This window comes from Sus scrofa, chromosome 13, assembly GCF_000003025.6.
Source record: "Sus scrofa isolate TJ Tabasco breed Duroc chromosome 13, Sscrofa11.1, whole genome shotgun sequence".
In the NCBI taxonomy this organism is placed as follows: domain Eukaryota; kingdom Metazoa; phylum Chordata; class Mammalia; order Artiodactyla; family Suidae; genus Sus; species Sus scrofa.
The window spans coordinates 139,654,187-139,798,365 of record NC_010455.5 but is presented as its reverse complement, the minus strand read 5'-3'; the positions used below and the strand labels follow the sequence as shown (position 1 = coordinate 139,798,365).

Sequence of the window (144,179 nt, the reverse complement as noted above, 5' to 3'; positions counted from 1 at the left end):
CCCTCCTCTACCTTTTTGGCTATTTGAACATAAACAGTTTCACTAATGTCCAAGGAGTTTAAATTCAACTTCTTGTTAGGATGACTATTATGAACTCCTCCCTACGTGAAGATTTTGTGTTCTGAAGTCATTGTGTTCTTAGGCTTTGGTCCAAAGTGACTTCATTTTCTGCCTGCTGGGGTTTAAGAGAGACTGCTAATGTAAGGGCGGCAGTTTTGTGAGCCAAAGACGACTTTTTTTCTGACTCATGTTAAATAGGACTGCACTATGTGTTGAAATGCCTGTCAAGCTTCCCCCCAGATTTCAATTAGGTTTCACAGAATTCTATTTGGCTCAATCATGGAGTTAATTAAAATGTACATTATAGATCTGATACACTTAACAGTGAATTGGCATTGGGAAGGCCCAGGAACAGCTACTAAAACTCTAAAAATAACAATTCTCAGAGAACAGTTCCCAGCCTCATATTAAACACATCAAAATTAATTTCAGCTGCTTCAAGAAGTTGGCATGTGAGTCAGTGCAGGATTTGTTTTCGTTTTTGTTTTAATTGGTTTGAATAGAATGGCAAAAATAAATCTAGGGTTTCAAGACAGAAATGAAGAGCATACTAATCCTGAGCCTGTCCATTAAGAGTGATGCACCATCTTACTATTAACATCAAGCCTTCCAGTAACTGACAACACTGTGAACCAGAACATTAACACTCCTGGAAGAGCTTGAGCTTGAAGAAAATTGGCACTTAAAAGTTATCTCTCAAGTCATTTACTCCAGCCCTCAGGAAGGAAGAAAAGGTAATTCAAGAGGAGCAAAAAATTTTTGTGGAAGGTTGTTTCTTGCAACATGATTTAGCAGTGTGAGAAATTGGAAACAGCCAAAGAGCCAAAAAGAGGATCCCCTTTTAAACAAATTATGATTCATTTACACAGTGGGATACTATACAATCATAAAATAATATTATTCTGTAGTAATATTAAATTTCACCAAAATATTTTATGATACAAAAAAGCAGGTTAAAATAAGACTCCAAAAGTTAATCATGGCTGGAAAATAATATATTTAAAAAGAATATATATATATATACATATATACATATGTATATATGACTGAGTCACTTTGCTGTACAGAAGAAATTGGCACAACACTGTAAATCAACTGTAATTAAAAAAAAAAAACAAAACGGGTAAAAAAAGTTAACCATGGCCACTCTAGGGCAATGCCAGAAAAACCTGAATTTTTTTTCCCTCTGCCTTTTCCAATAATCAAAGAAAAGAGAAATAAACCATAAAGACATTTCATTTGCAAAATCTGCTGAGAAATGTATATGTTTATCTCTTATTTTTAAACTAGAACTCTCAAATTACTTGGCTCTTTAGAGGCACATCCACTTTTTATATTTCTCATCAATAAAAAATAATACCTGCCACTTCCTAATGTATTTGGAAGTTTTCTGCTTTTTATTTATGCCATGCTTTGGGGAAATTAAATTTGATTGGGCCAAAGTCAACAGCAATGGTCTTAATTTTGTTTCTGTAAAGCCTCTTTAAAAGTTGTCAGGTGGTGTTAGGCCACTAATTTGGTCAAGAAGCCACCAGGACTGAAATAGAACAGTCCTTTATCATTGCAAAAACCTCTGTAGACAAACTCCATTCTCAAAGCAATATACAAACCCTAGAAACTGAAAAGGCATAGATGCTAAGCTAGGGTGCTCCTGCATGCAGAGCACAGATCGAGCTGCTTGACTGAAGATAAAGAATTGAGGCTTTGACCAGTAAGACTGTGCACGGGGGAAAGATCAGGCCTTAGGTCAATACACTCTTGTGTGGAAGGATCCCTGCCCATGGCAATTTCAAGCACAAGTGAGAATGACTCATGTTTAGATGGGAAATTCCATTATTATCCAAAATGGTTTGGAAACTAAAGTGTTATTGTATTAGTTGCTCCTGATTTGAGACACATGCATTTAAAAACTACAAAAAAACCTCAGTATTGTCTGTCTGTCTCTATCTCTGTCTGTCTCTCATACACACACACACACACACACACACACACCAGTGGAAAGAGAGATATTCTAGGAGTGTGACTTATAGCAATAGTTGGAATTCTGTGTTCTCTCCTGTTACACCTTCCTTCTCATGATCAGGAACTCCTCCTTTTCTCCATGGCACTCGTATTTCTTACCTCCAATCTACCTCCTTCTCTAAAGCAATAGCATAAAGGATAACAGAGCAGCATTTCTCATGCTTCCATACTTAGGTTGCCTGGGTTGTATGCTCTAGGGAAGGAGAGAGCAGAAAATCCAGGCAACAGATGTGGCTGGTTGGCTTGGCAGGTGAAATATAGGAGAAGGCAGCTGCTAGGTGCCTGTACCAGGGGGATAAGGAGAACCAGGTCAAAGGAGGATGAGAGAAAACTGAGGAAGAATAGAGAGAGACCAGAGGGAAAGGGTTAATGGCATGGGCACTATCAGGGCACAAGCATGGCAGACAGTGAGGCAGGAGTGGGCTGGGAGTGGAGCACTGCTGAAGAAGGGGTGGGCAGGCAGCCTGGTTGGCAAAGCAAAGGTTCTTACAATGGAGGTCTGTGGATTATAAATAGTTTTAGTTTTGTGTATCTGAAAATATCTTGACTTTTCTTCATCACTCAAATTGTGGTTTGGCTGGATATAACAGTCTCTAAATTGAAAGTTTTGTTCATTCAGCATTTTGAAGACATTTCTCTATTATTCTGTAGCATTTAATGTTGCTGCTAAGAAGTCTGATAATCTGTGGAGTTTTTTCTTTTTTAATAATCTGTTTTCTTTCTGGCACATTTAAGATTTTCTTTCATTAGTTATAAGCCTCATGACAACATTCTTAGGTGGGGATTTATTTTTATTTATCCTTTTGTCACTAAGAGTGAACTTTCAATTTGAAGATTTATGTCTTGCTCTGGAGGGTTCTCAGCCATTACTTTTATGTGAAGCAATCTATATTGCTTCTCTGTCATCCTTTTCATTCTCTTTTTCTGAGACTCATATGCATGTAACTATTCTTTTGTATATTTAAACTCTTTGTCTGTATTAAATTTGGGATGAAATTCCTCAATTTGAGCTTTCCAGTGACCAGTACTTTCTTTATTGAGTCTAGAGCTCATTCCACCTGTTGAGTAATTTAAACATTTTGAGGGCTACTTGATAAGTAGTTCTATTTGGTTATTTTGCATATCCATCTGTTCTTGCTTCATTTATGCCTGTTTTTGTTCCATTAAGGGCTGGTTCTTTTTATAACTGTTATTCTTTTTTTCTGTTTTTTTTTTAGGGCCGCACCCATGGCATATGGAGGTTCCCAGGCTAGGGGTCGAATCAGAGCTGTAGCTGCCGGCCTATGACACAGCCACAGCAACACCAGATCCAAGCCTCGTCTGTGACTTACACCACAGCTCACAGCAACACCAAATCCTTAACCCGCTGAGCGAGGCCAGAGATCGAACCTGTGTCCTCATGGATACCAGTCAGATTCATTTCCACTGAGCCACTCCCATATGAGGAACTCTCATCCTATTATCCTCTGATTTATCTCTTGGAACTTCCTTGTTTTAACTAACTTATTATACTATTAATTGCAATTAATTTATTTTTGGAGTGACCTCATTTTTTTTTTTTTTTTTGTCTTTTTGCCATTTCTTGGGCCGCTCCCATGGCATATGGAGGTTCCCAGGCTAGGGGCCCAATCAGAGCTGTAGACGCTGGCCTACGCCAGAGCCACAGCAATGCCAGATCCAAGCTGCATCTGTGACCTACACCACAGCTCATGGCAATGCCGGATCCTTAACCCACTGAGCAAGGCCAGGGATCGAACCCGCAACCTCATGGTTCCTAGTCAGATTCATTAACCACTGAGCCACAATAGGAACTCCAACTTTGTGTTCTCATTTCATATTTTATTGATTGTATTTTTTTAGATTCGATATCATGGACCTTGGAATTTTTATTTGCAAGCTTATTTTGAGTTAAAATGGTCTTTTTGTTGTTTGTTTCCAGTCTGCTTTTTTCCTCTCTTCCTTTCCTGTGTCTATTTCTTTAAATTCATTGGTTTTGTGACTGTCTCTTTATTTGACCCTCTGGAATTCCATTTCAGAACCAGATGCCACAAGGGCAGTACAGAGCTCTTGGCCATGGTGGTGACAGAGATACCTCAGGTCCAGTCACCAGGCCAACTTATGGCTTAGTTCTTTTCCTACTTTCAAGGCTAGACCTGTGTCTTCTCATCTCCCTAGTGATATACACTCTCCTAACTCATAGCTTAGGCAGCTTCTGGCTAAGGCAGTGGTCCTAATCCAAGACCTTTGTCTCAAGTTGAGTAGACTTTCAGTCACACAGCCATCACCACCTAATTTTGGACCTGGAGACCAGCAGGTCCATGGCTTTAGCCCAACCCACTCTTTGGAATTCTGTTGTTTTGTCTTATCCATGGAGAGAGCAATCTTTTTTTCCCCTTGAACTCTGCAATGTCATTTTAAATTTCTTTTTCACAGTTTTTCTTTGCTGTGTACTTGGGGGAAGAACAGCAATGCCAAAGTGTGGACTTCCTGTCCCATCTTATTAGAAGTTCAGCAGCTGTTTTTAAAAATCTCCCTTGCCATGTTTTTACTTTTCTGTGACAAAGTGACCATTATTTAGTACATAGACCATGAGTTATAATGTTTAAGGACAGAACAGAATTTTGTAGTTAGCAAAATGGGAATGAATTACTGATTCTAAATTAATAAGGGCAAGATTTTCTCTGTCAAGGGTTAAACTATTCATACTGGATCAAGAGCTCAGTATGTGAATTGTCTTGCAAATTCTGTGGTTCTCTCAGGACCTAAAATCCAGAAAAAGCTAAGTATATTCTCTTAAGATCTAGAGAAACATATAATCATAGGATTTTAGAGCTCAAAGGAATATCAAAGATCATATATTTTAGACTCCTCATTTCTGGACCTGGAAAATGAGATTTAGAGAAAGTTTGAGCTCAAGGTTATGGGGTATTCTGATAGCAAAGCTAGAGCTTGAATAACTGGATTCTCCTAGGTTTGTATTTCTCCAACAAAGTTGTCTGTAGCATATATCAGAAGTGATAGAACGAGGATACTTGATAAATGGTTTCTACTGTGATGCTTAATTATTTACAAAGTGGAGGAATTTCACAGAACAAATCACATTCAGGTTTCATAAGGTCTCAATTTCTATCTACTGTGTGTTTTTTAAATGCAAATATGTGTATACCAGCATTTATTGCTTCAGATAGAAAGCAGAGTTGGCCAGGATGCTCCTTAATCTCTTACATTGTCCTATTAGTGTCCAATTGAGATAAAAGAGAATAAAACATAAGAATAGAAATGAAAACAGAGTATTGTATATTTCAGGGTCCACAGTTATAAGCACCAGAACCTGACTCTGGTTGATAAGGAGAAAACTGATTTATTACAAGGGTTCTGTGTAGTGCACAAAATCATTAGGAAGGCTAGAATCAGGCCTGAGGATAAGCTTCCAGAAGCAGGGCCCCAAACTTTAGAACCAGCCTGCTGAAAAAAACCACTCCCATTGCAAGCACTGAGCATCAGATGCTATAGTGAAGTGGATGCTTACAGGAACTTGGGTTTCCTGGAACTACAATTGCCACCAGCATCCATCCTATTTCTGTACAGAATATACCATGCTGTGAATTCTGGTGGAGTTGTGCAGTGTGTTTGTACTGCTCTAGTCATGGGAGCTCAGTTATAACCCTACTGATCCTGAAAGCCAATCACTTCTCTCGCCATCCTAAGCAACAAAATGGATTCCATGCAAAGTTTCTTTCTTCAAGCAGAAATCTGCTCTGCTTTGGATATGTCTAATTGAGGTAGTCTGGCTCACACCTCAAGCTGGCTGCAAATAAGGGGCTGGAGAAGCAAGGTTTTTGTTTTCTCTTTCTTTCTTTTTCTTTTTTTTCTTTTTCTTTTTTTTTTTTTTGTCTTTTTTCCATTTCTAGGGCCGCTCCTGTGGCATATGGAGGTTCCAACACTAGGGGTCTACACCAGAGCCACAGCAACATGGGATCCAAGCCATGTCTGCGACCTACACCACAGCTCATGGCAACACCGGATCCTTAACCCACTGAGTGAGGCCAGGGATAGAACCCGAAACCTCGCAGTTCCTAGTCAGATTCATTAACCACTGAGCCAGGAAGGGAACTCCAGGTTTTTGTTTTCTATCTTGGACAGCCAATACTCTGAACGTGAAAACTTGCCCCAGTATAGCAACCGATGTTCAGGTAGCAAACAACTAGAAAGTTTGCCAATGTTTTCTACATTTAATAAATTAAAATGGGCCAACAAACAAAGAAGCTGAAGTGCCCATGGGGTTGCATGGGAGCCATCCATTGTGCTAGATATTCTCTACTGATCCCTGTAAATCCACTCTCCCTCCTTTTTTACCTTGCACTGTGCCACCAGAGGCTGACCTATATGGACTTCACCAACCAGCTACCTTGCCCTTTGCCTCCAGGTGTGTTTGGCCAGTGGGCAGGGCTGTCAGAAGATGGGAAGCTAGCAGAAGGATGAGGTTGGGGAATTTACACCCTAATTCCCTCCTAGTTGGGTTGCAGGTTGTTTCTCTCCTAAAGGCCCCTGTTGGGTGACCCTCTCCTACAGCTGGAATTCTGGCTACCACTCCTTTCTCCTGCCCCTCCAGGCCCAGTGTTTCCCATCATTGCTAGCTTGGGCACTTACCTGTCCCTTGTGACTTCTCTTACCCACCTCCACACCTTGTAAATAGCTTCTTTAAACTCTCCCCAATTAGCCTGTTTGTTTCTTCCATCAGTTCCTTTCCAGGATCCCAAATAACAAATAAAACCATCCCCCTGTGAGGCATGCCTAACCTTATTTTCTCATCTCACCAGTAAAACTCCTGAATATATTTTCTTTCATTTTTTTCTAAAGCCCAAATCACTAATTAATTGAATTAGATGAAGACAATATTTTAAAACATGGTAATAAGAGAAATATATCACTAAGGTTTCAAAATTTATTTTCAAGAGCTATAGAAAAGTTCTTTTCATTCCTGACCATGTATCATAAAACACTTAAAAATCATGAATTTAGGGCTACATTTCAGACCAGGAGGATAGAGACCAGGTCATATATATCTTTTTAAAAAGTTTATCAGGTGATTCTGAGGCAAACCACAGATAGATGTTAGGGAAGAAGGATTCACTGAAACAACACAAATTAATAAATACTATTGCCACCTTTCCACATATACCAATGGACATATTTCCACTTTCAAGAGTATCATAACTCTGAGAAAGCTAAAATTATTACTCTGAGTGGATTTTTTAAAACAGAAAAATCATGTGTCTAAATTGTCATAAGACTCTACAAAGGGCTTCCTTGCTTACTTAGCTGTTTCCTCCAGTTGTTTCTGATTGATGGATAACTTGCTTTCACACTCTAACAGATGTCTTAGCCATTTCTGTCACCTGTAACATAAAGTCCCCTGCACATGAAAACCTTCAGTAATGCGATGTCATAATGAATCCATTGAAATTTCCTCTATACTCTGCCTTTAAAAAAAAAGAACATCAAAGAAAACAAGGTCATATAAAGGTAACAAAAGAACCAAGCAGTATAGGTTCAACCACTCCTCTGCACATCTACTCCTAGAATCATGTATGTGATCACCGATCTTCAGAATGATGGATGCAGGAACTGTGTTCTCTTCAGTCTTTAAAAATGGGTTTATTACATTCAATATTTACTAAATGCCTTTTAAATGCTCAGCTCTCTTCCAAGTTTTACGGGGAATGAAAAAGTATGATCTCTGGTATGTGCCCTTCGGAAACTTACAATATAATGGGAACAACTGTGAAAATTATTAAAATCATATTAAATGCTAAATAGTATGGCATTCAATGGAGAGAAGTTCAGAGAAACCTGGTATGTTCCTGCATGGTAAATATTTCAGTGTTTCTAATTGGTCAACAAGGTTAGCCTAATCAATCTTGGTGGATGACCCAGTTGGCATCTGTGACCATATATCTCTTCCCAAGGCTTCTCCTAACATAGCTGGAAATTGCTATATTTTTATTTATTTTATTTTTTAAGATTTCATTTTTTTCTATTGATTTACAATGTTCTGTGAATTTCTGCTGTACAGCAAAGTGACACAGTCATACATATATATATATATATATATATATATATATTCTTTTTCTCACATTACCTTCCATCATGTTTCATCAAAGTGACTAGATGTAGTTCCCTGTGCTACACAGCAGGATCTCATTGCTTATCCACTTCAAATGTAATAGTTTGCATCTACTAACCCCAGACTCCCAGTCCATCCCACTCCCTCCCCCCAGCAGCCACAAGTCTATTCTTCAAGTCCATGAGTTTGTTTATATTCTGTAGATAGGTTCATTTGTGCAGCATATTAGTTTCCAGATATAAGTAATATCATATGTTGTCTTTCTCTGACTTAACTTAGTATGAGAATCTCTAGTTCTATCCATGTTGCTGCAAGTGGCATTATTTTGTTCTTTTTTTTTTTTTTTTTTGTCTTTTTTGTTGTTGTTGTTGTTATTGTTGCTATTTCTTGGGCCGCTCCCGTGGCATATGGAGGTTCCCAGGCTAGGGGTCGAATTGGAGCTGTAGCCACCGGCCTACGCTAGAGCCACAGCAACACGGGATCCGAGCCGCGTCTGCAACCTACACCACAGCTCACGGCAACGCCGGATCATTAACCCACTGAGCAAGGGCAGGGAGCGAACCCGCAACCTCATGGTTCCTAGTCGGATTCGTTAAACACTGAGCCACGACCGGAACTCCTATTTTGTTCTTTTCTTATGGTTGAGTAGTATTCCATTGTATATATGTACCACATCTTAATCCATTCATCTGTCAATGGATATTTAGGTTGTTTCCATGTCTTGGTTATTGTGACTAGAGCTGCAATGAACATAGGAGTGCATGTATCTTTTTCAAGGAAAGTTTTGTCCAGATATATTCCTAGGAGTGGGATTGCTGGGTCATATGGTAGTTCTACATTTAGTTTTCTAAGGTACCTCCATACTGTTTTCCTTAGTGGTTGTACCAATTTACATTCCCACCAACAGTAAAGGAAGGTACCCTTTTCTCCACACCCTCTCCAGCATTTGTTATTTGTTGACTTGTTAATGATGGCCATTCTGACTGGTGTGAGGTGGTACCTCATAATAGTTTTGATTTGCATTTCTCTCATAATTAGTGATGTTCAGCATTTTTCCAAGTAACTGTTGGCCATCCGCATATCTTCTTTGGAGAAATGTCTATTCAGGTCTTCTGCCCATTTTTCAATTGGGTTGTTGGTTTTTTGCTGTTGAGTTGTATAAGTTGTTTGTGTATTTTAGAGATTAAGCCCTTGTCAGTTACACCATTTGAAACTATTTTCCTCCATTCCATAGGTTGTCTTTTTGTTTTTATTTATGGTTTCCTTTATTGTGCAAAAACTTTTAAGTTTGATTAGGTCCCATTGGTTTATTTTTGTTTTTATTTGGAAATTGTTATATTTTTAGCATCTACATCATAGAACTGCTTCTACAATAGTTCCACAATATGATTCTAACACTAAGTTTCTCATATCATGTACTTAGGCAATTTATGTTTTGAAGCTACAAATAAAATTTTATACCCATCCTTATTCCATTATTCTGATTGTTTGAGGCCCATTTTTCCAATTCATTAACATGCTTTGGACCCTATTTTGATCTGTCAGGTTTTTAGTCACCTGAAACTTCAATGTAGCTACATCTTAATTATAAGAAATTTCAGTGCACTGTGAAGTTTGTGAAACCTTGTTGTTTACATCTTGTTTTATCATCAATGTCTCAGGGCAGTGCCCCTTTCCTCTCTTACAGGAGCCCTGAAGCTCAGAGCAACAGGGTGACTTACTAGCAAGTACAGAGCCAGGACAAGGATACATGTCTTCAGAGTACTGCCTTGGTGTCTTTTCTTTCTTTAAAATATTACATTTTTTTTAAAAAAGACATTTTCATGTATTTTTAATTTTACAGGTAACCTGTTGAGTAACATTAACACTGCACAAAACCAAACACTGTAGGTTAAGTGAACATCCTTTTTGGCCCTTCTTCACTTGATCTTAGCCAAAAGTCCGAGAAGTGATTTTTTGGCCCTTCTTCCTCTAACTCCATGTCCTTTTCCAGACTATTCACCCAACTTGGCTTGGAATGCATTCTTCTTTTTTTTTTTTTCTTTTGGCTTTTTGTCTTTTCAGGGCTGCACCCACGGCATATGGAAGTTCCCAGACTAGGGGTCTAATTGGAGCTGTAGCCGCCGGCCTGTGCCACAGCAACGCCAGATGTGAGCCTCTTCTGCAACCTACACCACAACTCATGGCAATGTCGGATCCTTAACCCACTGAGTAAAGCCAGGGATCAAACACGCAACCTCATGGTTCCTAGTGAGATTCGTTTCCGCTGCACCATGACGGGAACTCCTGGAATGCATTTTTAAAGACTTTTTCCCATACACTTTTTTTTTTTCTTTTGGTCTTTTGTCTTTTTAGGGCTGCACCTGCAGCATAGGGAGGTTTCCAGGCTAGGGGTCCAATAGGAGCTGTAGCCGCCTGCCTACACCAGAGCCACAACAACGCCAGCTCCAAGCAGCATCTGCGACCTACACCACAGCTCATGGCAATACCGGATCCTTAACCCACTGAGTGAGGCCAGGGATCAAACTCGTGTCCTCATGGATGCTAGTTGGATTCGTTTCCACTGCGCCATGATGGGAACCTTTTGCACTTCTTTACTCTTGGAAATAGTTCATTCTGTATCATACTATACTTGTTTCTCTGAAATTTTCCCTTTTCACTTCATAATATATTTTAAAGCCCCTTCCATGTCAACATTTAGATACACTAACTCATCTTTTTATCTGATGCATGGTGTTCCATTGTAGGGATCTATATAACTTAACATATTAAAATTGTGCGTCAGTTTTGTTCCAAAAAAACACTGTAATAAGTTTTTTGTACATGACACTTAGGGCTGCAGGTGCAGAAGTTCCCAGACTAGGGATTGAATCCGAGCTGTAACTGACTGCCTGTGCCACAGCAACACCAGATCCGAGCTGCATCTGTGACCTACAATACAGCTTGTGGCAATGCTGGATCCTTAACCCACTGATTGAACTCTCATCCTCATAGATACTAATCAGGTTTGTTTCCACTGAGTCACAAAGGGAACTCCTAAAATCTTGATAACAAATGCCAAAAATTGCCCTGCAATATATATTCCTGCCAGTGTGCACAAGGGGAGCATTCCACCACACCTTCAGTAATATTGATTAGTATTAATTGCTCTAGTTTTTACTAATCTGAATTGCTCCAATTACTGAGTTTGAGCATCTTGTATTTCCTTTTCTAGGGATTGCTTATTCTTATTCTTTTCATCATATTCTTGCTACACTGCTTTATAGTGTCTTCATATCCCAAAGGAATGCAGGGCTACATTTTACAGCCTTCGAGGTCTTCCTCTATGATGGACATGGATTCAATTAACAGATATTTGAATGCAATTGTCTGGTCAGCAGTGGATCCCTCTAACCAGTGTACAAACTAGTCAACATCCCTCCACCTTGTCTAAATGAATACTATGAGCATTGTTACAAAATATCCTACCAAAAAAAAGATTCATCTTACCTGGCATTCTTCCATTCTATCTTTTAGCTCCTCAGAAATATGAAGTTAACTCAGTCGTCTTAATGCTTAGCTCACAAATGTTTATGTAATATGCACACTAGAATATTGCAGAAAGCAATGCTAAGCTCACTTACCCTATAGATTCCATTTTTTCCCCCTATAATCCTTTTTTTTTTTTCTTTTAGAATCTGTATTTTTGCCTGGCTTAGATTTCTGGCACCTGTCCTATTTTCTATTTCTCTAAGATGAGAGGCAGTGGTTCTGAGACCTGTAATTTTTGTTCAGACTGCAAAGCCTGCATATCGGTTCTGACTCTCTCATTTAGATTGGGCTTCAATTTATTCTCTGTGCTATCTGTTATACCCTTCTCAGTGTGAAGATCATGTTCCTTACTGGAGAAGAAAGAAGCAATTGAGTAGCTTTACCTTTTCTCTGTTATCACTTAACAGAATCTTCTCTAAGCAGTCAGTTTATCTGTTCCTTCATCTTGCTTCAGACTGTGTGTGTGTGTTTTAAAGCCCTTTCTGTGGTTCTTATCATTTAGGACTCCTCAGCTTATTCTGATTTTTGCCTTCTGTTACTTTCTTTCAGAGTTTTTATAACTTTCTTACCTTGGTTTGCGACCTTTCATCTTTTGTACATGTCATTTCAAAACACAGACTCAGCGGAGAACTCCATGTTGGGTCATATTGGCTTCTACAGGTGATTTCACAAAGCTTAATTTTTCTGAGTTTCACAATTTAAAAAAGCAATGTATTTCTTTTTTTTTTTTTCCTGCCTCTGGCCTTAGGGTTATATTTATATTTCTGTGAACATGTTCATTTTCCCAAAGCCTCAATTACATATATGACTGAAGGGTTTTGTTTTGTTTTTAAGGGCTGCGCCTGGGGCATATGGAAGTTCCCAGGCAAAGGGGTTGACTCAGAGGTGCAGCTGCTGGCCTAAACCACAGCCGAAGCAACACCAGATCTGAGGCATGCCTGCAACGTACACCACGGCTTATGGCAATGCCACATCCTTAACCCTCTGAGTGAGTCCAAGGATCAAACCTGAATCCTCATGGATACTAATCAGGTTCTTAAACCTCTGAGCCACAGTGGGGAATCCTCAAAATTTCTTTCTTTCTTTCTATTACAGATTCAAGGATGACACAACTCTTCTTTAGGAAGGCAAGGACTGCATTCTATTTCATATGTTTGTTGAAAGAGTTCTATCACATAAACATAACCAACAAATTCTTCCTCGCTAGTCAGATTGAGTCTAGTGTAGCTGTTCCCTTCATCCCCTCTTGTTCTTTTTGAAAGAGGGAATTTATAGGAAGGCAGGTCAAGAATATATTAAATTCTGAGATCGTTGTAGAGATGTAAGTCTCTACAGAACTCTAAGTGGTTGAAGTAACATATCAATATTCCCTCTTGCCTCTGTGACATTTTTATTATTTGATTTAGGAAAGCATCTTCCCTTTTAGCCTGATATTCTTAGCATGCCCCCACAAATAACAGTACTCTCTCACTCTCATTTAATCCTCCCCATATGCTATATGCTGTACTTGTGGAATCCATACATTTGCAGTTTTGACACATGGTGGTATAATATATCCATTTTTACCAGATATGTTTATATTGAAAAATATATACCATTTCATTGCTTAAACCAGTTTCAATTCCCCAAGTCTCAGGAAGATCTAGGAAATTATATTTATTTGTGGGGTGGATACTATGATATGCCCACCCTTTCCCTTTCAGGAATAAAGGAATTATAACTCCAGTAATTGGGATTGAAAAGGAAGCTGTCTTTACCTGCCAGTCTCCTTGGAGACTGCCTCAGCTGAGAAGAGCTGCCTCATTTCCCAAGGCCATGCCCCTTCCAGGGTGGCCTGCATCCAATGACTGACTGACCTGAGAATAAGGCCAGGTCCTCTTGTCTCAATTCAGGATAGCCCTGAAGAGTCATCTTAGCAGAGATGGCTGAGACATTCCATTGAGACGGCACTGAAACTCCACTTCTCCTTCTGCTCAGTTCTGCTTCGTCTCTTCCAGGCTACAGCTATTAATCCCAAGAGCACTCTCTAATAAACTTCCTGCAAGATAATTTCCATCTCATGGTCTATTTCCTGAGAAAGCCAACCTGGGACAATCTGCTTGTCTTAAAGTTTCAGTTACATGTACGATCTTATGCGTTGAATCACGAATAACTGAGCCTCAAGTATTATTCCTAGTCAGGTTCTCTGTCATTTTCTTAGAATTCCTGGTCTTCTCTTTCTCCCACTGTGAATCTTCTTTCTATGCCATTCATGTGAACTTCCATTTATGTGATTTAGAAGTTTCTTCTGAGTCCTTTTCTTCCTTCTCTTCAAATTCATGTGGCCTTTTGGCTACTAAGGTTTTCTACTCTTTCCAACATGCATTCTTTGCTTTACCTGGAATCTGTCACTTTTACAGAGTTGAGGAGGAAAAGATTGACACCGTATTTTTTAAAAAATTTATTATTTATTATATTATGGCCACACCCAAGGAAGTTCCCGGGCCAAGGATGGAATCCAAGCCACAGCTGCAAACTATGCCACAGCTGCCAGATCCTTATCCACTGCACTAGGCCAGAGATTGAACCCATGGCTCAGAAGCCACCCAAGCTGCTGCAGAGATATGCTGCATCCCTTAACCCACAGGGCCACAGCAGGAACACTGATACCATCTTCTGAGATACCTTTTTACTTGCAGTAATCTTTTTAACCTCCGAAGGCACAACTTCCAAGTAGAAGAGCTAGGATAGTGCTGGTGCATTCAGTCCTCTGCCTGTAACCCTCCTCAATCAGCAGCTCAGCATCCACTGTCTTAGGATTTCTTGTTGAGTCTTTCAGTGTGAGGTACTGCCTTTCAATAGAGGGCCCAATGAGCTCTATTCTTGGAGGTGTTCTTGGGGGCCAGTGAGTCCCGTGTGTCAGTTTGGGACCTCCAGGAAGCATGATGGGACAGAGTCAAGAGTTCAAGAGTCAAGATAAAGGAGATGGAAGTAGGCTAGGGCGGGAAAAGATTTCAGACTGTGAGGTAGTTCAGACTCCTGTGAAAGGAGAGTGGGGAAGAAGCATAATTGGGCAGGGAGAGCCACAGCTGTGCTGCAAATTTACCAAAGTCTGACAGTGACCACCTTGGATACATATAGCAAATGTATGGTTAGCAATTCAGGCAAAAATAGAAACAGCACCCATACTCCAAGTCGTACAACATCCTCGGAAGGTATGCTTTCTCAGTCTTAAATATTTCCTCATAAATAAATAATTTTATTATTAGTAGTGCCTAACATGTTATTAGTACTACAATCCAGGGACTATTCTGGGCATCTTATAATTATAAATGAATGTATTTGCTCTTCACAACAACAAACACTATGAGGTAGGTACTGCTTTTTACCCCATTTTGCAGATAGTGAAACTGAGGAAAAGAGAAGTGCAGTGACTTTTCCAAGGTCATGTAACAACAAAAGGTGAAGCCAAGGAAGTCCTGCTGTGGCATGGCAGGTTAAGGATCCAGTGGCGTGGGTTTGATCCCTGGCCTGGTGCAGTAGGTTAAGGATCCAACTTAACCATGGCTTAAGTCATAACTGTGGCTCAGATTTGATCCCTAGCCCAGGAACTTCCATATGCCACAGATGCAAACATTTAAAAAAAAAGGTGAAGCCAAGGTATAGATCAAAGCAGCCTGGTCCAAATCCACATACGAACCACTAGACTACATTGGCCAGTGAAAGATTCATCAAGTCTCCTTATAGTACCTCGAGAAAATTTATTGGAAGATTCAAGAATGGGGGGGGGGTATTTGACAAAATTTAAGACAAAGAAGGGCCCTTTGCTGGGTAGGATCTCCTATTTGTTTCTCCTGATGGGAACCAATATTGACATATACTAGAACTCTTCACAAAGGCTGATTCTAGGCCTTCTGAGAAGGCTCTTTTAATTCTGAAGGTTGGATTTCCTGTAAGTTGTTACTTTCCTTTCCCCCTTTCTAAGAAGCCTTGGCCTATTAGCAAAGCAATTAACACCTGGAAAGGAGTTCACTTTCCCAGTGGCATTCTATGATAATTTATTCCTTCCCACCTGTTGCCAAGACTATTTAGTGAGTCTCTTGGTTTAGTGAGAAGCCTCTTAAATTTACTTTGGTCTTTTGTAAATTGTTATTTCCTACCCTTAGGAAACAAGCAAAGCAGGGGATGCTTAGTCATAAATTAACATGGAAAGTACACTCATTCATTTTAGAAAGATTTTTCTACTGGAAGGTTTTTCCAGTTAACCTTCCATCTCCCATTACCCAGAAAATTAAATTAACAAGTATGTCCAATTCCCTAAGCAAGCTGGTCAATTCATATTTCAATGTAAAACAAAGTTAATATTTATGGTCATTAATCTAATTTTTCCCTAAAGAATCTACTCATTTGGTTAATGTTTCTCCTTGTAACTCATTTACCTTGTAAATCTCACCAATCCAATTTTTCCTTGTTTGAAAATGGTTTAAGAATTCTACCCTGAGTATCAGAAAACGTTCATGGAACTGGTCCATGGGATAAATATCACAGAAGAACTACTCACAGGACAAGGAAATACATATCATTTTTCTCATCATTGAAAGCAGGGAAGTTTGCTATCTATGAGATCCTGGTTTGTATGCAAGCACTGGCTGGATAATACTGATTGGCCATAATATTGTATAACATATATTATCAGCAGTTAGGTTTAACTGTGAACCTAATGCCATGTCCTTTCACTAAGTTTGTGGATGTAATATTTATAAGATTCTTCAAAGCTTGTAGAGCATCTCCTAGGCTCCAGGGAAGCTAGGAGTATGTTTTTCAAATCATGGTCCCTGATCACTTACATGTTGCTCACCTTAGGGAAAGTGTTTAAAAAGGCAGAACTACTAAATGAGAATATTCAGAGTTGGGCCCAGGCAATGAGCATTTTATAATTCTTAAGCACATTGGAGTTTGAGAACCATAGGCTAACCACAGTAAATGGTGTAGGTTAAGAATTAGCAGCATTATTCACAATAGCCAAGACATGGAAACAACCCAAATGTCCATCGATAGATGATTGGATTTGGAAGATGTGGCATATATATACAATGGAATACTACTCAGCCATAAAAAAGAATGACACAATGCCATTTGCAGCAACATGGATGGAACTAGAGACTCTCACACTGAGTGAAATAAGTCAGAAAGAGAAAGACAAATATCATATGATAGCACTTACATCAGGAATCTAATATAGGGCACAAATGAAACTTTCCACAGAAAAGAAAACCACAGACTTGGAGAATAGACTTGTGGCTGCCTGGGGGGGGAGAGGGAGGGAGTGGGAGGGATCGGGAGCTTGGGGTTAATGAGATCCTGCTGTATAGCACTGAGAACTATGTCTAGATACTTACATCATGACACAATGGGAGGAAAAATTATGTATACATGTATGAGTAACTTGATCCCCATACTGTACAGTGGAAAAAAAGAAAAAAAAATAATAAAAAAAATTAACTGAGGGTAGGAGTTCCCATTGTGGCTCAGTGGTTAATGAACCCAACTAGCATCCATGAGGACATGGGTTCCATCCCCGGCCTCAGTGGGTTAAGGATCCGGCGTTGCCGTGAGCTGTGGTATAGGTCGTAGACGTGGCTTGGATCCTGAGTTGCTGTGACTGTGGTATAGGCCGGCAGCTATAGCTCTGATTGGACTCCTAGCCTGGAAACCTCCACATGCCACAGGTGTAGCCCTAAAAAGACAAGAAAGACAAAAAAAAAAAAAAAAAAATTAACTGAGGGTAGAATTTTTTCACAACTTGATTCTAGAATTTATATGGAAAGGCAAAAAATTAAAATTGTAAAAATGTCAACAGCAAAGCCCATTAACAATTTGCAGAAAATAAACATAAAATCTGGGTAACAAAGCCTAATGTTTTCCTTTGTGCTTAGTCTAGTTTCACTTGATCATAGGGTGCCACACACAGAGGCCTTGCACCTGGCTCTTTGGACCAGAGTTCCTCATGTGAAATGGCTGTGCCAGCACCTCAGCCTGGGGATGGGAGGTGGAGAGGTGTGCAGAAGCACTTCACCATAAGCACCGAAATCTGGAGCAAGAGCAGCAGATCCTTAGAACTTCACCTCCATCCCCGCTGATGAGATCCCTACGAAGCAGCCCTGCCCACAGCCTTCTCGGGAAGAACATGCACTCTCCATTCTGTGATCAAATAAAGCTTTCCTCTACTTCTGACCCGAACTTAGTCTTCTTCTATTGGTGCAAATGACACCAGGCAAAAGGACCCTTGTTGGGGCTCAATTTGAAAGGATCGGCACAAATTTTGGCACCCCAGGTGGGAAAGACTGTGGCCTTTTCGCTACCTATCCACTAGGTTCCAGCTCATCCCTGCTCCAGCGGGAGGATGTAGGAGGTATTGGGAGGTTCTCATGGGAATGATTGACTCTAATCTTTGCATTCACACTGACAGGGTAGAACTGCGGCAGCCTTCACTGAGTTCAGAGCAATGCTGCCCAGCTACCCCATATCCAAGTATGGTGCACACTGCATAGCCCTCAAAGGCATCTGGACTGTGCCCCCTTGAGCGAATCATACAGTGGCATCGAGCCTCAGAGACTAAAATTCGTACGTGTCTGCCTGCTGTCCCTGGCTGGCCTTCCTGCAGTGCTGGATGCCCAGGGACAGTGGGGACCTGTGGGCAGAAGGGAGCCAGGGCAGTCTCACCAGCAGTCTGTCCTCCTGACCTCCTGACTCCTGTACAAGGCAGTAGAAGCTGCATCAGAGCTTTTTGCTCCCCTCGCCAACCTCCTGGAATCAAGAGGAGCTTTCTCTGTGGTCACTTTCATTTGGCAAAAGGAGGTGGCCAGCCCTGTGAGCCAAGAGGTGAAACTGGGAAAAGGCCCAGGTAATAAGGACCGCCTGACAAAACAGAATGAGGAGTTCAGGGTAAGGTATCAGGGATGCCAGAGTGTGAAAGTTCCCAAGGGAGGTATGTGACTGGACTTGGCCTTTTCCAATCACCACTAGTTTCTCTGAAGTGGGTTGGGGAGTCTTATGAGCTGCTGGCAAGAACAGGAAACACACACCGCCTGACCTCTGACTCTCTTCTGCTTATGAGATAAACCTTGGGTGGTTCCTTATTGACCAATTCCATGGGCTCCCCTCCCCAAGGATCTGGTGAGTACCCTGTGGGATCCCCCATGTTTTTTCTCTCTCACCTGATGGGAAGTCTGAAAACTTCTCCTTTTTGTCTGAAAGGAGGAAAGAGAAGACTCTCCCCTCAGAGAGCTCTGCCACTTCCTAATGGACCACGTGGGTCAGGAACTAACATGGCCAGAATGCTTTGGCCTGGAAGTGGTCCAGTCTAACTTTCTGTGGAACATTATGACTGAGGAGGACTAACTACCTCAAACAAAGGCCACTACAAATTCAAGGGGGACCCCAGTTGTATCAGAGTCCATGCCATTTGGATGCCTCCTATTTCGGTCTTTTGAGGAATCCATTAACAGTTTGGTTCTGGTTCCAAAGTTCCTGAACCAGGAAGCTTATTTGTGTCATATGTGTGCCAACACATCACTCCAACAGCCCCCTCAGTAGCTGGAAACAAATCCAAAACAGAACATCTAAGGAATAGGGGAACCAAACGTCTACCATGCCAAAGGACATCCTGTTAGGGTGCATCCTGCAGAAACTTTTATTTTTCTATGTAATACAGACTGGCCCCAATACCAGCTGGGAGAGGGGGAAAGTTGGCCCATCAATGGGTCACAAACTAGGGTGACCTACTTAGTCTTCATTCTCACAGAAGATCAGAGAAACCTATCCCAGGAAAAAAAAGAAGCCATTTGCAGCCCTGCCCCTGGAGGTGACGGGGTTTTGCCCCATCTGGATCCCTAACTATGGTCTAATAGCTAGGTCTCTATATGAAATGTTAAAAGGAAAAGATGTGATCCTTTTGAATGGAATTCAGAATGCAAAGGGGCCTCTCAAGAATTATAAAAGCAACAACTTCAGGCTCCTTCCTGGCCCTCCCAGATCCAAATTTAGCTAAACCCTTTGACCTTTACATTCATGAGAGAAGCGGGATCGCCCTTGAGGTATTAGCTCAAAAACTGCGACCCCTTTTGGGGGTGGTTGCTTATTTTTCTAACCTTTTGGATCAAACCTAAAGGGATGATCTCCTTGTCCATGGGCAGTAGCAGCTACTACAACTCAGCCAAAGGAGGCTGAAGAGTTAATGTTTGGTCAGACAATCATTACAAGAACATCATACCAGGTTCAGGTTTAGTAAGTTCTAATGGAACAGAATGGCTATCCCCTGGAAGGTAGACTCAAGTCCAGGCTATACTTTTAGACAGCCCAGTGGTTACCTTACTGTAAAAACCTGACATGCTAAATCCTGCCACCCGACTACCCACAGAAATGGGGGCCCTGGAGCATGATTGTATAGAAACCATATACATCTATTCAAGTTGCCCTGATCTAGGAAGTGAGACTCTTCTAAACGCTGAAGAGGAATGGTTTACAGATGGGAGCAGTTTGATGAGAAAGGGAAAAAGGCTAGTGGGATACGCATTAACCTCTCAGACCCAAGTCATAGAGGCATGAAGCTTACCCCTGGGGACTTCAGCCCAAAAGGCCAAGCTGATGGCTCTTACCCTCATCTTAGACCTCAGGTCAGGGAAAATCTTAAGTGTTTAGACAGGTTCTCAGTATGCACATACCACCCTACACACACACACACAGGGCTATGTGGAAGGAAAGAGGTATGCTTACTGAGGAGAATAAACAGGTGAAATGTGGCTAAAGCATATTGATGCTCTTAGAAGCAGTACAGCTTCCTAAAAGGTGGCAATGATTCATTGCAGGGGTTGCCAAAAGGGGGATGAAGAGGTTATAAAAGGAAACAACAAGGAAAACACAACTGCCAAAAGGATGGTCCTAAAACCAGCAACTTGGCAACTACTTCCTATACCTTGAAAGCCAGATCCATCCAATTTTTCTCCAATCTACACAAAGGAAGAATTAAACAAAGCCTGAAAAGCAGCAGAGATCTCAGAAGCCATGGATGGCTAGTTAATGAACATTGGCAACATTTCTTTCCCCAACTTCAGCTTGTCAAGCCATGAAGGAGGCTCATCAAGGAATCACTATGGGAGGAAGCCCTACATAACAGGTCAGTTGAGGTCATGGTAACTCCTGGCATGAAAAGTATAAACAGATAGTTGATACCAGTCGCATCTGTACAATGAACAACTCCCACACCAGAACCCCCAAAGGCTCCCACATAAGGCCCATTAGACCAGAGAGATATATCCTGGGGAAGATTGGCAGATCAATTTTACTGTCATGCTGAGAGCATCTTGCAACTTCAGGTGTATCTTGGTGCTTGGGGATATGTTTTCAGAGTGGGTAGAAGTGTTTGTTCTCCACCAGAACTGAAACAGCAGCTGAAGTGGCTAAAAGAAACAATCCCCAAGTTTGGGATCCCAGTATTCCTACAAAGCGATAATGGTCCAACCTTTGTGTCCCAAGTGATGAAGGGGATAATGAATGCCCTAGACATAAAACAGAGCTTTTCTCAGCCTGGAGACTCCAGTCTTCAGAGAAAGTAGAGAGAGCCAATCAGACCTTGAATCTTGAGCCTTAGCCAAACTATGTCAGGGAACTAAAGTAAATTGGATTAGGCTGCTTCCAATTGCCCTGCTCTGTATTTGGTTAATCCAAGAGATAAGTTAAAGTTAAGTGCATCTGAATTCACTGTATGGCAGACCCACTCCCAGGCTCTCCAGGTAGAAGGGATACTTTAACCCCTTGAAATAGAACAACTCAAGTATGCCCTCCAGGCAGGAGAAACCATGAAAGCCCTCATAAAATATGGTAACCAGGTGCTGCCTGCACCCATCGACACAGCTCTCCATCCTTCTGGTCAGGAGAATGTGTGAGCCTAAAAGCCTGGAAAGCTGGTAGCCCATAAAATCAACTCACTCTTAAGGAGAATGGACCCCATTGGGTGGTCCTAACCACCCATTCTGCCCTGAAGTTTCAGGGATCACTCTGTGGCTACATCATAAGTGGGTCAGAATGGCCTCCAAGACCAACCTCCAGAGAGGAATCTGGGGCCATGGACCCCTTGACTACCTGTGTGAACCTCTGCCTGACCTGAAGCTTCTTTTATGAAAAAGAACAGAAGCGTGATCAGGGACATTCAGGTAATGAGCTTCAACAGCAGGGCACACTTTGATCTCCAGGTAAAGGACCTAAATTCCTGTATTTTTAGAAAAAATTTGACATGTGACCATTATTCTTTGGCTAATATTTGGGCCATGTATTTTATTTTTATTCATTTATTTATTTTTATTGAAGTATAGTTGCTGTACAATACTATATGTTACGGGTGTACAATATAGTGATTCACAATTTTAAAGGTTCTACTCCCTTTATAGTTATTATAAAATATTGGCTATATTCCCTGTGTTTAACTGTATATCTTTGCAGATTATTTTATTTTTGCTTTTTAGGGCCACACTCGTGGCATATGGAAGTTCCAGACTAGGGGTTAAATCAGAGCTGCAGCTGCTGGCCACTTCTGTGACCTACATTAAGGCTCCTGGCAATGCTGGATCCTTAACCCACTGAGTGAGGCCAGGGATCAAACCCACATTGTCATGGATAGTCAGGTCCGTTACCACTGAGCCACGAAGGGAACTCCTGGATTATTTTATACCTAATAGTTTGTACTTCTTAATCCTCTACGCCTATATTGCCCTCCCCATGGCCCTCTGGGAAGCACTGGTTTTTTAAATTGTCTGGTGTCCTTTGTCTCCACAACGTTAGCCAAATGGCAGTGGCTCAGGGATACAGTCAGGCTGAGGCCTAGTGATGATCAAACGGATCTAAAGGATGCTGGGGAGAAGCCTTGCTCCTTTACCTGGGTTATGACAACACTCCAAATCAGCAGAAATCAGTTCTAGAAGACAGCTTGTACCCACAGTGCCCCTCAAGAATGAGGAGAGGACAAATGACAGAGGACGGATTTGTTACCAGCAAAGCCCCTTAACAATTCCTAGGAAATAAAAATAGAATGCAGTAGTGAAATAAAGTCTAACCTTTTCTTTTCCTTCACGCTTCGACTCGTTTCCCTCACTCATAGGGTGCCTCATACAGAGGCCTAGCACCCACCACTTCAGACCAGAGCTCCTCTAGCAAAATGGCTGTGCTGACACCTCCGCTGGGGGCGGCGTGGGAGTCAGGGCTGTGTGCAGAAGGGCGGCTCTGGGCCCTGAAATTCAGGATGGTGGAGGCGGAGTGCGTGCAGAGACGCTGCCCAAGGCAGTCAGGTGTGTGAGGGCACAGCTGTGAGCCTTTCTCTGCCCCGCCCCCATGCTGACAAGATCCCTATAAAGCAGCCCTGCCTACAGCTGGTCCAGACAGCTGTCTTCAGACAGCTGTCTTCCACCTCTCCAGTCTTTTTTTTTTTTTTTTTTTTTTTTTTAATTTTAGGACCACACCTACAGCATATGGAAATTCCCGGGCTAGGGGTCAAATTGGAGCTGCAGCTGCTGGCCTACACCACAGCCACAGCAACGTGGGATCGGAGCCACGTCTGTGACCTACACCAGAGCTCAAGGTAAGCCACATCCCCCACCCACTGAACAAAGTCACGGATCAAACCTGCATCCTCATGGAAACTAGTCAGATTTCTTCCACTGCACCATAGCCGGAACTCCCGCACCTCTCTAATCTTTATTCAAAGAATGCAGATTTCCTTTGCTCTGAATTGAATTTGATCTTATTCTATTGGTGAGAACCCTTGGTAAACAAGAACCCTTGTTGGGGTCTGACTCGGGAGGGTTGGTAACAAAATAATTTTGGAAAAGAACAAGGTTGAAAGATTGATACTACATGGTTTCAAGACTTCCTAAAAAGGTAATCAAAACTGTGTGGTATTGGTGAGAAGATAGGTGTATAGATCAGTGAAACAGAATGGAGAATCCAGAAATAGACCCACACAAATAAGCTCTATTGTGTTTTGACAAAAGTACAAATACAATTCAATGGAAGGACAGTCATTTCAACAAAAGGTGCAGGAACAATTGGATACCCATAGGCACAAAAGTGAACCTCAAACCATGCTCCAGACTTTCCACAAAAATTAACTATAATAGGTTATGGGCCTAAAAATAAAATATAAAACTAAAACTTTGAGAATAAAACAGGAGAAAATCTTTGTGAATTTGAGTTAGGCACAGAGTTCTTAGAATAGCAAAAGCATGATTCCTAAAAAAATAAATGGAACTTGGTCAAAATTTAAAGCTTTGCAAAGATATTATTAAGAGAGTGAGAGATAAAGGTTTGGGGGAAATATTTGCATATAACATATCCGACAAAGGATTTTTATGCCAAATATGTAAGAAACTTTCAAAGCTCAACGGTAAGAAAGTAAACAATGCAATTTAAAAATGGGCAGAAGGAGAGTTCCGTCGTGGCTCAGTGGTAACGAACACGACTAACATGCATGAGGATGTGGGTTTGGATCCCTGGCCTTGCTCAGTGGGTTAAGGATCTGGCGGTGCCGGTGAGCTGTGGTGAAAGTTGCAGACTTGGCTCAGATCCTGCGTGGCTGCAGCTCTGATTTGACCCCTAGCCTGGGAACCTATGCTGAGGATGCAGCCCTAAAATGCAAAAAAAAAAAAAAAAAAAAAAAAGAAGAAGAAAAAGGCAGAAGATTTGAACAGATATTTCATTAAAGAAGATAACACATGGATGGCAAATAAACACATGGAAAATACTCAGTATCATTATTTGCTAGGGAAATCAAATTAATACCTCAGTGAGAAAATACATCTATTAGAATGTCTAAAACAAAACAGAGCTGCTGAGGCTGTAAAGCAACAGGAATGCATATATTGCTGATAAGAATACAAAGTGATACAGCTACTTTAGAAGAATTTCTGTCAGTTTCTTATAATCATAGATTTATCATATTATCCCACAATCCCACTCTTAGGTATTTATTCAAGAGAAATGAAAATTTATGTTCACCCAAAAACCTGTATGCAAATATTTACAACAGCTTTATTCATAATGATGAAAGACTGGAAGCAACCCAAAGGTCCTTCAGCTAGTGAATGGATAAAATATGGAATCCATACAGCGGAACACTACTCAGCAACAAAGAATGAACTATTGATACAGGCACCAAAAGGGATGACTCTCAAATGCATTTTTCTAAGTGAAATCAGCCATACCAAAGGCTACATACTGCACCATTCTCTTTATGTGACAATCAGGAAAAGGCAAACTACAGGGACAGAGAACTGATCAGTGGTCTTTAGGGACTGAGAGAGGAGTTTTTGACTACAAAGGGGGAGCATGTATGAGGGTGTTTTGTAGGGTATGGAACAGTTCTCTTAATTGTGGTGGTAGTTACCCAGCTTTTGTGTTTTTCATGACTTAGAACTACATACCTAAAAGTATAAATTTTATTTATGTGAATTAAAAAAGAATCCACTAAGTCATATCTAACAACTGTCAACAAATTCAAACCAATATTTATTAAGCACCTATTATTCAGCACCTGGATTAGTGGTATGAGGAAAACAAAAGTCTTTTAATAAGCTCCTTCTCTCTGAAGATGCCAGTCTACTAGAGACAAATAGGTACTCAAATAAGTACTATTTACTTAGGATATGTGCCTAACAAAGGAACAATGAGGGTGTAAATGGAGAACACTGGATTCTTACAAGGAGAATTGTATGCTTGAAGAACTAACTGTAAGGCTGAATCACAGCAGAAATAAATCAGATTGTACACTCATCAAAAATCAGATGGGAAAAGGTTTTGAAGATGGAAAAATGTGATTATTGATCAAGGTAATAAATGCAAACTCTAAATATAATGAGATTGAATCAATGCATGTAATGCTATTTTTAAAAAAGACAAGTAAAATAATTTGATATTGTTTCCCCACTGGGAAGGGAAATGAACAGATAAAGGTTGTGGTATGGAGTTGTGTTGACTTTAGATTCTATGAGCAATTTCTTTATCCCCTCCTCCCCCATAAAAATCATTCCCTCCTCTGAAAACTACTGATGGAAGAACAGGCAGGTCTTCTGTAAGTGGAATATGAAGGTTATTATCACGAGAGACCTCTGTCGCTCCTGGGTGTGAGGGAATCATCTGGTAATTAGATCCTAAAGAGAACACTGATATCAAAGATATAAACTCCTCCTTTATAGCATCATGTGTCTAGGACAGTGGTTCTTAAAGGATAGACCCTGGATAGCCACAAAACTTTATTTGGGAACTTGTTAGAAATAATAGACTTTCTGCCAAAAGTACTGAATCAGAAACTCTGGGGTTAGGCCCAGCAGCCTGTGTTTCGACAAGCCCTCTGTGTAATTCTGATGAATATTTGAGAATTTTGAGAGTTCAAGATGTCAAAATTAAATGCTGTTCCTAACTATTACATATTATTATAACTAGCTGAAGCTGAAAAAGGATTATCAACTTCTAGTGAGCCCTCACTGGGCCTAACTAAAGATCCTCCAGACAAATGAACAATGGGGCTTGTTTTAACCAATTGTGTAAGACCTAGGGTCTGGCTCCATTCTACCTAAAGAATTAGTTTTCAGTGCTTACTCAATATAACCCCCTTAAATCTCTACTACCTTTCTAAAGCACTTAACAAAATTCCGACTTTTCCTTCTCAGAAAACTAGTCACTGGATTTTTTTTTTTTTTTTTTTTTTAAAGCTGATGGGTGTTTTCTTGTCAGGCAAATAAATAAAATCTACTCTGTCTTCATTTCTACTGTTAAAGCTCTGGTGTCCTCTGTTTCATTCTTTCACAGAGATCAGGCAGTCAGCAAGTGACTCTGGGATCTCAGTTGGCTTTTTCATCCCTGGACAAGTCCTTTAGAATTAGAAGACCTACATTCTAATTCTTGTGCCAACCCAGATTGTTGGAAGGCACTGGGGAAGCTACTTAACATTCCTAAGAGTCAGTTTTCTCATCTGTAAAGAACAAAGAGATAATTATCCTACCCACCTCTACTGGCATATTGGTTGTGAAGTTACTTCATAAAGTGGAAGTGGATATGCATGCGAGAATTATCATCATTTTGTGGGCTTTTCTCAATATTGCACCCAATACCCTCAGTTTTCCCCCTAACACCAGAGCATCCCACAGGGAAAGCCTGCAGCCTGGGCATGGTTCAGACATGTTGGGAGGCCCAGCCAGCAGGGCAACCATCATTGCTTTGGAATTACTCTAAATAATGAATGGAATAGCAGAAAGTATTCCAGCCAGAGGAATCATGGATAAAAACATGAGATGATTATAGGAATACATTATAGACTTTCCATCAGAACTTAGAAATGACCTGGCAAACTGGTGTGTGGTTTACAATAAAAAATGTTCTTCTAATCCTTGGAATGAGCAACTGGCTTACAGCAAATCTTTGAGCTTTCCCCAAGGGTGATCCAATGAAGTGTTCTGTATGCAGAGCATCTTGTTACCTGACACAAACAAATAGAGTACAGCTGATGTCAGTGTTTATCAGTCTTAGGAAACAAATTGCTGCTTCTGGTAAATAGGTAGTGATTTATGTTGAATTATTTGCTGAGGTCCAAATTAGTCCCTCATAGTGTGCACAGCATTTCCGAAAAATTAAAAATAAATAGTTTTCTGCTTAAATAATATCCTGACCCAAGGCAATTATTACTGCAATGTGTCTGACATAGGAACGATCCTGACATTTCCTCAGGGCCTTCATGAATAAGAGGATATTTCGAAAGCATGCTAATGTTGAAAAGAAAGTCAATCTAGGCTTGGCTTAAAAGAGGCAAGCAGAGAGTAAGTTCAATGAAAAGGGGAAAGTAACTTATCATTTACCTAGCACTTATTGTGCGCCAGGCACTGCACTAAATGTTGCACATATTAACTTTATTCTTACAATAACTTGGTAAGTATATTCCCCTCACTTTGACAGAACACTGTGGCTCAGAGAATTTGAACGTCTGCCACAAAGTCACACAGAACACAGTTTACGGCAGAGTTGAGTTCAAATTCAGTAGATGGTCTCTTATCTAGAGTTGCAGCAGCCCCCAGTGCTACATAGCCCCCTCTAGATCCTCCCTATACACTTCTCCATCTTCCTGTGTTCCCACGGAGGTTGTACCAACTTGCTTGCTGGTTTCCATTGTATTTGTCCAATAGGGAGTATTGGCAGGAGGTGAGAAAGAGGGAGGAGAGTAAGGCCAAGGTTTTTATGCTCCCGTGCTCAACTCTCTCCTGCTCCATCGGCCAAAGTGTTAGCTCCTCTCCGCACAGGATGCTTCCTCTGGATTTTGATAACCACTCCCTCCTCCGCAGGCCTACACTGTGGCCACGCCATCTCTCCTGGTTCCAGTGTGCCGTACAGTTACAGTAAATTTCAGCTCCACCAGCTTATAAGACATCAAGGCTGGGAAATGACAGCCTGTCCACTTTGTTGTTTGTTTTGCTACTGGTTCTAATTCAAATGATGTTGTTGAATGATGGACACATTCTATACAGTGTTCTATCCGAACAGCTCCTGGATCAATATTTAGAGTGTCTCTACTTCTGGCTGCAGCTTCCTGAGAGAAAATGGTTTTTATGAGCAAAACCACCCTCTAAGACATACATGATTTCTAAATGATGACATTCAGAGTTTGATGAAAAATAATAACAGAACTGACATTTATATAAAGTTCTATAGCTTTACATTCATTACTTTCTGTTTAAGGATATACTAGAAGGCAGATGCTTGTCTAGAAAAAAATAGCTGAACATACAGCTAAGGTAATGTTATTTTTTAAAGGCAGGTAATGATTGAACTCTGATCAAGGCACATAATAGCTGATGCAGTTCTTGCCCCTAAACTATTTTCATTAAGCTAATGAAACTAGCCTGTCTTGGCACTGTTAACTCACTTCTGTTTTCTAAGTGAATTCATTCCCTGTGACTTCAGAAGAATGAAGAGGAGAGGGAGGAGTTCCCGTAGTGGCGCAGTGGTTAACGAATCCAACTAGGAACCATGAGGTTGTGGGTTCGATCCCTGCCCTTGCTCAGTGGGTTAACGATCCGGCGGTTGCCGTGAGCTGTGGTTTAGGTTGCAGACGCGGCTCGGATCCTGCGTTGCTGTGGCTCTGGCGTAGGCTGGCAGCTACAGCTCCGATTCAACCCCTAGCCTGGGAACCTCCATATGCCGCGGGAGCGGCCCAAAGAAATAGCAAAAAGACCAAAAAAAAAAAAAAGAGGAGAGGGAAGCATACTATTAAACAGGACAGATGCAATGACTATTTTTGCACATTAATGCTATATAGGCACAAATAAAACCTATGGTGATCAGCAAATATAATAGTCCTAACATTTGCCAAGGTGTCACTCTTAAAAGTCTAATGTTATCATCTGGATGGGCAATAATTTTTTAAAAATTGGTTTCATCATATTTTTGTGCTTGAAATGATAAGACATTTTGGAATCATCATCTTACCTGAAAATAGTTATTCTATTCTTAGGTAATTATAGCCCCTGATGAAAGAAAGGAAGATAGAGATGGGTAATATTTTTAAATATCTTAGATTATGAAATGTTCCCTTTAATCTTTAACAATACCTCTAACAATACTACTTACCTAAACATCTACTTTGTCTGATATTAATTTAACTATAACAGATATACTTTTTTTTTTTTGGTCTTTTTAGGGCTGCACCTGTTGCATATGGAAGTTCCCAGGCTAGGATCAAATGGGAGCTTTTGTTGTCGGCCTATGCCACAGCCACAGCCACGCTAGATCTGAGCCGCATCTGCGACCTAAACCATGGCTCACAGCGATGCTGGATCCTTATCCCACTGAATAAAGCCAGGGATGGGACCTGCATCCTTGTGGATACTAGCCAGGCTCATTACTGCTAAGCCACAATGGGAACTCCTATATCAGATATACTTTGATTAGTCTTTGCATAGTGTATCTTTCCTCATTCTTTTATTTTTTAATCTTTATTTTTTATCTAACTTGTGATTTTGGTTAATAACACATAGCTAGTTTTTGTGTTTTTATTTGGTCTGACAAATTTGTCTTTTAATTGGATCATAGACCATTGACATTAAATTATTAATTGTTAATGATACAGTTTAAGTCTAACCTCTTGCTGTTTCTCTCTTATCTGTCCTCTTGTGCTTTGTTCTCTTATTTCTCACTTCTTACCTTCTTTTGGAGTATGAAAACTTTTTTTATTAGTCCATTTTTCTTCTTTATTTGCTTTTTTAGTTATATACTCTTCCATGATTCTTTTAGTGGTTACCTTAGAGATTACAATACAGCCTCTTGATGCATTACAATCTACCTTACATGAGTTCTTTTGATTTTACTACTTCCTAAATAAGGCAAGAAACTTTGCAACAGTTAAACTGCACTTTTCACCCTCCCACAATTTGTGCTTTTGTTATCATGTACTTTATCTTCACATATGTGGTTATTGCTGTTTTGATGTAAACAGTCAACATTCTTTTATATTTAACCATGCGCTTACCCTTTCCAGTGCTCTTCCATGCTATCATCAGAGATCATTTTTCTTTAGCTTGAAGAACATCTTGGTGTTTCTTTTCGTTTACAGCTGCTGGCATTGTATTATCTCAGGTTTATTTGTCTGGAAACATCTTTACTTCATCTTTATTTTTATATCCGTCTTGTGGCATGATTTACATGTAATAAAATTCATCTACTTTAGATGTATATTTGATGAGTTTTGTTAAGTTGCATGTATATATGCTTAGAGTCATGCAGCTAGCCCCCAACCATCCAGTTTCAGTACTTCTACCATCCACAAAATGTTCCCTTCTTCCCTCTTGCAATCCATCCTTCCCCCGCAAGGAACCAACGACTTGCTTCAGGTCATTATAATTTTGCCTTTTCTAGAATTTCATATAAATGGAATCATACAGTATGTTACCTTTGGTGATGTTTCTTTCTGTTTTTATTTTTTTTAAGTTGTATTAAATATAGTTGATTTACAAGTTGTGATATAGTTGTGATAATTTCTGCTATACAAGAAAGTGATTCAGTTATACATACACACACATCCATTCTCTTTCAGATTCTTTTTCCACATGGTTTCTTTCATTTAGCATGATGCTTCTGAGATTCATCCAATGCTATTATGTGTATCAGTAGTTCATTCCTCTTAATTGCTGAGTAGTATTCTATTGCATGGATATACTATATTTTGATTATTCTTTCACAAGAAGATGAACATTTCAACATTTGTATTGTTACCATTTTTCATTACTATGAATGCTTTCCTTCACTGAATGTCTTTATTTCACCTTCCTTCCTAAAGGATATTTTTGCTGGATATAGAATTCTGGCTTGACAGTTGTTTTTTTTCCCCCTCAGTACTTTAGGAATGTTCTACTTCTTTCTGTCATCCATAGTATCATATAAGACTTCTATAGTTATTCAAATTGTTGCTTGCCTATAAATAATGGGTCATTTTCTTCTGGTTACTTTCAAATGTTTTACTTTGTCATTAACTTATAGGTTTGCTTACAATGTGTCTGGGCATAGATTTGGGTTTATCCTCTTCAGGCTTGCTGAACTTCTTGAATCTGTAGATTTATGTCTTTCACAAACTTTGGGAATACTAGAATTTCCTCTTATTTCTTCTTTATATCTTCAACTTCTTTGCTGAGACTTGCTAGCTTTTTATGTTTCAAGAGTGTTTGCCCTTACTCTTTGGAGCAGTCTCATAATAGTGGCTTGGAAGTCTTTATCAGATAATTCCTATATGCATGTCATCTTGGCATTGGCATCTATTTTTTTTTTTTTTACCATGCAAGGTTGAGATTTTCCTGGTTCTTCACATGCTGATTACCTTTAGATTGCATCCTGGGTATTTTGAATATTATGTTATGGCATTCTGGGTATTTGTTTTGTTTTGACAGATAATGGACCCAGCTGAGCTGAGGTACAAGTTCCAATCAACTTTCTGTGGTTTGTTTCTTCTCCATCCTATTCAGATCTGTCTTGCACGTGCACCGCCTAGTGGCCAGTTTGGCACTTTGGAAGTAATCTATCCTGTAGTTTAGTCCCTGAATTTGTATGCTGTTTAGGATCAGCATGGGTATGAGCATATACACTTGGAAGTGAGCCCAAGAATTCACAAGCAAATTTATGGGGCTGCTTTCCCAATATGTTCCCTGTGGTAATCTCTTCGATACTTTCTGGTTTCATGGAATTCTCCAACCACTCTGTGTATGCTTTTTGCAATTACACTGATGTCCAGGATCAACCAGCAGGAGGACAAGGAGGAGACAAAAAGCAAAAAGGATCTGTCCCATGCTGATGACCACAGCTCCTCTGATCAGAGAGGAAGTTTCCCCTCCCTCAGAATTTTAGAATCCTGCAGGCCCAACTGTCACTATAGTTTCTGCCATTGGATTTATCAGGGGCTGGGTGTGAGAGAATGGAGAAAAGGAAAAAAAGGAGTGTTTCCCCCCACTTTCTCTGAGCATTCAGAGACCATATCCTCCTTGTTGAGCCAGAGCTAGAGGACTTCTCCTGGAGCTTCCTTGTACAGATGCCCACATTCAGGTTTTTTGAAACTTATTGGGGAAAAAAATGATAAAACCACCACCAGTTTGATGGTACTTCAAATTTTAGTCCTCTTTCCAAATTACCAGCTACTATTTAATTTTCAGAGTCCTCAAAAAGCTGCTCTATACATGTCCAGGTTTTTTTTTTTTTTTTAAGCTGTATCCATGTGCAGAATATATGGATACTTGATTGTAGCTAGAACTGGAAAATTCTATCTTGTTTGAGCCACTAAATTATTGTTAGGTCCCTGGTTACAGTAGCTAAGCCTATCCTAACTTATTGAGCCAATTCCAACATTCTTTTGTTCTTGCACTACACCTACTCTGCAATCCTTTAACATTGGGTCAATCCTAAAATCCAGCTTTCTACCAAGAATGATGAGGTGGGCTGCAGAAAATTTACCCAACTGTGTGGGTTATTGGCCTTTCACTTGTTAAGTATCTCTGCACAGCTCTCTCCTGTTCTTCACTGAAATTACTGTTAATGTTTGTCTTGAATACTTATTGCTATTTTTTTCACTCTCTCAGCATATGTCTTTATCTCCTACATTTTAGAGGAAATGTAGCTACTGGGAAGCTTCTTACCACTCACTCATATTTGTGTCTTCCCTTTTGTTTTAAATAAAGAAACATCCCTTTTTCCCTCTTCCTGTTGAAGACGCTAATGCTGCCTAAGCTCTGGATCCTATCTCCGCTGCCTTCTCAGTGTTGTCCATAAATTATTATCACTCTTTCTTCCATCTTCCGCTTATCTTCTCCAAAAGCTCCTAAACTTCAGCATGTAATATGGAAAGTATCTTATCTCAAATATTGCAAACATCTCCTAACACTCCTCCTGCATTGGTCAGATTAGTTAGATTAGGGTAATCTAACAGTTTTAACAATATTTAGATCTTGGAGGCTTGACACACACACACCTTTTTTATTCATGCAAAGTTCAGTGGGGGTGTTCTTGATTGGGTGGCCCTCCTGAGCACCTCTTCTTTGACTCAGGGATCCAGGTACCCTCCATCTTGTGACACAATTATCTTCACTATGAGGTTGCTTCTGAGGTAGTTTCACTCAATCACTTTGGTTCAGAATGCCCTACATACTTTTACCCACATTCCTTTAGCTAGAACTAGTCACACGGCTCTCCCTTGGAGAGATCTAGGAAACACTGGCCTTCCTGGAGCAAATGCTTCTCAGCATCAGGAATTTTCAGCAATCAACCAACTACTTCAGCTGCACTACTTAGTTCTGGTTACCTTATATCCATTCACATGGACTCTGCTGTGATCTTTCCTACCACGAATATGATCATGGCACTTCCCCATTTAGCACCCAATTTCTGCCCACTGTCAAATGAATGAAATCGAAACTTTTTATCAAGGTAGTCAATACCATTGAGGATCTAGCCCTTCCAGCTCTATCTCCTATAAGATCTTCTCTTAGGCATTAGTCCAATCAAATTGTTTCTAGTTCTCAGTTATTGGGAACAAGTAACAATTACTGTTACTTGCCTCTTTACATTAGCATATGCTCTTTCATCTTTCTGAAATGTAACTCTTGGCTGTATCTAATAGGAAAATTTCTACCTCCTCTTCAAAATTCATTATAAGCCTCTTCTACCTTCTTTTTAAAGTAGGGTTGATCATTTAGTCTCTTTGTGCCACAACTGAGCATCAGCAAACCTCCACAGTAGCACTCATTTCAATGAGCTGAGGTCATATATTTATATATCTGTCTCTCTTTTCTTTTAAATTATGAACTCCTTGAGAAATGGGACCATAACTTGCTATCTTAGTATCTCCAGTGCCTAATACAGTGTCTGCCACATCATGGATGTTTAATAAATATTCACATAATGAATAATTAGGTGAATGAATAAATAATGTGTAATTGAAAATATTTCTTATATTTCAATTTCAATTTAATGTTCATTCAATATTTAAAAGTTCTTGGGAAAAAAAAAAGGTTAGTCAAAATAAAAAAAAATAAAAGTTCTTGAAGAAAGCTATGAACTTGTGCTATATTTACTGTATCTTCTTCTAATGAAGAAGAATGGATAGCATTAAACTACAACCTTACAGAAATACACTAACATCAATTCTTGATTTGGTCAGAGAAGCTTCCTCACAATCAAAAAAGTTAATGAAAGTGATTCAAGAGTGAGCTGAAGCTACAAGGAGATTAAAGTGAGTGATTCTTACTGATGCAGATATGCTATGAACAGTTTCAACTCTGGGAAGCCAAAGAGAACAGACAACATTGATAATGACTGAGAGAATTTGAATTATGGAGACGAAAAGCTGGAGGAAACACTGTTCCAGTCTGTAATGTAATAATGAGAGTTGCGGAGGGTTGGGGTAGGGGGGCATACTTCCCAGAACTTTTCCCTTCTGAACCATGAAAAAACAACTCCACTATAGTTAATATACATTCTGAATAAACTGTATTTCACTAATAATTCTTTGAAAAATCATTGTTCATCTATGTTGTATAAACTATCTCTTAATTAACTAGACTATTCAGTAGTCAGCTCATCACTCCATCTCTGACTAGTTTATACAAGTTGAGTCATAGAAAAACAATAATCAACAAACAAAACCCCAAACCCTCAACTACTCTAATACTCACGATATCTTTTCTGAACTATATAATCAGTTATTGTCATAATTTGGGTGGTCTCCAGATTGATCTGTGCTGAAACTTTGCCACTGAGGGTCAGTGAAAGGCAGTCAGTGGGGAGCTGGAGTGAGGCAGGGATATTCTTTATCACATTGAGACAAGAATTAGCAAAACTGTCCCAGCAATAGGGACTGGGGCAGAGCAGGACAAGAAGCTGAGATGTCATTTCTGACATCAGTTTTGGCAGGATATGAAAACAACAGTGGGTAGTCTCCCTCTTCATGAATGTGGCCACCAGGACATATGGTCACCTTCTGAGTCTAACTAGTAAAATTCACAGACAATGGATGTTGATTAGTCATCTGTGGGAGTAAAGCAACAGGCTGTCTGAAATGCACGGACCTCACAAAACTCTGCTCAAGGGAGGCAATCTGGGTGTGATCAGAGGAAGGCAGGTCCAGAATGTGAATGTCATTTCATTGAAAATACTTAATCAATTGAATTGTACACTGCCTAGGGGAAGACTATGTGAAGGTCGGTGAGATTGTGGGCAGAAGGAGGAGCGGTCAGCTTGGACCATGGGAAACAAAAACCCCAGGAATCTTAACTAGGCTGTGCACACCCAAGCCCTGTGTTGAAGAGAAACCCTGCCTTTTGTGGTTGCTGTGGGATGGGAGTGCCTCTTCTGATTTCATCAATATCCTGTATGTCCTTTGCTCAGCATCTGTGTTCATTCTGATCCTGGGACAGGCTTCCCTGGGCAGTGGATATAAACTTTTCAGTCCCTGGGAAGACAGGTCTCCCACTACAACTTTGTATGTTGGCCACGAGTAACCACATGGATTTGAATAATTCAAGTGACCCTGGGATTCCAAAAAATTCTAAGGATAAACACTGGAATTCAGAAAGTGGTCTGTTCCTCAAGGGGATCCTACCTATGAGACCTCCTGTTGGGCAGCTACAGCCTTCTCCCAGGAATGCAGTCATTCCCAACCAACTTCAGTCATTTTCTGCCTTCCTCAGACAGTACCACAGTATCTACTTAGGTTAAGGATTCTTAACCTCATCAGATTCAATGACCTATTTTTAATCAGCATTTTTAAAATGTTTTATTACAATTGACTTATAATATTTTGCCAATTTCTGCTGTACAGGAAAGTGGCTCAGATTTAAACTATTATTTTTAAACTATTATTTTCCGTCATGGTCTATTCCAGGAGATCATATAGAGTTCTCTGTGCTATACAGTAGGACCTTATTGTCTGTTCATTCCAAATGTAGTAGTTTCCATCTGTTAACCCCAGACTCTCAGTTTGCTGCATTACCTTCCTCCTCCCCCTGGGCAGCCAGAAGTCTGTTCTCCATGTCCAACGACTTTTTTTTTTTTTTGCCATTTCTTGGGCCGCTCCCGTGGCATACGGAGGTTCCCAGGCTAGGGGTTCAATAGGAGCTGTAGCTACCAGCCTATGTCAGAGCCATAGCAACGTGGGATCCGAGCCGCGTCCACGACCTACACCACAGCTCACAGCAACGCCAGATCCTTAACCCACTGAGCAAGGCCAGGGATCGAACCCACAACCTCACGGTTCCTAGTCGGATTTGTTAACCACTGAGTCACAACGGGAACTCCCCAATGACTTATCTTTAAATGAATGTTTTGTTAGGTCCCATTTACTATTCTGAAAAGAAGTTCACAAATAATAAACCTCCTACTCAGATATTTCTACACGTCATTACAGGAGTTCCCATCGTGGCTCAGAGGAAACGAATCTAACTACCATCCATGAGGACATAGGTTCGATCCATGGCCTTGCTCAGTGGGTTAAGGATCCAGTGCTGCCGTTAGCCGTGGTGTAGGTTGCAGACATGGCTGTGGTGTAGGCCAGCGGCTACAGCTCCAATTCGACCCAGAGCCTGGGAACCTCCATATGATGTCAGTGTGGCCTTAAGAACAACAACAACAAAAAAATCAATACAATGTCCCAACCATAAAAATAAAGAAAAATTACTGGTAGAATAGGAATAATTTATAACTATGTATTGGAGTATATTAATGTTTAGGGATGACTAACTTGAGGGTAGAATGAAGCAGTTGCTTCGAGATCAGACTAAATGTGACAGAGACAAATGTAAATGAAGACATGTGTGCTGACAACTAAATAACAAGAAAGAATTTGCTGGCAGTGACATGCTTTTCTGAAACTGTGACTAGTGTTGGTAAAGTTCTGAAGAAACACAGTGCAATGTTCTCTTCCTTAGATTATGCTTAGGGGGTGTTTACAGAAATGTCAGTGTATATTAAAATATGCAAAAGTAACTTGTATTTCCAAGTGAAATGGGATTGAGTTCCATAGCCAGATAATGACAAACAGGTTTTTCCACCCAAATGTCCAGTGTGACTTTTGAAGGTTACACAGGACACACAATACTCCTTGGTATAGTGCCTTGCTGTATATGATTAGATAGCTAGCATTCTTGATTCCTCTTACTAAATGCCACCAGTGCCCTTCCTAACAATTGTGAGAATCAAAAATGTCCCCTGGAGTTTCCAATATATCTCCTAGAGGGTGGTACCTTTCTTGTTGAAAGACACTGAATTAACAGGAATCAATATGAGGGTCCAATAAGGCAAATGTACCTATCCTATGGCACAATCATTCCCATGACCTGGCATCACAGAAAACCCCAGCTGGTAGAAAAAAGGGACAAAAATGGATGAAGGTTGGGTAGAGTACCTAGTGCTAGAGGAAGAAGCAGAATTCCAGGCAGGGCATAAACTGGAACTCACGAGGGAAAACCAAGGCAACAGTTCACCTCTGGGACTTAAGCCAACATGCAAGGAAGGGCCAACATAGAAAGAACTGTGGCTTTGGGGCCACATGGGCACCCAGGTTTGTTCTTGGTGCCAGATACCCCAGATCTAGCCAAAAGGGAAGCATTTTGGTCAACACAGGAGCCCAAAGTAGTGACCTGGTTCCTAGAATGTGGGTCTGGGAATGTGACATTCCCAAACCCCTTATGCATAGCCCCAGCCAGAAATGACTCCATGTCAGGCACAGGCTCAAGTCTTCCCAGATAGTGGCAGCTGAGAAGAAAGCAAAGGTGGGAGAGACCAACAGCCACAGTTTATCGATGCCACATGTGATTGAAGAGGGTATGTCTATATAATATTTGATTTTCTTACATTAGAATATTTTTTGTCCTCACTTTAATACAAATGAATCAACTCATTCTTCGAACAAAAACACATGCTCAAGAGAACAAGATTTGGGCCTTCACAAACATTCCTCACCCTACCCCCACATCATCTATCTGCTGCTTTCCTGTGGGTGGACATAAAACAGCTGCTTGGAACTCAGATTTGGAGTCCATTTCCAAAAGCGGGGTCATGAAAGTGTGGCCATAAATTGCAGCAATGCTTATACTGAATACCACAATTTACAAGGGTAAGTACATAATTTTGCCTGGAGCCCAGACTAAGGCCAGCCCTTCAACCCATGCTTTGTGACTCAAAGCCAAACAACACTCACACAAACCAGATATTCCCCACAGTCCATCTCAACAGGAAGATGCCTCATCTGTGACTGTTCCCAAAGTCCCATCCCAGACAATTATCTAATAGCTGCTCAAGATTCAAATTACCTAATGTTTTTACTTCATTGGATTGAGCAGGCTCTTTTGTGCATACAGTTCCTGGAAAAAAATAAAAGATGCTCTTATTTCAATTACCACCCTTTCAGAGGTCCTATGTTCATTATAGTGGATGGTCATGAGAACAAGTTCAGCTTTATAGTCTTTGATGGAATGTATTAGCCAAACTGAGTTTTTAAAAAGAGAGAGAAATAAAAGCATCCTGTGTATGAAAAAAATATTTCCACTTCAGCTTGCAAAGAGGGAAGAGACTAAAGAAATTATCTGCTATTGTAACATATTCAAGCAAATAGATGGCAATATTTTTTCCTCTTCCAGAAGCTTTGATCCGATCATGTTTAAGGTATTGCTGAATTATACACTGAGGTCCCAACTCGTTTTACTGACCTCTCACTTGCTCTCAGACATCTTCCATCCCTCCGCCCCCAATTCTTTCCTACTCTTTCCTGATTCTCCTATTTCATATATACACCATCCTCCAAGCCTATCTCTGTCTCTAGTTTTGGAGCTTGTGTCTGGGTAGATTTGAGAGCCGCTTACCTTTTGGTTGTTTACTCAGTGCCACTGACCAAGAATTTGATTATCTGGTAGTTTCAAGATCTGAGAAGTAACTCTGGATGAGACACTCGGTGAAAAGGAAGGGCATCCATATGTATGTGCTAGTATATTTCTCTGTGCTTTTTTTCTTTTTTTTTTTTTTTTTGTCTTTTTTGTCTTTTGTCTTTTGTTGTTGTTGCTATTTCTTGGGCCGCTCCCAAGGCATATGGAGGTTCCCAGGCTAGGGGTTGAATCGGAGCTGTAGCCACCGGCCTACCCCAGAGCCACGCGGCGGGATCCGAGCCGCGTCTGCAACCTACACCACAGCTCACGGCAACGCCGGATCGTTAACCCACTGAGCAAGGGCAGGGACCGAACCCACAACCTCATGGTTCCTAGTCGGATTCGTTAACCACTGCGCCACGACGGGAACTCCCTTTTTTTTCTTTTTTGTCTTTCTAGGGCCATACTCATGGCATATGGAGGTTCCCAGGCTAGGGGCTGAATTGGAGCTGTAGCCACCAGTCTACAGCAAGGCTCACAGCAACGCCAGATCCCTAACCTACTGAGCAAGGCCAGGGATCAAACCTGCGTCCTCATGGATGCCAGTCGGGTTTGTTAACCACTGAGCCATGACGGGAACTCCTCTGTGCTTTTTTTTCTACATGAATATGTCATTAGGATTTTCTACCTTTGAGAATCTCAATTTAAAAACCTAAATCCAGACCCACTTCCCTGCTTAGAAACCTTCCATAGTTCCCTGCTGCCCACAAAATCAAGTCAAGATCCTCTGTGATTCCCCCCCTCCCCAACACATCTTTACAACAAATCTTCTCACCAGAATGAGAGAAGCTACACAAAGCAGTGGCTGGATGTGTAGCCTTTGGGCTCGAATCCCAGCTCAGTCACTTATAGGCCTGTTTCTTCAACTGTAAAAATGGTATAATAAGTAATTTGAATTGCATAAGAATCAAGAGAATGAATAAATGTTAGTTCTGAGAACAGTGTCTGATACAGAATAAGCATCATCTATGTTGTGATTATTATTACTTGCTACCATCAACACACTTGCATTTTTCTATTTTTATACATTTTCTCATGGTTACCAATTTCTGGAATGCTCTTCCCTTCTCTCCACTCCTCTCTCAATTCTTCCATCCTTTAAAGTCCTGATTGGATTTTTCCTATTCTACAAATGTCCCTGGCTTGTTCAGTTCAAAGCATTCTCTTCTTTTGGGAACCAATACAAAAATTACCTATTCCAATAATTTTGCAGATGGTCATTTGGTGCTTCATGGCACTTCTTGTATTGCTGTATTGCAATATAATTCAAATATAAGTTCACCTGGTCTCCCCAAGTTGGCCTGTGATTCTTTAAAGGCAGGGACTCGGGCTGGTTTTTTATACAGATCTCACTACCTGGTACATTGCCTTTCCAACTGTAGCTCAATAAACGTCTGTTTATTTGACTGGATTGATCTGCAGGTTGAATATAAGTTTATTGGACGCTTTTGGAAGTGGTGAGCTAAAGGGAGTGCAGAAGAGTTAGAAACTTAGCTATTCACTTGTAGAATATTTATGAAGTATCTGTGCAAGGCTCTCCGTGCCCACGTTGAACATGACAGAAGGTGCCACCCACACCCCCAGGAGGCACCAGGACTGTCTGATTAGTGGCTGAGGTCAGGTGCTGTGTTTGGCCAGAGTGGGCAGGATTGGCAGCCAGAAAGAATTTTAGAACAGCAACTGGGGCGAGAGGGGAATGCATACAGGGAGGCAGGGACAGAGTTCCCAGTCCTGGCTGTAACACAAAGAAGTCTCCTAAAGAGCAACTGCTTCCACAAAGAAGTTTTGCAAATTCAGATCTTCCTTGCTTGGTTGCTCAGAGTTGCCCCTGGGTGGAGGCTTTCAGCATCTAAAAGGGCCAGGCTTAGGTAAGGAGAAGAGCTAGCATGGAATTGGGTCAAGATTCTGGGTTCTTTCACTAACTTCCTGGGTGGCCTTGGACACTTACATTATCACCATAGTCATCTGAAAGTGAGGGTGTTGGATGAATATGTAATCTCTAGGGTGCCTGCTATCTACCACCCTAAGGGTCTTCTCATAGTGGAGACACTGGTAGCTACAAGGGGAGAGACAGAGAATTCCTCCTTCAGTTGGGATTCAGCTTCCTCTGGCTAGTGGAACTCAGCTGAGTCAGTCCCTAGGGTATGGGATGGTCTCATTTATTGGGAGTGGTCCTGCTTACACGTCTGAGAATCCTTCTCCTTTTCTACCAAATCTGGGAAAATAAGGACTTGGGATATAAGATAATAAAGAGATGGCAGGGTAATAATGGGGCAAAAGTCTTAAATTGGGGTCACTTTTGTTTATCAAGTCAATTGCCCTTACCTCTGAATTATCACTGAGTGGTCCTTCCTTGCAGTTCTGATGAAAGGACTGAAGTCACATTCATGGGTGAGGGTAGAGGTCTAGGGATGTGAGGCAAGACTGCACTGAGGTCTGGTGCCAAGTGTGCACAAGTGGTCAGACAACCCACACAGGCTTGGGCTCAGACCTATTGGTTCATTCCCCAGGCCCACCCATCCCTCCCACTGGCAGAAGGCACCCTTCTTTCCAGCCATCCACATGTCCCTGGCAGCTTTCCTCCAATGCTCCTGCCTCAGCACCACCTTTCCTCTCAACTTTAGCTCAGAGAAGACGCTCCTGCTAATCTGCCTACACTCCCCAGCTAAGGCAGCCAATCTGTCTTCTTTACTTATATCAGGCTCCTGGGGCATGGGATCACTGAGGCCATGGCTCTTTGTGCTTATGAGCCCATCTTGTACCTGGAAAATCATGCTGAGGAAGAGGAGATTGCTGCTGTTGTCAGGGGAGACTGTGCTGTGTTCTTGGATTTGACTATCTAGGACAGAGCTTGTGCAAGGATAACAGTTCTTGTAGGACAAGTGGACAAATGTGGAAATGGACATCTGTCCCACTTACGTATTTCACATTCTTACTTTGCTTTCCCTCTCCTGGCAATGTAACAGCTCCTGCTAGGTGCTTGGCTCTGTGATGCTTGCTGAAGGATGTGCAGGAGGGAAGAGAAAACACATGGCCTAAACCTCCAAGGAGTTTGCAATCTGGTCAGAGAAGCAAGACATTTACATATTTGCAAGAGTTCATTAGGGTGGCTAAGAGCAGGAGGATTTCACCTGAGGTTCATTTTGAGCTTAAGCGTCTAAAAATCCCAAGTTCATTTTTCTACACAGATGATCCATAATTACCTTATTTCAAAAGCACACTAGACCCCCCCCCCCCAAAAACAAAAGATGTAGAACAGAGCTCAACTTAAGAAGACCTGGGGTGGAATGCTGGCCTTCTACTTGTTATCTGTGTGATAACACATTACCTAACCTTTTTGATCCTCAGTTTTTTAATCTCTCAAATAGAGAGAATAATCTCTGTACCTATCCCATAGTATGGTTGTGAGGATCAAATGAGACAAATATAAGAAAGTGCTTTATAAATCATAAAGTGCCATACAGGTAAAAGGTATCATTAATATTTAAAACCAAAACACAAGGCTCTACAGAATGGCAGTTTATCGGAATCTTAGATATGCTTGCACAAATACTTTCCTCTTGCAGACAATGAAATCTAGACCTAGAGAGGACAAGTGGCCCAGGGACAAACAGCTACTCTGGGGCACCGACAAGACCAGAGGATAGCCTCCTCAGAGCTGGGCCCTGGACCACAGGGGGAGCCAGGCCGCCAGGGTCCAGCACAGCCCTCTGCCTCTGTGATCCCTGGGGCGCTGTTTGCTTCAGGCTGGGGTTCTTGCTCCTCAGCTGCACGGACAATACTATCTGTCTAAACGTGTATTTATTACCTCCTCACCCTACTCTGCTCCAAGCCCTATTTCCATCCCTTACAACCCAGCAAACCCCTATGAAAATGTTTCCAAGGGGAATCTGTGTTTCCTGTTACATCACCACCAAATAATGGCTGCCCCTCTGGAAGAGACCAGAGATAAGGTGGGGACAGCCCGTGTGGAAAAGTGAGAGGCTTGGTAGCTAATCAAATATTGCAGGCAGAAGTTTTGTGAGCAAGGGCTCTTTGAAAAAACATTTGTCAAGATGGTTCACATCTTCAGAGGCAAATATCTTGGCACAAGTTAAGAAACAAATGACACAGGAGTGGCTTGAAAGAAGGGGCCCTGGCATGTTGGCGGGGGGTGGGCCAGTGGGCACTGTGCACTTTTATCTCTTCATTTTTTTCCCAGCTGCTGCTCAAGGCCTCTAGTGTTACAGGAATTCTGTTCTCTCTCAATCTAGAAAAGAACCTGGGAACCAACTCATACAGATCCTGCTTCTGCCTCTGCTGGATGTCAGCTGCAGCAGTGTAGAGCACAAAGCAACCTTCTTTCAAAAAAAGCCTCTGGGGTGAGTGCCCAGCCAATCTCTGTGACCCATTCTAGTGTTTAACTGTTGTCAAATCTTCAAGAGTGGGCCTCACAAGGACCTTAAGACACCACCTTGGCAGTTTATGTTTATTTCCTCTGGCTCCCACTGATGGGGGTTGGGGGGAGATACCCACTCACCAAGTTTTTCACTTAAAAGTATGCTTTTAAATTCTTTTTTTTTTTTTTTTTTTTGGTCTTTTTGTCTTTTTTGTTGTTGTTGTTGCTATTTCTTGGGCCGCTCCCGCGGCATATGGAGGTTCCCAGGCTAGGGGTTGAATCGGAGCTGTAGCTACCGGCCTACGCCAGAGCCACAGCAACGCGGGATCCGAGCCGCGTCTGCAACCTACACCACAGCTCACGGCAACGCCGGATCGTTAACCCACTGAGCAAGGGCAGGGACCGAACCCGCAACCTCATGGTTCCTAGTCGGATTCGTTAACCACTGCGCCACGACGGGAACTCCAAAATTCTTGATCATAATGTACCCCCTTAACCTACACTTATCTAGACCTAATAATTTAAAAAACATTTTATGCACTAACTTGATTATAATCTTCTTCAACTGTTCTATAATCTCTGCTACCTGACCCCCAGCTCTTCAATCCCACCCACCCCACATCCAAATAAAAAAAAAACCCGAAAAACAAAAAAAACACCCCCCCAGTGCTCCCCTCTCTTTTCTAGGCATCCACCTCTCTCCCCTTCCTAAGAACATTTCCATCTTCAGTTCACCAACGTTTGAACAGCTGCACAAGCACAAAGTGTTTAATTTGGGAACAGTGTCTGTGGGAAGCTTTGTAAGTTTCCAAAGTAATGCAAAAGCTTAATTTAGAAAGTCATATAACAACTCTTTTGATTCTGGAAGTCACAGAGATTATGGATTGCACTGCAGAGGCAACCTGCCTGATGATGTTAGCGCTTTGCAGCACTGGGTTTTTCTGCGGCAGTTTCATTTGTATTCCTTTTCAGAGACACAGTAGTCAGTCCAGTTGAAGAATCTACTCCCTGCGGACAGGGTCTATGTCTTGTTCAGCCTCTCTCTGTGGTCAGGGCCCAGGATGAGTGAATAACTGGTTAGTACCTTTAAATGTTGGATCGTATTGCCTGATTGCCCCCTACTCCTTACTCTGGCCTTAAACTTGGTCCAAACACATTCTGAAACTGGGAAACGATAATGGTTACTAAGAACTTAGCAGGTCAATAAAAGGTATGATCAGATCGTACCACCACTAACTTCCTGGGCTCCACGAAACTTAAAGAAAGTTAAAGCGCCAGAACTAAAGAGTCACATGTCCTACCAGATTTTTCTTTTCTTTCTTTTCTTTCTTTTTTTTTTTTTGGCTGCACCTGTGGTGTGCAGAAGATCCTGGGCCAGGGAATGAACCCGTGCCACAGTAATGGCCTGAGCCACAGCAGTGACAACACCAGATCCTTAACCTGCTGCACCACCAGGGAACTCCTATCCTACCAGAGCTAATATTAGAATCTGCCTCTCAGGGACATACATAATTAAGACCTGAAAAATAATGAAGACTTGAATAGATCAGGATAGACTTGGACATAGGATGGGTCCTGGAAGACTCATCTTAATGAGGATGCAAGCATGAAATGCAGAAATGAGGATGCAAGCATGAAATGCAGAAATGAGGAGGCTGTCTCTGAAAAGGAATAAAAATGAAACTGCTGCAGAAAAACCCAGTGCTGCAAAGTGCTAACATCATCACCACCACCACGATCATAGTCACAGTATTTGGGGCTGGAACTGAGCCAGTGCCTGCTGAGCAGCATTGCCTGGGGGAGCCATCTGTGTGCCGTACATATTCGGGGCCCTCATTTGGCCTCTGTGGGCTGCAGACAAAGCATCCTTTTGTATGAAGATAGGGGTGCATCTTGACTGTCATGGGATGTTCTGGAACCTTAAAACACATTCGGTTACATTTGATTCCCAGGGCTCAAAAGTCCAGGAAAAGCATTTAAACTCTTTCCCCTATAGGGGTCAGATATATATGGAATCTATAATAAGCCAGATGTCCCCAAGTGTCAGTCTGGAGAGACAGACAATGAGGAAGATTCCAGAGAGAATGTCACTGTGAGTGAAGATACTCTGGCAGAGTAGACCAGATCCAGGTGGAACACCTGAATGCTGGAGGGCAAGAGGTTTTAGGTAGAGTGCAATGCTGAGTCCCTCACCAGTTTTTCACCCGGAGCTCCTCAATCCCCGTCCCAAGGGTTCCAGTGTGTTCTGGGCTGGGTCTTAATTAAGAAGTGGAAAACCATGTCACTAGAGGTACAGTTATTCTGGTATGGGCATTTTCTCTAAAAGACCTGAAAAACATTGTTGGGCTGGTCCCATTGACCCCTGGAGATCAATGGGAGGGGGAGGTGGGCAGCAGCTTGGCAGCAACCAATGCTCAAGGCAGTACTGCAGGATGCAAGGGCAGCAGGCTAGGAGGACAGAGACAGGAGAAATATAACAAGACGACATGACCCAATAGCTAAGTGGTGAACCCGTGTAGAATAATTATTCTACATTTTATTTTAAGTGTTAGTTTTTGCCAGATCTTGAAATCTTTCAGAGCTCAGTCTGCAGTGGGTTCATCCCCATTTACATTAACATTTGCTAGTGAGCCAAGGACCATACAGAGAAATAACAAGAAAGAAACACTGACAGAAACACAGATTCAGAGAAAGGGGAATTACAGAAGGAGATACACATAAAGAGATACATAGACAGTTTGAGAAAATAGATGAAAAATAGAGGAAGACAGAAAGCAATTGAGGAGGGAAGAACAGAGAGAGAGACCTATTAAGACATCCAAGACCCAGCTAGTGTTCTGGGAGAAGCTAGCTGGCTCCCCTAGGACGAAAATCAGGCCGTCCTGGATTGAGCCTCCCAGGATTAAGAACCTAAGAGAAACCACAAAGATTCATTGTTTTGTTTATCCGGAGGTTTTGGCTCCTGGCAACTTCGGTGCCGACGTTCTGACACACTGCCTGAGCTCCCCCTGCTGGCGGCTCTGCAGAATCTCACCGTCTGGTTCCAGAGTGGGATCAGATTACGTAAGTCTTCTTCGAGATTGGCCCACCGTTTTCCTTTTTTATTTTATTTTTTATTTTTTTTTATTTTCTCAAGTTCCTAGTTCTCCGAAGTCTGTCCTGGGAGACCCAGCCCAAATAAGAGTGCAAGCGGGAGACTGGCTGAGCAAACGCTAGCTGAACATGTGCGACATACAAAGTGCTGTGGAAAGGCCTTTAGGGAGTTTATTTGGCCTTTAGTCTTCTCACTTCAAGTGTCCGTTAGAATTAAACTGACCTTCTGGGGATGGAGTGAGGGCACTTTCCTGCCCAGTTCTGACCAACTAGACCAGCTTTCCAAAGTAAGTCCTGGGAAATGCCTACGAGGGCAACAGTGATGGCGCGCCCTTCTTTTTTCCCTTCTCTTTCTCCCTGTTCATCTTCTTCCCCGCACAAAGAAGAGGAATTGCATTGTGCAAAACTCCTGGGACGGGAAGGAGAGAAACACAAATCTCCCCAAATGCCAAGCCGATCTTACTGCTAAGAATAACCTTTATCTCGGGAAGAAAGACAGAAGACCTGCCTCTCTTTCTTCCTCCCCGCTTCCCCCCAACCCCCACACTCTGTCGATGGTGGATTTTAAAGGGGCAGCAGCACCCACGCCTAAGAATACACTGAGCGCTGTTTTTCCTAAAGTGCTTGAGTTTTTGAGTCACAAAGTCCAGAGAGGGGCAACGTGGGAGGAGAGAACTTGAGTCCAGAGGACCAGGGACAGAGGTGAGGGAGGAGGCAAGAGGGAAATGGAGGGGAAGAGCAAGATCAGGACACAGGGATCTCTGTTCCACCCTGATCCTAGGCTTCTGCAGCCCTGAGGAGCAGACTGACAGGGGTAGGCAGACCCTTTGGGGGAGGGTGACCCTGGGGTGGGCAGTGGGCCCCCCACTCTGGCTGTATTTGAGGATCACCTTGAGGGAGGGGGCAGATTTCCAGACCTCTGGCTAGGATGTATGCTCACAGAAAGGAGTCCTTGTTCCCCTAAAAACCCGAACCATCTCTTGTCAAGGACTCTGGAACATCAGAAAGGATTCCCTTCTTTTGTTAACTAAAAACTAAATAGATTCTTACAGTGACCTGCATTGCAGAAAGTAGCAATGGCCCTTGGAAAAATGGAGCCACTTCTTTAGTCCTCTGTTCTGCCCTTGTCCACTGTTTCTTTCTCTTACCCACCTTCCCTCCCCTAGCTTTTTCCTTTCATCATGGGTTCAGCCTTTTGCTCACACTATCTTGTGGTCTCCCCAGGCTCTGGCTTCCTTCTCACTCACCTTTCATGTTCTCCTGCATTTGCTTCCTGGGCCAGAGTGCCCTCCTTGTGGAAGCAAGAGAAAGAAAGGATTGTCATGTCTGCTTGGGATCCCCAGATGCCTGATGCCACATAGCCTTTGAACAGGGCAAATGGATACCCTACAGAGCTTGAGGAGAGTCTATCTCTGGGTCTTTCTTTACTCACACTCAGTCTACAAACTACCACTGGAAAACTACTGGACGGTTGACAGCCCATACATTGTAGTACCTTCTATCTTGAACAGCCCTTGTCCATTTCTACCATGCGAAAGCATTTTAGTGACTCATGAGTCAATAGGAGCAGAAGTGCCTGGGCAGTGTGATAATAATAATGGTTATTTATCACAAATGAAAGTTATATTTCTATATAACTGAAACTGATCCAGTTCTGCTATTGTCAAATAAAAGGAAAAAGCCTAAAAACATCAAAAAGTAAAAAATTAAAGAGGAACACTTTTCAGAAGATGTCATTTCTTTGTATTTCTCTAGCTAAATAAATTGTAGCAATTTCCAAAATGTTCCTGGAGAAGAAACGATTTTAGAAGCAAACTCTTCAGTGGCTTTGTGGTGTGGGTTTGGGCTGCTTGTGACCAGTAGAGGGCAGACTTCAGTTGTAAATGGGAGCCTGCAGAGTGGACAACAGGGGAGAAAGGGCAATTTAGGATTCCAAGGTTGTAAACTGTTTATTTCATGCTACGCATAGCCCAGAGATCATAATCTAAGATTCTTGACATGACACGAGAGACTAGATTCCAGGAAATCAGTTCTAAGCAGGGAATGACATAACTGTCGATGTTGCTTTGCTTCTAAGATTAAAGCCTAGGCAGAAAAGGCTAGTTTTGCATACCTCCTCTGGGCGCTGCAAGCTGCTGTTTGTGAGTCACCCCAGTGACTAATCCCCAGCCTGGGTCTGCCACAGTCCTTCAAAGATGTAGACTGTTTAGAATGGAGATGGTTGTATCTGACTTGGAAAAGCAGGTGTGGTATCCAGTACTTGGTGAAGTTCCTGCGGCTGGTCATTCCCTTTTGTTTAATGACCATAGAGAAACCTGTTCCCTGGGAAACAGAGATAAGAATGAAGACCATTAAAATGTTTCTTTAAGATCTGAGCCAGCCTAGCAACGCCACTTCTAGATACATATCCCAGAGAATTGAAAACATATGTCCACACAAAAACTTGTGTAGGAATGTTCATTATTCATCAGAGCCCAAAATTAGAGGCAACCCAAGTGTCCACTGACTGGTGAATGAATAAGCAAAATGTGGTTTATCCCTACAATCAATTAGCCAGTCAAAAAGGAGTGAGGTACTGATACCTGTTACAACGTGGATAAACCTGGAATCTAATTGAGAGAAGCCAGTCACAAAGGACCACATATTGTGTGGCTCCATTCGTATGAAATGTCCAAAATAGGCAAATTCATGGAACAGAAAATGGATTAGTGGTTGCCAGGGTCTGGGGAAAAGGAGGACTCGAGAATGACTATTAACGAGTATGTATTTCTTTTGGGGGTGATAAAAATATAAGGAAAATAGAGAGTAGTGATGTATGACTCTGCAAATAAACTAAAAAAACAATGAACTTTACACTTTCAAAGGTGAATTATATCTCAATAAAACTGCTATTTTAAAAAAAATGTTTTGGAGTTCCTGCTGTGGTACAGTGGGATTGGTGGCATCTCTGGAGTGCTGGGCCCCAAGCTCGGCCCAGTGGGTTAAGGATCTGGTGTTGCTACAGCTGTGGCATAGCTTGCAACTGTGGCTCAGATATGATCCCTGGCCCAGGAGCTCCATATGCTGTGGGGCAGACAAAAAAGAAAAAAAAAAAAGATTTTGACCAGAGCAGATGTAATAGAGGGAAACTCAAAGCAGGAAATAAGGAGAATATAAAGAAAATATTTGACTCTGGGAGAGCCAGTCCTACCCCGAAGCTAAAAAATATTTTGAATGATATCAGTAGATTTAGTGCACAATGGAAACAGAGGTAGCCAAACTCACTAAAGGAAGCAAGAAGAATCATCCACATAGCTGAACAGCTCCTGCACCTTCTTCAACTAAGTAATGTGTAAAGGGTTGACACCTCTCTAATCATGCAGTCATGGTAACATGGGTGCAATTTCAGTCAAGGCAAGAGAGCCACCTTTGTGTTGATGTCACAGTGACCCCCGCGCAGAGGGACATAAGGGAGAATCACACTCCTCAGGTCACAGTAACAAGAAAGACTTTTAGGGATCTCAGGAGCTGGTGAGGAAGGAAGGTGATAATAGTTAAGTCGTCAGCTCAGCTGCCAGGGGCCTCACAGTCACACCTGAGTTCCAGGTGTATTGTCAATAACGCCCACAGAGCCTAGAAGCTTGTGCTGTGTTCCTCCCAAGCCCCCTAAGAGCTATGAGAGCTCTTAGTAAATACTTGGAAGAAGTGGAGGAATGACGACATAGATGAGCACACAACTGAAAAGGCCCTATGAAGTGCCCTGGGATGACTGGAGCCATGGCCAGTATAACTTTGGTCAACACATGAGTGAGTGAGAAAGGCAAGGAGAAATGACTTTATTCGCCCATTCTTTATCAGAAGATAAAGATGATTCACAGATCACTGGGCCTGCCTTGTTGAGCCTTAAAGCATTACTCAGGCCAAGTTCCCAGGCACACCTGCACGTGTCCTTCTAGAACAGCGTGCTTGATGTGTCTTTCACTTCTTGCCTTTATCCAATTCCTGGACAGAAACTGTAATATGTTAACATCATTGTGTGCTAACGAATCAAAAATTGTTTCATTCCTAAAATGCACTGTGAAGAAACTCTATGAGAATGTATGTCTGTTAAGATTTATGTTTAGATTAAAAAAAAAAAAAAAAGCACTTTCCGGTTCTGTAATTGCTTATGGTGACAAGGGAGAGCAATGATACTGGAGTATAGTAAATATTTTCCAGTCCTATGTTTTTCTCCAAGTCTGGTCCTCTGGGTGAATGTTAACGCATTTTAGGGAACCAGGGACTGTGTCTAACTATGTCTTGTGAAACTTGCTTAATTATAGATTTGGCCAAGAGACGGGAACTCGGTAACTAATTATGTACCTAGAACTTCAAACAGACATTGGAACAGAGCTCATAACGCTTCCAGTTATTCAGTAAATAAGGGATTAAAAACCATGGCCCAAATACCAATTGTTTTTAATAAATTATGAGTTCAGAAGTAGAAAGAATTAGATTTGGGAGTTGGGCAGATCAGGATTTAACATTTGGCCATTTCCTTTTTTTATTCCTCTAGGAAATGTGTATTCATCTCCTACTAGGTACTATACACTGTTAGGCACTGAAGATAGAAGCAGGAAGGTGAAAATTAGTCTCTATCCTCAGGGAGCTTACAGTCCAACAGCTACATGAAATACTTATCTTAAAAAAGTTGCTAAACATCTCTGCATCCAAATCTGTAAGATGGGGAAAAAAAAATGATACTAATTTGAAAGTTGTAGGAAGGATTAGGTTGAGTAACACAAACAAAATGCCTAGGATATTGCATTTTAAAAAATCATGACTTATTTTTCCCTTATGTACACCCACTGGTAAACATTTATTATTTGCTACCACATGCTACTACCACCTTTAATTGAACATTTCTAACTTAAAGTGAGACCAAACGGGTCAGTGCTTTGAATGAAAACCCCAAAGCAAGTCCATTAGGAAATGGTATGTGTTATAGTTGGGAATATGCGGGTTGGCATCAGAGAGATCTTTGTTAGGAACCAACTTGGCCACTTACTGATGTGGGAAAAGTCTTTAACCTCTTTAGGCTTGGTGGGTTAGCTCAGTTGGTTAGAGAGTGGTGCTAATAATAACCTCACTAAGCTTCACTTTCCTCCTCAGCAAAGCAGGGCTAAGAATGCTATCCTCATGGAGTTGTTGGGAGGTTAGATGAGAAACACCAGAGAGCATCACAAGTAATAATCATAAGGTATTATTTTGTGAAATATTTTTACATATCATATATGTGTGTTGATTTATGTATTTTGATGCACAATTTAAAACATTTTCTTTTAATGTGGGCCATGGTCCAAAAGAATTAAAAGCTACTGCTGTTGCTTTAAGACATGATATATATTGCCTACAATTTTTAAAAATGACATTTTTTTTCTTTTTTTAATTGAGGTAAAATTGGTACATAATATTAAATAAATTTTAGGTATACATCAAAATCACTATTTGTAAACACTACAAGGTGATCATTACTGTAAGTTTAGTTAGCATCCATCATCGTACAAATGATCCCCTCCAGCCATTTCACCTCCCCCCCCATGACCTTCTTCCCCTCTGGTAACCACCAGTCCGTTCTCTGTATCTATGAAGTTTTATTTTGTTTTGTTTGTTTGTATTGATTTTCAGATTCCACATGTAAGTCAAATCATATGGTATTTGTCTTTATCTGACTTATTTCACTTAGCATAATACCTTTATAAGTCCATCCATATTGCTGCAAATGGTAAAATGTCCTCCCTTTAATGGCTGCAGAGTATTCCACAGTGTACGTGTATGTTATATATATGACAGAGTTGGCTAAATTATTCTACTCAAAATTCTCAGATACAACGTCTTTCTGAAGAGCAGAAACAACTTAGGTTGTTCTCATATCTTGGCTACTGTAAATAATGCTGCGGTTAACATAGGGGTGCACACATCTTTCAAAATAGTGTTTTCATTGTCTTAAGATAAATTCCCAGAAGTAGAAAAATAGCCAGATCATATGGTAGTTCTATTCTGAATTTTTTGAGGACTTTCCATGCTGTTTTCTCAGAAAAAAATTTTTTTAAAAATTATAGTTGGAGTTCTCATCATGGCTCGGCAGAAACGAATCTGACTAGCATCCATGATGACGCAGGTTCTATCCCTGGCCTCACTCAGTAGGTTAAGGGTCCAGCACTGCCGTGAGATGTGGTGTAGGTTGCAGATGCGGCTTAGATCTGACATTGCTGTGGCTGTGGCATAGGCTGGCAGCTGCAGACAGCTCTGATTCGACCCCTAGTCTGGGAACTTCCGTATGCCATGGGTGCAGCCCTAAAAAGACAAAAAAAAAAAAAAAAAAAAAAAATGGAGTTCCTGTCATGGTGCAGTGGAAACGAATCTGACTAGGAACCCATGGGGTTGCAGTTTCGGTCCCTGGCCTTGATCAGTGGGTTGGGATCCGGTGTTGCCATGGGCTGTGGTGTGGCTCTCAGGCGCTGTTCGGATCTGGCATTGCTGCGGCTCTGGCGTAGGCCGGTGGCTGAAGCTTGATTGGACCCCTAGCCTGGGAACCTCCATGTGCCGTGGGTGTGGCCCTCAAAAAGACAAGAGACAGAAAAAAAATTATAGTTGATCTATACTATTTTCCATTGTGGCTGCACCAATTTATCATTCCATCAACAATGGGCAAGGGTTTCCTTTTCTCCACATCCTCTCCAACACTTAGCTTTTTTTTTTTTTTTTTTTTAATAACAGCCATTCCAACAGGTGTGAGGTGATATCTCTTTGTGGTTTTGATTTGCATTTACCTGGTGATTAGTGACATTGAGCATCTTTTCATGTGCCTATTGGCCATCTGTATGTCTTCTTTGGAAACATGTCTATTCATATCTTCTGCCCATTTTTTAATTGGGTTGTTTCTTGTTGAGTTGTGTGAGTTCTTTACACATTTTGGATATTAACCCCTTATCAGATATATGATTTGATTTGCAAATATCTCCCATTCAGTAGGTTGCCTTTTCATTTTGCTGATGCTTTCCTTTCCCATGCAGAAGCTTTTTAGTTTGATGTAGACCCATTTGTTTAGTTTTGCTTTTGTTTCCCTTGCCTTTGGAGTCAGATCTTAAAAAAAAAAATCACTAAGATCGATATAAAGGAAGTTACAACATATTTCTTTTGCTCCTAGAAATTTTATAGCCTCAGGTCTTTTTTTTTTTTTTTGTCTTTTTGCCTTTTCTTAGCCACTCCTGCTGCATATGGAGGTTCCCAGGCTACGGGTTGAATCAGAGCTGTAACCACGGGCCTATGCCAGAGCCACAGCAACACGGGATCCAAGCCGCGTCTGCGACCCACATCACAGCTCACGGCAATGCCGGATCCTTAACCCACTGAGCAAGGGCAGGGATCGAACCTGCAACCTCATGGTTCCTAGTCGGATTTGTTAACCACTGTTGAATATTGACTTTTAGTGACTTCGATGACTTAATCATTTGTAGATTAAAAAAACTGAGGTGAGAGAGGTTGTGACTTGTCTAAGGTCTCACAAGAGGAAGCAGATCAGGAGTCTGTCATGCTTTATGCTCTGCTATGTGAGAGCATTGGTTTGGCCATCTCCATCTGCCATGCACTTCAGATTCCTTTCTTACTGTGCCAATATATTTTTTAAAAAATTTAAAAATACTAAGCTGTTGTAAAGTTGTTTTTTAGAAGGCACACACTGGTTAGATTTATCCTGTCTTAAGAGACCATTAATTTAGCAGTTCTCCTTGGATTGTGTGACTGCCATACTAAAAGTCTAAAAATAAATGTAATAAGAAATTGCACTTAGGTCCAGCAAACAAGAAGATAGAATGGGATCCTTTCCAAATCCAGTATTTTATACTTGGATGCCTCTGGCTTTCTCATTTACTTTAATAAGCTATTTCAAGAGGTAACTTTATCTTTAAAGACACTTTAAAAAGGGGTGAGATGATTTTTAGGAGAGAGAAGGAACTTAGGTTTTTTTTTTTTTTTTTTTTTTTTTTTTTGGAGGGAGGTGCTGCACTTGCAGCATGCAGAAGTTCCCAGTCAGGAAAACTGAACCCTTGCCACGGCTGTGACCCAAGAGCCACAGCAGTGATAACGTCAGATCCTTAATCCCCTGTGCCACCAGGGAACTTCCAAGGAACTTAAAATCAACCGATTTGGGCTCTAGTCTCAACTCTGCTGAGTGACCTTAGACTAATCACTTCCCAGCTTTGAGCCTAAATTCCTCATCTGTACAATATGAGGGGTGGACTAGACTAGATTTTCACACTGGGGTTAGGGGCCTCAGGATTTCTAAGACATATTTCTGGGCCACACCGGGAGATCTAAAGTGAGGCTCACAGGCTGCAGCTCCAGAACCAGACTGCCCTCTTGTCCTCCTCCCCTCCCCTACTCACAGAAGCATCCCTTTTATTTGCCTTTCGGGGGAGAGTCTGCATAAGGTTTTATTTGAAGGAAAGGTTCTGCTAAATTTTTAGCATTTAAATATCACCAGAACAGCTTGAGGATCTGAAAGACCTTTCTTGTTTTAACGTTCTATCGTTCCTATGTTCAAAGATTGGCTCCTGATTTTTCTTTTTAGAGGTCTCTTTGCTTTTATGGATACATTACATTTACCGATCACTCCTTCATTGAATACTTTTTCTGCTTTCCTTAGCTGACTGCTAACTATGTATTATGCTGGCTATAAAGATCGTGGACATGAGCTTGTCTGGTATTCCTGCCCTAATAGCATTGCGACCAGCTGGGAAGAATGTTTGCGGCAGTGCTCATTTGCTGACCAGGGATTTTATGCATGTATGTATGTATGTATATATGTATGTATGTACTTATTTATTTTAATGTGCAGGCGTTTGTTCCAACCACTTTGGAAAAATAGTTCCAGAATCGTCTCCAGCCCCGGCAAGCACAGCAGCACCCTCATTTGTATGCTGCCACTTCTAGTGAAAGGCATCCTGCAACGCTATTCCTAACTGCTCCCCACTGCGGTGTGCAGCTAGGCAGATGGGATCTCACATTCTCTCCTGCACATTCTGTTTCTCTGGCTGTCTGTCTCACTCTGTGCTCACAAAGTCGCCTCTGAAAGCCAGTGTTCTTTGGCTGCCACTGCAGTTGGGGCTGAGCCAGGCAGGGCCCTCTCAGTCCTTCCTGGAGCACCCCAGCCGTTTCTGGCACAGATTTATTTCACACACAATGTGGCTGCTTTGCCCAGAGTGGAACAAGAGCAATTTTCCTTTACAAAGAACTGATTTGGACTTAAAACCCACTAGTGCTAAAAGCAGACAAAAATAAATCGGCATTTTTCACTCACTGCAGGTTGGTAAGATTTAAGAACTTGCTGCCAGATGTGTAAAATCAAGATGTAGGATGGGGATGGTGAACACTGATTCAGGACCTGTTATGCATCACACTGCATGTTCTTCACCTCATTTAGTCCTTATAAGAACCTTCCTAGATAGGTATTCTGATCCCCATTTAATTAGAGGAAGAAACTGAGACTTATAGAGGTAGGATAATTTGTCTAACATACAGTTAGGAAGTGGCAGATGCAGGAATTGAACTTGTTCTAACTGGCACCAAATGCTGTGTTCTTTCCCCCACCATGCTGCCTTCCTGATGAGCATGCTGACTCATTGGAGAAGTTATGTAAGCTTGTAAATCACATTGCGATTCCCAGATAATGTGACTGTATAAAGAAGAACAAAGTATTGCCACATAGCTTTGGTGCAGTGGCATCAGTGGAGAAAGGCGCTCCACTGCCTGGGAAGGATTATGGAAAACTATTGAGAGGTAAAAGGGCTGCGCCAGAAGCAATCATTTTTTCCTTCCGCTCCCAACCTATTCTGTAAATAAACAACGTTTTAATAACAAACATATGAATAAAGCTCTCTCTCCACTGAATACACAACTGGACTTCAAGCCCAATCCAAACTTTGTCCACTTGCAGAAAGTAATCCACAGGTGCCCAGGATCATATGGTTCAGTTCCACTCAGGAGAAGTAAGCAAGGCTGCTCTTTAGCATCATCCATATGCCCTTTCTATTGAATAGGGAAGTACCAGAATCAGATTTGTATTTTTGGAAAGTTATCTTTGGCCTCTGTGTGGGGAGAGAGGAAGAAGGGAGGGGATGTAGTGAGAGCCTGTATGCCCCGTCCCCTCCATATTCACACTATCCACTGAAGGTCTGTGCCCTCTGCATTCTGACTGGCAGCATGCTCAGCCTGTCTACAGTGCAGGCTGGACATGCTGGGGACTTCTTGCCCCTGAGAGCAGCCATCAAGCAATGATAGGTGGAGAGGAGGTGGATAGATACCGCAGTTCCCTTGCCTGTCAGTTGGGATGATGCTAAGGTGTGTTCTGTAATGCACCCCAGTGTTTTCCAGTAGGATGGAGCTCCAGTGTCCTGCAGTGCTTAATAACACACCCTGTATTGGCTTCTTTCACTTCCTGAGACCCTACTCAGTTCTGAGGTCTTTGGGATTGCCTCTAGACTATATAATCTATACTCAAATCTTTGTCTTAGACATTGTTTCTACAGGAACTCAAACAAAGATCTTTGCATCCCTTAGGGTAGAGAGAGATAATGGGGACCCAAAAGGAGCAGAGATGAGAATGGAGGGCAGGGGATGAATATGAGCCATTTTCGACTCAGATTTAGGGCTTCAAAACTGGTAAAACGGAGTGCCAGAGAGAGGGGATGGGAAAAGACTCTATAAGGACTCTGGGTCTTGAACTTGAGCTCTTGGATGGAGGCCGATGCTAAGGACTGAACTAGAGAATACATTTTGGGGTTAGAAAGTAAATCCAATTTTGAATATGTAGGAGAAAATGGCATCTGGCTCTGTAATGTCATTTACAAGAGTGAAAGTACCCACTTTGCCAAAAGCATCTTTCCAAACGGCTTACCCTAGTGCTTGAAATTCTATATTACTCATTGCTTTGGCTTGCTTTTTTCCAGAATCCTATTTTTAAAATGCTCCTGAAATTATTGATAATTTTGTTACATGTGATAATAGCATTGTGGTTATGCAGGGAAAAAACCTCCTTAACTGTTAGAAATATACGATGAAGTATTTATGAGTAAAATGAAACACTGTCAGGGATTGCTTTAAAATAATCCAGCAAAAACAAAAGTGAAATGTCCCTGCAGGGGGACAGACAAAATGACATTGGCAGAATATTTAAAATCATAAAAGCAGAGGGATGAGCACATGGGGTTGGTTCATTATACCATTTCCTCTCCTTTTATGTATATTTGAAGGTTCAATAATTTAAAAAAATAGAGGTTACTCTGATATTTTAATAATGCTCCTGGGAGGATATCATATCCAAGTATCTTTACCACTTGTGAAAAAACAACCACAAAAGTGTGTTTTAAAACTTTGGTTAGATTTTATATTTTTAGAATATTTAGAAGAAAAGGGGGGGGCTGGTCTTTTTAATAAATAGACTTCTTAGGAGCTGGATTTTAAAAGAGAGGAGAAACTAGGATTTAGATGTAGAATAGCATACATTTTGCCAACTGTTTGGTCCTTCCCACCACCCTCCAGAGAGGAACACGGCATTTAGTGATTTTCTATCAGGCCTCACCACCATAGTCCCACATCAGGTGCTCTGAATGCATGAACTCATTCTATCTCCGAAACTCTGTCTTGGGACCCATTTCACAGATGAGGATATAGAGACTAGAGAGGTCAGGTCTTTTGCCTAATGATCAAGGGGTGATAAACTGCAGGGACACTGGGACAGGGGCCCAGGTCTGAAGCTCTAAGTGTCTAGCTCCAAAGTTTGCTAGGTACCACAGACTTCAAGCTTGCTCGCCATGCCATTTAGAGTAGTGGTCATTCATAAACTGGCACCCACTGAATTGATTTTCTGGGAGTTGGCTGCTTCTGCTCAGGATGAGCCTAAACCAGGAGAAATCAAGAGCATGGGATGATAGGGGGCTAAGAGTTCATACTCCAGAGCATGGGATGATAGGGGGCTAAGAGTTCATACTCTAGGCTGGGATTGTCAAGGAAGCACTGCATCTGCTTACCCCAGATCCTCATGGGATTGACAAGAGACGTCAGGAAAGTTGGAGGTGGGCACAGCATCTGGAAGAGACAACAGGGCATGAGAAGCAAAGATAAACTAACTCTAAAAATGCAAATAACTCTATGAGTAAATGTAAAATGTTTAGAAAATCAGTGTTTAAGTAGTTATCTATACTTCTTTTTCTTTGTTTTGTTTTTCCCTTTTAGTTTTTTTCTACTGTACAGCATGGTGACCCATATACTTCTTTTTTTTTAAACCAAATTTAAGTTCAAATACAGGAGATAGTTAAGTAAATTATAATTATTTCCTTTTGTTGGAATTTTATGTATCATAATATTATGGATATTAATATTCACAATTAAGACTATAGAAAAATGCTTCTATAGCATGATTACAATGTTTTATACATATATATATATATCCACACATTCTTTTTCTCACATTATCCTCCATCATTTTCCATTACAAGTGACTAGATATAGTTTCCTGTGCTATACAGGAGGCTCTCATTGTTTATCCACTCCAAATGCAATAGTTTGCATCTATTAACCAGTCTATCCCACTCCCTCCTCCCTCCCCGTTGGCAACCACAAGTCTGTTCTCCAAGTCCACGAGTTTCTTTTCTGTGGAAATGTTCACTTGTGCTATGTATTAGATTCTAGATATAAGTGATATCATATGGTATTTGTCTTCCTCTTTCTGACTTACTTCACTTTGATTACAATGTTTTAAATACATCCTCTACATGGAAAAAAATGACCAAAAAATCTTGTGATTATAGAAATGTGGATTTTTAAAAATATTTTAATGTTTAATTCTATTTTTAAGTGTTCCTATAATGAAATGGAAAAAAAGAGTTAAAAATAATAAGTCAAAGACCTTCATTTTACTTTTTATCCTTGTTTAATCCAGGATAATGAAGATGCTTACAGGAATAAAAGAAGCTGAAGATATTTATGGTTTTATTGAGAACATAAGTACAATTTGGCAGGAAATTTGGGCAAGGGATGGTAAGTTAAATCTTAGCTGCCCTCAGCTATATACACAAGAAGCAACCTCATCACTGGGCCTCCTCCCCCTTTGCTTGATTAAGGTGACTATAAAACACTGGAAAGATCCATTCTCCTGAATATCTTGGTAATGGTAACAGCATAGAGATTGATAGCAACGGGTCTCTCTCTAGACCTCAGGAGTGTAAATTTGTATGCCAACACTTTTTGTTAGCCATCTCACTGGCATTTATAACAAGTCATATTAATTAGACTCTAACTCTTTCAGGGGCTCTGACAAACTTTCAGGAGCTAGACTGGTGCTTCATTTTAGAAAGCAAGAGTGACCCAGGCAAAAAATGTCAACTGTATCTTTTCCCTGGATAGAGAACTTCTCTCCAGGACTACTTTACCAGCACTGTACTGCACCCATCTACAGTTATCTACAGAGCTCCTTTACAGGGGGGAGTGTTCCTGTTAGCTGACTCCAAAATTGAAATATTGGCTATCTGTCGTTTTGGAAACATGAAATTCAGTTGCATTCTTGAAGAGGCTTTTACTAAAGCCTAAAAAAAGAAATACGAACAATTTCATTATAATTCAATCAGGACTGGAGTGGGCTGTGCACAGGGTCCTGAGCCAGGTTCTCCAGGAGACAGGTGCAGTAAGAAACAGAACTTGCTCTTAAAGGAGAGGGGTCACATTGCCTGTAATAGCAAGCAGAATAAAAGAAGTAATGTACAAACTTAGGGAAGAGAAAAATCACCTCAACTTGGAGGTTTTATGGAAAGATTTCCAGAAAATCGGCCATTTGAAGTGAACCTTGATGGACTTAAGATTTTAGTTGGCCACAAACAGTGGGGATGGCATAAAGCCACATTGGTGGAGAAAAGAATATCATCAAGCAAAGGAAAACATGAAAAAAGGGGCAACTCCTTCTGTTTCAAATTTTTTTTTTAAATGCAGGAAGCCGAATAAACTAAGGACCCTAGGAATTGTGGCATGGCTTATGGCTGTGCTTTGTTTTGCTGAGTTTAGGCTTGGGGGCAGGTGGAGGGCAAGATAGCTTGGCCAGACGGGGCTCCTAGAGATGACTTGGCAGGAAGGCAAAAGAAGAGGGATGAGACAGCTCCAAGCTGCTGTAGACATAAGGACTAGGGAGAAAAGCAGATGTTAAAATGGCATTGTTAAAGGCATTTTTCTTTGTGATATAACCTCTCCTTTGCAACCACGCAAAATCTCTAGTAAAAATCTATATAATTGGATAATGGTTTTTGACCTGAATTTTTAATTTGGGGTTAGGAGCAAAAGGAGGAGAGGTGATGAGTATGGAATATAGCCTGGAAGTGAAGATGAGATGAAAGCAAACGCAACAAGAAGGATGTAGGCATGTTTGGTTAATATACTCCCCTTGAAGAGAGAAAGGCAACAGGTCATTTATTCATTTGCTATTGCTATGGTGTGCCAGGCACTGTGCCAGTTTTGGGATGCAGGGTGAGCCAAGCCTGATGTAGTCCTGGTCTTCAAAGTGTGGGGTGAGGAGAGACAGGAATTAATTAAATAATACAAACAATAAAATTAGAATTTTAGTTAGTGTTATGAGGAAGAGGTCTCTAATGCTATGAAAGCTCTTGAGAGAATTTGACCTTTTTGGCTAGTTAAGGGACTATAGAATTAAGTGAGTTCTGAAGAATGAAGAGAAGTATAGAGTATAATGTTTAAGGTAGAGTTAGTGCAAAGGCCCTGTGGAAGTGAAGAACTGAAGAAAGGCCAGTGTGGCTGGAGCACACACAGTGAGTGATGGGGAGGGAGCATGAAACCAAATGTGGCTGAAGAGGCAGAGAGGAGACCTCACCGGGTCTTCAAGTCCTATAAGAGTTTATTTAGGAAAAATAGGCTAATGGATATTTAAAAAGTCACTCTAACTGCTGTATGGGAAAAAATGGAGGTATGGCAAGTGTGAACATATATAAGAAAATGAACTAGGAGGCTGCTGCTTTTCCCAAGCAAAAGATAGTAGGGCAGAACTTTATCCCAAAGAAGCAAGCATGACATAGCTTCAGCTAAGAGGATTAACCCTCTTTTATGTTACATTGTCAACTTGCAAGAAAATGTCACCTTACACTTTGTAGGAAACTTATTGTTCCTTTCAAGTACAAATATGTGCTTATGTAAGTGACTTTAGTAATAAGAACAGATATATGACTAGGATGAAAAGACTGTCTCTGAAGAAGAGGAATGCAAAATGCAATATTCATAAGCTTTTGGATATGTCTACATGACAGATGTGTTTCTAAGTGTACTGTATATTTTAAGCAAAAATCTTTTTTTTTTTCTGGCTGGTTTCTATACAACACAATAAATGGATGGAGTGAGCAAACCATTATGTATGAGTTGCTTTGTCTTTATGGTAACAACAATTCACAGATGCATGCACATTAAAGTGTTTCATATCACCTTCAATTCACCCTGTGTATTCTAATTTGCTCAAGGAGAAATTAACAAACCACAATGGCACTGGAAGATTATAATACGTCTCTATATTAGAAATAGATCAAGCAGACAAAGATGAATAAATACGTGAGAGATCCAAACCACACAATTAAAAAGCTTGATCTAAGCTTGCACTCAGAATATACATTGTTTTTAAGCTCACATGAACTATCATAAAAATGACTATTATACACGGGGAATATAGCCAATATTTTATAACTATAAATGGAATGTAACCTTTAAAAATTATGAATCACTATACTGTACACCTACATGTAACTTATATAGTATTGTGCAGCAACTATACTTCAATAAAAAATGACTATGTATGATTACAAGGGTATGTTCACTTTGAAATAACTCATTGAACAGCGTATGTATGATTTATGCATTTTTCTATATGTATGCTATCTTTCAAAAACATGGTTTGTTAAAACAAATTGAACAAAAAACTGATCACATATTCAAAAGTTCCAAAGATAGTTTCAGCAAATTTCAAAGGACTAATATTATATAAAGTTCTCTGACAATAATGCTATTGAGGTAGAAATTAACAATAAAAAGACAAAAACAAAATATCTTTTGGGAGTTCCCATTTTGGCATAGTGGAAACGAATATGACTAGGAACCATGAGGTTGCAGATTCGATCCCTGGCCTCACTCAGTGGGTTCAGGATCCAGCATTGCTGTGAGTTGTGGAGAGATTTGCTCCCTAAAATAGCAAAATCTATCAAAAAGCCATAGTAGAAACATAGAGAAAGTGATGTATATTTGTAATGGATGGGCAATGTAATCTCAAAGTGTCTTCTGGATACAATACTACTTCTGAAGATAGTAGTTCTATGTGAGTCTTCTTAGACTTAGGTATATGTGTTGGGTAAAACCAGTTGTGTGATCTTATACGTAACTGATTTGCCCAAGTCAAAGAGCCACAGATAAGCTGGATACAATGAAAGCCAAGTCAAAGAGCCACAGATAAGCTGGATACAATGAAAGCCAACCTCCTATGTGGTGCTTTGGGGCAATTTAGATTGGATAATGTCACACTGACTTAATGATAGCCTCTTTTATTTTTTAATTAAACAAACTTTAAAAAAATGGAATGGGAGTTCCTGTCGTGGCTCAGCGGTTAATGAACCTGACTAGTATCCATGAGGACGTGGGTTCAATCCCTGGCCTTGCTCAGTGGGTTAAAGATCCAGGGTTGCCATAAATTGTGGTATAGGTTGCAGAACTGGCTCGGATCTGGTGTTGCTGTGGCTGTGACGTAGGCCAGAAGCTACAGCTTCAATTAGACCCCTAGCCTGGGAACCTCCAAATGCCACGGGTGTAGCAAAAAAAAAAAAAAAAAAAAAAAAAAAAAAGAATGCTTCACAAATTTTCGTGTTATCCTTGCACAGGGACCATGCTAATCGTCTCTGTATCATTCCAATATGTGCTGCTGAAGTGAGCACAGCAACATCCTCTTTTAAAGGAAGAGTAGGGGTTCTTGTCATGGCGCAGTGGAAACGAATCTGACTAGGAACCATGAGGTTGTGGGTTTGATTCCTGGCCCCACTCAGTGGGTTCAGGATTCGGCATTGCCATGAGCTGTGGTGTAGGCTGCAGACGCAGCTTGGATCTGGTTTTGCTGTGGTTCTGGCATAGGCTGGTGACTACAGCTCCAACTGGACCCCTAGCCTCCATTTGCCACAGGTGCAGCCCTAAAACAAAAAAAAGGAAGAGTAAATGCTAGGTAAACAAAGAGAAGGTGGGCTACTTGAGCTTAGGTGGGACGCTGAAAAACTTTGGAGTGTTTTTCTCCTTCTACCTTTGGAACTGCTGTTCATTTCAATTTTGGAAGACAAGTTCCCAAGGTGGTTACACAACTGAGGAGATGACTTTGTACCCCGTGTTCCTGGAACTCTTTGCAATTAAATTAATTCACATAGCACTCTGTGTCTCCTCCTACAGCCCAGAAAGACTGACAAACAGTAGGATCCAGGTTTGATCGGACCTGAAGTTCACATAATTTGGGGTGTCTTTGAGAAAAAAAAAATCAATGATAACTGAAGAATTTACCATAAATTAGCTTCTGGTTCTGTTTATTTCAAACCTTGTTCTCCTCCTCTTCGCTCATTATTTCCAGGCTCAGCCTTCACGGGACAATTTTATATCATAATACAAACTCTGATCCTACACCTTCATGGCATACTAGGTGATAATGGTATTCCTGGAAGCCATCTTGCACCTGGATGGTTAGCAATAACTAAACTCCACCTGGCATAGATGTGAATCAAATAGATATATCTCACTAAACCCAAACTTTCATTGGCAAGATCCACCAAATACCTAAGGCCACTGCAATACCTTCCAACAGGAGGAAAATGTGATAGAAGGGAAGTCAGAGAGGAGAGACACAGCAGTCTCAGGCAACCGTGGTTCATACAGCTTACTTTTTCTAATTTTACAAAAACAGAATGACCTTGTGAACACATTTTTAGGGTCTTTCCCAGGGTAGTGGAGAGGGCTCATGTAGCTTGATAGTACATCCTTTCCTAACATTCAATGTTAGGACAAGATTTTTAAAAATAATAATAAAAGAGGATACTCATTAAATGTCAATTGCTGTTAATCACTGATTAATTAAATCTCTGGGCACTGAGTTTATTTTCACCCCAAAGTTAAGGTTTATTCACACATTTACCTATGATTCTATCCAATTAAGAGAAGGAATGTTCTTCACATTGTTGCAAGGTGGAATTTATCTGCTTCTTACGGTTTCTGTATTCACCTGTCTTCTCTGTTCCCTAAAACTCTGCCCCATTTATATAGCTTGACCACCTCTGCTCATATGCACTTTTGTCCTTCTCCACTTCACCACTTCCTCTGCCCTCTTCTGACCAAGTCCAGATACATGTACTTAGTCCCTATAATCCATGTCCTAATAAATTCTGATAAATTCTATTAGGAGACTTCTTAGGGAAGTAAAAATCTTCAAGACATGAACTATTCATTGGTGATAAGACCACTTGTGAAATTATTGCTCACTTAAATTATTTCATCTACTTATCTGCTAATCTAAAGTGGACACTCATCCCATCAAAGTCTTGGCCATCCATTTGGTAATATCCACCCCTCAAATACAATTGAAATCTACTGCAAATCTTGAAAAAGATGTGGAATTTCATCAAACCGATAAAAATAATGCTAGTGAACTGCAAGATCCACATGCAAAAAAATGTATTACTAGTACAGGAGGACCTTAGAGCTGGACCAGGTAACAAACGAAAAAGAGAAAATCATTAAGAATGATGATGATGTCAGTGCTTCAAAAGGAAACCATTTGGTTTCAAAAGATTAAGAAAGAGTTTTGGGAAAACTGGATGAACCCTCCAACACTTTTGGAAATATGACCCTGCTGCAAAAAGTCAAATGCAGTGAGGAATAATGAGCTATGTTAAAGTAATATCCTCACATATTAACACTTGATTTATCAAAATTAGCATATAGTTGTAATTGCAACCTAAAATATGTTAAATATAAAATAAATTCATTTTCATAATTTTTGGTTGCATTATTTCAAGATAAATCCCAGTCAAATCTCTTTCACTGTAGAATCTAGGTCTCCATCTTAAATAGATTCACTCTATGAGAGGATTTTCTGGGAAAAGGAAGACCTCTTGTATTCATCTTTATGTTCTCTAAACATGTAATATTGTAAGAATCCCCTCAGGAAATCGTAAAAATACATACATCAGGGTTCCCCCACAAGACCAATTCTGAATCTCTAACAGCAGAACAAAACCTAGGACTCCATGTTTTTAATAGTCATCAAAAGGGATCCTATGATAATCAAGCAAACATGGCATTCACACCCCTAACTCATCCAAAATGAAATGATGAAGTTTATTCTCTTCCTCTCTCTTAACCTTAGTAAATCTTTTTAAAAAAAAAAAAAAAAAAAAAAAACTTTGTCAGTTGGCTTGTACTCAGTGTACTTTCATTTTTCCTTTCTTTTTCCTTCTTTTAACATGCCCTTCTTCCTAGATCAGTGTCTAATCTATAAACAAAAGCTTTTTGAAACTATCAATGTAGTCTTTAGAATTTTCAACCTGCTTCTGCTTTTCATCTTTAAAATTTTCTTAATATGATTAAACACCTTAGATAAAAACAGAACTTCTTTCTTCCCTGCTCCTTTAAGATTGAGTGTGATTTGTCTCAAATTTCTTGGAGTTCCCGTCCTGGCGCAGTGGTTAACAAATCCGACTAGGAACCATGAGGTTGCGGGTTTGATCCCTGGCCTTGCTCAGTGGGTTAAGGATCCGGCGTTGCTGTGAGCTGTAGTGTAGGTCGCAGACGCGGTTCGGATCCCGTGTTGCTGTGGCTCTGGCGTAGGCCAGTGGCTACAGCTCCGACTGGACCCCTACCCTGGGAACCTCCATATGCCGCAGGAGTGGCCCAAAGAAATAGCAAAAAGACAAAAAAAAAAAAAAAAAAAACAACAACAACAAAAAATTTCTTTCTTCTACATTCCCTCAGTCTCCATTCTTCTGAGCCCATTTTTCTATATATTCATTTGGACAGTAAACTGCTTAGCAAATATTATCATATTCTGTCTATTCTTTCTGTACTGCCGGGATTGTCAGCTCCTCAGAGACAATCACCTCATCTTTCATTTTTGTTTTTCCCACTCAGCCTAGAAGATTGACTGACTAGTGTGCAGGATGCTTCATGCAGTGAGTGCTTAATAAATATTTAAAAACAGTATTAAAATGTTGAATAAATTTGACAGCAGTGCTGCTCCTCATCACGTCAAGTGCCAACACTTTCTAGGTCCCTTCTCTGCTTAGCAACCATTTCGCAACATTTCTACATGTCCCCAGATGGTTCATCCAAGCTGAAGTTAACTTTTGATCCACTTTCCTTGCCTGAGTTATGGAAATATTGTTTACATGTTTTCCCCTAAGGAATATCTGCTTGGTACCCAAAGAACCTGCCTTGCAACTTGAAGTAGCCCTTTTTCTTTGGTGATAGTGGGGAAAGGAGAAGGATGGTAGGGATGGAGAACATTCCCTTTAAGGTTATCCTCACTCTTCCCCCCAAACTATCTTTCACAGTAAGATAAAATGCTCCTATGCTTATTTTCATATTTCTATGGATGTTTTTTAATCTTAGCATCTGAAGAATGGTAAGGATTTTACTAAAAGGTTTCAGTGTTGTAACTAAGATTTGGTTTTTCTTTTTCTTGGATAAGGAATATTTTGCAAAGTATGTTGCATCTATTCATTATTTTATTTAATCCTCACATGAGTTTTGCTAGGCAGACAGAATAGGGATCATAATCTCCAGGATAAGGAAGAGGAAACTCCGAGAAGTTAAGTGACTTCCCCAGGTCAGAGAGATGGACTTGTACTAAAAGAGAATTCCACAGTCGGTCCCATTTCTCCTCTCTGCTAACTCAACTTCACAGAATGTGCCCTTCAGGGTCAGTAAAGCTAGAGCTGCAAGCACGGACAAGAAGCGAGACTTTCCACAGCGGTAGGAAAAGGAGAGGGCGGGGGAAGGCGAGGAAAGTACCTTGCGCATGCGCAGATCGCTACTAGCGCCGGGGACAGAGGAAGGTTAAAAAGCTGTACATGCTAAACCGTTTCCGCCTCTTGCTAACACGCAGGCGCACTTCCTCAGGACAAAGGTCAGCACGTAGGGGGCGGGCCTCGGGGCCCCGCAGGCGCGTTTGTGCGCCGGGTTGCCAAGATGTCGTTCCCAAAATACAAGCCTTCCCGCCTGGCAACCCTGCCAGCTACTCTCGACCCAGCTGAATACGACATATCTCCGGAAACCCGGAAGGCACAAGCCGAGCGGTTGGCCATAAGATCCCGGCTTAAGCGGGAGTACCTGCTCCAGTACAACGACCCTAACCGCCTAGGGGTCATCGTGAGTGAGGGGCCAGCCGGGTGGGAATCGAGGGCCAGAGTCCGGATGGTCCCGTCAGACCCGGCAGCCTAGACGGCCCAAGGGGGACCACGCCACGGGGCGGTCACCGTTTCCAAAGAGTGTTTTAAAACACAGGTCCTCTTCCAGGCCCAGAGAGCAGGACCTTGGCATTAGCCCTTTGACCTTGGGTGGATAGCTTAGCGGTTAGGAGGACGGGTTCTGGGTTCACAAGTGGCTGGGTTTGAGTCCCAGCTTGATCACTTCTCGCCTGGGTGATCATGGAAAAGCTTTTCAACCCTGCTGCTTGGCTTTGGTTTTCCTATCTGAAAAATGGGGATAATATAGTACTTCCTGTTTTACGAGGCTCTTATGAGGATTAAATGAGATGGGGCACGTGACCCACCAGCACAGTTCCTGGCTTGTGCTGAGTGTTCAGAAAATATGGGGGGGGGGGTGTTTTAAAGCTGTTTTCCACTTTACAGTTCACAGTTCATAGAAATACTGTTCTGATGGGAATATAGTGATTTTTCAGTTTACATCTTCTAATAATCCAGATACCCTACAGCTTGCTAAAGCTTTGGGCTTTGGAGTCAGACACGAAGGCACTACCTATTGGCAAATTATATGACCTTGTGCAAAATCCCTAACCCTTCTGAACCTTAGTTTTATAATTTTCATATACGGAAACGATAGTACATTCTTTATAGAAACCTTTTGAGGTTAAATGAGATAGTCTGTATAATGCTCCCAGCACTTATAACATGCCTAGTAGACCGATAGCTATTATCTAGAAGATAATTTTCTGTACAAGAGCTATTTAAATATGTAAATATGATTTTTTAGAGAAGTTTTTTTCCCAACAGTTGCATTGGTATTTTGTAGGAATTTTAGGAAGTTGTGAGGATTGAAGGAAATTTACAGGTGTGCCAGGAATTACTGAAACTTTCTGAAATTCAAATATCATGGGTATTTGAAGATTTAAACTTTATTACTATCCCCATTTTACAGATGAGAAAGATGACATGGGAAGGGCAAGTTGTCACAGGGTGATACTCTGTTAGCAAGTGGTAGAAAAGAATTAGAACCACAGTCTATAACCCAGAGCATCTTCTCAACCACTTGGCTGTATTGTCTCCAGCCAGAACCTTGTTTACTTGGGAGAAGGTGCTGAGAAAGATGTTCATTATATACATACTCAGTGATTGCGTTTGATGTGCCGGATAATGAGACCTTGAGTCAGGCATAGCTGAGATTTAAACTCCAGATTTTCTCTTTTCCAGTTCTGGGACGCAGGGCAGTTTCAGCTTAGCAGTGTAAAACCTCAGTTTTATACCTGCCTCATTGGTTGTTCTGTTAAGTAAATGAGTGCCTGACATTTAATCATATATTGAACAGTATATTGAAATTCCTTGCCTAATCTTTAAGAATTATTGATTCAGTGAATAAATAATTGCTTGGTGTCTATTATATGCCAGGCCCTGTTTTAGATGCTGCGTAACAGTGGAGAACAAAAACAGCCAGACTCCTGTCTTCATAAAGCTTTCTTTCCAGTGGGAAGCAAGTAATAGGTTTAAAAAATTGCTTCATTTAGCATGTTAGTTAGTGGTAAGTGATAAGAAAAATTAAGCAAGGAAGGGGATTTAGGAGTGTGTATATGTGGTAGGGATGGAGGGCAGCTTGCAGTTTAGAAAGCCCTCACTTGAGAGGTGACATTGAAGATCTGAGAAAAGTGAGATGAAGGAGCTAGCCAGTCAATTCTCTGGGAAAGTAGCATTTTAGGCAGAGGGGACAGCAAGTACAAGGGTCCTTAGACAAGAGTGTGCCTGGTTAATCCCTAAAATACTGAAGAGACCATTGTGGCTAACAGAGAGAAAGGTGAGGGCAGAGTAGGAAGAGATGAGATGGGAAAGGTACCTGGGACTAGATCACATCAGGCCTCACAGGTCATTATAACAACTTTTCTGAGTCAGTTGTCCCATAATCAAGACTTGCATTTAACAACATCTCTCTAGCTGGTCAGTTGAAAAGAGACATGAGAGAACAAAAACAAGAGCTGGGAGACTAGTTAGGAACCTTTTGCAGTAATCTAATTTCTTAGTTGTTGGCAACTACAAGGATGGTGGCAGTGGAGTTGCTAAGAAGTGTTCAGTTCTGGTTATATCTTGAAAGTTGAGCCAACCAGGTTAGCTGGCAGATTGGATAATGTGTAAGAGAAAGAGGGGAGTCAAGGATGACTCCAAGGTTTTTGGCCTAAGTGAAGAATGCAGTTGCCTCTTACCAAGATAGGGAAGAGTGTGAAAGGATGGAAGTGGAATGGCAATATTGGGAAGTAAGTTTGGGGTACATCACATTTGCTGATCAGACATTATGTCAGCATTGAGCAGGGGGTGCAATATTACATCTGGAGTTCAGGGTAGATGTCTAGGGCTGGAGGCATAATTTTGGGAGTCATTAGCCTATAGGTAGATATTTAAAGCCATGTGACTAGAGGAGATCATACAGGGAGTGAATGTAGATAGGAAAGATCTACACGGTCTCTTCAATATTAAAAGATTGGGGAGATAAGGAGGAAGGGCTCAAAGACCAAGAGGGACTGGCCAGAGAGTTAGGAGGAAAGCCAAACCAGTATGTGTCCTGGAAGCTGAGTGAAGAAATGATTTCAAGATTTCAGTACGTCAGATGCTGAAATAGTCCTTTGGACGTGGCGTGGTGTCAAAGACTGTCTCCCACTATAACTTGAAACATCTCTCAACCACAGTACTTTGTTCAGTGAATGAATATAATGGGGCTGTTGGTGTTTTTATGAAATGAAATGTGTTTCTGGAAGACGGATCTGGCAAATATTAAAGGGTAGAGAGGTGACTGGTAGATTGAGAATTCCATCATAAGAGAGTCATGGAAATATATTAGAGCAGAAAGGGCTAGATACAAGAATAGATAGATGTATTTATCCTTTCAGGTATAGAGTTCAAATGTCCCCTTGAACTTGTATCTGTGTCTTCACCTTCTTTACTGTCTGTGCAAATAATTTGGTTTAAAATTTTATTGTGGAAGATCCAGTTTAATTATTTTTGTCCTACTAATCATGACTTCTTAGTGTTGGTTAAGACCTTGAATATTCTCCTCACAGCTGACTATTAAAGATTTATTTATTTATTTATTTTTTAGGGCTACACCCATGGCCTAAGGAGGTTCCCAGGCTAGAAGTTGAATTGGAGCTGCAGCCACCAGCCTATGCCATAGCAATGCCAGATCTGAGCCAAGTCGGAGACCTATGCTACAGCTCATGGCAACGCCTGATCCTTAACCTACTGAGCAAGGCCAGAGATCGAACCTGTGTCCTCATGGATACTAGTCTGCTGAGCCATGGTGGGAACTCCAGTATTAAAATTTTAAAGCTGACCTCATTTGCTTATTTTATCTGTTAATTGGAGCAAATAATTTTATAAAATCATTAGAGGACACAGCTAATTAAATATAATTATGTGTTGGGATAGATTTGCTGGGTTTTTTTTTTTTTTTTTTTTTTGGTCTTTTCTAGGGCTGCACCCGTGGCATATGGAGGTTGAATCGAAGCTGTAGCCGCTGGCCTATGCCAGAGCCACAGCAGTGCGGGATCCAAGCCGCGTCTGCAACCTACACCACAGCTCATGGCAACACCGGATCCTTGACCCACTCAGCAAGGCCAGGGATTGAACCCGCAACCTCATGGTTCCTAGTCGGATTCGTTAACCACTGCGCCACGACGGGAACTCCTAGATTTGCTATTTTTATGTAGTTATTCTAGTATAAATATATTAAAATTGACAGCTTTTTCTTTTTTTCTTTTTAAGATTTTTTTCTATTATAGTTGACTTATAGTGTTCTGTCAATTTCTGCTGCACAGCAGTGACCCAGTCATGTGTGTGTGTGTGTGTGTATGTATATGTGTTCTTATTCTCACATTATCCTCCATCATGTTCCATCACAAGTGACTAGATAAGAGTTCCCTGTGCTGTATAGGACACTTTTTTTTTCTCAACCAAGACCATCTGATTATTTTTCTTTAACAACCTTGCCCTTTCAAAAAATGATTATATTAGTGTGAAATGTAATAATTTTAGTCTTAAAATAACAGCCAAATCAGCTTAAACATAAAAGTTGAGAGCCTACCTCAGTCTTCTCCTTCCTGCAGTTTATTTGTAGCCTGGAAAGACCATTGTGGGGAGGCATTAGAAACGGTCCTAGAAACAAAGCACACAGCATGATAGAGCACATGAAATATTTGCCTTCATTGGAAATAACTAGTTCTGTTGGTCATACTTTAAGAAAGACAGTGAAACCAAAAACAGTCCAGAAAAGAATGGAAAAAAAAAAAAATGATTTAAAAAAAATGATTAAAAAAAAAAAGTGTCTTCTTTGACAGCTTAAAATGATTAGGATTCTTAAATCTTAAATAAATAGAAAGCTGAAGGATGATTTAAGTATCTTTAAAATCTGAACAGGATCATCAGAGGATTGTTCAACAAATACTGGAAATAAAAGATCTTCTCTGAAGCTATTTAGGAATATTCAGTGTAGAAGAGAACAAAGGGCATCTCTTGTTGCCCCTCCACAAAAGTCCTGATGAGATTGTTTCTCAGAACTTAATTTCCTGTATCTTGTTTTCACTCATTTTAGGAAGATCCTGCCTTGATTCGTTGGACCTACGCAAGATCAGCAAATATCTATCCCAATTTCAGACCCACTCCCAAGACCTCACTCTTAGGAGCACTCTTTGGAATTGGGCCCCTCTTCTTCTGGTATTATGTTTTCAAAACTGACAGAGTAAGTATTAGGACCTCGTTTTGGTGTCTGTGTAATAGGTTCCCTCTGTGCTGGCTGTGCTCTTACTCGATGATTCCACCAGTGCTCCCCCCATCTTGACTCTCTCCTCTTCCTTAAGTTGCCCTCTTTTATCTTTATTCCTTTCTAGCAGAATTAAAATAGAAAATTTCAGTTATAAGTTTATAGCTTTATTATTTCAAGTCATACAGAAATATACTTCCTTGAAGACCACAATGGTCTTTGGGTCTTTCAAATTTAATGGTGCTCTAAAAATTTAAAGTATAAGGTGGTCAATTTAAATATTTAAGAATTGAACTTAGCTCATGAAAGAGTTTTCCTGGTGTGTTTTAGATGATCTAAGGAAGTTATACTGTGTATACTAAACAAGAGAATATAGGGGTAACTTTAAAAGTTAATTTCTTTTTTCTCACTAGATATGCAAAAGTTAAACTTTTCTATTCTGATTTACCTTTAGATGTTATTTTTGCAAATTTTTATATTTAGTTTCATTTTATTTGTTTTAAAAAGAGATGTTTATTGGGTTAAGTATTAGCAGGATACATACATTACTTAGTATGTTTCCTGTTTGCATGAGTTCTAGTTATATTGGTCAAATTTTGTGAATTAATGTTAAAACATATTAATACCCCAACAACAGAGAAACAAAAGCTGCTTGTGGGGATCACTACAATCAGGGGCCTGGGTTTATGATTGTACAGAAAAAGCCAAGCTTATTTTTGACACTAGACTGGTACTAGGTACTAGAACCAACCCCAGCCCCCAGCCCTTATGTTGCCATCTACACTGGAGCCCATCCATGTAGCTCTGCCTCAAACTGGCCAATCTACTCTCCTGTTAGAGTGTATGTATTTTGATTATCTGATTAATTATTACTTAATAGAAAGGTAGGCCACACTTACCTAGGAGGTGCTTGTATTTTTCTTTCAGTGTATGCTTTTTAGTGGAGTAATAGAATTCTATTTACCAAAATACAAATATTTTTCCATAGCAGTGTTTTCTTACTTCCCTTTATTCAGATTATTACTTCTTTACTGTGTAGGCTTTTGACAGTGGGGGATTAGAATTAGGTTTGGATGTTTCATTTCTGTTTTTCAGAGTTAAACCATGGGTTGTGCCAAAATGCATTGTTTTTACTGTACTTTTTTTTCTGCCTATACAGGATAAGAAAGAAAAACTTATCCAGGAAGGAAAATTGGATCAAACATTTAACATCTCATATTAAGTCTGGCAATGATGACTGTATGTACTATTGTTTAAATAAATCCATTAACCATTGAATAGTTTCCCTTTCTTAATATTTGCTTCAACAAACATTTGCTGGACATTATATTATCCCTACTTTGTAAGAGTTCACAATTTAATGAAGAAATAGATTCATGTTCATTCATTCATCCATTCAACAAATAAGTGTCTGCTATGAGCCAGGCATTGTGCTATGTGCTGAGAATAGTCAACAGGGTAAACTTACGCCCTGTGCTTAAGGAGTACACACTCTGACAACTGTTTATATTTGAGTGCTTATTACGTATCTGGTACTATTCAAGACCTAAACTCGTCTGACTCCTGCTCTAGTGGTAAATGCAGCAGAACAGTTACAACAAAGTGGTTTTAAAAACAAGGTATTGATTCAAAGATAGTGATATAGGAATGCTGGTGAAGAAGTAGTTTTGTCTAGGGAGATGGCATTAATCTAGGCTCTGAAGATCACAGGGGCTGAAAGTAAAATAGGAGCACAAAAGGTTAAGGTGTCTAGGGTATAGGTAGATTGGGGGCCACTGTTGGTCGAGAAGACAGGGAGGGTTCAGGCCATGCAGAGAAACAGTGAAATGGAATAGAGCATGGGCTTTGGAGGTCATATCTGGACTAGAATCCTAGCTTGAGTATACCAGGCCTCTGTTTCCTCATCTATGGCTTGGAGATAATAATGTCTACTACCTCATAAGGTCACAAAGATAAAAATGAAATAACAGAGTATTTCTCAATAAAAGCTACCCCATACTTTGTAGTTCAGTCTTGAAACTGTAGGGTGACAATTCCATGGCTTAATGAGTATATTGGTTTTAACTTTCAGAGCATACTCACAGCTATTTTCTCATTTGAACCTGGAATACCCTAAGGTGTAAAACCTGAGAGAAAAGGTTGTATGTATAGTTTCTTAGGAAGTGATCTGAAAGAACAAGTGAGAGACCGCTAAGAGTGAAATAGGGATAGAGGGAAAACCCATCATCTGTGTGCTCTTGTCCCCATTGCCTCTGAGGGTAATGGGTTTAATTCCTACAGGGGCCTTCTCAAGAGCCCTGTGGAATGGACACAGAATTTTCCCTCCAGACATGGCAAAAGTGAGTATTTACCTACTGGCTCCTTTCCCTGTTAACTCCCTTTTACCCCAGGTACAGGCATGCCTCAGACTGGCCAGGTGGGTTCTTACAGGAATCTCATGGAGGAATAAGGAAGCTGAGGGCAGAAGCAGATGATTGTTGTGCTGTGCAGCTGGGATGAAGTATTGTCACGACACCCCTGCAGGTATTTGAGAGCTGCAGCAGCAATTGGAGTAAAGATGGTCCAAGAGGATGTGAGGCAGGCACAGGAAGCATATGGTTTCCTCATCCAACATGCCCTGTTTGGATCTGCATACACATCGAAAATCTAATCTGTGATGTCATTCAGGTGGTAGGTATAGTCTCACAACAGAAGGGCTAGCGGAACAAGCTATAGTCCACACAGGTGCAGCTGGTTTTGATAGGAATTGAGTAGGATAGTAACACAGGTAGTTGCAAAAGTCCCAGTAGGGAACCACTGACAAAGAGGGAAACCTAGGGAGACTACTCTAAGTTAGTAATCACTCAAGAATGCCATCAGAACAAAGCAGGCTTGTTTAACTATAAAACCATAAATGAAAGCATGAGATATGCCTCTGGTCATTAGGTGAAAGATAAAATGAGGCCTGAATTCAAGTTCAGCAAGATAAGGATCTTTAGGACCAAGAAGAGGAATTTAAGGGAAAGATGACATTCCAAAGTGGGAGGTCCTCAAACAGAAACCTGAGAGGATTTAATAACATCTTTTAGCATATGTTACCACACTTCTGCTGATTTGAATAAGTACTATGACAGTACTAGTTTGGCCTCAAATACTCTTACTCAAAGGAAGGAGATAATGATGTAAGCCTGATATCTGCTCGAACAACAAGGAACACCAGTCTTTTCCCACTCCCCACTTTACCTGGATCATAAAAAAGTAACCCACTTAATCCTCCTTCCAGAGCCTTCTTTCCTGCCAGCTTGTATCTCTCACAAGTGTTCTATCTTTTTTTTTTTTTTTTTTTTTTTGTCCTTTTAGGACCACACCCGCAGCATATGGAGTTCCCAGGCTAGGGGTCTAAGCACAGATCCAAGCAGTGTCTGCGACCTGTACCACAGCTCACAGCAACGCCAGATCCTTAACCCACTGAGCGAGGCCAGGGATAGAACCGCAACATCATGGTTCCTAGTCGGATTTGTTTCTGCTGCGCCACTATGGGAATTCCACAAGTGTCCTATCTTAATAAATCTATTTCTTGCCTATCACTTTGTCTCTTGCTTAATTCCTTCTGTGCTGAGATGCAAAGAACCTGAGCCTCAATAAGTCCAGACACCAGGTGAGCAACTGTAATTTAAAAAACCGTGGGTTTGGAAGTTGCCGTTGTGGCTCAGTGGGTTAAGAACCGGACTGGTATCCTTGAGATGCAGGTTCCATCCCTGACCTTGCTCAGTGGGTTAAGAATCTGGTGTTGTCATGAGCTGAGGCGTAGGTTGCAGATGCACCTTAAATCTGGCGTTGCTGTGGCTGTGGCATAGGCCAGCAGCTGCAGCTCTGATTTGACTCCTAGCCTGGGAACTCACATGTGCCACAGGTGCAGCCCTAAAAAGAAAAATCAACAACCAAAAACGTGGGTTCAAGTCCCAGCTCATGGGTTCAAATCAGGTTTTTTTGGTTTCATTCTGAGGCCCTGATAATCATGCTTAACCCCAGTCATGCTCTTAGATTTCCTTTCCCTTGGCCATCACTTGAACAGATTTAGGTTGCTTGCCTGAGTCACCAGGACCTTTATTTCCAAAGGCCAGAACCTTAGTTACTCCAGCATCATCAGGCCTTTGTTGTAAAATGCCTGTTTATAGTTAACACTGGACATGGAAGCACAAAGATGAGACAGTGGCTCCCATGGGTGCTGGGCAGATCCCTTTCTGCCCCCACTGTAGCAGCAAACCTGGCTCCTTTAATCAAGGTAACTTAGTGTTGCCAGTATGGAAACCTTTTTTTAAAAATTTTAATCTACGGTTTCTCAGCCCTAAATGGCCAGGAGATAGTCATAGCTTCAAATTAAAGTGAAATTCTTTGATACTATGATTTATAATAAATATATTTGGTCTTTGTTTCTGGCACTGAGATTTTTTTTTTTTTTTTTTTTTTTTTTTTTTTTTTTTTTGCTTTTTAGGGTTGCACCTGTGGCATATGGAAGTTCCCAGGGTCCTAAGGGTTGACTCATAGCTGTAGATGCTAGCCTACACCGCAGCAGCCACGGCAACGCACGGATCCTTAACCCACTGAGGGAGGCTAGGGATCAAATCAGCATCCTCATGAATATACTTGTTGTTGCTTCCATTGCACCACAGGGGAACTCCAGGCACCGAGATCTTAAAACCTTTGGGATTTCCTAAGTGGTGAGACAGTGTCTTCTGTTATGTTAATGAAGTGACTTTAGGACTACATCTAAGGATAGGTAGGGGCTGTCTGCCGGAGAACCAACCACGTGATTAGAGGTTGGAACTCTCAGTCCCACCCTTCCCTGATCTCCTGACCTTTGTGTCCCCGATCTTCACTTACTGGTGAAGTGATAAGGAATGTATTTAAGTTATCTGTGTTTCCTTATCTTTAGATTGGATTAATGAGTAAAACTTACACTGTTATTAAACTCACTGTTTGAGTTATTACTTATAAAATATTTAGAACAGTGGCACACATTCAGGTCTTGATGAGTGTTGACTATTATTTTTAAACCTAATTAATGCAAACAGTTTAATCTGCATCTCATTTATTATTGAAGTATATAACTTTTCACACGTTTTGGTCCATTTATGTTTACGTTTTTATTTGCTTCTCAAATTTTTCATGTAAAATGTTTTTTTTTCTTAATGATTTTAAGGCTTAAACAAGACAAAGATATTAATCCTTGATTATGCCAATCTTTGTTCCTTGAGAGTTATTCTAGTACACCTCAGTAACAGGAAAAGTATCTACAGTATCTTTTGTGCCTAAACTTTGAAATAGGGCAGTACCCAGAGACCCATAGGCAGAATTTTTAAAACACTTTAAAATGGGGAATTATTGAGCAATGCGTTCTTAAGAGTTTAATCAATTTCAAAAGATTTTCTATCATCACAAACAGTGCCCCATTCGCACTCAGACATGGTCTAGTGAGAATACCAACTGCCACCTCATCTGAGCACTCTGCGTGGCCATGCTCACAACTGATGCTTCAAGCCCTGAGAAGCCTACACTCATATGCTGCCTCTGCTGGCCCAAGAACTCAAGTTTGTTACAAGTACAGCCACCGGAAGGAGTTCCTCAAAGCCCCTGTATCTTCCCATCACTTGTTCCTGAGTCCAAGGCATATGATTGGCTAAGCTAGGTTATGTGCCTGAGTTCTAGCTGCAAGGGAAAGATTGGAAAAGCAAACATGTAGCATTTTCAGCTCCAAGGCACCTAAAGCAGGTAAGGAATTCCTATAAGTGGTTCAAATGCTGAGCATCCAAAAAATGATAGGTGTGTACTGAGCGACATAACCAGGAACCAGATCATAAGGCCTTTATCACAGGTAATGAATTTAGACTTTAATCTGCTGACAGTGGGAGCCTTTGAGGGTGTTAAGCAGGAGTAACTTTATTAAATTTGCATTCCTGGAAGATCATTCTGGATCCTGGAGGAAGATCTTGGGGTAGGAGAGGCTGGAGGATGACCAGTAATCAGGCTGTAGTAAGACTTTAGGCCAGAAATTATTTTCAATTTTTGAGACAGCTCTCAATGCAGAACAGAGCAGCCCCTGCCAATACCAGGATGACTCATTTAGATATGAATTTGCCGAAAGCTTCATGAAAGTCTAAATATATCATCTCTGTTAGTTCCCCTTTATGTACATGCATGAGGAACCAGTCTTCTTAATAATTCCTTATCCTTATATGACATCCCTTCCCCTCTCTGGAACAGTATTTCTATTCTAACAGGGTGGTTTAAGTACTATGTCTTTTTACCCTTTATTGTGGATCCTGCCTAGAGAAACAAAGTACATTCATGCTTTGATCCAAATCCCATTGGGTTCAGTCCCTGATTTGTTTTCCTTTTTATTCTTTCTCATTCCCAGCACATAGTCTTCTCATAACTTTGGAGGAGACACTGAGTATTGATTATTTCTACATTCTTCAGGATCGTTAATAGGGTATTCAAAAAGATTAAAAATGTGAACAAGAAACTGTCTTGATCAAACATGTGATTTTAAAATATGAACAGTACTTTAAAATTGGTAAAAATATGCTATAAATACATTCAAAGACTGAATTTTCAAAGCTTCCACTGACGCTTAGAACTTTATCATGTTTCTATTACAGAAAGCATTTGTACCTATAACTGTGATTGTAACACCTCCAATATTTCCTCTCTGGCTGTCATGTTTACTGCCATTTCTCTAACTGAGCTGGAGATATCTCCTTCTGCTGATACCCACTATGGCCTGGAAAGACACTGAGCAGTGTCACCAACCTAGAGACCCTTCATTATCCTGAGAAGGTGCAGTGAACATCGATCTCATAGACAAGTTCCAAGATTTATAGGATTAAAGTCAAGCTGAAAATCTGACATTCGACCTCTGAATGTCCCTGGAGATGGATGGCTGGTGAAATATCTGAGATCCGGAGCTGTGCTACAGTAGAGTTCAAGTTCATTTCCTCCACAGTCATAAAGAGCATCACCTTATCAGATTAAAGTCAATTCTTACTTATCACCAACTGCATTTAAATAATTCATCTCTTATTTAATAATTAGGCTCTGGAAAAATCTTGGGGGTGAGGGAAAGAGGCAACTTGGCTGAAGCTGCTCCAGAAATCAATACAGAAGGGACTCAAAGACTGCAATCTGCTATAAAATTGTTGTGAGTAGGAGGAGAATGTGGAAGGGGATTTCTCTTGAAATTACATTTGTGCAGTTAGGCACTTTTTTTTTCTATTTACATTATATGTTCCACATCAATTAAAAACAAAGTTTTCTAAAGACAGTTTTATTCTTTATGTGAGAGGGGAAATCATCAAAGTGTATTTTTATTATTTTATATGGAGTGACTTCATTGAGGGTAGATGGAGACGGAGGGTTTCAATAACCCCAATGCCATGTATTAAAGCTGGATAGGCAGCCTCTCCAAAATCATGCTCTGCAGAAGGAGTGGCACAGCAGCAATTTGGTTTTATCAGGGAGTTTAGTAAGAGTAGAGATCAATGCAGTCCAAAGAGAATGAGCTACTGCTGTTCTGCAAGTACTGGAGATGGTTGGTTGGTTTCCTGGAGCCACTGGGACAGAGGAACCTGTGTCCTGTTGAATTCTACCCATCAGGTCTCCTCTGCATTGATCAAATACTTATTGAGCCATGGTCATGTACTAGGCACTGAGGACACTAATATGAAGATACAACTTCTTCTTGGAGGAACTCACAATGGAGAAAAACAATTGCAGCTGCCAACACTTATTAAGCTTTTACTTGTGTTCCAGGCACTTAACTAAAGTAAGAGCTTTACATACCTCCCAACATACCTTAAAAATCATCATGATGTGGATAAGATTTCAAGACATTAAATAATTTGCTTGTGGCCTCTAACTAATAAGTTGCTGAGACAGTACTTAAATCTGTCTCTCGAGGGCATATCTTTAACCATTCTTGGAAAAGGATAAATGATGCTCTCAGGAGCCCAGTACTGAAGAAGGACACCTAATCCAGCCTGGAGGCATTAAGAGATGGTACCTTCAAGGACAGGGACCCCCATGTGCATTTTTAGGCTTTCTAGCACATTCACAGGTATGTAGAATGTTAGCGCTTGAAGGGATCTTTAAAGATCTGCTAATCTTAAAACCTAACTCCAGGAAAGGTCTAGGTAGAAGAAGCAACTTATCCAATTCTTCAAGAAACCCTACCAAAGAACTCTCATTTATTTCTTGTGGGAATGCAAGATGCAACAGTCACCTTGGCAGTTTGTCAGTTTCCTACAAAACTAAATATATTTTTACCATATCATCCATCAGTAATGCTCCTTGATAGTTACCAGAAGGAGCTGAAAACTTATGCCTGGGCAGAAACCTGCAGCTTATTTGTATTTATAGCAACTTAATTCATAATGGCTATAGCCTGGAAGCAACCAAGGGAGGGATGAATGGGCAGAGCACAGAGGATGTTTAGGGCAGTGAAACTATTCTGTAGGATACTATAATGGTGGATTCATGTCATTATACATTTGTCCAGACCTACACAATATATATTGCCAAGAGTAACCCTAATGTAAATTATGGGCTTTTGATGATAGTGATGTGTCAATGTAGGTTCATCAGTTGTAACATACCTACCACTCTGGTGGGGGATGTTGATAATGGGGGAAGCTATGCATGACTGAAGGCAGAGAGTATCTGGGAAATCACTGTACATTTCCCTCAATTTTGCTGTGAACCTATAACTTCTCTAAAAAATAAAAAAATCTATTTAAAAACAAAACGAGGAGTTCCCGTCGTGGCGCAGTGGTTAACGAATCCGACTAGGAATCATGAGGTTTCGGGTTTGATCCCTGGCCTTGCTCAGTGGGTTAAGGATCCGGCGTTGCCGTGAGCTGTGGTGTAGGTTGCAGACGTGTCTCGGATCCCGCGTTGCTGTGGCTCTGGTGTAGGCCAGTGGCTACAGCTCCGATTGGACCCCTAGCCTGGGAACCTCCATATGCCGCGGAAGCGGCCCAAGAAATAGCAAAAAGACAAAAAAACCCAAAAAAACAAAAAACAAACAAACAAACAAAAAAAACCGAGGAGTTTCTGTCGTGGCTCAGCGGAAATGAATCTGACTAGCATCCTTTAGGAGGCAGGTTCAATCCCTGGCCTCTCTCAGTGGGTTAAGGATCCGGCATTGCCGTGCGTGAGCTGTGGTCTAGGTTGGAGACGCGGCTCGGATCCGGCGTTGCTGTGGCTGTTGCTGTGGCGTAGGCCGGCAAGGGCAGCTCCATTCAACCCCTAGCCTGGCAACTTCCTTACACCGTGGGTGGGGAAAACAAACAAAAGAAGAAATGGGACAGTAGAGACCACTGAAACAATTGCCAGCCAACCTCCTTACCTTATATAAACAGAAGACTTGAAAAGCCCTTTTGTCACCGGCAGAGCCCACTACAGTCCTGGGAAAAACAAGGTGGAATCTAGGTGATAAGGTCTGACGTCTTCTTTTTGTGCTTAGTCTAGTTTCACTTGCCCATAGGGGACTGTGAGCAGAGCCCTTGCCCCTAACACCCCAGACTAGAGTTCCCGGGCGAACTGCCAAGCGGGGTCTCAGCGCAAGTGTGGAGGTGCAGTCGTGAAGAGACGATGCCGCCTTAACTGAGCAGCACGACTGCGCATGACCCTCAAGAACTCCGCCCCGCCCCTTCCTCCGAAGAGGAGATCCATACTAAGCAGCCCTGCCCCAGGGTCTCTGGGGAGAGCATGCTAGAGTTCAAGTCTCTCCGTTCTACGATTAAGGGATAAAGCTTTCCATTGCTTCTGAGCTGAACTTGGTCTTGTTCTATTGGCTCCAATGACACGGAGCAGAAGAACCATTGTTGGGGACCAACAATTTCACAAGGATATATTTAGAGAGAAGTTAGGCAGGTGTTTGGAGCATTTTTTGTGTAAAGCAGGTATCAGTAGATATATCTTTTCTTGGGGGCTGTGAGAGTGATGATATTTAATTCAATCCCAACACCTCCCATGTTATTCTTGCCTAGTTCCCACAAGAAGGTATCCATGGTGGGCACTAGCCGTTGCCCATCAATACTCATTCTCCTTTCTTTTCTTGTGATAGAACCCTGATTTATTCAGGAGGCTCGTAGAAGTCCCTTTATCTCAGGGAAGTTGGGCATGACCCCAGCCCTAGGGAATGAATCTGGGATTGGTCTAAGGATGGGCATGTGACCCAGTCCTATACTTGAGACATAAGAAATATCTACTAGGGAGGACTTCCTTTCCTTAATAAAAGACATTTCCTAAGGAGAACTCCTGTCCCTTCAGCCTTTTACGTTCCTCCCTTCCTCTGATCTAGAACATGAAAGTAAGATGAAGATAAGACAATAGTCCAAGCACACAAGAGCAGAAAACCAGAATAAATTTGGTTCCAGGGTAACTTTTATTGTCATTGTCCTTGTCCTGACCTGCCAACCTCAGACTTCTTTTATGAGATAAAGTCCTGGTTGTTAAGCTAATGTTAGATTTTCAGTTAGAACTGAATGCACTCTTTTTTGTTTGTTTGTTTTTGCTTTCTAGGGCTGCACTCGAGGCATATGGGAGTTCCCAGGCTAGGGGTCCAATCAGAGCTAAAGCTACCCTCCTACACCACAGCCACAGCAATGCCAAATCCGAGCCGCATCTGTGACCTATACCACAGCTCACGGCAAAGCCAGATCCTTGACCCACTGAGCAAGGCCAGGGCTCAAACCCACATCCTCATGGATCCTAGTCGGGTTTGTTTATCACTGAGCCACAACGGGAACTCCTTCAATGCACTCTTAATTGATACTATGTCTTTTTATTAAGGGAACTGGTATCATAAAGTATACATGTCCCGAAGATTTTAGTTTTATAAGATCCAAAATAAGAGCAGTAAATGCTCATGAATGAGCAAAACTGCCCCATTTGTTAAATTTCTCTTCCAGGGACTGTATAGGATGGCATACACTTGGTTTTTTACGACGTATCACTGTTAATAGTGCTATAGTGGGTTGTGTCGAAGCTTCTGATATAATTTTAGATTTAAAAAACGTAGAGTAGGATAATTATAGTCCAAAGGCCTGCATGATTAAGCAAGATTCCTGCAGGAAAAGCTCTGTAGTTGGTCATATGCATACTACTTATATCAAAGCCATTTTAGATTCCATCTTAACTTTCATTTCAATTGAACTATTAATATTCACTGTTGAGATCTTAAATTGAACTTCAATGTAGTTTTCTTGTTTCAAGACCTGAGAGATGACAAAGAGAAGGCAGTATGTACTTCCAAATTTTCTACACTTTGGGCTTCTGTTACTTATTGCTTAGAAGGGTACATGACTTCCTCCTCAGCTAAAGGCTAGTTTATTTAGGGACCAGGACCTTGGGTTACTTATTCCAGAGTAAGCTGCAATAGGTGACACAGTAGCCTCCCTGAAGCAGGAACTAATAAGTGTCCACTGAGTTACAGCAATAATAAAAAAATGTCAACAATAATAGCTAAATTTGGAGTTCCTGTTGTGGCTCAGTGGTTAACGAATCCGGCTAGGAACCATGAGGTTTCGGGTTTGATCCCTGGCCTTGCTCAGTGGTTAAGGATCCGGCGTTGCGGTGAGCTGTGGTGTAGGTTGCAGATGCAGCTCGGATCCCGAGTTGCTGTGGCTCTGGTGTAGGCCGGCAGCTACAGCTCCGATTGGACCCCTAAGTTGGGAACCTCCATATGCTGCTGGCGCGGCCCTAGAAAAGACAAAAAGATAAAAATAAATAAACAAAAATAATAACAGCTAAATTTGCCTATGCTCACTATGTGCCAAAAGCATTGTGGGTGCTTTCAATGCACAATCCCATTTAACACCCACCAAATCCTTGTGAAATAAATCATTTCATTCTTTCAAATGAAGAAAGTGAGGCTCGGAGAGGTTAAGTCACTCGCTCAGACTCATTCAGCCATAAGCACAATCTGGATTCAAGTATCTGGATTCCTTATGAAGTAGGTATCATTATCCACATTTTACAGCTGAGGAAACAGAGGCTCAGAAAGGTTAATAATGTGCTCAGTGTCACACAGCTAAGTTGTAGAGCATGGATTTGAACCCAGGCAGTCTGGCTTCAGCATCTGTCTTCTTGATTATGTCATACACTGACTCACAAAAGGATAAATTTTGGACATATCCAGATTTGTCATGCAATTATATAAAGTTGACTACATCAAATTGAAGGCTAGCTAATTACTAAATGTAACAAAGAAATTTAAATATCAGCTCTCAAGCTTTTTTTTTTTTTCCATTTTAGTAGTAAAATATCTTTCCAGAGGACAGAACTTCCTTCAAACCCAGAAATGATAACTCTTTCATCACTGTGGAAAATTACAGCACAGAAACTGTACATGAACTTTTAACTTCAGATAATTTACATTTAGGCCTTGGGTTTCCTACCTTCTCTCTCCTCCTCCCTGCACTCTCCCAACTACAGCTGAAGTTGAAAACCACAGGGAATCAGGCAGGGTTTTTCAACCTTGGCACTACTGACCTTCAGTGGATAATTCTACGTCCTGTGCATTGTAGAATATTTGCCAGCATCCCTATCCTTTATCTACTAAATGCTAGTAGCACCCTCCCCAGTTGTGATAACCAAAAATGTCTCTAGACTTTGCCAGGTGTGGTGGGGGAGGGGTACAAAAATCACCCCTATTGAGAACCACTGGTCTGGAGGCATTGCCAGTAGCCTAGGCTGTGAGGGAAGTCTCTCAACAATTTTTTTTTTTTTAATTTAAAAAGGTGGCTTCTATAGCATTCTCTCTAATAGGAAGATATATAAAGATGCCAAGAGGATCTGACAGAAAAACCTACTGTCATGGGAGGAAACCTAATCAGGGTGCCTTTTTAAAAGATTTTTTAAAATTTCTAAGCAAAGGGATGGTATATTTGGGGAGCATGGTAGAGGAAGGTATCTTTGAGAATGGGGAATTAAGGAAATGATACAGATCTTTCTAGCTGGTCTGAAGCGCAAGAGAAGGAAACTAAATCTTTTTTTAATTAGCGTGAACAGCCTGCCCTGCGTGAAATATTGTCTCCTGCTGACGAGCTGCTGCCAGCCATGGGGAGATAAAGTACACGGATGGATGCTAAATGGATGTAAACCCAGAATGTTTCCTTAGCTCTAGTAAGGCTTTGTCACCAAAGGATGATACAGTGAAGCCAAATGGGTGAGAATCTAGATTTGTGTATAAGAGGAGGGTTAGAATGAGCTCATTATTAGAAGTGCTGAAGTTTGGGAATATTTAACAGTTGTCTTAGTTTGGGGGGTTATTTGAGAGAAAAGCCCAGGAAGCACCATGGGAGAGTGGGGAGGTGAGAGGAAAGGAAACTACTCGTGGATGCATCATCAGAAATTGCCACCATGGGCAGTGGAACTTAATCTGTCTGGAAGTTGCAGGGAACCAGGGCTGAACATGAACCTCAGGGGTATGGAGCAAGAGAGCTGGTGTACTATCCACCAGTTCCCATTTGTCAGTGGTTGAAAACTGCATCCAGGGCCATCAATCCTCAGCACTTTTGTTCTGGTTTGAGCCTCCAGGAATGTTGCTGGTACGGTGCTGGTGACTGGAAGCAGCTAGTTAACATGGGATGGTGATTGCTGATGGTATACATGTGAGCCACTGGCAACTTCTGCTATAGTGGCCAATTTTTTCTTTTTCTTTTTTTAGGGCTGCACCTATGGCATATGGAAATTCCCAGGCTAGGGGTCAAATCAGAGCTGTAGCTGCTGGCCTATGCCACAGCCACAGGGATACCAGATCCAAGCTGCATTTGCTGGACCTACACCACAGCTTACAGCAATTCTGGATCCTTAACCCACTGAGTGAGGCCAGGGGTCAAACCTGCATCCTTATGGATCCTAGTCAGATTTGTTTCCACTGAGCCACGATGGGAACTCCAACAATGTTTAATTTTTAATAAAGATTTCTTAATATATTAGCTAATATTGGGAAGGCATACGAACTACTACCACCTTCAAGGATACCTTACTCTTTGAGACCATGAAATGCCACTACCAGAAACCCAGCAGTCATCCCAGCACTGCCATCAACTCCTCTTTCCTGTACCCCTTACATCCAGTCTGCTAACAGGTTCTTACAGATCTATTCCAAAGCTTCCAGGGATTAATCTACTCTGTCCCTGCTGTCACATCATTAATCTAGGATAATGGTGTCTTTTGCCTGGACTATTGCAATGGCCTCTCTTGGGGTCCCTACATCCTCACTTCCTTCAGTTCCTTGAACTCATAAGATTTTTCTTGGAATGCTACTTTTCTCCATCCCACCCCAGCCCAACCCTACTCTTCCAATGACTTGTTCCTTCCTATCTTTGAGGTCTGGCTAAATGTCACTTCTTCATTGAAAACCTTCCTCTCTGAAGAAAGGTCTCCCCATCCCACCTGTCATTCCTATCTCAGTTCCTGTTTGTTTTCTTCTTCACATGTTTTACAATTTGTAATTATTTTCTTTGTGTATTTTATCTGCCTCCCTGCCTAGAATGTAATCTCTGTAAGGGCAAAGACCATGTCTGTCTCCTTGACCACCGTATGCTCATAGGCGTGACAGATTTAGCAAATAAAAATACAGGCTTATCAGTTAAATTTGAATTTCAGATAAACCAAATATTGAATAGGACATACACCAAAAATTATTCATGACTTATCTGAAATTCAAATGTAACTGGGCATCTTGTATTTTATCTGGTAACCCTAGTTGCTAGGCCCTGACACATAGCTGATCTCATCCCATATTGTTAAATAAAAACTTGGTAGCAGCATAGCAAAATTGTTACTATGGCAGCAAAGTGGGGGAAAGTGCTAAAACTACAGAGGGAGTGATAAATACCACTTCCCATTCCTTTCTGTTCTGCTGTCTTCTTACTCCAGGAAAACCTGATCACCTGGTCCAATCTCATAGTCTCCCACTCCTGGCCATCACAAGTCTGGCTGATGAAGACCTGATTATGACCAATTGCCACTTTCGCAGAACACCAGCAAGTATTTATTGAGTAATTACGCTGATAGCTTTCCAAATACATTTCTATAAATGAGCTACTTGACTGAAAAAGTGAGTTCTCATTTTAACCAACTCCCTCCCCCAGTACTGCCAAAGGGTGTGAGATTCTAAAGGAAATGGCACAAATCCGTTCTCAATGATGGTAGCAAGGCTCCAGTCTCAATTAGGTCCTGCAGCGTTCCTGGAATTGGGGGTGAAATGGCTCTTGAGAGGTTCCCAGCATTTGTAGTAGTTTTCATCCAAACAATTAGAGGTCTTTAGCCCCCACCTGGTGACAGCCATACTTAGAGAAGACTCAAACATAAATGCCTGTAGGAAAAGAGGATGGGAACAAATAAGAAGTGAGGTGCGTAATAAAACACTTTTGATTAGATGTCAAGAGAGAAGATATGGGCAGGTAGAATCTTTGAATAATAAATTAATCAATAAAAAGTAAATGGCGGGTGCCCCACTGTGTTCAATAGAAAGAATATGCACATGCCCTGTGTATCCTGGACATTTCAGCTTCACCTAATGCTGATTTCTCCACCTACTGTGACTTAAAAAAAAAAAAAAAACCCAAACACCCTGCAATTCTCACATTGCTGGAAATTTTAAAATAGAGATGGATAAGAGGAAGATAAAAATTCTCTTGTGCCACAACCCAGAGAACCCACCCTTAATGTCAGGTGTCAAGTAAACATTAACTCCTTTTGGCCTAAAACAGTGGGGACGATTGTCCTGACTTTCTGTGGCAGGCTGGATGTGAGGACTAGATGAGAGCACATGGAGATGTTGTGCATGTTGTAAGCACTACTGAGATATAAAGGTCATTATTATGGCTGTAATGATCATTGTCTCTTTGCTGAGTGCTTCTTAGGAGCCTTGCTGTCTGATGGGAGTAACACAACCCTAGTTGGGAAATGAAGACAGTATTGTAAAGTTAATGGACCCCCAAATGGTATAAGGATAAGGCATCTGGATGGGCTCGGATCCACATCAGGTAATGCAAAATAGTGAGGGAGACCCAAAGCTAGGCCTAGTAAAGAGGGTCTGCATTCCCTGTTCCTGTGGACTTTACCAGGTAGTCTGGGCTCCAGTCCTTGGAGAGTGCTTACTAGTGCTCCAAGGCCTAGACATTTCCCAAAGTCTTGCTCCTCAAATAGCCCTGACCTGTGCCTCACCTGTTGCAGAACACTGCTCCCTGGTAACACTATCCAATGTCAAGTTGGGCATAAACGTTACTAAGTGGTCACTTGGAGGCAGCCTGTGCACCTCCAGGGAACTTTTGCGGGTAGTAGTTTAGGATTGTCGATATCTCCTGGAGCTCTCTCACAGGGATGAAAAGATACTACAGAAACTTGCAGAGGCCTTTGCAAGGGGAAATAGGGCCGAAGGAACCCTCCCCCTGCAGATCAGCTCCATTAACGCTGGCCCATGACTTGGGACTGAATGCACACTGCCTTGTGCAGAGGGGCAGATAAGCTCTCTGCTTAGGTAGACTGCAAGCTGGGCATGGAGTCGGGCGGGTCTGTGCTATTGATTTTAAAGTCAGGTAGCACTGAAGGCATTTGTTTAAAAATGTAAAGCAACTTTGCATATGATTTAGCATAAAATTACTCCTTGTGGTCCATAAACTCTACCTTCAAGAATGCAAAAATAAAATGAAATGAAGTACTGCAGCCAACTGCAATTGTGTTCAGCCTCAATGTTTACAGCGTGACACAGGAGGAATACAAAACAGGTTTTAAATCCCATCAGTTTCATCTCATGCCAAAGGAGAGCAAAAGAAAATGAGGAAACATCTGAGAACTCTGCTCACAAGCTCTAACTACAGTCAGGCAAAGGCTTCCTGACCCTCCTGGGCTTGAGAAACCAGCTAAAGGTGACATCCTGTGTCCCCTGTTCCTGTGGCCCTAGAGAATTACCTCAAAAAGCAGGAGATGACTTGAGACAGAGCATATTATATACAGGGCTGCATACAGATGAGGGGAGACTCCTCACATAGTATTAATAACATTCCACCTTACATTTGAACAGTGCTTGAAAGTCTGCATAGTTACATCACAGCCACCTACTGGGTTGGATGCCCTACCTCTTCTGCAGATGGAGAAAATGAAGCACAGAGAAGTTAAGTGACTTGTTCAAGGTCACATAAGAAGTAAGGGCTAGGGTTTGACCCCAGATCTGACTCCAAGTGCAAAGCTCTTTTTACCCTACCACATAGGAAGTCTAGTATATACACCAGGGTGTGTGCATACACACACATGGGAACGCACACACTCTCCTTTCCTGACCCTCCTTTGTGACTTTGAAGAAAGAAAAAATAGTCATTGCTATCAACAAGGTTGGGGATCCCAGAGGCCACAAGAGTCTCATGTCTAACTTGCTTACCATGGTGCCATCAGCAATCCGCTCAGGGACCAGCCTGGCTTTGCTGGCCTTTTCAAAGCAGTCGGCATCAGGCCCGTGGGGGGTCATTGGACTGTGCAAGCTGCCTCCCCCTGGCAGGAACCCACCTTGCTTTGCCTCATAGTGACCTTTGATGAGTCCCATGAATTCACTCATGCAGTTCCCTGGGAAGGTTGAAACAGTATTGTTTTTATTAGCTAAGGCAAGGCCCATAAAAACACCAAGACTTCTTAAATATTATTTCTGCAGAATGTTAAGAAGATAGGAGAGTCTGATAAATTCTATAGGATTAATAAAGACTCCAGATAGACAGGAAAAGAAAACCAAAACGTTCATTAGTGTGGAATTCTTGGTAGGTAGATTCTCGGTCTACTCCATGACCATGTGGATTATCAAGGGTTTTAAGTTCCTCTGCCTAAAGGAAACTGCTTGATCTAAAGAAAATCAGGGCCCAGACAAGAATGGCAATGATAATTAAAATGTGAATCATGATAAAGAATGGCTGTATTGCATCATCTGTGCTTACAAGCCCCATATCAAAATTATCTTCTTTCCTAGATCTGAATTCCTTCCCAAATAGCACCATATTTCTGGTTCCTAATCTGGAAAACTGAAGTTGTGTATGTGTGTGTTTGTGTGTTAATGGAAAGATGATGTGATGGAAAGAACAATGGACTTGGAATCCATTATCAAAAAATATTTTGTGTGAGGAGTTCCCATCGTGGCTCAGTGGTTAATGAATCCGACTAGGAACCATGAGGTTGCGGGTTTGATCCCTGGCCTTGCTCAGTGGGTTAAAGATCCGGCATTGCTGTGAGCTGTGGTGTAGGTTGCAGACACGGCTTGAATCCCGTGTGGCTGTGGCTGTAGTGTAGGCCAGTAGCGACAGCTCCGATTTGACCCCTAGCCTGGGAACCTCCATATGCTGCAGGAGTGGCTCAAGAAATGGCAAAAAGACCAAAAAAAAAAAAAAAAAAAAAAAAAATTGTGTGAAAAAATCTCATTTGTAAAAACAAATCCAAAAATACTATATATTCTAACAAATGTTATCTTCTGAATCTAATATCATCTTATTCTTTCATTTTTCAAAATGTTTCTTTCTTTCTTTTTCTGGTTGTTTTTTTTTTTTTTTTTTTTTGGCTACACCCAAGTCATGCAAAAGTTCCCAGGCCAGGAATTGAACTTGCACCATAACAGTGACAACGCCAGATCCTTAACCCTCTAGGCCACAAGGGAACTCTCAAAATGCTTCTTAGATTAATTCTTTTCCTTACATTTCCATTGACATTCTCTTCCAAAAATCCCCAAATCTTAAAATTGGAAAGGATCCCTATTTCTACTCAATACAGAAGCATTCTGTATGTCATTCCTGATGGATTACCTCCTGGGCTCTGCCTGCATGCCTTCTGTGAATGGGAGCTCTCTACTCAGCAAGACAACCTAACATATTACTGAAGAGATCTGGGTGCGAGAAAGTTCTATCATGTTAAATGGAAATTTGCTTTCATGTAAGTTAAAGTATGTTTGACCTAGTTGTCATTTCGAGTCACCAAAATTTGGAGTTCCAGTTGTGGCTCAGTGGATTAAGAGCCTGACATCGTATCCATGAGGATGCAGGTTCGATCCCTGGCCTTGCTGAGTGGGTTAAGGATCTGGTATTGCCATGTGCTGTGGTGTATGTCAGACACAGCTCGGATCCTGAGTTTCCATGCTGTGGTGTAGGCCAGCAACTGCAGGTTTGTTTGTTTGTTTTTGTTTTTAGGGCTGCACCCACGGCATATGAAGTTTCCCAGGCTAGGGGTCTAAGCTGTAGCTGCCAGCCTATGCCAGAGCCACAGCAACGCAGGATACCCACTGAACAAGGGCAGGGATTGAACCCGCAACCTCATGGTTCCTAGTCGGATTCGTTAACCACTGCGCCACGACGGGAACTCTGGCAACTGCAGTTCTAATTCAACCCCCTACAGTCTGGGAACTTCCATATGCCATAGGTGTGGCCCTAAGAAAAAACTTGACAAAAATCATCATGTTCCCACTCTTTCAATCTTATGTTTCTGTGACAACAAAGCTCTTTATTTAGAGCAAGAATAAAGAACTATAATACCTGAGTAAATTTAAGTGTTTTCTATCCATCTACCCATCAATTCATCCATCCATCCATCCATCTGTTCCTCACCCCATCCATCTGCCTATCCATCCATCCAGCATATATAATCAGTACTGTGCTAAGTACTGTGATAGAGATGGATAAGAAACAGCTTCTCTAAAGTAACTCATAGCCCATCCCGTGAGAGTACCGAGAGTGTAAACTGTGGACAAAGTAGAGACATATGGCGCTGGCAGCCCTTGCAAAGGCATACATTTGACATGATAAATGTCCACCCCTCTTCCTTACGCATGAAGTACAGCCAAATGCCAAAATACTTGTGTGTTTGACTAAGCTGCCATACCATCCTGCCCAGATAACAAAATACTGCTGAAGGCTCCTGCGGAAAAGGTAAGATCCAGATCATAGCTCTACTTATTTCTCCATGAAGCAGAAATAGAAGAGGCAACTGTAGGCATAAAGTATCTATATTTTAAATGCAGTTCTGCTTATGACTTCAATATGCTGACACACTCCTTGATCTAGTACGTATCCTCAGGGTCACCTTCATGGCTTAATTTTAAGAAGAGAGCAAGACAGAATTCAGCTTTGATCTGAATATGAATTTAGGTAGCAATGAGTTGGTGATGACATTTCTACATCATTTTCTGTATTTCAAAGAACAGTGGGAGGGTAGACCTTGCCTTTTTGATTAATACTGAATCCAGTTGACTAAAGTGCATTAGATGACTGGAGGCAATATTTCTGCAGAAATCATTCTCCACTTCTGTAAAGTCACATCAAAGTAGCAAAGATTTTGATTATTGCTAAAAACATTATTTTTAATATCTCTGGTAAAAATAATTTCTAACTTGGGGTTCTGTGGTTTTTCCAACTAATTCAGGGCAACCATTCCTTTCTGAGATCTAGCTATCTCTGGCCAAATCTATTTGAGGGTCTTTTGAAAAATTATAAGAGGCATTTCATGAGGCCATTTATTTCAGGCAATCTGAACTACAAACTAAAATCAAGCAGTGGGTTGAGAGTTAGTAGCACAGTAGAACCTGGGTGGGAGACATGCCCCAGGCCAGCATTTCTCAACAAGGGGTCTTAGACCTCCTTCATGAGAATCCCCTGACTTGCTAGTTCAAAATGCATATTCTCAGCTTCCACCTCAACAACAACTAATTAAATTCTCTGAGAGGAGACCCTGGGAATAAAAAAATTATTTTGAGGCATTCCAAATAATTTTTAAATTCTCGAATGCTCTCAAAGTGTGGTCCCTGGAATCACATCACTGTCAGATCAGCATCACATGAGAACTTGTTACAAATGCATCTTCTCAGGCCCTATCCTGGACCTATTGGAGCAAAACTTCTGAGAGCCGGGCCCAGGAACCTGTGTTTTAACAAGCCCTCCAGGCAACAGTAACACATTCTAAAATTTGAAAACCACCACCTCAGGTACATAGAGCACCCTCAATATAAGAACTATGTGAAATAGTAAAGTATCAATCAAGATTAGCAATGGGAGGTACAGGATATAAGCCAGAGTACTTCTCTCACCCTGATGACAAACAGGCCTTCTAGAGAAAGGAGGAGAACAGTATCCATCCTGTGGTGGGCTGGATACTCTTCAGAAAGGACATAGTTTGTTACATCTCTATTCATACAGTATCTGGTGTTTGGAAGTGTTATCCAAGTGTATCCTTTGCGCCATCTTTAGCTGGAAAAAGGCAATGTTGGAATTTGACCATGACCTTCTTCTACTTTGAGGGCTTTTGTTCTTCACCTTGGACAAATACCTAAATTGCTCATTTCGTCAGTGTTGTATCCTGTTAAGCCCTGGCACCTGGGTACATACAGAGAGGTGCCTCATAGAGACAGAAGGTGCTGAGGTTAACTAAAGAAAGGGCTTTGTTTTTTAGAATGTTCCATCTGAAATGCACCTCAGAGTCTCTCCAGAGCTCTATGTACAAAAACTCAGTCTCCAGGAAGCAGAATTGTGCATTGACATTTAGGTTGGATTTATAGTTAGCTATACTGCACAATTAAAAATGCCAGCTTCATTAAGTACAGCCGTGAGTTACCTTATTCATTCTCGGCGATGCATTCACTTATTAATAAATATTTATTAGGTTATATCATGCACTGGGCACTGTGCTAGGCACATACCTTAGTGCCCATGGCTGTCTGCTCTGGCACCAGACTACCTTCAATTAAATCCTGACTCCATCACTTAACGAGCTGTGAGGCCGTGAGCGGGCTACTTAATCCTTCACAGCTCCCTTTCATCTCCTGAAAAAGAAAGGGTGGGGGGATAATACCATTACCTATATCTCACAACTGTTAGGAGGATTAAATGGGTTAATACTTTTAAAGAACTTAGAGCCACAGGAAATGGTTAATAATTGTTAGTGGTAAGTAATAATATTAATAAAATCAAAATAATAGATTTGGTAAGTTGTGTTCTAGGCAACAACTGCTCTGCAGGAACTGCTTCCAGAGCAGGATCCATCTGTTAATGTGGATTGCAGTCTGCTGTATCCCTTCAAAATCATTGGAGAAGGCACATTTTACTGGCTCTTGAAGCAGACTTAGATAATGAACTTTCCAAAAGCAACAAAATAACCAACGACATCCCACAGCTCTTCCTCTCTGGACATCTGAAATGTAAAGAAATGTCTTGCTTCATACTTCACCAGCCTTTCTGCCTCTCAGGGCCAGAGGAACTGGGCTCCAGGCATTACAGAGTGTTTCCTTCTCAGTGTCAACATGCCACTGCCATCCACACAGAAGCTGTGGTATCTAAGTAGCTAAAAGTCTGGGGAGCAGGACTAGCCTCGGAAGGCAGGATCCTGAACTCCAGCGAGGGCGAGGAGTCCAGAAACACCTCTGGCACTGTTCCCCCTGGGTAAGGCTCACTCTGCCGTCTCTTTGGTTTCCATGTGTAACTTGGTAAAAGACTCACTGTGGTAATAAGGAGGCCTGAAGGTCTTTTCAGCAACCCCCCACCGTGGTGGGAAGATGACAAAATCAGCGATGGCCACGCCAGGGCGGACAGACTTGGCAGTCAATACTGTGAAAATGGATGGGTCCTGTGAAAGAAGCACGAGGACAGGCTGAAGACACAATGAAAGGAAGGTGACTGAACAATCACACGTCACCTACACATGAAGGGGTTTTCGAGTGACACCGTAATTTCTGATCAAACCACACAAGCCAGGCAAAGAAGCCTGGGCTTGTCATTGGGATGAAGTAGTCACTCATCTGACTTACCCCTCTTGCTGTGCTTGAAGCAAAATGAATTAACTCCAGCTAAAGGGATTCTGAGCAGCCTTTTCACCCTGCTGAGCCCCCATTTCATGTAAGTACTACCCTGGAGTTTGAGAACCAGCAGTGCCTGCCTCCCAAACTCAGGTCAGAGTGACTAGAGCTGGGATGTGCTGTAGGGAGCTCCTGGCAGAAGGGATGCTCAGAGTAAAGTGGAAATAGAAACAGTAACATCCAAGTGCTGGTGTGGATGTAGGATGTGCTTCTCTTGGGGGGAATCACCGAGATGCTTTCTTACCCTTGTTTCACTCTTCAGGTCTAAACTACACCACGTACAACACTAGTCTGAGTAGTGATAGTATGGAGGGGAATAGGTTGGGAGACAATATTATGATTTTTAGAGAACTTTAGAATCCTTCAGTGGAAAGACTGAGATTCAATTTAATGGCGATCAATGACCACAGTTGCTTTCAACTGCCATACGAGGGTCTGGGATTCAAAGATGATTGAACTCTCTTCGTTGCCTTTTGTTGTTATTGTTGGTGGTCGTGAATGTGCATGAGGGGGACTGAAGGTGTAATAAAACAGGTATATGAATAACAAACCATAGCAAGTGCCAAGGGCAATCTAGCTTGATGAATAGAGATTCAAGGGGTACAGAGTGACTATCTCTACCTGAAAGGATCAAGGAAGGCTTCAAAGAGGTGGCAACATTTGAGCTAAGTCCTGAAGAATGAATGGAGAAGGAAAGGAAAAGAGGGGGAATGAGGGAGGGAGGAAAAAAGAAAGAAAGGAAGGGAGGAAGGAAGGGGGGGGGAAGGCAAGTTGGGGAGAGGAGGAGAGGAAAATTGAGAAGAACGGAGGGGAGGGAAGGGGAGGGAAGGGCATTTTAAGCACATAAAGCAGGAAAGACATCAAAATGCACAGAGATTTTGTTGAGAGGCAAGAAAGCCAAAGCGAAAGGTCCACTGGCAGAAAGGAGGGGGCAAGAGGTGGTACTAGGAATTGAGTCCAGGACCAGATGGCAAAGAGCACTGGATACCACGCTTCAGAGCTCAGACTTAATCCTAAACCACAGGGAGCCTGCAAAGATTTTCTAGTGCAGTGATAGAATGATCAGGTCTGAATTTAGGGAAAACAACTATAGCAGCAGTACAGAGGAGATTGGACCTGTGTAAATGTAAGGAAAAACAACAACAACAACAACAACAAACCAAAACCCTTAATGCTGTGGGACTGAATACTTATTCATCTGTCATGAGAAATAATCTGAAACTATTAAAGAAAAGGTAGTAAGGCTCAAATAAAGCTCTACCAGTGTATCAGGATCCTTTTTCTTGCTGCTTTGGGTATGATGCCTCATTTTCTTTTCCCTTTTGCTTTAGTAAGTATTGCCTCTCTTCAGAAAGGTAGTTTGATGTCCCCAGAGGTAAGCAGAACTGGCTCAGGGTCATCTTTCTGTCTCTGGTTCTCTGGCTTCTGTTCTAATTATCCCTTCAGCTTGTGGGTTAAGTTAATCTATTATGCAAAATGAACTTTCTCTCAGGATCTCAGAACTAGCACTTTATCAAGAATGTGGGGCTTTGGGGGCCTGCACTGAAGGCTGGGGACCGATTTGTGGCCCCCTGATTGAGTGGAAAATATGACCAGGTTTATGCTCTAGAGGTTCTTTGGTTTACATCCAAGCACCGAACACTATGAGTAACTTTAGAAGAGGGTTGTTTGCTCCATCACTGCTAAAAACAGCCAGGAGTGGAGGCACTGGAGTGGGCTTTGGTATTTATGAGTGGGACAGAGAAATTTCTAAATCCCAAAATGGTCCCTTCTCATCACTCCATCACTAACATTGCAGTTGGTTTTCTTTTGGGGTTACATTTTCCAGGAAGAAACTAAGTTTTTAGCCATGTAGGAGAGTCACTGTGAATACTCTGTAGAGAGCTGAGCTGTGCTGCAGGGCAAGTGTTGAGTGTTCGGCCAGAATCTCCCACTAGCCATGTTATTTACTCCTTCACTAAAGCTTTGCAGCAGATGACTTAAACTCCTGTCAGCACAATGACAAAGGACTAAATCTCAGGCTTCCAAGGGTGACACCAGAAATGTTAAATCTGTGAATGTCAGGGATCTACTGTGGACCCCTCCCACCTAAGGGTGACTTCTCCCCAGAGCTCCTCTAAGGTCCAGACTTACCGCATGGTCAAAGGCCACTGAGTTGATGACCATGAAGTTTTCCAAGTTGTACTTGTAGGGGGTGTAATTCCCATGCCAGGCCACAACATTGAATGGGGAGACATCCTGATCCACCAAAAAAATAAAAATAAATAAATAAATAAAAATAAAAAAGCAGGAAAGAATGATTTTAGCACCTCAGGCTTTTGTAGCTAGGATTCCTCAGTTTGTACTTGGCATTACTATCTCTTTTTTCATTTGATTTTGTTCTCATAATTTAACGAAGCCATCCTTTGGGAGAAGTATAACCCTGAATCATCTTGTGGTTGCTTCACGTGCTCTCCAACTGTCCTTGCGAAGTGGCTAACCGCATTCCTCCAGTTCATAAGCTGCGGCTTGTCCATTGACAGATGAGTGGATTAAGAAGATGTGGTATATATACACAATGGAACTACTCAGCCATAAAAAAGAATGAAATCATGCCATTTGCAGCAACATGGATGCACCTAGTGATTTATCATACCAAGTGAAGTAAGTCAGAAAGATAAAGACAAATACTATATGATGTCACTTATATGTGGAATCTAAAATATGGCACCAGTGAACCTATCTACAAAACAGAAACAGACTCACAGACTTGGACAACAGATCTGTGGTTACCAAGGGGGAGATGGGAGAGAATGGGATGGACTGGGAGTTTGGGGTTAGTAGAAATGAGGTCATGAGGTCCCACTGCAGGGAACAATATCCAATCTCCTGGGATAGACCATGATGGAAAATAACATCAAAAATAATATATGACTGGGTCACTTTGCTATACAGCAGAAATGGGCACAACATTGAAAATTAACTATATTTTATTTAAAATTAAAAAAAAAAAAAAGCTGCAGCTGTCTCTAGTCACGTGTGAAGCAGGAGGATAGCACATACCCCAAAGAATGTCTTTTCAACAATTTTAACACAATTTCGAGGATTTGTGGGTGCTAGGATTTCTCTGACAATCTGGGCCAACATCTGGGTTTCCTGGAGCTGAGGGCAGGCGCTTGCTGTGACAGCTCTCCAGGTAATTGCTACCCAGAGGGGCTTCTGGTAGAGTCAGTGCCTGGGTTGGTGAGTGCAGGAAAGTGAGAAGATCTCTGAGTGTTCCAGCCTCAAGCACTTGAGATTTCAGAGCAATCCTAAGGTGACATTCTTTGGCCTGTCCTGGGGTAGGAGAGGATCAAACTTCTGTTATTGGAAGGTAGTTCTCACTGCAGCTGTGGGTTTGTTCTGGAAACAAGTTCTGATGCAGAATGTTTCAAAGACTTTACTGAAGGAACTCTGCACAGAGGTGTGATTAGGGTTAAGTGAAATGACTAGAGGTGGTAAGGTATCAACTGTGGGAAGACATTACCATTCCTAGGCCTGTGGGCTATGGGTTGGAAATATTCACTCTAGCAAGAGCTAGAACCATGGAGAAGGGGGCTGCCCAGGGTCATGCAGATAAATATTCAACAACTGGCTCCATAAAACAAATAAAAAGCTCTATTTATAACTGGCTTCTTGGGTATAAATACTCTCAGCATGATCATTTTTGAGCTACCAGTGTCATTGAACACAAAATTGGGAAGAGGTGTATATCGGCTCTTGCTGGCCAGTGTAAACTAGCTCCAGCACGTGACTGGGGCTACCCAACAGGAACTGAGATCAGGGAGGAAAACAGAGGGAGCAGGAGGAGAGAAAAACCCAACTTGTCTTTACACCTGTCCTTCAGTTTCCTATGAGTACCTCACACTGGTTGAACCCAACCAAAAGCTAGCTGGTTAGGGAGTCTGGGTGACACAGTCCATGTAGGTCAGCCTCCAGGGACAGATCACAGCAGAGAAGGGAATGGGTCACCAAGGGCTCACAGAGAATAAGCAGCACAGGGTCTACTTGGGAAGTGAAAACCCATAACCAGCAGATAACCTAGAGACAACCACTATATAGGGGTAGTGTTCTCTATCAAATGCATGTTATATATAAAACAGGGAATACACTTTAAATGAATGTCATTTCCACACTGCATCTCCAGAGTTTATCTTTGCCAGGTTGGAGTGGTCACTAAGCATCCACATAAACAAGCCACCCTCAGAATTTCTGATGCAAATGGTCTCAACCACATTTTGAGAAGTCCTGACCCAGAAACTTTGAAGATGGCTACGTGTCAATGAAGATGACAATTAGCAATGATAATGAGGGGTTCATTTTAAGTGTCAAATTAGTTGGCCTCCACTGGTTAGCATACCTTCTGGATGCTGTCCAAAGAAAATAACATATCTTAGCAAAATGTAAACAATAAGTTAAATGGGCAAAAATATAGCAAGTGAATAATGGTAAACAGAAGAGATACTTGGATTATTTTTACTATAGGGTTACTTTATTCTTCTATATTATATATCCAGTATATTAATAATATACTATAGTTAATAATATACTATAGTTAATAATATACTATAGATCACAAATTATATTATTGCTATTTTTTATTGTTATCTATGCCTTGGCTTATCTCCTGAGTTTACCAGAATAGTGGTATAAACCAAATCAAACTAATTGAGTTCTGCTTATTTTCTATCAATCATTGCTTGTACTTGAAATATGGTGACCTCTGGTGAATATAAGTCTTAGATGAACTGCTATTAACTCATTTCCCTTTTCAGAGCATGTTGCCCTGCCCGTATATTATGTTTCCCTCACCATTTATGGAGACCTACATATTGCTGTTTTTTGTTTGTTTGTTTGTTTGTTTTATTGCTTGATGAATAGAAAGAGCATGACCTTCAGAGTCAGAAAGATAGGGGTTTGAATGCTGATTCTGTCATTTACTGTGACATTTGGTAAGTTATCACTACCTGGCCTGTTTTCATGACTACAAATAAGGCCAATAGTACCTTATTTGTAGTATCTTAGTGATATAGTAAAGATGAAAGAATATAAGTAAATACTTAACTCTAGCCTTGGCAACCAGAAGGTGCTTAATAACTATTCATTCCTTCCCCACCTACCAACCTGCTTACTTTACCTGTTTGGCAGCAAACAACTTGCCCTGGTATTTATTAATCACAGTAAAACCACCTGGCACTTGGAGATCTTCATACCAGGCAACAGGTATCAAGAAATCACGAGGATTGGCCAAGCCATTGGCTCCTAGAACACAAACACTTCTGAAATCACATAGGAAAGATGCCACTGTTGCACAGAGAAAAAGGGCTTTCTTCCATGTCAAAAGCCACTTCACAATTTGCTTTCATTGTTCAGAGACTCATTGGAATCCCAGCCTCATACCTTTCAAGAAGGACCCAAGGGATTTGGTCAGAAAAAAAAAAAAAATCATGAAAATACTAGCATCATCACCAGCATTACCTAAAGTTGTAGAATGAATATGGTTTATAAACATTTTACACACATATAAAGGGGAGAGGAGGGAAAGAGAGGAAGAGACTAGAAAAGAGGAAAAGGGAAGATACAATAGGATACAAAAGCTTTTTTTCCAAGAAAGTTCTGATGACCCTAGAACTCATCTACAGTCCTTGAGAAAGAAAGGTTAATACACTGTAGCCCCAGGCATGCCTCTGCTCCTCAGGCAGATCTCAGAATCAATCCAAGTCTGCTCTGCAGCCTGACAAATCTGTCTGCCACGGAGAGAGAAAGCATGTGGGACTTGCCCGCTTACCTCTGCTTTGTGAGTGTTCCCTCCAGAGAAAGAAAATAAATCAAGAGACCCAAAATGAAAGGCATAAGTGCAAAAACATAATTTAACTCTGAGAGGAGAAACCTGGGGAGTGTTTTATCATTTCCAGCTCCTGAGGTTAAAAAAAAAAAAGCCCCCAGCTGGTTGGTAAATTATATATATTTTCCTGCGGGTATGTGTTGCATGGAACCCAGAGGCTAGAGGCTAGGCAGGCTGAGAAGCAGCAGGAAGCTGGACCCAAGTGGGAAGTGGGGTGGAGAGCAGAGTAACAGATGGTCCACCAGGGCTCCAGCTGCCTCTCTGCTGCCTCCCACCTTCCTTTGACTATTTGGATCCCCCAGGGGAGTGACCAAAAGGCACATGCTGGCCTGTCTCTGTTTTGTTGTAAACAATCTGTTGACAAGAAAAGGAAAGAGTAGGGAGGTGTGGCCACCACCTCCAGCAAACTTGCCAAAGATGAAACCAAAGGGCAATTTTCCCCCCAAATCGTTTCACTTCCAGAGACATTTTGAGAACAACCCCTCCTACCACCTTCGCTTCTCTCCTGCTCTCCTGCCTCCAGCTTGCCAGAAGAATCGGGTGTGGGGGACCTTGGTTCACTTTTGAAAGTTTAGTCTGCCTCATGGAGGATGTGGTTTCTAGCTCCTTACAGCACTGAGTGAGGTACACTTTTTGACTCTCAAGTGGGTACATGTGGTGTGTGCCCAGCAGGAATGTGAGGTTTGTAGACTGTGTGTCTCTTACTGTTGTCCCTTGTCATTGTTATGACTTTCCCCACGTTATTGTCTACACAACCCACTGACTTAAGAAAATGATTTTCTGGAATTCCCATTGTAGCTTAGCGGATTAAGAACCCGACAAGTATCCATGAGGATGCAGGTTCCAGCCCTGGCTTCCCTCATTGGGTTAAGGTTCACAAGCTGCAGCGCCAGGTCACAGATGTGGCTCAGATCTGGCATTGCTATAGCTGTGGCGTAGGCTGGTAGCTGCAGCTCCGATTTGACCCCCTGGCCTGGGAACTGCCTCATGTTGCAGGTGTGACCCTGAGAAGAAAAAAAAAGAAAATGATCTCCCTCTTATCTACAAAACACACTTCCATTTGTGTACTTTTTCTTAAGCTGTCTCCTTTCCTCTTTATTTTCCCTCAACTTTTCATCTCCTCTATGAAGCTGTTCCTGGAGACTCGACCCACAGTAACCCAGACTTCTAAAGCTTCTAGGGTGTACTCTGTATAACCTGAAATCTATTACATATTGTCTTGCTTTCTGATGGTCTGAATACTGTTCTAGAGAGAGATTTATAATGACTTGGCTTGGATCACTTTCTGTTATGCATGTATGTGATGGGAAGAGGCTTGTGTTACCCTTGATGTGGTTCCTGTCATTACCCTCAGCACAACAGCTGATGGATTGGTGCACTGACCAGCTCATTGATGAAGCTGTCCTCTCATCAGAGGGGTCAGCCATATTACCTAGTGCTCCTGAACTTAGCAGTCTGAAAAAAGAGAAGTCTGCACTTGCTCAGGGAGCTCTAATTGTTTCTGAAATTCCCAACTACACTGGGTTGAGAGAAGTTGTCTAGAGAGGAAGGTTGAAGTCTGAGTGGCATAAAGAGCAGAGAAGGATGTTTAACTTTCATGCAATCATCTGCATCCTCTATTTCAAGTCAGGCTTAAAAGCTTGCAGTGGAGGTTTACCTATTGGTCCCAAGTCAGGCAACTCAAAGTGGATACCATAGACCTCCAGGATGTAGCCCCTGGTCTCCTCAAAGACATCTATGCTGAACCGCATTCCTCTCTGGAACAGGAAGCAGACACTGGTGGGCTGTCTCAAATCACATCTGTAGTATAAAGCAGCTGCCCAAGCACTATAGCCAGCCTCATATGCACAAATAAGGCCACAGTTTGTTGAATAGGTGGCCAGCTCAAAGATGAATTCGAAATAAACATTTAACTGCTAATCACAGCTGTGACCCAAACCAATTATAGTCTACTATCATTGGGTCCAGAGATAACAGTGTCCTGATTTAGCCAAATTTTAAAGAAATCCATTTTCATTGCCCTCCACCCCCTGCAGGACCTTATCCAGAGTGTAAACATTTAGGGAAGTGAGTTGGCAATGCTCTTGGCTTTGTGATTGTGTGCTATTTTAAAACAAAGCAGGTACATAAGCCTGCTTACCCTTCTGCACAGGGAATCTTAGGTGTAACTCAAACTCCCTCCCCATTGCCCAGACATGACAGAGAAATTTCAGAGTTGGAAATAGCAGCAGCTGCAGCATCTGATTGCTCTCAAATTAGGGAGAAGGAGGAAGGAGAGGGGGACACATCACGAACCTGAATGACGCAGATCTCCTTGGGCTGAACGAGCATCTTGCCAAATTCGGTGTAAATGAGAAGTTTCCCTTTCTGGGGAACTGACAAAATAGACGGCAGCAATGAGTAACTCTTTTCATGTGCGAACCATTTCATGAAGAGTAAAAGGCTTAAGGGCTGCATTTGCTTTTCCATTCCAAATGAAAAGCACTTTATTGAATTTTATGGGGGAAAACATACATTCTGACAACTTAAGTTAGCTATTTTACTATCTAGAAAAATGTGAATGAAAAGATTGACTCTGTTTTTTTTTGTTTGTTTGTTTTTGTTTTTTGTTTTTTGTTTTTTGGTTGCCAGGTAAGGAGCTTGTATATGCCCAATTCTGTGACTTGACCAGAAAAGGGCAGCAGAAATAGAATGGAAAAGACCCACTTCTGACAGTTCCAGCAGGGGGTTGGCATTTGCATGTCTATTGTCCACATCAAAATGTTCACTCCAAAATATCAGTACTGAAAAGAATGGGAGGACCAGAGAAATCCCTACTAGACTTTCCATTTTAGGTGGTCTCATGAAAACTTGTATTTATATTGCAGATATCAGTGACAGATGGTCTTTTCTTGGGTGACTTGGAAGGCAAGTAGAGTTATCTTAAATTAATCACATGTTGGTATGACTCTTCATTTCTTTTCAGCTGCCCAGATCTCCCAGATCAGAAAAGCCCAGGAGAGATGAGCAGAGACCAGGAAACAGGGTAGGGGCTTGGAGGTACACAAGGAATCTTTTCTAGACCACCAACTGCCTTTACACTGCAGTCTGCACATTACACTAAATAAGACAGATTAAAAGGAAAATATACAATTAAAAATCAACTTGTTGAAAAAAAAAAAAAAAAAAGGAGTTCCTTTGTGGCTCAGCCAGTTAAGAACAGAACATAGGATCTATGAGGTTGTGGGTTTGATCCCTGGCCTCGCTCAGTGGGTTAAGGGTCCAGCGTTCCCGAAAGCTTCAGCACAGGTTGAAGATGCCTCTCAGATCCAGTGTTGCTGTGGTTGTGGCTTAGGCTGCCAGCTACAGCTCCAATTGGACCCCTAGCCCAGGAACTTCCATATGCCACAGGTGCGGCCTTTAAGAAAAAACAAATGAAAAAAGCCGCTTGTGACTAGAGATCAGTTAACAGTGGAAGAATCTGAAATCCTCCAAACTTACCAATCAAGAAGTCCCCATCTGAATTGTAAAAGCATCTGAAACATAGAGAATAATTCCTATGATTTTTTTGTTTTAACACTGTCTAGACAAATTAAATCATTGCACAAAACACTGCTCAGTACCCACTATGTGCCAGGCTTAGTGCTGGGTATAAAATGATGAGCAAAAGGACACATCTCTCCCTTAGAGAGCTTAGAGTCTAGTAGGCAGCCAGAGAGCAATCCAGCCATTATAGCACTATGTCTTTGGAAACTGTAACGGCACTGTGAAAGTCAAGTTCAGAGGACTAAAAGAATAATGGACCTGATCTAGTCTGAGGAGGCAGCCAAGGTTTCCCAAGGAGGGGATATTTGACCTGAGATCTGAAAAATTATCTAGGCAAGGGCTTGGGGATGGGGGTGGGAGAATATTCCAGGCAGGAGGGTGCATGGCGGGTAGAAAGAACTGAATGAAGGCTAGTGTGGCTCAAATGGAGAGAGAAGAGATGCCTGATATGATGTTGGACCCCAAGTCCAGTGCTTTGTTACAGGGCCATGATTTTGGCCCTGATCCATGGCTCAGAGGAATTATATGACTTGTCTGAGGTTGTTTAGCCAAAAAGAAAGGCTTGGGCTTTGGACACAACTGTCTGGTTCCAGAGGTAGTGTGCAAATGCTAAAATATTCTGCTCCTCAAAAGAAAGGCAGAAATACCTTTTATTATGTTTTTCCGACCAAAAAAAATCTGATGTGTAAGGTCTTCTATTTAGGATTTTTAAGCTTGTACAAAGTTATTAGCTGAAGCCAAAGTCAGTCAGCTTGACCTGCCATCAACAGGTAGCCCTAATGGCTGCTCACGTAGTATGACTTTGGACTCAGGACCAGCCCTGGGGAATCTTAGAAGTTAAGGATATTCTGGAGTTCACGTCGTGGCTCAGTGGTTAACGAACCCAACTAGGATCCATGAGGATGCAGGTTTGATCCCTGGCCTCACACAGTGGGTTAAGGATCTGGTGTTGACATGAGCTCTGGTGTAGGTCACAGACACGGATCAGATCTGGCATTGCTTCAGCTGTAGCATAGGCTGGCAGCTGCAGCTCTGATTCGACCCCATAGCCTGGGAACCTCCATATGCCATGGGTGCAGCCCTAAAAAGACAAAAGACCAAAAAAAGTTAAAAAGAAAAAAAGTTGATATTCTGACTCAAAACTTCTCAGACTAATCCTGCTTTCAGTGCCCCATTGTCCCTTTCCTATTAGTATTGTTATGTGTCATTCTTTTTTTTTTTTTTTCCCCTTTCTTTTCCTTTGTTTTTTTAGGGCCACACCCGTGGCATATGGAAGTTCCCAGGCTAAGGATCAAATCAGAGCTGTGGCTGCGGGTCTACACCACAGCCACAGCAACTTGGGATCAGAGCTGCATCTGCGACCTACGTGTAACTCATGGCAATGCGGATCCTTTAATCCATGGAGCAGGGCCAGGGATTGAACCCGTGTCCTCATGGATACTAGTCGAGCTCATTACTGCTGAGCCATAGTGGGTATTCCTTATGTGTCATTCTTATTTATGTCACATGAGTCAGTTGAGATCAAAATATTCCTTTATTGTCATCATTAATAAATGTATATCAAGATTGTTCTGGGGAAAAAGGAAAAACAATAACAAAAACAACAACCCAGGCTTCAACTCTCTGGTCAACAGTTCTTAGGGAATGGGGCTGTCCTGACCTAGCTCTGAGCTGCTTACCTTCGGTCCATGGAGGTGTTGCAGAGGAAAATGTGGACAGCAAGCCCATTGTTAGACCTGATGTCTCCAGCTCCACACAAGGTGTGCAGGCCCTAGGAGAGAGCCGCAGTGGGGGGAAGATGAATGAGGCCAGCCCTCCTCCCATCCCTGAGAGTCATGAGGCAAGTTCTACCAGGGTGTTCCCTTTGGGGAGCCTGGAATTTACTGACTTAAGTTTTGTAGATGGTGGCTCACCCTAATTGCCAGGCAATTAGATCTGGATTGTCTCTCTCTCTCTTTTTTTTTTTTTGTCTTTTTTAGGGCTGCACCTGTGGCACATGGAGGTTCCCAGGCTAAGGGTCCATTTGGAGCTGTAGCTGCTGGCCTACTACACAGCCACAGCAATGCGGGATCTGAGCAGTGTCTGCGACCTACACCACAGCTCATGGCAATGCCAGATCCTTAACCCACTGAGCAAAGCCAGGGATCAAACCCGCGTCCTCATGGATGCTAGTCGGGTTCGTTAATCACTGAGTCATGATGGAAACTCCTAGATCTGGATTGTCTTAATGGCTTCATCAGACCTGACCTTATAGAGTATAACTTCATTTCTTGGCATTTTGTCAGTTTTGGTGCTTAAGATCAGTCTAAAGGAGGGTTTCCTTTGGTGGTAAAATCAGGCGTCTAGGAGGTTTGGGGAGGAAGGAAGTTTGTATCATTAGGGACCAATTATGCCTCTCAAATATACATCACCATGTGGGCAGCCTTCTGCTTATGCACAGGGTCAGTCTTAATCTCTCCAGAACAGGGTGGAGGAAGGTATTCTGACCAAATGTAATCCTCTCTGCTAAGAACCCCAGTCCAAGAAACCTTAACACATGAGCCTTCCTGAAAGGAGGGAGCTCTGCTCCTCCAGATATCCATAATTCACCCAGGGTGAGGAATTTCTTTTTGTATTTGCATTCAAGATGCAAGTTTGGAGTCTTTTTAGATGAGTCTGCACAGGGCTTGGAGTACGTAATATGGATAAAGAATTCAACATGATCCAAATAACATGGCCTCAGGCTGGGCACCTGGACTCCCCCTAAGTAAGCCATGAGCTGAGGCTGGTCTGCAGAACCCTCCACCTCCTTCTTTGAGTCCCACCTCCTCCCAGTTTCTGGCCTCTGCCCCTATGTACGCTTTGCTCTGAGCATAGGTGTTCCAATACTCCTAGTACCTGTAACTACCAAGCAGAACTTCTAATCAGCATTGTACTACCTAGAGCTGCCACCCTGAGTTGATGCTATTAATGCCCAGGGATCCATCTGGGGAGTTCACGAACTTGGGGAAAAAAAGTATATATATATATATATGTATATATATATATATTTCATTCATTTATGACTGAAACTTATCATTTTCTTGAATTAATGTGAATATAAGCAACAAACCACACCATTGTTAGAAGTGCCTATAACCTTGTACTGATAGAAATCGTAGATATTTTTACATCCCATTATAGTTGTTATAGATAGCCCCAAATTCCATTTGTGCTCATACTTTTAATAACCATAGTTATTAGATTTTTTTCATAGATCCTGTGATTTAGTGCATTAATCAGGTAGCATATATATTATGATAAACCAAACTAAACTTGTTATTTTAATATTTTTATCATTGTATTTCAATATAATTGGCTTCTTTATAATTTTCTATAATTTATTTTATGCATTTAAGAACACAGGCTTCCAAACTATCAAAGGCGTCAATGGAACAAAAAGGCTAAGAACCCCTGTTCTGGCCCCAAACAAAGAAACCTGAGGAAGGTAAATGCTCAATTTCCATTGGCCATTTGGAGATGTTGTAAATAGCTCAGGAAGGCCCCTTGGTGTCAAGGTCCATATGGTGCCTGTAAGTAAGACATCCCTGGGCCAGACCTGAAAGCAGAGGCAGGTGGTGCTGTGTTCGTTGCCTGCCTCCAAGGCTGCTTCTGCTTGGCATCCAGCCTGTGAATGGCTGGATCACCCACTGTGGAACCGAGGAGCATGGTGGGCAGGTGTGGAGAGTATTGACTTACACTCACGAAGTCCACTTTCTTCTGAGAGGCTTTTGGAATCTCAAATGGTTTCCATCGCAGCTGGAAAAAAAAATACATATACAGGAAAATTATTTCACAAGGGGAAACCATAGACTTTCTAAATAAATAGCATGAAAAAGGATAGTTGTTCCCTCTGTGAGGCTCTATTTGTGATTTTGTTATTTTAAATTTAATAATTATCCATCACCCACAGGGCTCAGGTGGGTTCTGTGTGTGATTCAGGGTGTGTGTGTGTGTGTGTGTGTGTGTGTAATGTTCATCCGATATGTATATATATTGTCTTCATTCCTTAGCATTTTGAATTACAAAAATAAAAAATCATTGCTTCTTATTTCAGAAGCTATTTCTTTTAACATTTTGCTCAGGCACATCAGTGAATTTTGACTGATGCTGCTTTTTATGCTATTTATAATCAGCTCCATTTCCTGGCGTGCCAGCCTCTCTGTGTGGGCTCCTGACACTGCAGGAGAAGGTTCTACTTCTTACTTCCAGCCCTTGGAGTTTTGAATTATTTCTTTAAGAGAAAGAAAAAGCACCCAGCTGAGATTGGATTTGGTAAGTGCAGTACCAAGTTCAATTTCTTCACCAAACCTCGCACTTGTCCCCAGGCTGCCTGACAGTTCAGTTTAAATCACAACAATCTTTAATATAATAATGAAATGATCTAAGCAAGTGGGAAATAAAATCAGCAGGTCTGAGCCCTACTAGAAGTGTCAGTCCAGCACTTATTAATCAACTTGGCAGCAGGTCTGACCCAGCTAGGCTGGCAGCTGATAAACCCAACAGCCACAGGACATCTCTTGGAGTGACCTGTACCCCAAGGACTGGCTCCACTGGTTGCAGTGGCTGGTCAAGGCAGGCCAGGCAGGGCCTCCAAGAGGTCATGGGACTCAGCTCATTCTGTAGCTCAGAGAGGCAGCCAGGTGGGAAAGGAAGCAGCAAGTGGAAAAGGCAGTGATGGGATTATTTTGCCCCTCTGACATATATAGTCAGGCAACAGCCTTAATTTCTCAAAGGAAAAGCAGGATCATCGCATTCTGGGACTACTTTAAAAGAATGTAGGGAGTTTCCAGTGTGGCTCAGCAGTAATGAACCCAACTAGTATCTGCGAAGATCAGAGTTTGATCTCAGGCCTCCATCAGTGCTGTGGTGAGCTGTGGTGCAGGTCGCAGATGTGGCTCAGATCTCACGTTGCTGTGGCTGTGGCCAGCAGCTACAGCTCCAATTCGACCCCTAGCCTGGGAACTTCCATATGCACTCATGTGGCCCTAAAAAACAAACAAACAAACAAAAGAATATAAAATGTTGATTTGAAAAGTATGTTGAAACCTTGGTTTAGGACTAATTCCATTAAGGATAATATTTCCTGGGGAAGGTGGGGGAACCTGAGAGCAAGGATTTAGGAACTATTGACATTTTGTGTGGGTAATTCTTCATTGTGGGTCTGTGCTTTGCCTTTAGGATATTGAGCAGCATCCCTGGCCACTAGTCACTGGGTGCCGGGAGAACTCCCCTAAGTTATAACAGCCCAAAAGGGCTCTGGACATTGTCAAGTGTCACCTGGGGGACAATTTTCCTGACATAGGAGGATATTCCTCTGACATCAGCAAGGACCACAGATAAGCATTGCTGGCTTTTTGAGGGGAGGTTTTGTTCTACCCCTAACCATTGCCTGCTGTTTCCCTTTTTAGCAGCAGTGCAGACTTTGTACACCCAGGAAAGACTGTCTGGAAGATAATACTGCCTAGAATCATGGTTCCCAAAAGAGTCATCATTCTAGATTCCCAGTGGAAGGGATTTAAGTATCAGATCAATGGTTGCTTGGGCAATCTTTTAGATCTGTCCAGAGATTCTAACCTCTGGTAAGCCATGAGAATCACCTGGAGAGTCTTTGAGTTCCAAGACCAAATTAAATCAGAATCTTAAGAAGGTGTCAGAATTTAGGCATCAGAATTTAATAAAATCTCTTTCTCTCTCTCTCTCTTTTTTTTGACCTTGTCTGTGACATGTGTGGAAGTTCCTGCACCACAGCAATGACCTGAGCTACAGCAGTGACAATGCAGGGTCCTTAACCCACTGAGCCAACAGGGAACTCCTAAAAGCTCTATTTTTATAAAAGCTCTTTTAATGTGCAGCTATAGTTTAAGAATCAGCACACCCAGTCCAGAAATCCCGTACTGCTATTCATGTTCATATTCAGAAAAGTCCACTCAGTCAACCAACCAATCAGTCAATCAAATAAATTGTTGTATCTGGGGCCATTTACCAAATTGCAAGGATGTTTAAACACCACAAGTCTATGGATTTACAAACCTATAGAAAAAAAAGGAGAGCAAAAAAAGAGAGAGAAAGAAGAAAGAAAAGAGAAAAAAAGAAAAAGGAGCAAGAGAGAATCCCAGTAATAGAGAAGCACTATCTGGTAGATCTTCCTGAAGTTAAAAATACCTATTGTAGGTATAAATAAAGTCATGTGGGTGTTCTGTGAGTGGGAAAAACTGAATCAGAGAGGCTGATGGTTTGGTTAGGATTTGGCTGGTCATTTTTTCAAAGCCTTCTGTTGCACATCAGCCCTCAAGTCATGAGGAGAGAGAGCCTGGGGTGGAAGATGGAAGGACATTCACGTGAGCATGTAGGAAACATGCTTCAAGAGGTCTCACATCCTGGATGAGGCAGTGGCCTTGAAGAATTTCCTCTAATGCAAAAAGTGATGCCCCTCCAATGATTGAGATGGTGTAGGGAAAGTAGTAATTTATCTGCTGCATCTGATGGCAGAGGACTGTCCAGCGCCTATATTCACCATTTCATGGAGAATAATATATAGACTCCAAGGTGGTTCTGATTAACCCAGTATTCACAAGGAGAAGCCGGCTTTGGGTCATCAGGCCAGAGATTTGAGTCAAGAGTTTTAGTGTGGGGAGTTCCCGTTGTGGCTCAGTGGTTAATGAACCTGACTAGGAACCATGAGGTTGCAGGTTCAATCCCTGGCCTCACTCAGTGGGTTAAGGATCTGGCGTTGCTGGGAGCTTGGTGTGGGTTGCAGACATGGCTCGGATCCCGCGTTGCTGTGGCTCTGGCGGAGGCCGGCGACTACAGCTCCGATTGGACCCCTTGCCTGTGAACCTCCAGATGCCTTGGGAGCAGCCCAAGAAATGGCAAAAAGACAAAAAAAAAAAAAGGGTTTTAGTGTGATAACTTGTTGACTGTGAGGAGGGAAATGTGGGGAGAGGATAAACATGAAGAGGCCATGGAATGGAGGGTAGAAACATCTCCTGCTAAAGCCAGATGTTTAGCTTAATTGCATGTCATGGAGCAATAATCTTCTGATCCAAGGCCAGCTCCAGGGGGCTGTGCATTGGGCTGAACCAAGAGACCTGGGTTCTGCTGCTGTCTCTGTTCCCATTTGCTCTGTGACTTCAGGTGACATTGGATGCTTATTAATTGATTTAATCCCATTACTTTTTAACAGTATTTTATTCATACTATATATTATTGCTAAATAGCTCCCCCGGGAGTTCCCACCGTGGCTCAGTGGAAACGAATCTGACTAGCATCCATGAGACCGAAGGTTTGATATCGGCCTCACTCAGTGGGTTAAGGATCTTGCCTCGAGCTGTGGTGTAGATTGCAGACGTGGCTTGGATCTGGCATTTCTGTGGCTGTGGCTGTGGCTGTGGCTGGTGGCTACAGCTCTGATTTGAGCCCCTGCCTGGGAACCTCCATATGCCGTGGGTGTGGCCCTAAAAAGACAAAGAAAAAAAAAAGGCTCCTCCCACAGAATTCAGTTATTAAATATTTTAGAAACAGTGAAGTCAATTGTAGTACCCAATTTGACTATAGTGGATATTGACACACTTGTATCACATGATTGAATGAATAAATATAAGACACTGAAAACATTGCTAATATCTCAAAGAAGAAGACTAAAGCAAATTTGTGAGACTTTGGGGAGTCAAAGTGACATTCAGGCAATGACCGGTAAATTGAAAAATGTTCCTGATAGTCCTAAGGTTATTTCTAAAATATGTCAGTTCTTTATGCATGTGAAAAAACCCTAAGTTCTTCCATATTCTTTCTGATTTTCTGTACAGTTCTATCAACTGCTGAGAGAGAGATGTGGAAATTTCCAGTTGTAATTGTGGATTTTATCTATATCTCCTTTCAGTTGTATTATTACTTCACATATTTTGCAGCTGTATTCTGCAAATTCTATTGGAAAATAAACTTTTACTTACTAGGAATGAGGTGGTCAAAAATCATTCAAAAACCATCTCTAAGAGAGTTTAAAGTTAGGATTAAAAAATCCTTTAAGGTGGAGTTTGTGTTGTGGCTCAGTGGTAACAAAGGACGCAGGTTTGATTCCTGGCCTCGCTCAGTGGGTTAAGGATATAGCATTGCTGTGAGCTGTAGTGTAGGTCACAGATGCGGTTCCAATCCAACATTGCTATGGCTGTGGTGTAAGCAGCAGCTGCAGCTCTGATTCGACCCCTAGCCTGGGAACTTTCACATACCTTAGGTGTGACCCTAAAAAGACAGACAAACAAACAAAAAAACCCCAAAAAACAAACAAACAAACAAAAACCTTGAAGGTTACCAAAGGAGAAAGGAAGAGAATTCGTGGCAAGATTTAATGATCTAGATTTGAAGTTCATGTTCAGGGAAGAAAAGGAACCCTTAGACTTGGACTCAGTATTTCCAGAATCAGAAGATCAGGAGGATGGGTGATCTGAGTATCCCCTTCAACACTGAGTTTCTTTGATTCACTGAGATTTCTTCCAAAATTGCTTTCAACTAGATGGGATGCATTAGATACTCTCAGCAACACTGGCTAGCTAGAGGCAGACATATCATTAGAGGTCAGTACCATCTAGCCAAGAATCTGGAAGTAACTTGTAGATGCAGTTGTGATTACAATGTGCAAGCAATTGCTAGCAGTAGCTATGCCTAGGAGAGTTACATTGGTTTCAGTTCAGACTAGGGAAGATAGGGGCAGGGGGAACAGAAAAAATAAAACAGTGGCTCATTAAAGTCAGGTCACTGTACTTTATTTAGACTTTCAAAAGTCTTTCAAGACTACCGGAAAAAAAAAAAAAAAAAAAAAAAAAAAGGAGAGAGAGAGAGAGAGAGAGATGGGCCACCATGGGATTTGGATGACATTTTTTCATGGATAGAAACCTGCACTCCCATTTGACCTTGACTGTAAAGCTAAAGTTTACATGCATTACTCAGCACCCAGCATAGAGCAGGAAACTTAGTAGTCACTCAATAAACATTCACTGGATGACATTTAATTCTTACAACAATCCTAGAAGGGTCCCATTATGATCTATTTTAGAAGTGACACAACTGGTTTAGAGGAGTTTTCTCTACTAAGGACTGATGCCAACACCTTCTCAGCCTCCTTTAGAAACTTCTACCCTGAGTCCTTTAATATCGGCTTATCTTGATCTGCTTCCCAAACTGTCATGGACCCAGGCTTGGTCTCCTTTTAATGGCCTTGCATTTGGTCTTCTAATATGGCTCTTTATTTATTGCTCCTCCAGTGCTGAGTTGCCTTGGCCTAGCCTAACTCCTGGGACACAAACATGCAAAAGTCCTTCAAAGTCAGCATTTTTCTCCAATACCTTTATATCAACTCTTTTTTTTTTTTTTTTTTTTTTTTGGCTTTTGGGGCTGCACCAGCAGCATATAGAGTTCCCAGGCTAGGGGTTGAATCAAAGCTACAGCTGCTGGCTGATACCACAACCACAGCCACATCAGATCCAAGCCACATCTTCGACCTACACCATAGCTCATGGCAATGCTGGATCCTTAACTCACTGAGCAAGGTCAGGGATCAAACCTGCATCCTCATGGATGCTAGTCAGAATTGTTTCCTTTGAGACACAACAGGAACTCTATTAACTCATTTAAGTGATTTATTGTACTTCTCTGTGTGCTAGGATTTCTGTTAGGATGGAGGTGAATACGACAGTCTCTGCCTTCAGGGAACCTATTACAGAAGACCCTGAAAGCATGGGTACTTTCTAATAGGAGAACAAGGAAATGAATAACTGGAAGTGATTTGGAAGAGAAGTATAAACAGGAATGTTCCCTAGGAATAATTCCTGGTGCAGGGCATATTTAGCATTCTTTTCTTTTTCTTTTTTCTTTTTTTCTTTTTAGGGCTGCACATATGGCGTATGGAAGTTCCCAGGCTATGGGTTGAATTGGAGCTACAGCTGCCAGCCACAGCCACAGCCACAGCCACGTGGGATCTGAGCCATGTCTGTGACCTGTACCACAGCTCACGACAATGCCAGATCCTTAACCCACTGAACAAGGCCAGGGATCAAACCTGCATCCTCATGGATACTAGTCTGGTTCATTACCTCTGAGCCACAATGAGAACTCCGTATTTAACACTCTCATACACAGGAAATAAGAGACACACATAATAAAGTAATCTGGTTTGCAGGCAATTCCAACAACTTTCCAAGAAGTAAAATGCAAATTACTGTAGATGCACTGTAAAAAAGAGCCAACAAAGCTGCCCAAAAGGGTTGAATAGGGCAATGCACACTGCAGTGTTAGCAAATGCCAATGAATGCATTTAGATAAATGCAATCTAGTCTATTTATAGGGTGATGGTATCTGAGCTACCAGGGAGTTATTTCAACAAATACCTGTGATTCTACTATTTGGAAGAAAATATGTGCTGAACATTGCAGGTCATGTGAAGATGATGGAAACAAAGATGTAAGTCTCAAATACTCTGAGAAATACTGAAAGAGTTCAGTGAAGAAAGTGGTATTTAAGGTGAGTCTTAAATTACAAATGGGATTTGGATGGGTGGACACTTGTGAGGGAATAAGAGAAAATTCTAGATAGACGAAAAAGCATAAAGCACCAAGACCGGAAAATTGAGAATATTGTCTTGGAATGGTGAAGATTCCAGTGTGGCTGGTGGGTAGATGAAAAGAATGGAGTTTGAAAGATATGATAGTGAATCAGGGCTCTTGATCACCTCTTGGAAGACTGCACTTGACTGGCTGGGCAGTGGGAGGGAGAGGTAATGGCAGAGCTTAAAGATTTTTGAATGATAATTTGGTAAGTTGAGTCTGGCAGCAAGGTGGGGACTGGACGGGAAGAGGCATGGATTGGTTAGGAAGCCATTTTAACCATCCAGGTAAGAGGAAATGAGGTCCAAATCAGGTGGCATTAAGAAAAGGAAGAAGGAGTTCCCATTGTGGCACAGTGGTTTAACGAATCCGACTAGGAACCATGAAGTTGTGGGTTCAATCCCTGGCCTTGCTCAGTGGGTTAAGGATCCGGCATTGCTGTGAGCTGTGGTGTAGGTCACAGATGTGGCTTGGATCCCACATCACTGTGGCTGTGGCGTAGGCCGGCAGCTACAGCTCCGATTGGACCCCTAGCCTGGGAACCTCCATATGCCGTGGGAGTGACCCTAGAAAAGGCAAAAAGACAAAAAAAAAAAAAAAAAGAAAAAGGAAGGAGATGCAGTTTTAGCTGGGATGCAACGGAATCAGCTGTGTCTCTGAAGCCTGGCACAGGGGGTTGAGGATCTGGCATTGCCATGGTGTAGTTCGTTTTTCACGATGGCAGCAGCTCAGATCTGATCCCTGGCCTGGGAACTCTACATGCTGCAGGGTGGCAAAAAAAAAAAAAAAAAAAAAAAAAGAAGAAGAAGAAGAAGAAAGAAAGGGAGGAGAATACAGTATCAGAGACATCTTGGAAGCAAATTCTACAGCAGTATTTCTTTAAAGGATTGGTTCCAGAGCCATCCTGCATGGAAATCTTCTGGAGAGACTCCTGGTTACCACCCCAGACCTAGTGAATTAGAATCTCTGGGTGGGGAGTCTGGGACATCTACATTTTCAACAAGTCACCTGGTGACTTTTATGTAGATGGGACTCACCATTCTACTGACATGGCACCTAATTCAACGTAAAAGAAAGAAGAATTGAAAGACTGGCTGGGCCGTGGTGGGGAGAGGTAATAGCAGATTGTGTGTGAAACACAATTGTGTTGTGTCATTAACAGGCCTAGAAAAGCCAGAGAGAGGGGCAAGTTTGGATGGGACTATGATGTCTTCAACATGGATCCTGTTAAGTTGGGACATATACATGGCAATGTCCCACATGGGGTTTGAAGCTGGGGGAGAGATTTGTAAAACATATTGCAAAGAGGTGGTAGTTAATGTTATGGGAATGAATGATGTTTGTTAGATTTTTTTTTTTTCTTTTTTAGGGCCACACCTGTGGCACATGGAGGTTTCCAGGCTAGGGGTAGAATTTGGAGCTGTGGTTACCAGTCTATACCACAGCCACAGCCCTGTGGGATTTGAGCCATGTCTGCCACGCCACAGCTCATGGCAAAGTCAGGTCCTTAACCCGTTGAGTGAGGCCAGGGATCAAGCCCGCATCCTCAAGGATACTAGTTGGGTTTGTTACTGCTGAGCCACAATGGGAACTCCTGATATTTGTTAGATTTTAAGAAGTGAAATACAGGATAAGTGTGTAAATGAGGTTCCACAATGAAGGCAGCCCCAGAATGGCTTCCAAACCCAAGTGGTGGGACTGATTTCCTGCAACGAGGCCCAACAGGTTATACCAAGCTTTGGGCTGATATTATGTTGGGTGAAGTTAGATTTCTACTATTCTGCCTCCAGAAAGGTGTATAAATGGGGGGTTCAGGGCTGGATGGGAAGTGAAATAGGCTAGAAAAATCCCCTGCTGCTCAAAGAATTCCTTCTTAGTTCACCAGAGCTTGGTATTTCTTATCCATAGTAATTAACCATTTGCCTCTAAGACAAAGAGTCCAACAAAAATGGGAATCACTGACTGCTAATTGGAAGGAAAGGGGAGGAAGCAGAGGGAGAATATCATGGGCCGAATTGTCTTCTCCCCAAAATTCATATGTTGGAGTCCCAAACCCTAGTACCTCAGAATATAACTGTATCTGGCGATAGGGTGTTTACAGAAATGATTAAGTCAAAAGAAGTACTCTGAGTGGGCCCTGAGCCAATATGCCGTATCCTTATAAAAAGGGGAAATTTGAACACAGACATGTACAGAAAGAAGCTGATGTGAAGACACAGGGAGAAGATGGCCATCTATAAGCCAGTGGAGAGGCCTCAGAAGACCCCGACGCTTCCCGCACCTTGATCTTAGACATCTATCTTTCCTCCACGACTTTGAGAAACTAAAGTTTTGTTTAAGCTACCGGGGTGCGTACTTTGTAAAGGCAGCACTGGCAAACTAACACAGATGGGAGTGGTAAGAAGTAAAAAAAGAAGGTAAGAAAGACAATAAGGAGGAGGCAGTGAGAAACAGGAGAGAGTAAGTGCTTCTCTCTCTCCCGGGAGGGTGATGGAGACAAAGTAGGGGAAAGAGAGTCTACTTCAGGACCTGGAAGATGGTCTATTTTTGCAGGTTTTTATAATGTCATAGAACACAGGAAAGGATAGAGATCCAGGAAGAAAAGAGGGACGTCAACTGTTCCAAGATTTGGGACATTGAGGAGAAAAGCATTGTATTTCGCCTTGGATGATTTATAATAGTAAAAATGGAAAAAAATTCTAAATATCTGACAATAGAGAAGTGGTCTTATCAACATGTATTGGATTATAATGCCACGTGAAAAATTTTTTATACTCCAGGAGTTTAAAAAGACATGGAAAAAAGCACAAAATATGATATTTAAGTTAAAAAAACCCCCAGGAGTTCCTGTTGTGGCTCAGCAGAAACAAATCTGACTAGTATTCGTGAGGACGCAGGTTTGATCCCTGGCCTCGCTCGGTGGGTTAAGGATCTAGCGCTGCCGTGAGCTGTGGTGTAGGTTGCAGACACAGCTCGAATTTGGTGTGGCTGTGGTGTAGGGCAGCAACTACAGCTCCTATTTGACCCCTAGCCTCGGAACCTCCATACGCCGCAGGTGCAGCCCTAAAAAGACAAAAATAAATAAATAATAAAAAAGAGTAAAAAACTGTATTAGAGCATGAATTTATTTACAGTAAATATATACATAACTGCTTTTAAATAAAAAATAACACATTAATATGAGTATTCATAGCCTCTATCCCTTCTCTTCCCTGCTCCCTACCAAAAATTCTGCTTTGCTCATTCCTACACCCTCATTCCTTTGAACTCCAGTCTCACCATGTAGATAAATGGTGTGTATGTGTGTGTGTGTGGGTGGGTGTGGTCTCCTGGGAAAAGAGAATGGGGACCTCCACTTTAAGTGTTATTTCCTAGAGGCAGAAGGTAGGAGAAGGCAGAGGCAGACCATGAACAGTGGTCCAGGCCTGAGGAGCTCAGGGGGAAGACAAGAGCTTGGAAAAGAGTGTGAGAAGGTTGGAGTCCAGGAAAAATTGAGGTAAGGGGATTTTTAAAAGTGTCACTGTGGGTCACATATTGGATAGTCTTTAATGTTTTCAGGAGAAGAAAATGAGGATTGGGATTATTTTGAATTACTTTTAGTCTGGCTGCATGGGAACCCAGACTTTATTCATTTACAAATATGTGCAAGGAAAAAAGACTAGAAAGAAAGAAACCAAAACATTAGAAGTGGTTAACTCTGCATTGGAGGGATTATTAGGCATTTACACTTTTCTGTAAGTTTTGCATAAAAACATATATTAATGGTAGCAGGTACATTATTGTTGTTTAAAGAAGGTGCACATACTTTTTTTTCTTTCATTTTTTTTAGATTAAAATATAGTTGATTTACTTTCAATAGAGTGATCTGGTCAGGTTGAATTGCAAAAGGTTATGGAATGAATGGGGTGATAAAGTGGGTTTAAATTATTTTCTCAAGGAGTCACTATGAATAGGAGAGGCTTGGGAAAAAGCTTAGAGGTGGGAAATCCACGACATTTTTGGAGAGGGATGATTTTAGAATAGTGAGACCTAGAGTTTGACGAGTTATACATCAAACACCTTGTTGGGATGTATTGTTTTGAAACATTTTTGATAATTTGTATGTCCCAGGGGCAGAGTGAATTTTAGCTTTGAGGGTTTCCTCATTGGGTCCAAATAATATACTGGTTGAGAACTAAAAGGTGATTTCCTCAGCTGATTGTTGGAAAGTCAAGAGTCTGACTTTCCAACAATCAAGAGATTAGGGTTGTAGTAATTGAGAAGGTAAACTTGAAAGGACTCTGACCTGTAAAGAGGAATACTGATTTAGGAATTCTAAATGAAATCTATAAAATCACAGTTAACTTGGATGCAAGTTTGTTAAATTCTGGGGTTCCAGAAGTTAGAGGAAGGTGCATGATGAATGAAATAGGTATATTGATTACATGAGATATTAATGGTTTGAGTTTGTTATGTTCACGGCTGAATCTAAATGCACTCAGGGAGTTCCCATCGTGGTGCAGTGGTTAACGAATCCGACTAGGAACCATGAGGTTGCGGGTTCGGTCCCTTCCCTTGCTCAGTGGGTTAACAATCCAGCGTTGATGTGAGCTGTGGTGCAGGTTGCAGACGCGGCTCGGATCACACGTTGCTGTGGCTCTGGTGTAGGCTGGTGGCTACGGCTCCGATTAGACCCCAGCCTGGGAACCTCCATATGCCTCGGGAGTGGCCCAAGAAATAGCAAAAAGACAAAAAAAAACAAAAAAAAAAAACATAAAAAACCAAAAAAACAAAAAAAGCACTCAGAAAGAGTTTGCCTTAATTCTTAGATGATTAATTAAAAATATGCTAAAAGAAGGTGAAGGTTTTGGGGGCATGGTTTCTAATCTTTTTGGAAGGTATCAAAGATGATGGTGATTGCATAAGCATATCCCATAATGCTGTCTTGGAGGAAATATTAAGTAATTTTCAGGTCTTCAAACTCCCAGAGATGACTAATGTGGAGAGTTGCTGAGGCTGATGAAGCCTTGGATTTAGTATGTGACAGGTGAAGACATACCTACAATACAGATTTCAGGGGAGAAGGACTGTTGGGTAGGTACCTAAATATAATGTTCTCTGGCTTTCTTGTAAGAGTCTGGAGCACATATTTGGAAGAGGTTACGAGGTGGGAGAAGTGATGAATGCAGATCACTGTGGTTAATTAATGAAGCTTATAGTTGGAAAGAGATGTTAACTTGTCATGCAGGTATAAATGACAAGACTAATCAGGTAGATTTTGCAAGAACAGCCGGGGTGGGTGTATCAGGACGGGGGAAGTAGAATAGCAGGTGTAGATTATAGAGCAGGAGGAGGATAAACCACTGCCTTGATGGAGCTAGTGTCCAAAGTGGTACTCTTGAGTTCTGGGGCATATCTGTTCCACCACATGTGAGCACAATGTCAAAACTGAGCAGGGGAAACACTGGAAAAGGAATGCATTTGATGGTCACTATGTAGAAAGTGTTTGAAGGAATTCAAAACAGGAGGAAGGTAACAAGTTCCAGGAGAAATGCAAAGCAAAGAAACCAGGGGAAGAGAAGGAGGAAACAAATGTGTATTCAGAATCTATTAGAAAGCAAGCAGTTTTTTGTTTTTTGTTTTTGGCTGTGCCCATAGCATGTGGAAGTTCCTGTGCTGGGGACTGAACAGGCACCTTAGCAGTTGCAACTGCCAGAGCCTTAACCTGCTAAACCACCAGGGAACTCCACAAGCAGAAATTTTGATGCAGGTATTTTGATGCCTCTATATTAACTCAGGCTTTTAAATGCAGTTTCCTCAAATATTTCTCTCAAAATGAATGTTAACAATTTTTGAATTAATAAATTAACAATCACAACAGATGTACTTGACTCTCACCTATAGTAGGAGACTTCCATTTTCTGCTTTGTTAATTTCTGTATCATTTCAGTTTCTATAAGTACATGTTACCTTTATTTTTATTTATTTATTTTTATATTACTTTTATAAGACAAAAAGAAAAATTCTATCAGAATGAGGTTAGCGTCCATGGATAAGCCACTTACACCCCAAAATAATCATTATGAAGGGCTGTATTCATGTTCAATAAAATGTATCAATAGTAATCACAGAAATAGTAATATTGTATAATAAAAGGATATTACTGAGTATACAACACATCATACTTACATTTTCTTTAAAGGTTAGGTTTATAACCTCCTCCCCCTACCACACCCCGAAAAAAATGATATAAAATAAGTGCGGCTCCACCGTGGCCCACACAACCATAAACAAATCTATAATGATGTATTAAGATTACAGAGGCTTAGGAGTTCCCGTCATGGTGCAGTGGTTAACGAATCCGACTAGGAACCATGAGGTTGCGGGTTCGGTCCCTGCCCTTGCTCAGTGGGTTAACGATCCGGCGTTGCCGTGAGCTGTGGTGTAGGTCGCAGACGCGGCTCGGATCCCGCGTTGCTGTGGCTCTGGCGTAGGCCGGTGGCTACAGCTCTGATTCAACCCCTAGCCTGGGAACCTCCATATGCCGCGGGAGCGGCCCAAGAAATAGCAACAACAACAACAACAACAACAAAAAGACAAAAGACAAAAAAGAAAAAAAAAAAAAAGATTACAGAGGCTTAGATAACTGGAATATATGAGCAGGCAGGAGCCCTGGAAGTCCCCTCTCCACCCTATACACCACCAGCTGATAGTTATCTTAAGAGCCCCATGATTTGAATTCCCAAACATCTACTCACAGACTTTTCCTGTAATCCTTCTTTTAGTCAAGCTCAAAGGTTCTCAAATGCAGTGTACATAAGAATTACCATAAGGGGTAACAAACACAAAACCATGTATCCTATACTTTATAGGGTGATTTAAGGGAATTTTCAGAGACAATTTTGTTTGTGCTTAATTTTTGTCTTATTTGCTGATTTTATAGCCACCCTGTTCCTTTGTGTAATAGGAGATTTGATTCTACTTGAGAAAATTGTCAGAAACTTAACTGGGGATTCTCTTTGCCACCTGAAGCATTAGAAAACTTGGAGTTCCTGCCATGGCTCAGCAGAAATGGATCTGACTAGTATCCATGAGAATGCAGGTTCGATCCCTGGCCTCGCTCAGTGGGTTAAGAATCTGGCATTTCCATGGGCTGTGGTATAGCTTGCAGATGCGACTCGGATCTGGTGTGGCTGTGGCTATGGCGTAGGCCAGCGGCTACAGCTCTGACCTGATCCCTAGCCTGGGAACCCCCATACGCTGTGAGTGTGGCCCTAAAAAGACCAAAAAAAAAAAAAAAAAAAAAAAAGAAAAAAAAATTAGGAATCTTACTGTGGTTCAAATACCCTCTTAACCTTCCCAAACTAGTGTATAATAATTTTTAGCCTGACCCCAAATCCTAAAGAAGTATAGGTATCCATCTTCAGGAGTTCCCATTGTGGCTCAGCATAACAAACCTGACTAATATCCATGAGGATGTATGTTCAATCCCTGGCCTTGCTCAGTGGGTTAAGGATTCAGAGTTGCCATAAGCTGTGGTATAAGTCGAAGATGTGGCTTGGATCTGGCATTGATGTGGCTGTGGGGTAGGCCTGCAGCTGCAGCTCCTATTCAACTCCTAGCCCGGGAACTTCTGCATGTTCTGGGTGCAGCTCTAAAAAGAGAAAGAAGTATAGGTATCCATTCTTTATTTTTTTCTAATGAAATATGGAGTCCTGTTATGAAACAGATTTATTTATTCATCTAATTTGAGTGAGTATGACCATTGTAACTCTAAGAGAGAAATTAGAGAATTTAAGTTGTAACCCACTGAGAAATCAAGCAGATTCTCAGAGAATGAACAGTGACTTTGGACAGAATGCTTTATGGCCCTTTACAAGATGAGTGGGAGGTAAATGGTTAATTGAGTGAGGTAAATGATTAAATGGATGTAGCTGCCAGATGGGCTCCTAACCCTGGAGTGTGGGCGAGAAGGCTATATGGGATTGGATTAGGAGCCCAGGTTTGACACAAAGACAGGTGAAATGGGGTCCGCAGGTTGGCGGTGCAAATTGTGTCTGAACTGCTGCAGGGGAAAGGTCAGGAGCGAGAGCCTGGCCTTGTGTCTCACCTGGGGACTGTGCCTGCAAGACTGGGAGTTGGAACAAGAGCTGCCTTTCCCCTGTAGGCTCAAAGAAGATGTACAGGCCCGTGATGGACTGGGGAGGATGTATGCTTCACACATGTTTAAGGGTCAGTTATTCCCACAGTTTCAAAATGTCTATGAGGTAGATAATATTTTAAACTGTTCACCCCCATATTTTTCCACTCTCAAGGCCTCTTTTCCTGCCCTGTTGGAGAGGGATGAGTAGCATTCAAGCAGGTAGTTAGTTCTCTGAGATGTCCATAATTAGGGAGAAGATGGAGCAGGGCAGGAAACCAAGAGTGACTTTAAGTTATTCTGCCTTTTTTTTTTTTTTTCCCAAGGACCAAAGATGTGGCCTATGCAGGTTCCCAGGCTAGGGATTGAATTGGAGTTGTAGCTGCTGGCCTTCACCACAGCCACAGCAACAGGGAGCACTGGAGCCACATCTTCGACCTGGATCACAGCTCACAGCAGTGCCGGATCCCTAACCCACTGAACAAGGCCAGGGATCAAACCCACATCCTTATGATACTAGTTGGGTTTATTTCTACTGAGCCACACCGGGGACTCCTACTCTGCCTTTTGTTCTACAAAAAGTCTAAGCATCCAAGAGAAGGAGATTTGCAGGTATAGACTAAACATCTTAGTAAACCAGAGGAAAACAGAAAATTTCCCAGGGCTGTTGGGGGGAATGGGGGGAGGGAGAATCAAGGAGGGAGAGGGGAAGAAGAGAGAGAGAGAGAGAGAGACTGATCAATTTGTGCAGATTTGAATACAGAGAGGACCCTTGAACCTGTGACCTAGCAACTCCCAGAAGGAAGAAATGGCTGCCCATATCCAGGATGACAGGACTGGGAGTGCCTTGCAGATGATTCTGTGCCTAGACCTGGCATCATAGTAGCAGAACAATGGGTATCTCAATACTACCCAGCGAGAGAGGACCAACCAGCAAGGCCCAACCCCCACTCCTACTCTGGCACTGTTCCCAGGGAACAGTGGTTCCAGGGAAGACTGAGATGAAGTTGTTTCCTTCCAATCCGGCAGATGAAGATCTTGGAATTAAAAAAAAAAAAATGTAAAATGAAGAAAAAAAATTACCTGAATATAAATTCTGAGATTTATATTCAGTACCACTACCTTTAAGTGGATATATCAACATGGCTGTATGAGCCATGCTTCTTGCCTACTGTGTTGCAAGCACTGTGAAAAGCATGTTCTCACCTGTCCGGTCAAGTAATCCTCACAAAACAGCAAAGCATGGCAGATGTCATGATCATCCCAGTTTACAGGTGAAACACTGTAGCTCAAAGATACAGTGGGCAAGTAAAGGACCAGGCATGCAAATCCAGGTCTGTTTTCCTTCCTGCATTATGCACTTGTTATCAGTGACATATACCTAAACTCAGGGGCAAAAGGAATATACTGGAGTGCTCAGAAGCAAAAAAATAGAGTTCTGGAGTTCCCTGGTAGCCTAGAGGTTAAGAATCTGGTGGTATCACTGCTGCGGCTTGGGTCACTGCTGTGGCAAGGGTTTAATCCCTGGCCTGGGCAATTTCTCATGTGGTGAGGCTAAAAAAAAAAAAAAAGATCTCAGACCATTATAGCACTGAGTCTGTCTCATTACTGAAAGCAGAGTACATAATACTGATATGCAGATGGAAAGCCCATTTGTCACTAGATCAAAAGAAGAAAATTCTTAGGTAAGGAATGCAAGTTCCTAGGTGACAATATACTTACAGAGTCCAGCTTAGACAGTAGGCCTCTCTTCCCTATATCAGAGGCCTCTTTTCAGATATGTACATGCTGAGTGTTTTCAATATTCTGCGCTAAATGAGTTTCGATTAAAACCAACCAACAAACCTACAGACATGTAGATATATTTTCATCAGCCTATATAATTCTCATTCATTCAACTCACCTGGGCACTCCTGGAGCCATTAGGCTAGAAAAACAAAAGCTGAGATGCACAAACACACATGCGCGCAAGAACAATCAATCAATTCCAAAATTCCTAACCAAGTTTGAGCAAAAGGATAGACACACTTTAGCATTTATTTTAAAAAGTCTGTCTAATTTCTCAAAGACCCAGGCTAGACTGACATGTTTATGTTTAAGACTTTGGATACATGCTATGTGTCAATTCACGGGACCAAGTTACCTGGTTAGGATCAGGACCCACTTCATCCCAGTTGTGAGTGACATGGCCTTGGTCGACGGATTCAAAAGGCTTGTGAGAAACTGAAGGTAGAATCCTATAAAGCCAGCTGGGGGGGAAACAAGGACACAGGGTGATGTTAGGAGTGATGCACAGACTGGCTCAGGAAGTACCATTAGGAAGACGCTCAAGGCGGCAACGATCTGTGGGCTTTAATGTGAGAAGCAATGACACAGCATCATTTCTTAATAGCCACTGCTGCCCATAGCCTCAGCCTCTGCTCGCCTTTCCATTCCCCCCATCACTCTTCGGACTGAGGCTCCAGCTCTTGGTTATTTCCATACCAACAACAACAAAAAAAGAATGGTCATTCCCAGTGACAACTGAAAAGGAAGGGGAGGTACCTTGAGGGATACCTGTGCAGGCAAATCCACAGAAAGGCACCAGTTTATATACCTCACTGGATACTGATCCTTGCTCTGCCTCTGGAAAATGAGGACAATGAAGCCTACATAGATCGAGAGAATATGGGTGGTTTCTTTGTCATTTCTGAAATATAAATCGATTCTCTTCTTTAAAATTATAAAAGTAATCCATGCCAGTGGTAAAAATAACTCAAGAACTTCAAAAAGTCCCAAAAGGTAAATGGCTTTCTCTAATTTCTTCAGGGCCAGTCCTCAGAGGCATCACAGCTTAATTTTCTTGTGCATTCTTTCAGATGTTTCTAAGACATAACATGCAAAATTGCCAAATTGTTGTATCAATTTATTTTCACAACAATAATGTGTGGGAGCGCCTGATCACCCACAAATATGGAGTATTATTAATCATTTTGCCCTTATAGTTAAAAAATACTTTTTAAGTTTTATTTCGTATTACCTTTTTATGAGAAAGTTTGAGAATCTGTATGTTTATTGGATCCTTATAATTTTTCTGTGAATTACTTGCCCGAGTTCTTTCCATTTTTCTGTTGGGTTGTCTTTTCGATGTTAATTTGTAAGAATCCTAGGAAATTAACACATCTGTACACTAAAATTATAAGGCTATTGGAGTTTCTGTTTTGGTTCAGCAGGTTACAAACTGGACTAATATCCATGAGGATGCGGGTTTGATCCCTGGTCTCACTCCGTGGGTTAAGTATCTGGTGTTGCTGTGGCTGTGGCATAGGCTGACAGCTACAGCTCCAGTTTGACCCTTAGCCTGGGAACTTCCATATGCCACAGGTGTGGCCCTAAAAAGCAAATAAAATAAAATAAAAAATAAAAATTAAAAAATGAATAAATAAAATAAAATTAGAAGACTATATTTTCTTATAGTACATTTGTGGATTTATTTCAGGAAGAGTAGACTCTGATGAAGGAACCTGAAGGACAGCAGGAGGATAGTCATACAGGAGTTGAGAGGGACACTGAAACTCACTAAGTGGGACCCAAGTCCTTTCAGAGGCCATTACCCTGACACAGTACAGCAGAAAGAAGGACACCACTTGGGGCAATGGAAGCCCAGACCTGCTTGAATAGGCTCTGACCTTTTAAGCCTGAGGACAATCTCCTTCTGGTGATGGAGGTGACCTGGCTCCACACTGATCCATTTGGGAGATAAAAGGCTAGATTTGTTCATTTTTCTTTTGAGTCTTCTAGCTCCAGGTGAAGTGATCTCAGACATGGGATGAATTATCTAAGCCATGAATTAACTAAGCCTCCTCAGCTTCTAGTAGTATATGGAATTGAGAACATGTGGGTGTATCTTAGACCCAATTGCGGGACTCCGGGCAAGTTACAAAACTTTCTTGATCCTATGTTCCTCATTCTTACCTCCTAGGATCATCATGAAGATTCAGAGTTTATGTACCTAGAGTGCCTGGCACACAGTAGGTGCTCACTTATTAGATGTGGGCTTTTTTTTTTGTTTGTCTTTTTAGGGCCACACCGATGGCATACGGAGGCTCCCAGGCTAGGAGTCTAGTTGGAGCTGTAGCTGCCGGCCTATGCCAGATCCACAGCAATGTGGGATCCAAGCTACAACCTATACCACAGTTCATGGCAACGCCAGATCCTTAACCCACTGAGGGAGGCCAGGGATTGAACCCACAAACTCATGGTTCCTAGTCAGATTTGTTAACAACTGAGCCGTGATGGGAACTCCTTATTAGATATGCATTGAATTGTCTCTCTGTCCCTAATCATCTTGGTTTATGATGGTCCAGATTTTCCACAGTCTCTGTGTGGATCTCACTTTCTTAGGCCCTAAGGGATCAGCTAAATAATCAAATGAAAATCAACCTCTGGTAGATAAACGCTGATAGTTTTTTGGGGGTGGGGTGAGGTGGGGTGGAGTGTTGGGGTTGGGTGCAGAGTCCTCAACTCTAGGGCTTAAGTGACTAGTGACTAGTGACTAAACGTAAAAATTCCAGGCTTTCTCACCTATGGATGGGGCTGGTTCCATTTGACCACTGGGGATTTTGAGCGTTGTTACAAAATTCTCGTGGATACTTTTGAAGAGTTCTAAACAGATGGGTGAGCCATGCCTAGTATCCCTTATTTTTTAGCTGAGTTTATAAAACTCCCCAGGCAGCACTACATTGCCCTGGACAGAGATTTAATTCTGATTCAGGGAATGATGCCAACTTCTTAATGAAATGTCAACAGCCCTTTTCAGCCTCCTGGAATAGAGCTCTGTTCCTGCTGGCTGAAGATATTGCTGAATAACAGGAGCAGGCAGCAGAATCCAGAGTCCAGGTGTCCTGTTAGTGAGCGGGTCATAAAGTCAAGAACATAGTCATGGAGGCCAGGCTGTCATAAATTAGAATGGACAGGAATTGTCTGTGTGCTTACCCTACCTTGCAGGGAGAGAGATGATCAAATAGCAATAGTGTTAACCCCTGATTTGACAAGTATGGAAAACAATCTTTTCCCACCTCCACGTACATATCTACAGAGAGAGAAGCAATATTGATATTGACAACATCATAGCACCTGCCACTCATTTCTCTGACAGCTGCCTAGGGATGCCCTGCATTGGAGGGAGACACTCTGCTATTGTGGCAATAAGAATGATTGTCATAATTAATGTTATTGGAGCACTCATCACGGCCCTGGCAATGTGCTAAGCATTTTACATATACTCTTTCCCTTAATCCTCATCACAACTGTGAAATAAGTACTATTATTATATCTTTTACAAATAAGAAACCAGAAAGCTCTGAGAGGGCAGATGAGTTGCCCAAGGTCACATAGCTGGAAAGAGAAGGGGCCGAGATTTAAACTCACGAGGCCTGACTCCAGAGTGGGCATAACTAACCATGAAGGGGAACTGTCTACTGTTTGTGTGGTCCATTATGCTTTTGTGTGCACTACCTCATTTGCTACTCAGGAGGACTCTCTGGAGATAAACCCAGTCACCTTCCATGAAGCAGTAAAGACAGCCTGCCCTCCTCCCCCAAACCCCAGTATAAGTAGCAGCCCTTTTCACAGATGCCCTAGTCTGAAATTCCTGCAATTAGACACTGCTCGTCTAAGTCACAACACTCACTGCAAACCACAACATCTATGGCATCCAACCGGCCCCAGAAGAGTTAAACAGGGGAGTGAGTTCATTGACCTGGCTTGTAGGATTAGAGCAGACATGGTACATGACACTTTGTGCTAATGACCGTACTGGTTTCCAGCAAAGGCAAATTCCCAGGAGTATAAACCTTATTAATTCCAACCACGAGGGGCCATAATACATGACCTTTCATCTACCCAAGCTTGGATTATTCAGTATTTTCATCCAAAGAACACTTCTAGTCAGCTGAGGAAGATATTGCACTGACTCTTCTATAATTTTGAGTTAATCATTATTAAAAAAAAAAAACCCAAGTAACCCCATATTTAGAACTCAACTGGACAATCCCAGGGGAAGGCCAGACTATGAGGAATATTTTTGTCTGAGTACAAACAACAATTTTTAAATGGAACCAAACATGCCTGTTTTCTAGTCTCTGTGTAAGCTGCTCTCTTGCCTCTTCCATCAGTCACTTGAGTCTAGCTGGAGATGAGGCCAATCCTCCCCTGACTATGACCCAGAGCTCAGTCTATAAGAAGCAGGATTTTAGGCAGCCCTGAGGCTGTGGCCCAGGGTATAGGAGGCGGCACTAAGTACTAGTCATAGCTCCACAGGTCAGAATCCATCTAATCCTTTTACCTTCTCTTGTTGGTGCTCCTTGGACAAGTGAAAGCCGATCCTGAGAGCTGCTCAGCATACAGATTGTAGGGGCATACTTGAGGATTATTCTAAAACAAAAGAGGCAATAAATAATATCACTCCCATCAGAAAAGCATGGTACCTTCCCACCAAGCAACTCACTGGGGGTCTTTTGTCTTGGATGGGGACTTTCTGGGCCACTCACTACACACGACCACCTCCAATGCACATACTTATAAATCCTTCTTGCAATAACGTTTTAGGTGACTTTCCCCCCTGATTAGAAAAGTAATATATGCTTATCATAGAAAATTTATAAACTATAACCCATTATCTCACCATTCAGAAATAACACAATGTTGCATATATTTCCTTCTATTCCTATCCTTCAAAATGGGGATCCCATGATATGTGTAGTCTTGTTAATAAGTAGCCTTTTTTAAAAAGAGGAAGCACTATGAGCATTTTTTTCCACTCCATGAAATATTCTTCAAAAATTAAAAACTTCTATTGAAATATAGTTGATTTACAATGTTGTGTTAATTTCAGGTGTACAGCACAGTAACTGGGTTATATATATTCTTTTTCAGATTCTTTTCCTTTATAGGTTGTTATAAAATATTGAGTATGGTTCCCTGTGCTATATAATAGGTCCTTGTTATCTATTTCATATATAGTAGTGTGTATATGTTAATTCCAACTTCCTAATCATCCTTTACTCTTTGGTAACCATAAGTTTGTCTTCATGTCTGTGGGTCTATTTCTGCTTTATAAACAAGTTTATTTGCATCTTTTTTTTTTTTAGACTTCACATATAAGTAAAATCATATGATATTTGTCTTTCTCTACCTGGCTTATTTCACTTAGTATGATAATCTCTAGGTCCATCCATGTTGCTGCAAATGACATTATTCCATTCTTTTTATGTCAGGTAATATATGTATATTATATACCACATCTTCTTTATCCATTCATCTGTCTATTGACATTTAGGTTGCTTCCATGTCTTTGCTATTGTAAATAGTGCTGCTGTGAACATCGGGGTGCCTGTATCTTTTCAAATTACAATTTTCTCCAGATATATGCCCAGGAGTGGGATTGCTGGATCATATGGTAACTCCACTTTTATTTTTTTAAGGAACCTCCTCTAGTCTCCATAATGGCGGTACCAATTTACATTCCTACCAACAGTAAGAATATAGTTAAAACTACTATATGTAGTTTTAAAGCATAGGAGGGCTCCTTTTTCTCTGCACTCTCTCCAGCATTTACTATTTGTAGAGTTTTTGATGATGGCCATTCTGACTTAGGTGAGGTGATACCTCATTGTAGTTTTGATTTGCAGTCCCCTAATAATTAGCAATACTGAGCATTTTTTCATGTGCCTGTTGACCATCTGTACATCTTCTTTGGAGAAATGTCTATTTAGGCCTTCTGCTTATAACATGAGCATTTTTTCAAGCCATGAAATATTTTTCAAAAAAATTTGTCATAATTTTGCTATTACAACCAACACTAGTGTGAACATCTTTGTGCACACATTCTTTTTAATAAGGACTGATTATTTTCTCATCATTTCATATCTTATGCTATTCAAGGGAACTACAAGGAAATCCCCTTAATGCTGGACCTAGGGCATCCTCTTGAAAGCCTTACAATTAGTCTTATTTATAATGGCTAGGTACTTCACCATAGGTAACCAACATCCAACTTTAAAATAACCTTGTATTGTCACTGTTCTGTATCTCAAATGTCAACAATTTATGAAAATCCTAGACAGTTCACAGGCTACTTTATAAGATCCATGGTGGGTAGAGGCACTTGGCCTGAGGGCTGGTCATTGATTCCTCTAATTCAGAGTTTTCTAAGCTAATATTCCATTCAGTCATACCTGTCCTTCTGGCAGGGCACCTGGGCAGCGAGGGTCCTCTGAGGCACACTCATTCCCAAATCCAGAAATGTACTGCATGTGACAAAGACACAAAGGCCACCATTAATGGGATTAAATTTTACTACTTTGACAGTCTATGAAGGTATGAATTTCTGTATGAACATGTGTGTGTGTTTCACGTTCATAGTGTCTTTGCTGTGTTTTGGCATGTGAACCATTTAGGAAAGATAATTTCTCTGTGCAAGTTTTATTTTATTTTATATTTTGGCTGGGCCGCAGCATGTGAAAGTTCTGGGATAGGAATCAAAGCCAAGCCAGAGCAGTGACCCAAGCCGCTGCAGTGACAGTGCCTGATTCTTAACCCACTTCCCCACAAGGAACTTCCAATGTGTGAATTTTAAGGCCACCAATAAATTGGTGAAGAGTGCTGGATATTGCATAGCTGCTCCACCGTTAACTGTGCTTAGTTGACTTATGGGCTTGTTCCTAATTATCCCATTCTACAAGCAAGTTCAATTCTGGTTCCATCAGGGAGTTCTTGAGAGGGGAGATTGGTCAAGCATCATCTCAGCTCCAGGTTGGAGGGCTCTTACTTGCCTAGATTGCAACCTCCCTTCTCCCGCTCCATACTCTGAAACAAACATCTGTAAAGAGGAGTGGGGAGCCAATCTGACAGCACAACACCTGAGAAAGAGCCCTCCGAAAAGTCTACATCATCTGGCTCATCCTCGGAGCACTCGTACATATAGATTTGCATTTATGTGGATATGGGAAAATAAATTTTTAAAATATGGGTAGCTTTTAGAAGTGCCAGACAAGAATCTATCCTGAGTGGCATAATAGAGTGCATTCTGACCACCATCTGTTTACTTTACATCCAGAGGAAAAACGGGGGAGCTGTTTCTCAACAAAGTAATAGGTGCAGAGCCTCTGAAACTTATTCTGACAACACTTAATACACCTGCGAGTCTTTGTTCACTGCCTGGCTTCTCTGCTAGTTCATAAGCTCCATGAGGGCTGAACTATGACATCTTACTCTACCTGCTTTGTGCCTGGTTTATAGAAGGCACTCAATAGATACCTATTGTTGGCTTTAGTTTTTTCCTTAGACTATGTATCCTACTCTAAGTGGGGTTAGAACCCTCTTTTCTCTACCTTAAACATCCAACAAATGTCATTCTCAGAAGACATTTGGGAACATAGTTGTTCCCAATAAATGTACTTAATTTTAGCCCAAGATAATGGAAGTGCAGCCTCAGTTAGTGAGTGAAATGCCACCATCTGAGCACGTCTTTAAGAGATGTAAGAAGGATGTAAGTGGGTGGGAAATAAGCCTTCCAGAGTTCTCAGCAGGATGGAGAAGGACGAGGTTGATGTAACACACCTGGATGTGTGAGCAATGATCAGGGCAACAGCTGGCCATATTTGGAAGAAATAGCAAATGTAAAATGTTATGACCTAGAAAGCAATGGAAGTGATATTATTCTTTTTGCCTCCAGACATAATTTTTTTTATATTTGAAAATCTATCAGCCCTAAAAACAGCGAGTTATATTACACACAGATTGGTTAACAGCAGCGGGCATGCGGTTTGAAATGATTTCTTTGGGGAAATGGCAGGGACCATCCAGCATTCTGACTCTCCACTCAATACAATTTTCTTCTCTCTAAATGAACCTCATGCTCACTATCAGGAGGATTGAATTTGAGCTGCTGAGAAATGGTAATGACCCCAAATTATCCTCAGTTCTGTGGAATGGAATTTTAGACTGACCTCCACTGAGCCCCTGAGTATCACAGCGCCTTCACTTTGTTCAGCTGCCGCATTGTTTCTCTCTGCAAAGGGAGGCAGGCAGGTCTGAGTGCTGAGCAGGAGAGGGGAGCTTTCTGGCAGAAGTGGGTGGATTTACTCATTAACCTTCATTCTTTGCAACTGCTGTCCTCAGAACAGAGTTCAGGGTTATTTGCATGTTGGGAACAAAGGAAAAGAGATTTACTATATGTAGTTTTAAAGCACTTGCTTCAGACTGCTTTAAAAAATAGAAAAGAAAGTAGAAAGAACAGCTGGTGGTTTGGAATGGAGCCACCCAGCTCGGATAGAGGTGTGAGTTCTGAGCTGGTTTCTCAATGTTAGCTGCGGTGCATTGTTAGAAGAGGAGGGTGGAAACTGCTGAGTCACTCTTAGGCCAGTTGGTTTTCTTAATCCCTGAGAGAAGAATCACAGATGAATTTGTTAAAGCTTTGAAATATCATGTGCCTCACTGCTGAAGGAATCAGAAGCAAGGAAGCAGTATTCTTGTAGCTGCTTTCCCAAGGCTTTCAGATCAAGGACAAAATCTGAACTCTGTTTATATTAGCTGCAAAGATCCAACTTTTCAACTCCAGCTGGTTCAGTGACTATTCAAAAACACCTTCTACCAAAAAAATAAAAAAAAATAAAAAAATAAAAAAACTAACATTAAGCAAGTGTGTTCGTATGTTTTCTTCAGCCCAGATTTCTGAATAATTTCATCCAACATAAAAATATGGTTTCCTTCCAAGAGAATTATATACATCCTTTCTGAATGAAAGAACAAATGACAGAGCTCCATGTAACTTTAGTACCACCAGTTCTTTGGCAGCTCCCTTGTGTACAGCTTTCTAATTCTCACCTGGTCCCCAGGATATGATTTATTTGTCAGAGTATTTTATGAGGTGTTTTTCCCTACTCTGATTCTGGATGATACCCTGATGGGACAAGCAGATGGTGTAGCTCACTTCCTTTTACTGGACGTGAGGGAAAGAGGAGTCAGGTTAGAGATGGAAGGACAGCTACTTTTTTTTTCTCCCCTGTGAAAAGAGTCCAGTATTTCCCAGAGAACCATCTTGGGAACGTAGACTATAGATTGTCAGGGGAACTTGCTGTTTATTCCAAGTAGGCAGTAGGATGAATAGTGATCCCCCAAGATATCTTTGTCATAATCCCTGGAATTTTTATTACCTTATACAGCAAAAGAATCTTCGCAGATGGGATTGAATTAAAGATTTTCAGATGAGGACATGTCCTGGATTATCTGGGTACACCCTAAATGTAATCATAAGTATCCTTAAAAGAAGGAGTTAGAGGAAGATTTGACTACAGAAGAGGAAAAGGTGATGTGATGATGGAAGCAGAGATCAGAATGATGTACTTCGAAGTTGGGGAAAGGGGCCACAAGTCAAGACATGTGGGCAACTTGTAGAAGCTGGAAAGGCAGGGAAATGGATTTTCCCTTTGGGTCTTCAAAAGGAACCAGCCAACTTTAAGTTCAGTGAAGCTGATTTCAGACTTCTGACCTCCAGCATTGTAAGGGAATAAATTTGATCATTTTAAGTGACAAGCACTGTCGTAATTTGTCACAACAGAACCAGGAAACTAATGCAATAAGTATGTAGACCAATGGGGTCCCACCTCTAGCCAATCATTGGAATCACACCCAAAGCTTGTTAACTACAGACCCAGACCTAGTGAATCAAAATGTTTGGTGATGGGGTCCAAAGTCTGCATGTTAAGCAGCTCTTCTTTTAGCAATGAGGAAATCAAGACTTGCAGAAGTGAAGCAATTTAAGAACATAGTGGTTCATTTACATTTTAATTTTATTGTTTTATCTTCTGATTTTTCTTCCCCTAGTTGCTTGCTTTTGTGTAAATATGATTTCGTTTGAGGCTTTGTGTTGACACACCCGTTAAAATGAAGAAATAAAAGCAAAGAAATATTTTTGTAACTTATAATGTGTATTGATCAGAATGATGCAATCTGGCTTTCTGTGTTTGGATTCGTGATCTCCAGAGTTAACCTTTCCTTGTGGAGATTAGACAGCAGGCTGGGAAGAATGCCTTTGAAATTCAGAACAAAGACCAGCATGCAATTTACATTGGTGAGCTGGTGCTGTGCATAATAAGTTGCTTAAAATTTTCTGTGGATATAATTTATTTATAAATGGTAAGGATGTTTTCAACCCCTGCTGAACTTCCTCATAGGAGCTTCATCAGGAAATGAAGGTTTTATGCACTCCCCCTCTTCTGAGGCTTCAATGCCCACCATTGATATGATGACCTTCCATGCCTATTTCCCTAGCCCTACCCTTCCCCTGAGATCCAGATCCATACAGCTGACCACATCCTGGGTATCTCATCCTGGCTGTCCTTATAGCAATTCAAGTTTAGCCGAAATGCTCTTGGATTCCAGAACATGTGGGGTTTTCTACATGTGCTGTGCTGGCTATTTCCTCCAGCACCACCCCCCCCCCCCGCCCCATCCCTTTTCCCTTAGTCAATTTCTACTCCTCTCTCTCTCTTTTTTGGTCATGCCCACAGCATGTGGAAATTCCTGGACCAGGGACTGAACCTGCGTCACAGCAATGCTCTGAGACACAGCGCTGACAATGTTGGATCCTTAATCACTAGGTCATCAAGGAAATCCTCTTCTCTCTTAAGACTCCACTTAGGAACAGCCTCCTTCAAGTTTTTCTTGACCCTCATCTAGTCCAGACTCAGTTCCTTTCCTATGTCAGTCTGTGGCATCAGGCACTAACACATATTTGCTTAATGAAAGAATGAGAATTTTCCTCAGTCTTTCTAATTCTTAAACAGGCATAAGGAGGCAAACTCTTTTACTTTGGTGTTCAGTGGTTTTAGGACCCCTGTCAATTAGGGAGATGTTTGATTTTCAAACTCAGTGTCAGCTGAAGGGCATTTAGGAAGTGCTCAAATCCTAGAAAGAAGTCTGGCCTGCTTGATATTTGGCTTGAATCAAGGTTCTGGGCAGTTCTACTCAATTCCACAAGCATGTGTTCGTCACTAGCAGCCTGGGGTGGACACTAAGCATTGTATTAGACATTGGGGACACACTGTTTCCCTGACCTTAAGGCACTCCGTCTCGCAGATGCTACTAATGCTCCTTTTGGAGCCTGGGCATGGATTCGGACAAACTCAATTTCTAGTCCAGACTCCATCACTTATCAGCAGTGACCTTGGGCAAGTCACTTAACCTCTCTGAACTTCCCTTAATGGCTAAATAGAAACAAGAGTGGCTACATCCTAGATTAATTTTGAAGATACTAGTTAATTCATTAAGAGAATATAACCCACTCATATTTTCCAATTGCACATTAAATAATAAAAAGGGAATTATTTCCCAGAGGAAATGATAGGGCTTCTACTGGCCAAGGGCTGATTGTGAGCCTCAAAATGACCGAATAACTTAAACATATCTAATTGGTCAGCTGGAGACTGTCCAAAAACTGTAGCTACAGAAAACTGTCAGAGAGTAGGGGCTGGCAAAGAGATACAGTGAGAAATGTGTCTGTTCATGGTGGAGGAGAGCCCTTATGATGCCTACAGATCCCCAAGACAATATATGAAATGAGCAAGACAAGAGATGTACAAGTAGAGAATCCTCTTTTTTTTACCACCTCATCCCCAGCCAAGCCTCCAGACACTTCAGAACATGGTAGCTTGGACCAGAACTTTCTCTAAGTTCTCCCATCCAAGTACTAACCAGGTCTGACCCTGCTTATCTTCCGAGATCAGATGAGATCAGGAGCGTTCAGGGTGGTATGGTCGTAGACAGCACTTCTCTGTTCTAATTCTTTTGCTCTGGAATTCTCAGAAGCTTCTGTGAATTGTAGCTGAAGATGCCACAGCAAACTGGCTGGATAGTTTCTTACCTTCAATTCAGCCATTTTCCTTCTGCTGCAGGTATGATGATTTCTGGAAACCAGGCCCAGAGAGGGTATGAAGCCAAAATGCTTCTGTTTCTCCTCAAATCACCCTCTAGATGTTGTTACTCCACTGCTTCTCTGCACTCACTGGTCAGCAGGTCCTTCAAACTAGACTTGAGCATTTCCTAAATGTTATACTAGGGAGAAAGTCCAGCATGCTTACTATCTGCTTACACAACTGTCTTTGTTTTTTTTTTTGCAACCCAGGGTGTTTCTCAAATGTTAGCAGAGGCCTGTCTCCTCTTTGCTCAAGGTAAAGGTTGACTGATTATCTGTTCCAGTTAAGAAAAGAAGGCTTATTACTAAAGGTAGAGAACTTAAGAGTTCCTGTCTTGGCTCAATGGTTTACGAACCCGAATAGTATCCATGAGGATTCGGGTTCTATCCTTGGCCTTGCTCAGTGGCTTAAGGAGCCACATTGCCATGAGCTGTGGTGTAGGTTGCAGATGCGGCTTGGATCCCACATTGCTGTGGCTGTGGCGTAGGCTGGCAGCTATAGCTCTGATTGGACCCTAGCCTGGGAATTTCCATATGCTTTGGGTGTGGCCCTAAAAAGACATAAGACAAAATGAAAGCAGAGACTTTAAAGCTCTTTATGAAGGGAACCACGGTGGTTAGTGCCTGCTGTGCATGGCACAGGCTTCTTCACTCAGTTCTGATTCAGGCTGGGAAGGAACAGGTCAGACTGTTCACTCTCTTGAGAACAGTGAGAAAATGATTTGTACTCTGACACAGGTATTTACACATGGTTGCCTGAATCCGGGACTGGGTTTAGACTGTTCTCCACATATGCCTCCCAGGGATGAGCTGAGTGAACCAAGAGTTCAGAGCCCGACACACTTCACTTAAAGCCAACTGAGTTAAACTGAGATGTTTAACCATTGCTTTGCTTAATTTCTTAAATATATTTAGTGTTCTTGTAAATTCTTTAAGGATCTTATTTCCTAATGCCTATATCCCTCTGCAAAAAGACCAAGAGACAACCTTCCAGCCACCTTTTCCATGACTCCCTTGTCCTTCATCTTGGCTACTGTCCTTAGCCATGGTCAGGTATCAACTTTGTGGCTAATGGCATTCAGGAAGGAAGAAACAATATATCGAGTGCCTGTTTGTGCCAGATTTTCCCACAGACATTACCTCATTTAATTTCTCAAAAACAATCTTGTAAACTAGGTCTTATTATCACAGACTCAAGTGCAGCAAACTAGGCAAGAAATGCAAAGAGGTTAGATGATTTTAGGATAAGACCTAGAGTAGGCTAGATAATTTTTTAGGATAAGACCTTTATAGGAAGCTCCAATTTTTAACATTAGCAACTTAAACAAGTGAGTAAATGAATGAATAAAGCCTATGTGATAGATTGCAAACAAATGCCCACAAATTCCTTTCATCCTCATATGCACATCCCTTTGCAAGGTGACTGTGCTGCTCCTCCCAAGATGAGAGTCTTTTACTTATCTCCTTGAATCTTACTTTGACTAATCAAACACAACACGAGCAGAGATTTGAAAAATGCTTGTGCCTTAGGATTTGTTCATTTCTTGCTTCTTGAGACTACCACACAAAGTCAGGCTAGCCTCCTTAAGAATGAGATACTATGTGGAAAGAGAGGTCCAGGCACACAACAGCCTAGTACTAGCTGCCAGATGTGTGAATGAGGCAATGTGGCTGCCAGATGCCTGCAGATGTGTACATAATCCCTGGTATATGTACATGAGAATCTCCAGCTAAACCCAACCCAGATGCTAACCGACAGAATTGTTAGAGAATAGAATGGCATATTTTCTGACATTAAATTTTGGGGTGTTTTGTTAAGAAGTAATAGAATTATGTCAAAACACATGCATGTAGGTGTGGAATGACTATGGTCTGTGAGTTTGAACCTTCCACTTCAGATAAATGCATCTAAATGACCTCCAGAAGTCCCTAGGCACCAATATACTACACAGGCAAGAATGGCTTGCCTGTGTCTGAAGTGATAGTACAGAAAGGACCAGACCAAAGGGGCCATTTTGATAGAAACGAGTGACAGGTTGGTGGCAAACATCTCAGCATATGTCAGCATAGACAGCTGACATTGTGGTATTATATAAGCTTCCTTGGAGTTTATATGCAAACCTGGGATAAAGGAGGGTTACTGAGGCCGTTTTTAATTATTCCTGCAGTATACAGAGTTAAAATCAAAAGTGAATTCAAGAAAAGTATTTCTTGCATATCTGAGTTTATGAGTACATTGGGTCTTGACTCTGTATTGATCTTGGAAGTTAGGCTTTGGCGATTAGAGAAAAAAAAATGGATAGGAACCAATAATAGATGAAGGAAAAGCTTTACTGCTTTGTTTTTCTGTAAACTTCATATGCTCTTTCCAATGAATCAGCTTTGAAGGCAGATTTAAGAGGTGTTTTAGTTCTTTCTTAAGGTTTGAGAGATTTCTGAAAGAGTAAGAAAGTGGAAACAGATCCTTGACTGGATGAAAATTATTTTGAGGGACCTGGAAATTTTTAAAATTGAATAAAACTATCACCAAACTTCATGGATTGTTCCCCAGTGGGTTAACTTTATTTTCCACATTTTTTCCTTTTTTGTAACAATGACTCAATAAAACAAATATTTGCTTTGTGACCACTATGTGCCAGGCACTGTGTCACAGACACATAGGGGAAATGAGAATAATAAGGCACAGGAGCACAGGAGCACATAGTTCTGATTCTACGCCTGAAGGCTCTCCATTTTTTTTTGGCTTTTGTCTTTTTTAGGGTCACACCTGCAGCACATGGAAGTTCCCAGGCTAGGGGTCTAATTGGAGCTGTAGCTGCCAGCCTACGACAGAGCCACAACAACACCAGATCCAAGCCGCATCTGCAATCTATACCACAGCTCACGGCAGCGCCAGATCCTTACCCACTGAGTGAGGCCAGGGATCGAACCTGCAACCTCATGGTTCCTAGTTGGATTCGTTTCTGCTGCACCACGATGGGAACTCCAACTTTCCACTTTAACCTAATCACACTTATTGTACAATTATTGTAGACCTGCTATGTGCCAGATCCTATGAAGTATAAGGGATATAGGAGGGCAGCATGGTGGAGAAGACTGGCCAATAAGTGGGCCATTGCAGCAGAGTGCCATGTTGCTGTGACAGGGAAGAGCCCAGGGTGGTATGGGAGGGATCAGGGACCCCAAGCTCTGACTAGCAGGGCAGGAAAAGCTTCTCAAGGAGATGATGGCTAAGCCAAGGCACGCAGAGGAAGAGTTGAAAAGGACGACTTTTGGGAGTATGTGTGCAAAGACAGAGAAATGGAAGTACAGAGCATTCAAAGACCTGGGTTTAGGGTAGTGACAGGAAATAGAGTGGAGGGGTCTAGTGGGAGAAGGCATGCAGAAAGAGGAGCGTTTTGGCAGATATTTAAAGCAGGGGAAGGAGGGGACCTTCTAGCATCCAAAAAGACACCCAGTGGAAGGAGCAGTTGTGTGCAGAGGTGAGGTAAACATATACTTGGCCAGAGCACAGTCACAATATCAAAATGGTGAGCAATAAGAACAAAAAGCCAGGCAGAAGGAGAGGGGTTCAGTGAACGGACATGGGAACAGTTGAAGAATTTGAAAAGGACCAGAAATTGGAGACACCAGATATTTGCCACCAAAACCAAATGTAGTGATGATGAAATCTCCAGCTTCCTTCTCCGACTGCACATCCAGGATGCGATCAAACAAGTGCTTACCCTCGAGACAGGACACTGGAGGATTATTCTCTAGGACAGTGTCCGATGAATACTATACATTTTGATAAATATCTACTAAATATAAAAGGCAAAGTCTCTCTGGAAATGATCCTTTTAATGAAGTGGATGGCTCCTTCACACATTAATTCATGTATTCACTAATTAATTATTCTTTCTAGAATGACATAGGATTCAGCATCATTTAATCTTATTTTTTTGATTTTACGGGCATAAATGTTGAGAAAATTACATTCACATAAATAACCAGTTATGAATGGAGTTTTTTATCACTCAATTTCCTCCTGAATTAAATACCAAAAATCCCATACTGACCCATCATTAAACATTATTTTTAATGAGCTATCAGTTACAACTCAAATAGTTTTTTTTCTAGTTTCGTTGCGAGCAAATAATTGGAAACATGATTGGAAAAGGCTTTGTTATCCAGCTACTGGAATCATTGCCTTTAATTGTTATCCTTTCACTTGGGGGTGTTTGTCTAACTCATTTAATCAGAAAGGGTTGGGAAAATAAAGATGTTAATTGTATACTTTTGCCTATGTAATTATTTTTGATAAAAATATTTCGATATTTAATAGACCAGGTAAGAAGACTTGCCATGTAAGAATGTGCCATAGCTTTGGATGTTTCTTACCAAAGCTCTTGGCTTTGTTCTTAGGAGCTCTTCCCTAAGAGCTCTGCAATTACTTTTTCTTCCTTTCTTTCTTTCTTTCTTTCTTCCATTTTTCCTTTCCTTTCCTTTCTTTCCCTTTCTCTTTCTTTCTTTCCTTTTTCTTTCTTTCTCCTTCCTTCCTTCCTTCCTTCCTTCCCTCCTTCCTTCCTTCCTTCCCTCCTTCCTTCCTTCCTTCCTTCCTTCCTTCCTTCCTTTCTTTCTTTCTTTCTTTCTTTCTTTCTTTCTTTCTTTCTTTCTTTCTTTCTTTCTTTCTTTCTTTCTTTCTTTCTTTCTTTCTTTCTTTCTTTCTTCGCCCCTGGCATGTGGAAGTTCCCAGGCTAGGGGTCAAATTGGAGCTGTAGCCTAAACCACAGCCACAGCAATGTGGGATTTGAGCCATGTCTGTGATCTACACCACAGCTCATGGCAATGCCAGATCCTTAACTCACTGATCAAGGCCAGGGATCAAACCCTCAGCCTCATGGTTACTAGTCGGATTCATTTCTGCTGTGCCACAATGGGAACCCCAACTTTTTTTTTTTTAATTATGAGGAGTCAACAGACAAAATCCTTATATAAAACCAATACTTAGAATTGTCCTTTGGTGGGCATCCTGAAGATATTTCCAGCCTGGAGCAATATACCATATTTCTATTGCATTACTAGTGAGATGCTCCTTTTCTGTTGTTGGAAGAGGGCGATTGTAAAGGTACAGGTGGGAAATGAGAACTAGCATTGAGCTGCATCACAAGGAGCGCAATCTTAACAAAGACATATTCATATGGGAATTAATGATCTGGAAAGTGATTCTCTTTAAAACTCCCTGTGCCCACATACCTCTTAGAAGAGATACTTGTACCCATCCCAGATGGATAACCAATAATCCACACCAAGAAAGAGGAAAACATTACATCTAGGAAGCTGGGGATTGCTAGAAGGTAAAGTGAAGGACAAGTGATGGGCCTAGAGCGCAATCACTCCAGGATGCAGTTAGAGGATGGAGGACTTCAGGACGGATGCTTCCAAGAATATTTCCTGTTTTGCCAATAGAGGATATGACTATCACATAATGATTGCTGTGGCATATGTAGCTTGAGAGGGAGGAGTGGCTTAATTTATTAAGGGGTGATCATGTAGAGGGGGGCCAAAGGTGAACTTCGATGAACTCTGCTATAATGGTGCCGTAAAGCAGAGTCTACAATCCATATATTTCCTACTTTTTGAACAGGAGTCTATCTTTCTCAAAGGGTGGATCCTGAACTACCTGCAACAAAAATCATCTGCTTTGCCTGCTAAAAATACAAAATCCTGGCCCTATCCCAGATACAAATTGGGCAAGGGGGGCAGACGAAATCCTTGGAATCTGCATTTTAAACAAGCACTTCAGAGGACTATTCTTGTGCTTTTGAGTCTGAAAGCCATTGCTTTAAGTCTTTAAATGGAGGTGATGATTAATTGTAAATCAAAGTTGGATCCCTTTCCTATCCTATGGAGCAACCCAGGCAGGTTCCAACTCTAATTCTGCATCAGGGAAACATACTGTGGAATCTGTGAGGCTCAGGGTTCCCCCAGGGCTAGATTTTCTGGGACCCTTCTACCACAGTGATTTAACTCAGCTTTGGGACTACAGAGAAATGAATTTTTTATTTCCTTCTCTTCTTTTCCCAAAAAGAGTATCCTCCTTTGAATTTTAAAAGGTGTTAAATTAATGCAGACATCCTCTTAGGACTTCAAGCTTCTTAAAATAGATGCTACCTGTGCTTTAAAAATTTTAATTAAACCAACATTTAGATACCCATACAAGGCCCTGCCTAGGCTGGGTATCAAAGCACACACTATTGGAACGAAGACTCAAAACTCTGATTATGGCAGCAGTTAGGAGCTCTTCATCTCAGTTGGA

At 41.5% G+C, this 144,179-nt stretch overlaps 2 protein-coding genes and 1 long non-coding RNA gene across 3 annotated transcripts; 1 reads left to right on the top strand and 2 right to left on the bottom strand.

Annotated features, from left to right (window-relative positions):
- Nucleotides 45,812-83,536, bottom strand: LOC102162379. The gene is made up of 5 exons (XR_001303087.2): nt 82,329-83,536; nt 72,269-72,339; nt 58,720-58,777; nt 48,786-48,994; nt 45,812-48,563 (listed from the first exon to the last, which is right to left on the bottom strand). It is a non-coding gene; the product is annotated as an uncharacterized LOC102162379 (long non-coding RNA).
- Nucleotides 67,874-74,221, top strand: NDUFB4 (NADH:ubiquinone oxidoreductase subunit B4). The gene is made up of 3 exons (XM_003361882.4): nt 67,874-68,116; nt 72,776-72,922; nt 74,103-74,221. Exons 1-3 carry the CDS (start codon nt 67,937-67,939, stop codon nt 74,163-74,165), a joined length of 390 nt encoding a protein of 129 aa, XP_003361930.1. The 5' UTR covers nt 67,874-67,936; the 3' UTR covers nt 74,166-74,221.
- HGD (homogentisate 1,2-dioxygenase) lies at nt 87,964-138,051 on the bottom strand. Its single transcript, XM_003361881.4, has 14 exons — nt 137,831-138,051; nt 132,144-132,215; nt 130,253-130,341; nt 126,071-126,176; nt 108,910-108,969; nt 106,872-106,963; nt 105,148-105,182; nt 103,963-104,042; nt 103,325-103,424; nt 100,960-101,084; nt 97,938-98,042; nt 95,449-95,575; nt 90,375-90,556; nt 87,964-88,310 (listed from the first exon to the last, which is right to left on the bottom strand). Exons 1-14 carry the CDS (start codon nt 137,843-137,845, stop codon nt 88,161-88,163), a joined length of 1,338 nt encoding a protein of 445 aa, XP_003361929.2. The 5' UTR covers nt 137,846-138,051; the 3' UTR covers nt 87,964-88,160.

Coding starts and splice junctions, on each gene's coding strand:
- NDUFB4 (XM_003361882.4), top strand. CDS start 67,937: ATGTCGTTCCCAAAATACAAGCCTTCCCGCCTGGCAACCCTGCCAGCT. Junction 68,117..72,775: donor CTAACCGCCTAGGGGTCATC/GTGAGTGAGGGG, acceptor CACTCATTTTAG/GAAGATCCTGCCTTGATTCG. Junction 72,923..74,102: donor ATGTTTTCAAAACTGACAGA/GTAAGTATTAGG, acceptor CTGCCTATACAG/GATAAGAAAGAAAAACTTAT.
- HGD (XM_003361881.4), bottom strand. Junction 98,043..100,959: donor AGTTGTTTGCTGCCAAACAG/GTAAAGTAAGCA, acceptor TTGGTGGATCAG/GATGTCTCCCCATTCAATGT. Junction 88,311..90,374: donor GGATTGCTGATGGCACCATG/GTAAGCAAGTTA, acceptor CTTTTCCTACAG/GCATTTATGTTTGAGTCTTC.